Source organism: Pongo pygmaeus, chromosome 12 (genome assembly GCF_028885625.2).
Source record: "Pongo pygmaeus isolate AG05252 chromosome 12, NHGRI_mPonPyg2-v2.0_pri, whole genome shotgun sequence".
Lineage (NCBI taxonomy): Eukaryota > Metazoa > Chordata > Mammalia > Primates > Hominidae > Pongo > Pongo pygmaeus.
The window spans coordinates 24841860-24986038 of NC_072385.2; the positions used below are offsets into that span (position 1 = coordinate 24841860).

Below are 144179 nucleotides of genomic sequence, written 5' to 3' on the forward strand. Positions count from 1 at the left end.
AGTGTTTGTGCCCCTGAGTACTTGAGATTAGGGAGTGGTGATGACTCTTAAAGAGCATGCTGCCTTCAAGCATCTGTTTAACAAAGCACATCTTGCACCGCCCTTAGTCCATTTAACCCTGAGTTGACACAGCACATGCTTCAGAGAGCACGGGGCTGGGGGAAAGGCCATAGATCAACAGCATCCCAAGGCAGAAGAATCTCTCCTAGTCAGAACAAAATGGAGCCTCCTATGCCCACCTCTTTCTACACAGACACAGCAACAATCTGATCTCTCCTTCCTTTCCCCACACTTCCCCCCCTTCTTTTCAACAAAACCGCCATCGTCCTCATGGCCCGCTCCCGATGGTCGCTGTCTCTTCGGAGCTGTTGGGTACACCTCCCAGACAGGGCGGCCGTGCAGAGGCGCTCCTCACTTCCCAGACCGGGCGGCGGGGCAGAGGCGCTCCTCACTTCCCAGACGGGGTGGCGGCCAGGCAGAGTCGCTCCTCACTTCCCAGAGGGGGGCGGCCGGGCAGAGGCGCTCCTCACTTCCCAGGAGGGGCGGCCGGGTAGAGGCGCTCCTCACTTCCTCCCAGACGGGGTGGCAGCCAGGCAGAGGCGCTCCTCACCTCCCAGACTGGGCGGCCGGGCAGAGGCGCTCCTCACTTCCTCCCAGACAGGGTGGCCGGGCAGAGGCGCTCCTCACTTCCTCCCAGACAGGGTGGCAGCCGGGCAGAGGCGCTCCTCACCTCCCAGACGGGGCGGCCAGGCAGAGGTGCTCCTCACTTCCCATACGGGGTGGTGGCCGGGCAGAGGCGCTCCTCACTTCCCATACGGGGTGGCGGCCGGGCAGAGGCGCTCCTCACTTCCCAGATGGGGCAGCCGGGCAGAGGCACTCCTCACTTCCTCCCAGACGGGGTGGCGGCCAGGCAGAGGCGCTCCTCACCTCCCAGACGGGGCGGCCGGGCAGAGGTGCTCCTCCTCTCCCAGACGGGGCAGCCAGGCAGAGGTGCTCCTCACTTCCTCCCAGACAGGGTGGCGGCCGGGCAGAGGCACTCCTCACCTCCCAGACGGGGCGGCCGGGCAGAGGCGCTCCTCGCCTCCCAGACGGGGTGGCCAGGCAGAGGTGCTCCTCACTTCCCAGACCAGATGGCGGCCAGGCAGAGGCGCTCCTCACTTCCCAGACGAGGCGGCCGGGCAGAGGTGCTCCTCACTTCCTCCCAGACGGGGTGGCGGCTGGGCAGAGGCACTCCTCACCTCCCAGACGGGGTGGCCAGGCAGAGGTGCTCCTCACTTCCCATACGGGGTGGTGGCCAGGCAGAGGCACTCCTCACTTCCCAGATGGGGCAGCCGGGCAGAGGCGCTCCTCACTTCCTCCCAGATGGGGTGGCGGCCGGGCAGAGGCTCTCCTCACCTCCCAGATGGGGCGGATGGGCATAGGCGCTCCTCACTTCCTCCCAGATGGGGTGGTGGCCGGGCAGAGGCGCTCCTCACTTCCTCCCAGACGGGGTGGCGGCCGGGCAGAGGTGCTCCTCACCTCCCAGACGGGGCGGCCGGGCAGAGGCGCTCCTCACTTCCCAGACGGGGCGGCCGGCCAGAGGCGCTCCTCACTTCCCAGACGTTGGGCGACTGGGCAGAGGCACTCCTCACATCCCAGATGATGGGCCGCTGGGTAGAGACGTTCCTCACTTCCTATACGGGATGGCAGCTGGGCAGAGGCACTCCTCACTTCCCAGATGGGGTGGCCGGGCAGAGGGGCTCCTCACATCCCAGACGATGGGCGGCCAGGCAGAGATGCTCCTCACTTCCTAGATGGGGTGGCGGCGGGGCAGAGGCTGTAATCTTAGCACTTTAAGAGGCCAAGGCAGGAGGCTGGTAGGTGGAGGTCGTAGCGAGCCGAAATCACGCGACTGCACTCCAGCCTGAGCACCATTGAGCACTGAGTGAGCGAGACTCTGTCTGCAATCCCAGCACCTCAGGAGGCCGAGGCAGGCAGATCACTCGAGGCCAGGAGCTGGAGACCAGCCCAGTCAACACGGCGAAACCCGTCTCCACCAAAAATACAAAAACCATTCAGGCGTGGCGGCACGCGCCTGCAATCCCAGGCACTCGGCAGGCTGAGGCAGGAGAGTCACAGGAGCCTGAGGCAGGGAGGTTGCAGCGAGCCAAGATCACGGCAGTACAGTCCAGCTTCGGCAACAGAGGGAGACCGAAAAAAGGAGAGGGAGACCGAAGAAGGGAGAGGGAGGGGGAGCGGGAGGGAGAGGGCCCCTCTCCTTCATTATAAACAAAAACTTAGTATCATTTCCTAGCTAGGAGAAATAACAGTACACCGTATGATACAGATTCTTGTTCCACTTCTGCTATTACTCAGTAAAGGCACCTTGGGTAAATCAGATAGCCTCTCTTGGCCTCAGTTTACTCATGTCTAAAGTCTTCATTTCTAAGGTCCCTTGGGACAACGACATTATCAGATTCAAAACAGAATAAGGCTCTATGTTCTACAGTAGTGTATAGGCACATTCGTTCTTAGGTCAGGGATTCCTAACCTAGAGCTCACAGAAACTATACGCAAGTATACATCCACTTTTAAGTTAACACTTTTCACATTTCTCAAAGACCGTATCTTTAAAAATAAAAGATTAAGAGCTACCTTAGCTAGTAATAAAACCGGTATACTTAAAAAAAAAAATTCAGAGATTGTTACTTTATCATTGTACTTGTTTGGCATGGCTAAGATGTGTTACTGGTCACTAATGGTGTGATTTCACTTCCCTAACCTGTTCTTGAAGGCCTTCAACAGATCCCACTTCTTCTTCCACTCTAGTAGCCACACTTCTAAAAATGATCTGTGCAACATATATAATATGCAAGCTGTAGAATGCTGGCTGTTAAAAATGGGGTCCATTTTCAAATACAACATTTTTCTAAACCATGCACAAAAGAACAGCCCTACAGGGACACTCTTCCATATTGTATACATGCCGTTGCCACTACATTTGAATACTGGCAGACGTTAGTGGCTAAAGATAAACATTAGATAAAACATAGGTCTTCACTGAGCAGACCTGAAATAACAGAGCAATGAAGTACATTACAAATCAGCATCCCAGTACATTTTAAAAAAACAAACCAACAAGGGTGTCATGCCACCAGTCAAAAGGTACTTTGCTTAAACTGGCATTCTTTAACATGCATGTTGTAGTGGTAAGTACTTAATTTCATACAGCCACAGTTATTAATACTTTGCTAAGAGCTACCAGCTGCTAAAAACTGCTGTTATCTCATACTGAGAATGCTAATTCTATACCTTTGCTCTCAGGCTGTGAGGAAGGGGTGCTAGTCCAAAAGGCCATGGGATTAGATTTAAAAAGGCTAAAATTAAATCCTAGAAAATAAAGAATATTTTTTAACATTTTGGGAAACAAAATGAATATGCTTTTAAAACATAAAAAGCCAGAATCCCTCAATTTATACCACCAATCTGATTGTCTTACATATTCATTTATCCCTGTAGTTTCATTCTTTGCTCATTTAATAAATGAGCAAGACTGACATACAACTTGAGAACATCTCAATATCATGTTCTTTTTTTTTTTTTTTTGGAGACAAAGTCTCACTCAGTCACTCAGTCAGGCTGGAGTGCAGTGGCATGATTTCAGCTCCCTGCTACCTCCATCTCCTATGCTCAAGCGATCCTCCTGCTTCAGCCTCCTGAGTAGCTGCTAATTATAGGCACGCACCATCATGCCCAGCTCATTTTTGTATTTTCAGTAGAAACAGGGTTTCACCATGTTGGCCAGGCTGGTCTCGAACTCCTGAGCTCAAGTGATCTGCCCACCTCAACCTCCCAAAGTGCTGGCATTCTAGGAGTGATCCACCGTGCCCAGCCTCAATATCATGTTTTCTGAGTGACAAAAGAAACTGAACAAATGAAAATGAACACTTTAAAAAAAGACTCACGTTAATGCGCATGATTCAAGCATGAGTCCGTATACTGTACTGAGTTCTTTTGCTCTGCCCTAGCATGATAGAAGTATCTTCCAGTTACTGAAATGTCTTAAACTAAGTTCTCTTGCTCTTTGAAACCTCACAGTGAACTTATTAAGGGAGAAAAAAAAATTGCTCAAATATTTTGGGGGTGTTCACAAAGCATCATTTATATCCCAACATTAGTATCCTACAAAGAGTCTGCATCAAGCTAAACATTAAAAGAAAGAAAAACTGTGCTTAACAACAAAGTACTTACCCTTTTCTGGTGTTTTAAATGTGTAGTTGATTGAAGATTCTTCCGTTGGAAAGGAAGCAAAGAGATTTTTGACTTTGCTATCTGAAGACTGTTCCATATCAGAGTTCTTTGACAGTTCACATTTGTTAGGTTCCACTTTGCTTTCAGATCCACTCTGGGATACTGAACTAGTTTCACTATTGTTACTTTTCAAAGGTGCATTAAAACTAAATCCAGGAGAAACCACTGCTTTTGTTGTTGTTTCAGATGTGCTAGACACTTCAACTTCTGAAGCTGCATCTGCTACATCATCACCCTGAATAACATCTGTCCTCTCTCTTGTGGTTTCTTCTAATACAGCTACAGCAATTTTGCCACATGGTGACTCTCTGGGAGTGCTTGACCGAGAAACATGACGTGTTATCAAAGAATCTTTTTCCTAGGCTGTTTTTGCTTCATCAAAAAAAAATTTTTTTTTTTAAGCTTTCCATAAAGAACATATTCTTATTTTATTTATTCTAATTTAATTACCCTTTTTTTAAAAAAATTATTATTATACGTTTGCTTTTATGGTATATGTGTGCAATGTGCAGGTAAGTTACGTATGTATACATGTGCCATGCTGGTGCACTGCACCCACCAGCTCGTCATCTAGCATTAGGTATATCTCCCAATGCTATCCCTCCCCCCTCCCCCCTCAAAAATTTTCTTAAACGAGTCTGCAACATCCTGTAGTTTAAAACAAACAGCTAAATGCTCGACTTTTCTTTCTCCATCTGCAAAATCACATGCAGTCCACACCCATACTCTTTCTGTTCCTTTCATATTCTGCAAAGTCATGTCTGGAGTTATTCTGTGATTGGCACAAAGTTTTAATACTTGGTCCCTTCTCATCACTATACGAACTTGCTTATTATCATAATTCTGTAAAATCTTTATATCACCAATGCCCTTTTCTTTCCATTGACCAACATCTTTATCATATCTGTAGAGTTTTGCCCTGTGACTAAAAACAACTTGTTCATTTTCCTCACCACTGGATACTTCAACTAGATCAGGTAAAGGAACAACAGGTTCAAAGTACTGTCCATCTCTCTCTTCTTCTTGAGTAACATCAGATTCTTCATCAGTGCCAACTGAAGTCCCACTCTGATTCAACTTGGCAGGAGACTTAGATGGACTCAAAGCAGATTTCAAACTCAAGTTAAATCCTGTTGTTGACTCACCAGAGCGGAAAAGATTTTTTCTCACAGGGCTACCTGCCAATGCAGAAGCATGTACTGAGCTACTACTAACACTATCATCCAAAGCATCTTCCCTTAAATCGTAGTTATCCCATTCTAATGTGGGCCCAGTGTTTTCAGGATTGGGTTTTATTGTTGTGTCTGAGGCACTGGTTGCATCTGTATCTGAACTCTTATCCTCTTCCTCAGTGACTTTTGTTTGATCATTTGTCAAAAATGTTTTGATATCTTTCAGTCCACTCTTCATTTCTTCAGCTCTCTGTATTAACTTGGCAGCTCTGCCAGTATCTACAAATTTATGGGGAGTTTGAAGTGGTACGTCTAACAGAAGCCGCTGGCATTCCTCAAATCTCTGCTTGAATTCTTCAGCCAGCTCTGGTGTTTTAAATTTTGCTGCCAACTGCTCTAGTTTGGCATCACCACCAGAGAAATCAATGGCTAACCAGATCCATGCTCTATCTGATCCAGAGAGAGGCTTCAGGTTCATTGTAGTCGTTATCCAATGATTAGCACACACTTTTAGTACTTGTTCTCTTCGCATCAGCATTCTTAGTTTGCCATTGACCTCATTTTTGAGAATTTTTAAGTTCCCCAAGCCCCTTTCTTTCCACTGACTTATCTCAGCATCAAATCTAAATAGTTTTACCCGCTGTGAATACAGAACTTTTTCATCTTCTTCTCCTGTTACAAGTTCTACTTTTTCAGGCATTTGAACTACTGGTTCAAAATGGATGTCATCGCTGTCCTCAGTCTTATAGGCATCATCATCTTTCTCAAAATCACCAGAAGTGTTTGCTTTATTGGCCATTTTACCGCATTGTGATGAGAATAATTTTTCTCCAGCACCTGAAAATCCCTTGAAATTGGGCTCTTTTTTGCCAAACTGAAATCCTTCTCCGGAAGTTGATTTTGCAAGATCTGCAAATGTAAACGTGCTACTTGTTTGGCCAACAATCACAACACGACCATTCTTCTGGCTACTAATATCCTGAGCCTGGAAGCCAGTATCATTTCCAAGAGGCTTTTCACTTTTCTTTTCTTCATTTCCTGGTTCCGAAATGCCAAACTTAAATCCATCAGCAGACACAGGGATGGAAAATCCTTCTTTGGTTGACTTAAATTCTGTATTAGAAGAACCCTGAAACATACATGAAGGTGAATTTTCTTGATCCACATGCCCAAATTTGAATCCTTGCTCTGTATTGCCAAACTTAAAAGCTTTTTCTGAGAAATTACTTTTAAATCCTGTTCCCACCTGACTTCCAGAAGAGTCATGCAACTTCATTTCTGAGCCCAATGTGAAAGCTGAAGGAGCTTCTGCAATAGGTTTATAAGTGGGTTTAGAGGCATCACAAGCCACACATTTTAAGAAAGAACTCTCATTTTGTACACAGCAAACACTACAGTCCCACTGTCCTTTCCTGATGAACATTCCTTCAAATCCCCTCTTTGGAGCCTTGCTTATCTTGTTATCATGACTTGTGGGTTCTTTTACAATTCTGACAGCCTGATTTGATGCTGTGGCTACATTTGTTCCTGGGGCTTTTAAAATGCTCTGGGCTTCTTCAAACTTGCACTTAAAAAATGCTGCTTCCTCAGGAGTTTTGAACCTAATAGCAAGTTGTTCTGGTTTTGGCAACTCATCTGCATAATCAAGGGCATGCCATACAAAAGATCTGTCTGATCCAGCATTTGGTGTCAATTTCATATCTGGACTGATGTAATGATTTGCACAGATTTTCAATACTTGCTCTCGTCTCATTAGAAGGCGAATTTTACCAGATGTTTTATGCCTCAGTATTTTTACATTGCCAATCCCACGTTCTTTCCATCCTTTGGATTCTACATCAAAACGAAACAATTTTGCGCGGTTGCAAAAGAATTCTTCTTCATCTTCCTCACCAGTTTTTACTTCAACCTTATCCGGAAGAGGTACTACAGGCTCAAAGTGAGGACCGTCATCATCATCATCCCCATGGGCACTTCCTCCATCTGTCTCCTGATTCTTGTTTGCTGTCTCTAAAGTGGGTGTTCCAAATACTGATTTCCCTGGACCATGGAAAGTAAACATATCATCACTTCGCTGAAAACCAGAATTCTTTTGCTGACTCGACCCCATGTTTTCTGTAAATGAAATTCCAGACACATTTTTGCTTCCAAAATTGAATGTATTTCGAGGCCCAATGGTTTGACCACCAGGAATTGGTTTGGGTCCACTATAGCCATCTCCTTGCAAGGGTTTATCTGAAGTCAGGAGACCTAAAAGGCTTTCACTGTTACAGTAAGCTGCAGGAGGGGGCTGTGTCACAACCTGTGGTGAGGAAAACGTGAAGTCACCATCATTTGATTTGAAATTTGAGTTAAATTTAAAAGGAGCTGGCTGTGTTGTGTGTGCTGGTGTTGGCAAAGATGGCCTTATTCCTTCACCCGGCATGGGCTGAACAAAATTAGTTTTCCCAAATTCTATAGCCTTAGATTCTGCAGATCTTGAAGCACGAGCTGCAACTGGAGGTTTTGTGAAATATCCTGGTTCTGGCAAAGGTGGATTTGTGCTTGTCTGTTGAACATTGTAATTAAAGGAATCATCACCCCTGGGCGATAGAATTCCTGTTGCAGGAGACTCAAAACGCAATGCAGGAGGACCATACATCTCCTGAGAGAACATACAAGCAGATGAGCTTTCCACTGGCGGTGTGTGCATCTGTTGTGGATAGGCATAAATATGCTGTTGGGGTGGAAGCCTATTCATGCCATAGACTGGGCCCTAAAAGACAGAAAGTTAAAACATTTTGTAGATTGTCTACAAAACTACAGATAACTAAATGCAAACCAATTCTCACAAACTTCAAACATGAATATGAAGTGAAGAAGATCTCATTAGGGGATGTAGTACACATCATTAACCCGTTTATGCCAGAGGCTGCAAATTTTCTGTGTGAAAAATCAGACCTTGGCAATGACCTTGAGCAGTAGGATATAAATAACTCCCATAAGCTTAGTGTTCCAATAATGGAGCACTAGGCATAAGTAGGTTAAGAGAAAACCACATTACTACAAAGATACTTGCATATATACTTGGCATATAATGAAAATTAATTATAGCATCTTAAAATCTACAGCTAAAGTCATAAAATAAATACCTTCTTCATTCCTAAACAATTTATCAAATGATGTTAATAATGATGATGATGATGATGATGATAACATTCATTGAGCATTTATTAATGTGCCAGCTGGGCACTGTTCTAAGCACTTTACATTATTATCTCATTTTAATATCCCCAAAAACCCTATGAATTAAGGTATTATTATCATCATTTTACATATGAGGCAACTGATGCATTGAGAGGTTAAGAAACTTGCCTGTGGTCAAAATAAGCAGAAGAGCAAGGGTCTAAATGCACCCCAACACTCTGTCCTCAAAGCTGTCACATTCAACTACCACTGTAATATTGAGTCTTCAATCAATTGTTATACATATAGCTGTATCAGGCCTGAAAGTACTTACCACATAGTGGGTCAGCAAGGGCATTACAGTTCTATTTCTGTTAAAACAGAATGACGAAGGATCCACCACCACCACGCCCATTTTTAAAATATTCTACATATTCACACTTATTGTAACACAAAAATAAGGTGACTAAGAAGTATAATTTCTGTATTTGGAGATAAATTTAAAATATCTACATTTTAAGGGACATAAAAGTTTTAATACTGAACTACTGCTCTCTTGAATTTATTTGAAGGAACCCTAAACAATTTAAAAAGGAAATAATTATAAACGTATAAATTATTCCTTTGTTACCTTTGTGGGAGTAACATTAGCTGCTGGTCTGAGAAGATACAGGGAATTATATGCTGGTGACTGACTATAACATACTGAAGGGCCAGTAGTTGCAGCTAAAAAAAAAAAAAAGAAAATAAAGAAAACACTGTTAAAGTCTATACTACAGTTAAGACTATCTAGGCAAGAGCTATAAATACAAAAGCAATAGAAATTAAAGAAAGATTTAACTACATAAATTTTAAATTTCTGTACATCAAAATACACCAATCAAGATTATCAAATGACAAACTAGAAAAAAATTGCTAAATATGACATGAAGAATAAGAGAATAGCATCACTGTGATCAACAAGAACAACTACCTCACAAGCATTAAAAAAGGAATAAAGAAGAAAGTAACTGTTGCCTTTTCTAAGAAAGATCAGTATGATGTGGAATTATGGACATTCAGTCACAGAAAGGACGTAAGGAACCAAGATGCCATCTGATGGTCAATGCATTTGAAGTGGGCCTAGAAAATCTGCAGAAAGACTAGGTTGTATTTTGTAAACTAAAGCTATTACTGAGAATGTTCAGCTCAAAAATCACCTGACAAATTCATGGAAAGGATGTCATAAACAACATAAAATGTGTTCCCTGGCTTAAAATAAAAAGCACATCAACACTCATGCTGATGTACAAACTATCTGCTCCCTCTGTTTTGTGTGTTTTACCAGGAAACAAAACGACTAGAAGGCACCCATGTTAACGGCAAAACTACCAATAGTCATTTGCTTGAACTGTTTTATGATAGTTTTACCAGAAAACAACCAAAAGACCTTTTATGCCTCTACATGGAAGAAGAAACAGAAACTGTGCCAAGAGGTTCCAAACAATTGCCTCTGGAAAGCACTGAAAAATCAAGACCGAGAAAAGGCTAGCCAGAAGCCCAAGTTTGATTTTGGAAACCTAACAGAGGTGAGGATAGCTATTTTGAAATTACTATGGGGAGGAAGCAGGCACAGAACACAGAACAACCTGACAGAAATGGCCCAAGAATCTTCAAGTCTTGCAAGATATCTGTCTACATGAAAGCAAAAAGAAAAAATATAATTTTAAATTAAAAAAAAAATCTTAGTCTGAAGTTTAAGTAGGGACTTTAATTGACTACTGACTCTAAACTGTGCGGAAAAAAACTAAAGAGCTCTAATAAATCTACTAAAAGTAATCTAATTTTTAAAAGCACCATATGAATAGACAATTTAGGAAAGAAATATAATAGGCCTCAAGGAACATGTTTTTGAAGTGAGCCTTGAAAATCCGCAAAATGACGAGGTTGCATTGTGCAAACTGAAGCTATTATGAGAATGTTCAGGTCAAAAAAATTACCTGACAAATTCATGCAAAGGAGCTCACAAGGAACACAAATGTGTTCGCTGGCTTTTAAAAAATCACATTAACATTCATGTTGATATACAAATTCTTCTCCAACTGTTTTGTGTGAGTTTTACCAAGAAACCAAACAACTGGAAGGTACCCACGTTGAAGATGGCAAAACTACCAACAGCCATTTGCATGAATTGTTGAGCATGACTAGTATTAAAAAACCTTAAAAATTGATATTACTTTTGTTCCTACAAATTGGCAAAGGATTTTATAAACTAGTAAGTCAGCATTAGCAAAAGTGCGAAGATGGCACTATCAGATACTAGTGGTAAGAGCACAAACTGAATATTTTGAATACCCTACAAAACTAGGACAGTGTCCTAGAATTTGTAATGGCATAAACCAGAAACAACATAAATAAAGGAACAGAATTTACAGTACTTCCATGTGATGGGATACCATGAACTCATTAATATTCAAAAAACATTTAAGTTTAAAAATGCTCAGAACTAAAGTAACATTTAAAAAACAGGCTAGCTCATCTACACACAACATAATAACATGGTAACAATCTCATAAAAAATACTATATGTATAGAGAAAGAACCAGAAGGAAATGCTCTCAAATATAAGAAATGTTAATAAGGTGGTTAGTTTTTAGTTTTCTTCACCCTGTTCAGTACTTCTGAGTATCTCCTATGAGCTCATTAATCTTTAATTTTAATCATCTTACTTTAAAAAAAACAAGGACCATCTTGATATATGTTTACTTTTATTAAGGAAAAAGAATCTATGAACACAGGAACAGAAATCAGGAGATCTTGGCTCTCGCCCTTTCAGTGCCACAAAGCTGTTTTGTGAACCTGTAAATAATCCATTTGGAGTCTCCATATTTCTCAATTGTAAAATGAGGATGTGCTGCTTCTACACATTTCATAGGGTCATTGCAAGAATAAAATGAGACAATGGGAATGTTGTATTTACATGCTTGTATAAGAACAGAAGACCTTTTATGCCTGTACACAGAAGAAATGGAAACATGACCCACAAGGCACCAAATAACTGACTGCACACATCACTAAAAAAGCCCCAGAAAAGGCTAGCCAGTTCGTTTATCCTCTTACAAGGACCTATATGATGTCTAAGGTTTTAAGTAAACAAGGTTTGAACGTTAGACATTTCATATACTTATCTATGACTTATGACATTTAATAAGCTTGACTTCACAAAGATTTTCTGTTATTTTGCTTGTGTTGAGAAGATACTATCACAAAAGGCTAGTGGGGTTGCCTTAACTATATGAACCATCACACAAATGTGCTAATCTAAACTAGATTTTATTCTAAATCTTTCCTGGGCTAAAAAGAGAAAAAAAAAAGGGCACTACTACTACCATTTCAGAAGTCTGTCGTACGTAAAAGGAACAATTTTGTTATTTCTGGCTGCCTGGAAGCAATGTATTATACTGGCAAGTGCTTTGGAGTTACACCACTGGAGTGTGAATCTTGGCTCTATCAATAACTAGCTGTATAATAATGAGTAAGTTACCTAACCTTTCTTGATCCCATTTCTTTATTTATAAAAAAGGGATTAATAATGGTACCGGCCATTCTAAGTTACTGTAATTAAATAAAATTACATTCACAAAGCACTTTTGCACATAGCCAACCCACAGTAAACACTATTAGTAACCTTAGTTCATTAACTGTTTACTGTATACTCTAATAAATGTCTGATACACACCCACGCCCACCTGCACATACACAAATGCTCATAGTAATTATGTAAGGCAAGCATTATCTCCACATTTGAGACAGGTTAACTTACACAGCTATTATAGTAAGTGATAGAGCAGAACTTAAAAACCCAGTATGATTCAGGTCCAAACTCCTTTCTTTATATAACCATAATATTTCAAATTAAGTAAGATTTCCTATATAATGTCCTGCCTCTCATCATTATCATCAAAATAATTCCCCAGAGGTGTAGGTTCTTAATTAAGCATTTCTTAGTGCATAACTCTATTCATTAACATTTTTCAATTTAAGGAATAATCTCATCTCAGCTCATCTGAGGTGTGGATTAAGTGTTCTTTAAGCCTTTATAGACACGTGATCACATACAGCTCGTTTTTTCTGCTTGGGGTTATAAAAATCTCCGTTAACACCAAATACAGCTTTTGAAGTAACATATAAACAGACGTTGACATGTATATTAACAAACATATATAAACAAGGTGATTTCACAAGTTATCTACTTAAAAGAGGGAAGTAAAGTAGTTTTACTAAAATATGCAATTATCCACTTGCCAGCTCACCTGTTAGTGGAGCCCCATGAAATGTCTGTGACCCCTGATATCCATCAAGCACTGAGTCTGGTCCATAATTCTCTGTGGGCCAACGATGAAGGGATGCTGAGTTACTGCTATTTAGTTTCAACTCCTGCATTTCTTTCTATTGGAAGAAAAAAAAAAAATCAAATAATTTTAAACAGTTAATTATATCATGCCAGAAACAGTGCTGGGAAAGCTTACTCTTTTAAATTTAAATAACTGATTTTTTTTTTTTTTTTTTTTTTGAGATGGTGTCTCGATCTGTCGTCCAGGCTGGAGTGCAATGGCACAATCTTGGCTCACCGCAACCTCCACCTCCTGGGCTCAAGCAATTCTCCCACCTCAGCCTCCCGAGTAGCTGGGATTACAGGCGTCAGCCAGCACGCCCGGCTAATTTTTTGTATAATAGTAGAGATGGGGTTTCACCATGTTTGCCAGGCTAGTCTTGAACTCCTGACCTCAAGTGATCCACAACCTCAGCCTCCCAAAGTGCTGGGATTATAGGTGTGACCCACCACGCCCGGACCTGATTATATCTTTTGAAAGTTTCTATTTGCCAATGAGTTCTAGGTACCTGGTGCTGATTTTAAAATATGATTCTTAATTTGTTAAAAATTTATCTTCTCCCATTTTCATTCGTTAATACAAAACCTAATTCATTAACTCTCTCACCTAAACAAATAACCTCCTAAATGATCACACCTTCATTTCCATTCTACACTTGCCTACATTAACCTTTCTGATGTTCACCTCCAGCCAAGACAATTCCCTGCTCAAAAAAACAAGTACCTAGAAACTAAATTTCTTTCCCCAACTTTCACAGTCCTCTAACATTACACGGACCATCCTTTCAGTGTGTTCTTTCTACACTGCAATCTGGACTACCTGACATTCCAAATCACCTCCCCAAATTAGCTTTTCACTTAACCCCGTGCTGAAACAAAATACAACTCATTCTCAAGGTGATGTTCAAATGCTCCACCAGGAAAGGGAAAAAAGTAGTAGCTGCAGAGAAATTTATTATGTATATAATAATATGTCCAACGCACTTAAACTCTTAATTTTTATACTATCTACACTGTTAGGTAAACAATATTAGCTCCTATCTTAAAATGAGAGAAAGGGATGCAGGGAATAACAGCTGGAATTTGAACCAGATCTGACTCCAAAAATGGTTTCTTAACCCAACTCTGCTGCCTTGACAAGACGGCAGATAGATACAATGCCGTCTAGTGTAGCTATGTGGCTACCTGATCTCTGCTGAAGAAAACTAAATGACAGCACCATACCCAACCCTAGAACCTACAAAATGTCCCCTTACAAAACAGACACTTAACAGGAAATTGTTTTTCCAAAGAAATTGTAGTGGTATCAGAAAACAGGTAAATTTTGAAAAGTTTCAAACTTCTCTGTATCAGCCCAGGAATCCGACCACTTCTAACAAGTGAGGTCAGGGACAGATCTAGCATGTCGGCTTTCTTTTTCCACAAGTGTTTCAATAAAAATTTCCCAGAAAGACCTAACCATGAGGTCCAAAACCATCTCAATTTTCAAGCTAAATAAAATTTCCCCCACTCATCCATCTACAGTGCCTAGTCCAGATGCTACACATACACATCCAAGAAATAAGAAACTAGTGGAATCACCTAGAAAACTTTATGGTCACTGTTGGTATCCGCACCAGAGCTTTGAATTTGCAATCACTGCTGTAACTGTAATTTTTAACATTCAATGTGATGAGAACTGGCTTCAATAATTCTCTCGTTTTTAAAGATAAGAAGCCAAACAATCACAAACGAAGTGACTGGCCCAAGATCATTAATTAATGGCAGAGTCAGTACTAGTACCAAGCTTTTCAAGCTCATGGACTAGTGCTCCACTATACTTCCACAGAATACAATGCTGGGAGCCTGAAACCTGAATGTTAAGTCAAAATTGTATGTAATTGTCATAGGCCACGACTACACAGAATTAACATTCAAAATTTTTGTGCAAATTCAAAAATGTCTTCCCCACCAAATAGTATTCTCTTAAGTTGCAAATACTGCTGATCACACTGTAATAATCGCCACACATCAGCATATCTTTGATGTAACTTTAGCAGTATGAGTAATTTAGTTCTTGCCTGATAAGCATGAAAGAACCTACTTTTATTTCCAATTCCAAAAAAGTCAAGCTCCTTTGAACCCTATTGTTAAAATAAGATATATATACATAACTATTTCCTTACATAATTAAGTCAAATTCATATGGAAGTATTAAAATATACTAGGACTTTTTGAAGCTCAGACCGCTTTTCAATTCCTAGCTATACATTTGAAACACATGTAATCCACAGCTAATCTGGGAATGAACTCATAGACCAGAGTATGATTAGTACAGTGTAGCAGTTCGATCACTCAGGAAACTTCTCTGTGCCAGGAACTCTTATATTTTAAATAAAACAGTTTCTACCTTTGAAGGTCTCAAATTTTGTGGAAGATGAGGAGAGAGACACATAAAGTACTTTCAAAAATATGGTAAAGGGTTGGGCGTGGTGGCTTACACCTGTAATCCCAGCACTTTGGGAGGCCAAAGCAGGCAGATCACCTGAGGTCAGAAGTTCAAAACCAGCCTGGCCAACATGGTGAAACTCTGTGTCTACTAAAAATACAAAAATTAGCTGGGCGTGGTGGCGGGTGCCTGTAATCCCAGCTACTCTGGAGGCTGAGGCAGGAGAGTCGCTTGAACCTGGGAGGTGGAGCTTGCAGTGAGCCAAGATTGCACCATTGCACTCCAGATTGGGCAACAGAGTGAGACTCCATCTCAAAACAAAACAAAACAAAATATGGTAAAGGGTCAAGACCGAGGTATGTAGGCTGGGCACAGTGGCTCACGCCTGCAATCCCAGCACTTTGGGAGGCTGAAGCAGGAGGACTGTTTGAGCCAGGAGTTCAAGGCCACCCTCGGCAACATGGCAAAATCCCGTCTCTACAAAAAATACAACAATTAGCTGGGCCTGGTGGCGTGTGACTGTCTGTAGTCCTGGCTTCGTGGCAGGCTGAGCCAAGAGGCTCTCTTGAGCTAGGAGGTCGAAGCCACAGTAAGCTGTGATCATACCACTGTACTCCAGCCTGCACAACAGAAGAAGACCCTGTCTTTAAAAAAACAAAAAGACCAAAATGTCCCCTTGCCATACTATTTGGATGGCAGGGGAACATTTTCACCAGCTTCAGAAAAAAAGTGAGAGAGTGGCCAGGGAAGGAATCTTGGAATAAAAAGTACAGCTAGAGAAATTAAGTGACTTACCTTAATGGCCTTTAGTTGTTGGCAAATCATTTTCAGTAAAGAATTCTGATCTTCTGCCCATCGAGGTGGTGTTTTGGGAGAATACTAAAAAAAAATAAAAATAACAAAACAGCATTTAAAACACTTAGAACAGAAACAATTTCACAATGAAATGATTCCATTCTTTCCTGTTTACCTTGTAACTTTTACTTGGTGATAGTGAATATTTGGTAGGAGATGGTGTAGAATGTTTTATTTCTGAATCTACATTTCGCAAAGAACCATTTTTATAAAGAGGACCTCCTTCACTATAGTCTTCAAGTTCCTGCATGACTGAATTAAGCATCTCTTTTACAGACTCCAGGGGCACAGGCAACTAAAAAGACATTAATTAAGGGCTTTCGTTTGCAAAAAATTCCAAAAGTAAAAACTCTAAAATGATGTATTTTATCTTATTTACATTTTTGTCACTTTAATAAGCACTTTACACTTTAAATAATAATACACGTGAAAGTGTTTTTTAATTATCTTTTTTCTTTTTCTGTTGTTTTGTATTATTATATTTTTTTGTCTTTATTCTATAATTTTTTTCTTCATGAACACAGAAAAGTGTTGTACAATCTAACATCTTCTGAGTCTAAAGTCCATGCTCTTTCTATTACTTCTGTTAACCATGATAATTGTAGAGGAATGTTAACTTGGAAAGCTTTTCCAAGTGAACAAAATAAGTTACTGATGTTTTCTAACTGATTTTCAATGGTGACAGAAATACAGATGCTACAATACACCAGACAACATAAATCCTAATAAAAGAGTAGTAACACAAATTAATCAACAAAACACTCAGAAGACTGAACATAATTTAACATCATCATGACAATCTCAAACAGCTGACAGCAAGAAAACAAGGGCGTTCATAATGGCTGATGAGGATGAGAAGAAATGCTCTTGTCAGCAACAACTTTCAATTTCAGCAAAGTTCATTAAGAATCAGTCCTGAGGCTATATTTGTTTTGATTACACTGCTAAGATAACAAAATCAATGTCTTATCTTAGAAATCTTTTCTAATTCCCCAAGAAGTACTTTTTAAGAGCATATACCTAGATTCCCAAGTTTAAAAAGACACACCAAACCTAAGACAAAGCAAGCAAATATAAGCATTTAGACACACACATCCCTTCTGTGCATTAGTAACAACATATTACTGAGTATTTTTGAAATTACCAAAATATAAGACCAACGCAAAAACATTGACTAGTGGGTTATCAGTAAGAACGTACATACAACAACCTGCTACTTACTTTCTTGACCACTGAAAGATTTGAATCACTGTCATCTAAAATCTTTATTAGGTAGTCCCTGGTCTTTCTCAGATAATTTTTGCATTCTTCTTGTTCTTCAGGAGACAGGGCATCATTTTCAATGTCTTCTGCCTTCCTGTGAAAAATCTATACAAATAGTGCTTTTATGAAATCATTAGGTTTTTAAAACAAAAAACTTTTAGCTTGGCCAGGCATAGTGGCTCATGCCTGTAATCCCAGCTACTCGGGAGCTGAGGCACAAGAATCGCTTGAGCCTGGGAAGCAGAGGTTGCAGTGAGCCAACATTGTGCCACTGCACTCTAGCCTGGCCAACAGAGAAACCCCATCTTTTAAAAATAAATAAATAAATAAATAAAACTTGTAGCTCAAGTACCACATCTACTTACCAGTGTGAGATTCCAATAAGAAACAACGCTTTTTATAGATTCAAAAGCAGTCATAGCATCTTCTATATTTCCGTTTACTGCATCCAATATAGCAAAAGTTATGTGTGCGTCTTCTTCATATTCAACAATTTCTGATGCCTAAACACACAGAATAGTTTTTAGTCAAATTGTTTATACTCAGAATATAAAACCCAAATGATTTTCCAAAGATTTTATGTGATCTTAAGAGACAAACATCTCATTACTCTTCTCTGTCATATCTTATTTGTGAGAGCTAGTGAATTTAGAAAACAAGATTACCATTAAATAACAAGGCAATTAATTTAAGCAGTTTATAGCTTAATTCATAAAGGAACTCTGTTACCTGAATGTCTACACTATGAAAATGTTTAAACAGAGGATCAATAGGTTCAGGAATACTGTTCTTCTTTTTTATTATCTTCAACAATGGCAAAACTTTCTTCCAATAATGAACACTTCTCCCTATGTATTCTCGTTGATCATAAAAAGAATTAAGATCGCTGCCCTAAAAAAGAAAGTTAAAAGCACACAACTTTAAGGAACACGCATGATTAGATCTAAAGTTCATTTACAAGTTGTAAGAACTGGCTAAAATTTCAAGTCAAAACCAAATGGTACCTCAACAGTCATTTGTTCAGCTTCCAAATACTGTAATAACTAAACCACCTTAATACCAGTGATCATTCTACACTGACTTTTTTTTCTTTTTGAGACAGAGTCTCGCTCTGTAGCCCAGGCTGGAGTGCAGTGGCGTGATCTCGGCTCACTGCAAGCTCCGCCTCCTGGGTTCACGCCATTCTCTTGCCTCAGCCTCCCAAGTAGCTGGGACTACAGGCGCCTGCCACCACGCCCGGCTAATTTTTTTTTTTTTTTTTTTTGTATTTTTAGTAGAGACGGGGTTTCACCATGTTAGCCAGGAATGATCTCAATCTCCTGACCTTGTGATCTGCCCACCTCGGCCTCCTAACATGCTGGGATTACAGGCATGAGCCACCGCACCCGGCCTCTACACTCAACTTTTAAACGCTTCTAATGATACCACCCTAATGTAGCAATCCAAACTACTTTTTAACAGTTACCATTTTTAGATAGCTGAAACCTGCCCCTTCTGTAGTGTCAGTTTGTTCAAAAGGCTGACCATCTACACCTAATGGTGACACAAAACACACCTTAAATATTTAGAAAGATCTATAACGGTCTCACCTACAAAGCCTTGTGCTAATTTTTTTTTTAATTTTTCAGGCTGAATAATTATCAGAATTTAATTATTAAGGAATAACAGTAACAGCTCAGCTAATATGTAACATTCACTGTGTGCCAGGTACTGCTCCTCTAAGTGCTTATATTTAACTACATTAACTATTTTGCAGCAATAAAAAACACATCTGTCATAATATGACCAAGCTGCTGTTTTCAGAACAAAAAAACTTTCAATGAAAAGTTCATGATTTTAAAAAATTAAGGTAATGTTCTTTAAAAATGCTTATACTTTAAAACTCACCATTTTCTGAAGGCATTTTGCCCAATGTACAAGCAGAGCAGGTTGAAGGCCATGTTTTTCCTGGGCTCTTAGAGTGTTTATTTCATGCTGAACTAGAAGTCTCAATTTTGCTGCGTTTCCAGGTCTAAAAAATAGTTCAATTTACTAAAATTGCTTTCTAAATACACAGTTCAGCGCTTACATACATATATGTTAATGGGTCACATGACAAATTAAATCTTCACATGAGGATTAAATCCCTGGTAAAACCTATGCACTAAGTGACAGCAATATTTTTGTTTTACTACTTACACTGCTTTTCTGTGAATCAGAGTACAAACCGCATCCCACCAAGATTTTTGTCTTTCTGTACAAAGCTGTTTACACACAGGAAGGGGCAGGCATAACGGCTGATAGGAGCTGTGGTGAGAATTACATTTCTCCTTTAATTGTAAGTGGCTGGTATATACTACTCCAAGGAGAAATACCTGTTTTATTTAAGGAAAAGTTAAGTTAGAAAAAAAAAATTAAACAAAATTCAGAATATTTAATTTGTTAAAATCTTTGCTTACTTCAAGGTCTAAAATACATATTGATTCAGGTGCATTTGTTTCAAGCCTTGAGGTTTCCTGGGGCAAACGATGGAAAAGCTGTTTTAGCCATTTTCGGATTCCAGGTAAAGCAGGCAATGAATTCCACTGTAAGCCAAGCCAAGTAAGGTGCTGAAGACTACCATTATGTGCTCGAATAGCACCTAAAATCAAATTAAAAAATTGGCTTAAAGGTTTGAAATTTTTCTTTGTGCCATTAGTTTTGCCAACATAAGCAATTCACATTATATATATCTTAATTATATAACTGCTTGTCTATATCAAAGCTGGAGAGAATTCTATCTTAGGCAAAATCTCATGTTCTTATTAAATGCATTCTCACTTGATTATTTCTAGAAATTTTAATAAAAATAGTAGTGATGAAGAATGTTTAAGTCCATCTTAAAAAATGACACTGACTAGAACTCAATAAACCAAAATCAACTGACAAAAGCCAAATAAAGAACACCTAACCTAATAAGAAACCCCAAAACAATGGGTTTTCCTTTAAGTCATTAAAGCAATGGAACATCACTAAATTAATCCATCAGTACAGTAAAGAAATCTGTTTTTCTATAAGAAAGTCAATATTGAAAAGGTTATGCGCAGTCAGGAGTTCGAGACCAGCCTGGCCAGCATGGTGAAACTCCGTCTCTACTAAAAATACAAAATATTAGCCGAGCATGGTGTCACGTGCCTGTAGTCCCAGCTACTTGGGAGGCTGAGGCAAGACAATTGCTTGAACCTGGCAGGCGGAAGTTGCAGTGAGCTGAGATTGCGCCACTGCGCTCCAGCCTGGGCGACAGAGTGAGACTCTGCCTCAAAAGAAAAGAAAAGAAAAGAAAAGAAAAGGTTATGTGCTTCTGGAAGCATAAAGAGGTATAATCTTTCTGTCATTTTGGCAATTTGCAAGACTTAAAGATGTTCATGTCCTTTGTCTCAGTAATTGTGTTTTTAGGTATCTCTATGGAAATAACTTGCAATGAAGACACTTTTTGTTGAAGTTTTTATCAGAGTATGACTATTAACAGTGGAAAAGTTGAAAACAACTTGGATGCCCAATAACAGAAAGTAGCAAGCAAATTATGACTACTTCATAAAAAAGATTATATTGCCAATAAAAGTGATATTTATAGTTTTAATACAGAGACTATGGGAGAGAATTCATGAAGGAAGCAAGATAAATCATACATAAACAACCATTTAGATGAAAAATATGGCCAGATGCAGTGGCTCATGCCTATAATTCCAACACTTTTTGTTTTTGAGATTAAGTCTCACTCTGTCGCCCAGGCTGTAGCGCAGCGGTGTGATCTTGGCTCACTGCAACCTCCACCTCCCGGGTTGAAGTGATTCTCCTGCCTCAGCCTCCCGAGTAGCTGGGACTACAGGCACATGCCACCACGCCCGGATCATTTTTGTATTTTTAGTAGAGACGGGGTTTCACCACGTTGGCCAGGATGGTCTCGAACTCCTGATCTCAGGTGATCTGCCCGCCTCGGCCTCCCAAAGTGCTGGGATTACAGATATGAGCCACTGTGCCGGGCCCCATCCCAACACTTTGGGGGGCTTAGGCGGGAGGATCACTTGAGCCGGGCGTGGTGGCGGGCACTTGTAATCCCGCTACTTGGGAGACTGAGGCAGCAGAATCACTTGAACCCGGGAGGCAGAGCTTACAGTGAGCCGAGATTGCACCACTGAACTCCAGCGTGGAGGACAAGAGCAAAACTTGGTCTCAAAAACAACAACAACAACAAAAACTACGTGCCACCCCCACAGCACCACATTCAAACTCCCCCCAGCCCAACCCACACACGAAAGGAATACAGGAAAATATTAAGTCATTATTTTTGGGTAATAAGATTATGGGCAATTTATAAGAATTAAGACAGAGACCGTTTCCTCTGAAACATATAACTTACCAACATCATATCTAGCCAAATCTTCAAGCTCTGGTTCTTGTACATCAATGTTTCCAATATCATCGCTACCAAGAAAAGATGTATCCTTAGGTGACTGACTAGAAAACAGAGCATCATATAATGCAGACTGCCCGCTTTTGTTGGCAAAAGATTCAACAACCTCTTTTAAAAAATCTTGCTTGCCACGACTTAAGTTTAGCAACATGTGCCCTGAAAAAAAAATTTATTTCCATCACTTTAAAAATACAGATTGTATTTGCTCACATTGTCTCATTTGTATACCCAAAGGGGAAATAACATGATTATTGCAGACCTAACCCTCCAACCCAAAAAATACAGCTGGACAACAAAACGGGTGCTTATGTAGAAAATGAAAAGAGTACAGGTTTAATATTCTCAGTATCTACAGAAGACAGCAGAAGTGGGAAAAAAGACAGGAATGTGTATGAAAAATGCCAAACATATTTGCATTTTAGATGAAAAGGTCTGGATTTAAGTGGCCATAGGAGAACAGGGACAAGCTCTTATTCTCTGATCTGATACACTGATTTCTAAATCTGGCTGATCAGAATCCTCCTTTAAACAGCTTTTAAGAATTATTTCCGGCTGGGCACGGTGGCTCATGCCTGTAATCCCAGCACTTTGGGAGGCCAAGCTGGGCGGATAATGAGGTCAGGAGATCGCGACCATCCTGGCTAACACAGTGAAACTCCGTCTCTACTAAAAATACAAAAAAAAAGATTAGCCGGCCATGGTGGCGGGCGCCTGTAGTCCCAGCTACTGGGGAGGCTGAGGGAGGAGAATGGTGTGAACGCGGGAGGCAGAGCTTGCAGTGAGCCAAGATCACACCACTGCACTCCAGCCTGAGCGACAGAGTGAGACTCTGTCTCAGGAAAAAAAAAAAAAAAAGAATTATTTCCAGGCCTCGTTCCCAGAGATTTTTATTCCATATGTTTACAGTAAGCAATCAAAAAATCATAGTCCTCGGATAAAGTACTGATACATGCTATAACGCAGATGACCCTTGAAAACCTTGCTAAATGAAAGAAGCCAGTCACAAAAGACCACATACTATATGATTCCACTTACGTGAAATGTTCAGAATAGGCAAACCTACAGAGACAGATTGGCAGTTGCCAAGGCTGAGAGGTTTGAGTAAAATGGGGAGTAACTGCTAATAGGTACGGAATTCCTCATGGAGTGATGAAAATCTTCTAAAACTGATTGTCGTGACAATGGTAATACTCTATGAACATACTAAAAGCCAGTAAACTGTACACTTTAAATGGGTGAAGCGTATGGTATACGAATTCTATTTCAATTGAACTTTTTTAAAAACCGCCCTTCGAGTTAATTCTGCTGGGCAATTAGGTTTGGTTACCACTACACAGTTGTGTCTCAGCACACTTACAGAGGCACCCTCGGGATGCCCAGATCAAAGACATAAAAAATATAGGCAATTTTTATCTAACTGTGACCATGCAAAGGCACTTATGAGAGCCCTGCAAGGTTAGAAGGAAAAGAGAAACGGAAAAAAGTAGAAAGTCACTTTAAGGATTGAAAGCCTAACTCCCACAAAAAAAGTGGGCTATGGAATAAAAGAGCAATGTGAGCTTTGGCCAACAGCCTAACTATATACCAAAGCTTATAATAACTTTGATTTAATATTACATCTTGCTCTTTACAAAATTCATCCAATTCTATATCAAAACTGCTCCTTATAGAAACCATTATGTTTCTTCAGTTCACTGCTTGATTCAATGGCCACCTAACTACCTTAAAGTTTGTATCTTAGCAAAATCACAGGTAATATGCAACAGACCTTTAGGATTCATCCCAAGCCAAAAATGGGGGAAAAAATCCACAAATTCCAAGAGCCTAATACAAGGTAAGTATATATCTTCTATCTTCCTCACTATGCTCTCAGCTCTTTAAGACAGATCCATATCTTCTTCATCTTTATATCCCCACAGCAGTGTTTTTAGAATCAGCTGGTGTTAAATGGTTGGCAAATCAATAATTATACTTAGTTCAGGAAGTGACTAAATATTCAGGATAGAGGCTCTAGCAGCCAGATAAAGAAAGAGTTAAGAAATCCTCTCCACCTAGGAACAAACAATATCAAATATTCATGTTTTTTAAAGAATGTGCTATTTCTTCGCATCTCTTCCATACCTATTGCTCTTAACTGATACGGCAAAAAGAAATAATTTTGACAAATTATCTCCGGACAGATGAAGATTTTATCATAAGATATGCCTTAACAGAAATTCCTTTTTCTTTTTAAATCAAATTAGTTTAATATTACTATTACCTGATTGGCTCAGTCGGTCACAGGCCATCATTTCCAGCAGATTTTGTCCAGCTTCACCTTTTATTAATTTAATCTTTGGTCTTGGAACCTAATAATTTTAGAATCAAAAATCTTAATTTGATGATACCCATACTTCTAATAGTAACATGGTCTTATCTATTACACTGTACTTTTTTTGATAATGAATAAACAGTTAACCATTAATTAAACTGAATTGGAAAAGACTGCAAAAACTGGGAACCAAGGAATTTATATAACCTATGAAAGACAGGCCAGGTACAGGCGTGGTGGCTCACACCTGTAATCCAACACTCTGGGAGGCCAAGGTGGGCTGATCACTTGAGGTCAGGAGTTCGACACCAGCCTGGCCAACATGGTGAAACCCAGTCTCTACTAAAAATAATTAAAAAAAAACAAAGAGCCAGGCGTGATGGCACACATCTATTAATTCCAGCTACATGGGAGGCTGAGGCACAAGGATAGCTTGAACCTGGGAGGCAGAGGTTGTAGTGAGCCAAGACCGTGCCACTGCACTTCAGCCTGGGTGAAAGAGCGACACTCCATCTCAAAAAAAAAAAAAAGGCGGCCAGACATGGTGGCCCACACCTGTAATCCCAGCACTTTGGGAGGCCAAGGTGGGGGGATCGCTTGAGCCCAGAGTTCAAGACCAGCCTGAACAACACGGTGAGACCCTATCTCTAAAAAAAGTTTTTTTTAATTAGCCAGGCGTGGTGGCACACACCTGTGGTCCCAGCTACTCAGGAGGCTGAGGCAGGAGGATCACTTAAATCCAGGAGATCAAGGCTGCAGTGAGCCATGATCATGCCACTGTGCTCCAGCTTGGGAGACAGAGTGAGACCCTATCTCCAAAAAAGAAAAAAAAAAAAAAGCATACACAGAGCAGTTCTGAGAAATTAGTTTCTACTAAAAGCACATTCATGTTACAATCAGAGAAATGGAAATTTTAATTACATTACTTTTCTACCCTGCCTAAATAGGACAACAGCAGATGTTGTCCTATCTGAGTAGATATGACACCCTACTTTAAAAAGTACAGGTGAAATGACACTTGGAAATGCCACATTGTAGATAACACATTTTCAGAGTATGGATAATATGGGATAGCACTGGAATAAATGGGACAACCAGGAAATTAAAGAGATCCTAATGTAATAACCTGTGAAAACAAAAAAATCATGATGAATAGAATGGCGAAGGGAAGACATGACAGCTGCCTTCAAATATTAAAATTATTTTATAAAAGCAATCATCAAAAGAAGAAACAAGACCAACAGGTAGAAGGCTTGAAGAATATTTTTATTCTATATAAGGAAGTACCAAGAGCCAAACCACCTAAAGATGCACTGGGCTATCTTGAAAAGTAATGGAATGTCCATCACTGAAAATGTCCAGTCATAGGCAATGCCCACTTACTAGAAACATGCCAAAAGTAACTATATGGGTGACTAGAGCATCGGCTTTTAATTCTATCACCACTTTCTTAATTGGTGGTGGAAATGTAATTTGATACAACCTCTTTAGGGTTAGATATTTGGCAGCAGCTCTAAAAATTATAAATGCACAGATATACTTTGATACTGCAATTCTTTCAGGAATTCATGGCACAAGTTAATCATTGCTAAATTACTTGAAGTAGCATTTAAAAAAAAAAGTAAAAGCAAGCCAATGTCCTGGTTTTAGGACCCTGGTTTTAAAAACTCCAAAGCTACAGTACATCCACACAATGGAATAATATGCAAGCATCCAAACTAATGAGAATGCCCTTTATATATACTGACATGGAAATATCTCCAAGATACAGTTAATGGAAATAAAGTAAATGCAATCTTCAAATGTTTTCCTCCTTCTTTTAAAGACAGGGGATGTATGTGTGTTTACTTGGAGATGCATACAACATTTCCTGAAGAATACACAAGAAAGCAATAACATTAGTTTCTTTGGGAGTGGAGAAAGTAAATAACTAGGGAACAGAAAGGAGTCTTCATAGCATATTCTTAAGAGCCGCCAGAATTTTAAACCATGTATATATAATTCTTTCCAAACATGCTCATTTTTCAAAATATATGATTTATGAACCTAAAAGCTTCTGATTTTGAATTTTAGAAATATTCGTATCGCCTATCCTTTTACTCACAAGTTTTCTAAACATCATGTCAAAGTTTGTCATCTATATGTTGAAAAGAGCACACAAAATAAGAAACAAAATGTTGACATCATTCTTTTTGTTTTCAAACTGACCTCAATTCATAAACCCGGCCTCTTTTACAAAATTATTCAACAGTTGAATTTGTGACCAGTTAATTAGTTGTGAATCCACTCAATCAAATCATCTCAATTCACTATTTCCTTTTTTTTTTTTTTTGAGTTGGAGTCTCGCTCTGTCGCCAGGCTGGAGTGCTGCAGTGGCAAGATCTTGGCTCACTGCAACCTCCGCCTCCTGGTTTCAAGCAATTCTCCTGTCTCGGCCTCTCAAGTAGCTGGGACTACAGGCACCCGCCACCATGTGTGGCTAATTTTTGTATTTTTAGTAGAGATCGGGTTTGACCGTGTTGGTCAGGATGGTCTCGAACTCCTGACCTCAAGTGATCCGCCCGCCTCAGCTTCCCAAAGTGCTGGGATTACAGGCGTGAGCCACCGCGCCTGGCTATTTCCTCATCTTAACTAAAAGGTTTCAAGATACTTTGTTAAATACCTAGCTGCAATGCAGATGTACTTACTAGAACCACAGTATTCCTCTGATTAAGAGTCTGAAAATCTTGCCATAAAAGTTAGCCAATTCTTAAATACCCAAATGCCAGCACACAACCTACATTTTATGCTTATAATCATTTGATCATTAAGCTTTAAAATAAACTGATAAAATAAAATACAAGCATCTAAGATGTTTCTATTATATATTCATTCTACAGAAATATGTGGTAGTTGAAGACTGAGGTAGGTATCTCTGTGCTGAAGTGGAACAATGAAGAAACATTTAGAAAAGCAAGGCATCTGGCAATAGGTAAAGCACACCCACATTGAGGCACAATATTTTTTAAAAGCAGAGAAAGAATGTATTGCACATTTGCATATGCAAAAAATATTTCTGAACACCCAAGAAACTCCTAACAGTAGTTGTCATCTAGGAAAGGAGACCTGAGTGAATGGATTAAGAGGGAAACTAACTTTTTATTATTAAAAGTTCACAGTCAGGTGTGGTGGCTCATACCTGTAATCTCAGCACTTTGGGAGGGCAAGGCAGAAGGATCACTTGAAGCCAGGAGTTCAAGACCAACCAGCCTGGGAAACATAGCAAGACCTTGTCTTTACAAAAAATTTAACAATGTAGCCAGGCATGGTGGCAGGCACCTGTAGTCCCAGCTACTGAGCTGAGGCTGAAGCAGGAGAGGATCGCTTGAGCCCAGGAGTTTGAGGATACAGTGAGCTATGATCGTGCCACTGCACTCCAGCCAGAGCAACAAGAGTGAGACCCTGCCTCCCAAAACTACATATCAAAAAATTTTAGGCTGTGCACAGTACCACCTATAATCCCAGCACTCTGGGAAGCTCGAGCCCAGTTCAGCGTTACAGTGAGCTACGATTACGCAACTGCACTCCAGCCTGGGTGACACAGCAAGACTCTAATAGACACACAGACAGATAAATTTTAAAGTTTCCATTAAAAATAAGAACTATTGGCAGGGTGCGGTGGCTCATGCCTGTAATGCCAGCACTTTGGGAGGCCAAGGTGGGCGGATCATGAGGTCAGGAGATTGAGACCATCCTGGCTAACACGGTGAAACCCCATCTCTACTGAAAATACAAAAAAATTAGCCGGGCGTGGTGGTGGGTGCCTGTAGTCCCAGCTACTCGGGAGGCTGAGGCAGAAGAATGGCGTGAACCCAGGAGGCGGAGCTTGCAGTGAGCCGAGGTCGTGCCACCGTGCTCCAGCCTGGGCGACAGAGTGAGACTCCATCTCAAAAAAAATCAAATAAATAAAAATAAGAACTATCAGTTACTTGAGAATTTCTATAAGAACCTTTTAATGTTTGTATTACCTAGTGAAACCTCACTAAATCCATTAATTTTCACTAATCCATTCCTTATGAACACAGAAGTTTCTACTGAGCATTTTAAATATTAGTACTTAACATGTGAACTGTCTATCAACGGTGTTTTCAAAAGATTTACAGGCCGGGCTCGGTGGCTCATGCCTGTAATCCCAGCACTTTGAGAGGCCGAGTCGGGTGGATCACGAGGCCAGAAGATCGAGACCATCCTGGCTAACATGGTGAAACCCCATCTCTATTAAAAAATACAAAAAATTAGCCCGGCATGTTGGTGTGTGCCTGTAATCCCAGATACGTAATAGGCTGAAGCAGGAGAATCACTTGAACCCAGGAGGCACAGGTTGCAGTGAGCTGAGATTGCGCCACTGCACTCCAGCCTGGTGACAGAGCGAGACTCTGTCTCAAATAAAAATAAAAAGATTTATATTAGGCAGGGCATGGTGGCTCACTGCCTGTAATCCCAGCACTTTGAGAGGCCGAGGCGCACAGATCACCTGAGGTCAGGAGTTCGAGACCAGCCTGACCAACATGGAGAAACCCCATCTCTACTAAAAATACAAAATTAGACAGGGGTGGTGGCGCGTGCCTGTAATCCCAGCTACTTGGGAGGCTGAAGCAGGACAATCACTTGAACCTGGGAGGTGGAGGTTGCAGTGAGCCAGATCACGCCATTGCACTCCAGCCTGGGCAACGAGAGCAAAACTCCGTCTCAAAAAGAAAAAAAAGATTTATATTAGAAGGAGGGGCCTTCTCTAAAAGTAATGAATCCTTTTTTTCCCTCCCCAAGCAAAAAATCCTTCTCTAAAATTAACAATCATTTTTCTAAGCCTGGTTTAATGCTTTTTTGGAAGACTGCTTATTTCTTTTCCTTTCAAAAGTTATGCAAGCTCATTAAAAAAAAAAAAAGGCCGGGAGTGGTGGCTCACGCCTGTAATCCCAGCACTTTGGGAGGCCGAGGCGGGTGGATGACTAGGTCAGGAGATTGAGACCATCCTGGCTAACACGGTGAAACTCCGTCTCTACTAAAAGTACAAAAAAAAAAATTAGCCAGGCATGGTGGCGGGTGCCTGTAGTCCCAGCTACTCGGGAGGCTGAGGCAGGAAAACAGCATGAACTCGGGAGGCAGAGCTTGCAGTGAGCCGAGATCGTGCCACTGCACTCCAGCCTGGGCGACAGAGTGAGACTCCGTTTCAAAAAAGGCCAGGCACAGTGGCTCGTGCCTGTAATCCCAGCACTTTGGGAGACCAAGGCAGGTAGATCACGAGGTCAAGAGATTGCAACCATCCTGGCTAACATGGTGAAACCCCGTCTCTATTAAAAATACAAACAATTAGCTGGGCGTGGTAGCACGGGCCTGTAGTCCCAGCTACTCAGGAGGCTGAGGCAAGAGAATCACTTGAACCCAGGAGGTGGAGGTTGCAGTGAGCCGAGATCACGCCACTGCACTCCAGCCTGGCGACGGAGAGACTTGGTCTCAAAAAAAATAAAAAAATAAAAAATAAGAAAAGGTTTTATGTTTTCAAGATTAATAGATATACTGTTACACATACACAATACAGTCATAAATGTTATATACATGTTTTTCAATTAACATGTTAAATTGCAATCATATTCTTCTATCATAGGTTATAAAGCCACTGCCCTACATCTACTTATTAGGATTTTGTCCAAGTAACACATCTTTTTGAATCAAGCTTTACCCATAATACAAGATTACATCTTTATCATGTTCCCAAAAATGGCAGAGTAAAAAGATTAAACTCTTCAAATGTGTCTACAAACAAATCATGGCAATGCAGGCTTTCAACAAGAGTGCATTCAACATCCCTGTTTCACCAGCCTCACCAGTATTGTGTATGCTTAGTTATTTTCCACTGTATCAAATTGACTATTTCATTTTAACTTTAATTCCACAGGTTTGTTCACATACTGTCATTACATACCAGAGCACACCTTCATTTAAAACACATCAAGACTCAGTGAAATGTCAATTGCTCCTACAAGTGGAAGACTTACCTGAAATGCTATGAGATAGCACAATGCAGCCAGCTCAGAAAGAGCTCGCCATTGAACATTACTATGCTGACCCATCTTCAAAAGCAGAGAACCAGCATGCATGTAGAAATGTCCTTTCATTTCTAAGAAAGTAGCTGACAGTTCATCATTTCCACCCAAAGAAGATTTCACAGACTGAAGAGCACTACCAAAACTGTAATATGAAAATATCAAACAGATAATACACACTTACTGCACTGTGAATAATCATGGTTTATTTAATTCAAAACAAAATAAACATTTTATTTCAAGCTTCATCTTCCACATTCAACTTCTAATAATTCTTATTCCCCACGTTATAAATTATGAATCATCTAATGCTTATTTTTATCCTGCATGCTTCCTATACTTCATGCTTAACCTCTCAAATGATGTCTTATTCCCAGTTATTTCCAGCCCTCCAATCACAGGATAAATATAAGGTTAGTGATTACAGGTGCACATTTCAAAATAAACCAGGAGAAAATTGGGAGACTATTTTGTAGCTTCTTCCTGATCATATAATTTCATTATTTAATTAACAGTTGTAATTTCTCAAATTAGACATACCATTTCCAAATTACAAGTAAATAACTGACAGGTATTTCAGTATCAATACAGTAATTGCTCTCTTTACTACACAGATCATTACAGCGTTAAATAAATTGTCTTCCCTTTTTTTTTTTTTTTTTTGAGACGGAGTCTCTCACTATCGCCTGGGCTGGAGTGCAATGGCACGATCTAAGCTCACTGCAACCTCCACCTCCTAGGTTCAAGTGATTCTCCTAACTCAGCCACCTGAGTAGCTGGGATTACAGGTGCCTGCCACCATGCCCCGCTAAACTTTTTTTATATTTTTAGTAGAGACAGGGTTTCACTATGTTGGCCAGGCTGGTCTCGAACTCCCACCTCATGATCCACCCGCCTCAGCTTACCAATGTGCTGGGATTACAGGCATAAGCCACTATGCCTGGCCTATTATTTGTAATCTATATTCTAAATTAGTTCTTCTAAATCCTAATGTTTCTCCAAATCCTCACTTTGGAAGAAAAGTAAAAGCAAAAAGCAAACACTTAAACGTGAAGCATGATTTTAAAGTGGCTTATAATAAAGCAGCCAGAGCAAGTGAGGTCTAAAGATCTCTGAGGGTGCTCAAAAACCCCTTCAGGGGATCCATGAAGTTAAAATTACTTTCACAATAATACCAAAAAAAATTTATATTTTACATATTCATTTTCTCATGTATGTAGAGCTGAGTTTGTTTTTGTTTTTGTTTTTGGAGACAGAATCTCGCTCTGTCACAAGGTTGGAGTGCAGTGGCACAATCTTGGCTTACTGCAACCTCTGACTCCCAGGTTCAAGCAATTCTTCTGCCTCAGCCTCCCGAGTAGCTGGGACTATAGGCGCGTGCCAACATGCCCGGCTAATTTTTTGTATTTTTAGTAGAGACAAGGTTTCACCGTTGTTAGCTGGGATGGTCTCGATCTCCTGACTTCGTGATCCATCTGCCTCGGCCTCCCAAAGTGCTGGGATTACAGGCCTGAGCCACCGCGCCCCACTGAGCTGAGTTTTCTAGAAGCTTCATGACATGTAATAGTTTTACAGACTGAAAGAGGAAGTAAATGAGAATCTAGCTATGTTCTATTAAGTGAGACATTAAAAAGATTTACAAAAATGCAAAAACAATGACACTTTTCTGACTCGTTTTTTGCTGTTGGAAAATAATTATTTTTCATAAAAAATGCTATTATTGGCCCTGCGCGGTGGCTCACACATGTAATTCCAGCACTTTGGGAGGCTGAGGCGGGTGGATCACCCGAGGTCAGGAGTTCAAGACCAGCCTAGCCAACATGGTGAAACCCCATCTCTACTAAAAATACAAAAAATTAGCCAGGTGTGGTGGTGGGCACCTGTAATTCCAGCTACTTGGGAGGCTGAGGCAGGAGAATCGCTTGAACCTGCGAAGCAGAGGTTGCAGTGATCCGAGATCACACTGTTGCACTCTAGCTTGGGCAACAAGAGCAAAACTCTGTCTCAAAAAAAAAAATAAATAAATAAAGCTATTATTATTAACACACAATAGGGCTTATTACATTTTTAATGGATTACATATTTTTTATTTCTTTTAATTTCTAATGTAATAAACACTGATAGAAATAACCCACATACGGCCGGGTACAGTGGCTCAGACCCACAATCCCAGCACTTTGGAAGGCCAAGGCAGGCGGATCACGAGGTCAAGAGATTGAGACCTCCCAGTACTTTGGGAGGCCAAGGTAGGCGGATCAAGAGGTCAAGACATTGAGACCAGCTGGGTGCGGTGGCTCACGCCTGTAATCCCAGCACTTTGGGAGGCCAAGGCGGGCGGATCACAAGGTCAGGAGATCAAGACCATCCTGGCTAACACGGTGAAACCTCATCTCTACTAAAACTACAAAAAATTAGCTGGGTGTGGTGGCGGGTACCTGTAGGCCCAGCTACTCAAGAGGCTGAGGCAGGAGAATGGCGTGAACCCTGGAGGCAGAGCTTGCAGTGAGCCAAGATGGCGCCACTGCACTCCAGCCTGGGCGACAGAGCGAGACTCCGTCTCAAAAAAAAAAAAAAAAAAAATATCGAGACCATCCTGGCCAACATGATGAAACCCCGTTCCTACTAATTAGCCAGGTGTGGGCTGGGCATGGTGGCTCACGCCTGTAATCCCAACGCTTTGGGAGGCCGAGGAGGGCAGATCATGAGGTCAGGAGATTGAGACCATCCTGGCTAACACGGTGAAACCCCATCTCTACTAAAAATACAAAAAAATTAGCCGATCGTGGTGGTGGGCGCCTGTAGTCCCAGCTACTCAGGAGGCTGAGGCAGAAGAATGGCGAGAACCTGGGAGGCGGAGCTTGCAGTGAGCCGAGATTGCGCCACTGTACTCCAGCCTGGGTGACAGAGCGAGACTCTGTCTCAAAAAAAAAAAAAAATTAGACAGGTGTGGTGGCGGGCACCTGTAGTCCCACCTATTCAGGAGGCAGAGACAAGAGAATCACTTGAACCCAGGAGGCAGAGGCTGCAGTGAGCCGAGACTGCGCCACTGCATGCCAGCCTGGTGAGAGCAAGACTCAGTCTCAAAAAAAAAAAAAAAGAGATTGAGACCATCCTGAACTCCGTCTCTACTAAAAATACAAAAATTAGCTGGGCGTGGTGGTGTGCACCTGTGGTCCCAGCTACTCGGGAGGCTGAGGCAGGAGAATTGCCTGAACCCAGGAGGCGGAGGTTACAGTGAGCCAAGGTCGTGCCACTGCACTCCAGCCTGGTGACAGAGCAAGACTCCATCTCAAAAAAAGAAGAAAGAAAAAAAAGGAACCCACATAAAAAGATCTTTGATGTCCTTAAGAAAAATGTAAAAAGAACTTGGGACCAAAAAATTTGAGTATACAAAGAATACAAAATAAAACATCCTACATGTTTTCTAAAATAATCTTAAAGTTATGTTAGTTCTTTTAGATACTGCTTTTACCCTACCAATTTAGGACACTATGTACTTTTTCAAGAAAATTACCTACTCCCTGCACTCAGTGAAATGAACTTCTGTCCTTATACCAGATGGGGAAATAAATTAACTTCCAAACAAATGGACAGCCTAAACTAGCAATCAGTAAACTTTTTCTACAAAAAGGAGGAGAATACTAATCTGGCTTTACAGGCATACAATCTCTGCTGCAACCACTCAACTCCAACCTTGTAGTATGTAAGCAGCCACAGACAATACACAAACAGAGGCATGCTGTATTCCAATAAATATTAACAAAATTAGGCAGGGGCCATATTTGGCCCACAAGCTCTAATCAACCCCTGCTCTAAACTAACATCTTTATACAAATCCAAGTGATGTTTTTGTTCAATGGAATTTATTTTCAAAATGGAGACACTGGTTTTCAAAATCAAAATTTAGGAAAAAAGGTAAATCACATAGTTGAGTTCTTTTGTTTCTTAGCTAAAACAGTATTCTCTGAAATACTAGTGATGCTAAGTGCTTATACTAGTACATGTGAACCTAACCATCTGATGACAGATGAACTTTAATTTTCACTCAAGATTATACTATTATAAAAAATAAAATATGAAATAGCAGTTAGAACATTCATTTTAAGCTTGACTATGACAAAACTGAGTATTTAACCATGAGGCTAATTTTAATCAAGCTTGAACTATAAGAGTTCTCTAAAAAGGAAAGTCATATAAAACCAATTAGAACTTCCCCATAAAAGAAGAAAAATAAGATTGCCTCCTAGTGGTTCACTGTATTAACTATAACTCCTAGATACATTATAGAAATAATGATTCAGTAAAGAAGTTTAGAGCAATGAACTTACTGCAAAAAGAAAAACTGCAATTTATACTAAAGCATTCTCCTCAAAGTCAACGTACCTTTCCAGTAATTCTCTACTTTCCTGCACATCTCTAGTGGAAAGCGTAAGAAGCATAAGATTAGCATAGGCCAGCAATAAGTCTGTATTGGTTGCTCGCCAGTCACTTTTATCAGACTCCAAACACTGTAAAGACTCCAGATATTCCTATTTTGTGGAATTAACAGCAAGTTACAAAACTTAATCAAATGTTAAGAAATTAACCATTTTATGCCTACAAATTCCTTTTCTCACTCCAACCACGTTTGTAAAACTATATTGATTTTTACATCAACCTTAAAATGAAAACACCAAAAATATATACAGTTATCATAGTTATCTCCCCAATCTTCCCATTATAAATTTAACTGATCCTGGTAAAAATTTCATTTTATAACTGTTCTACATAAATAAAAGAAATTTAAGTCCAGCAGGGCACTGCTGCTTTAGTACAAAAAGATGTATGCTAATTGCCTACATAGAAATGTAAAGATCCAATAGCTTTTATCTACCTTAAGGGTCTGTACAACACACGAATTCCATTCTAAACTTGAATGCAAAGCTGTGTTCCTCTCTGCCTCATGGCAGTGGGCCACAGCATCCTTCAATCTTTTATTTGAGCGATACAACTCCACTAGCCGGATATTCACATGGACGTCATCAGGTCTTACATAAAGTTCTGACTGAATCAAGTCAAAAACTTTATTCCATCCATCTTCACCTTCACAATCTAGAAGCTGTTCCTATTTAGAGGGGAAAAAGAAAAATTATTAGAGTAACACTTGTGCAATTTTAAACAAGTCATGCTCCCAAAGAGCACCATTCCACTATGTCTAGTTTTATGATGATGCCACCAAATACACCATCCTATATACCTTATTCGTCCCTTCTGAGAGTTGTTTACAACCCAGAAACTAAGCCTCAAGAACTGTATGTGAAGAAAAGCATCTGTGATTACTGCAGTAGCTCACACTCTCTTCAGAGACTACCACGACTATTGCCACACATCCCTGTCCAACTGAGTCACCACCAGAAGCCTAGACCTCCCCAGTCAATCCTCAGCAACAAGGTCTTTATCTTCAAACTGCTCTGTGTCTCCTTAAATCTGACTCAATCCTGCATCCCCTCTCCTCCCACTGTTCTGTTACCTTCATCATCATCTCAAAGCACTGTCATCACCTCCTGACCTGAAATGAAGACAGTATCATCTCAGGATAACCCCCACTACAACGATGGCTGTTTCTCTCTGAACTTACACACAAGGAGAGGAAGTAGGGTTTGTGGCCACTCACTTCTCATTTGCGATGCTCTTCCATCAGCCTCTCAAGAAGCTAGGAGCACAGGCATGCACCACCATGCCCGCCTAATTTTTTTTTAATGTTCTGTAGAGATGGGGTCTTGCCATGTGGCCCAGGCTGACTACTCAGTTCCTTAATCACCTCATCTCCAGTGATGTTATCCTCCACTCTAACCTCAACCATCCACTTGCCACTGACACAGGTCTTCAAAATCTGTATTTTGGTCATACCACCGAAACCACCGTACCACCCTTCTTATTCGTCCACCTCACTGAGGGCCTACATACCCTTACTTTCAGAAATATACTTCTCCACCACATGACAAGTTCCCTTCAAGACAATAACATCATCAAGTTTTAAACACCTGTAAACACATATAAATACACATACTTTCTTCTGTCAGGCAAAAAATGCTATAATCCCTTATATCCATAATTACTGTTTGCTTACAGATCCCTTCAACTAATTCCCTCTTTTCCTCAGAAGAACCCTCTGTGTGCTTAGATTTGGGAAATCATAACCCCAAGCTAACTGATTTCATTTTCGTTATCTCAACCATCAAACTGGTGCTGCCTAAAACAAAATATCATTTTAGTACTAACAGACTCACTTTCTCCACTCCCTGACACTTCACACCTCCTTCTATTTCCTCAACTTCCCCATACCTTCCTTTGACCCTCACTTTCAACCTATAACCTAGATTCATCCTTCACTGAGAAACTTGATGCTATCACACATAAATTCCATTTTACCTTACCTACTTAAACTCGTCTTTCCCCAACTCTCAAGACCAAGCCGCCCATTAGTACTCTGTATTTCATTCCCCTCTCTCCTTTATCAATTTCTCCTCTTCTGGATGAGATGGATGATACCCTGGCCTCTCCCTATTGCAAAAGCCCTAGTCTTTGACTCTATGTTAAAAATTTTTTTAAAAACCACTATGAGTGCTTTTAAAAAGTTCTATCTCAAACTTGAGAGAAAAAGCCTTCTCAACAGTAATACTCTCATTCATTAAACAAACGTCAGAAACTGTTTACCTTAGCAAGCCTTAAATTTTAGGAGAAATGGAATTACTTTGCATGACAGTTATAAATCTCATGGATTTCAATTCCAAAAAAAAAAAAAAATCTGATACAGGAAAGGTGTAACAGTGCCTTCAAGTTATTAAAGAAAATCTTTAAAGAATGCTTCAAAGTATCTAACTTGTTATACTGCAAGAAAAGAATCCCCTATCATTACATATGTTCTTTAACACTACCGACACCAGATTAACTGGATTGCCACGCCCAATATGGGAATTATGTTTGAGGCATAACTCCTAAGAGAGTAAAGAAATCTGCACAATTAGACCTCACGTTTTAGACTAATATTTAAAATCCAGCTGCTTATTACTGGGGAGAAAAACTTATCAGTAATTTTTATCTTTGGAAGCATTTTCAATGCTTTTTCAGCTTCAAAAATCTGTACGTGACTGTTCATAGCAGTTAACAATAGCCAAAACCTAGAAATAACCAAAATGCCCCTCAAAAGTGAATGGTTAAGGCTGGGCACAGTGGCTCACACCTGTAATCCCAGCACTTTGGGAGGCCGAAGTGGGTGGATCACCTGAGAACCCGGGAGGCAGAAGTTGCAGTGAGCCGAGATAGCACCACTGCACTCCAGCATGGGCGACAGAGCAAGACTGTCTCAAAAAAAAAAAAAAAAAAATAGTGAATGGTTAAATTGTGGACCATGAAATACTACTCAGAAGTAAAGGAACCAACTATGGATATACAAAACTTATATGGATCACAAATGGTATTATGCTGACTGAACAAGCCAACCTCAAAAGGGCACATGCTTGGCCGGGCGCGGTGGCTCACGCCTGTAATCCTAGCACTTTGGGAGGCTGGGGCGGGCAGATCACATGAGGTCAGGAGTTCAAGACCAGCCAGGCCAACATGGTGAAACCCTGTTTCTACTAAAAATACAAAAATAAGTGGGACATGGTAACATGTGCCTGTAGTCCCAGCTACCCGGAAGGCTGAGGCAGGAGAATCGCTTGAACCTGGGAGGTGGAGGTGGCAGTGAGCTGAGATTGCGCCAGTGAACTCCAACCTGGGCAACAGAGCAAGACTCCGTCTCAAAAAAAATGAAAAAAGAAAAAAAAAAGTCACACACTTCATGATGACATTTACATAACATTTTGAAATCACCAAAGTATAAAGATGGAGAACAGATTAATGGTTGCCAGAGGTCAGGCATAGTGAAGAGAAGTAAGTAGCATGACTACAAAAGGGGCAGCATGAGGAAGATCTCTGTGGTAATAGAGTAGTTCTGTATCTTGACGGCAGTGGTGGCATGAATCTACACGTGATAAAATGAAAGAAAACTATACATACACATTGTACCAATGTCAAAATTCCTGATTTTCATATTGTGCTTTGGTCGGGTTAAACAGGTTGAGTATCCCTTATCCGAAATGCTTGAGACCAGAAGTATTTCAGATTTTGAATTTTTTCAGACTTTGGAATATTTGCAGGATACTTAGCAGGTAGAGCATCTCAAATCTGAAAATCTGAAATCCAAAATTTTCTAATGAGCATTTCCTTTGAGCACCATGTCAGTGCTCAAAAAATTTCAGATTTTGGAGCATTTAGGATTTCGGATTTTAAATGCTCAACCTGTATAAGCACTGGGGAAAAATGAAGTAGCATATAGGATCTTTCTGTACAATCTTTGCAACTTCCTGTGCAAAAAAATCTATAATTATTTCAAAATTAAAATTTTTTACATTTCTATCAGAAACATATATAATGGGGGTAGGAGGAGGCTAAAGGCAAATATACGTTTATAATTTAATATTGTACATACACAATAAAGTATACATTAATATATAAAACATTACAATATACATTTTAAATGTTTGCCAAACATAGTTGTGTAGATTTTCTCCAGAACAGTTACTTAGTAAACTATATTTTACTCTATAAAGAATATCAGGACCAGTCAACACACTAGCAAGAACTTCCTACCATTTTTAGTAATTACGTCTTATATACTAGAGAAACCACCTTTTATCTTTTGCTTGAAAACCTTACTATCTCAAAATACAATCCCTTCTACTTTCAGACAATAGTTATTAGAAAACTCTTCTTTAAAATATCCCTAAATTGTCATCCTGTAGGTAATTTTCACTTAAAGAAGCAAAAATTGGATACCAGACAGAACTTAATGTAAATCTTAGCTCTACTTAGTTTACAGCTACTAAACTGTAAAATCCCTAAAATATTAATTATTTCAGAAGGGTAAATGAGATGTCACTTATAAAGTATAACTATGCCTAATAAGACAGTAGATGCTCAGAAAGGTTTTAATACACTTTTTAAAAGAAAAATTTTAAAGGAAACACAAACACCTGGGCTTAAGGTTTGCTATTGAAAAGTAATTTAAACTCCAAATATTAGAAATGGTTATGTCTTTTCTCCCTTTATGTTTTGTTTGTTTACCTTTAGTTTATAAACTGCAGGACTTCCTGGGAAAAGTTTAGCTGCTCTTTCAACCCAGTATTTTGCTCTTCCATCAGTAACATCATTTTTACAAAGCAATTCTGCAATCTTCAACACAAGATCTTTTTGTGTTGGGTTTAATTCCACTGAACGCTAATATCAGAAAAGAAATTAAAGATTAGTAAATAAATTGTATGTATGTATGTAGGAGTATATATACTTATATATAAAGGTTAAAAAATGATCACTCCAACCCTTAAAAAATTCTACTTCTAGAGAAAACATGTTACTTCAAAGGTGTTAAAATAAAAGTGTCTTGGAATTTTCTGGAAATGAATCAAATAAAAATTATATTTGTGTCATTTGAATGCAAAAAACACAAAAGAACACCATTTCTGACCGTGTTAGACTTACAATTTATAGGTGTTAAACAATTCTATAGCTGTTCCAAGCTGTGTCACGTAATTGTACTATGATACCAATGCCTGTTTTATGATATTCATAAAATATATTTGACTTACTTATATAAATTTCTCTGGGCATCATGTGTTTGGCTATGCAAAGGCTATATTTGAATCCTATAACTTACCCTGTAACATTCAACGGCTTTGTCTGTGTTTTCTTCCAATTCATAAAGAAGACCCAGAAATCTATGAGCTTTGGGATCACTCTCTTGCCCATTAATGTAAGTACATATGTATCTGTTTTTTAAAAGTAATACAAAAGTAAATTAAACTTAGAACTGTACTTTTAAATGCTAACCGAAGAATACACCTTAAACCAAAGCAACCACTAAACTCGTTTATATTGTTACTCAAAACTACCACTATTTATGCAGATAACTCAAAAGTATTCATAGAAAGAAATGGGTAATACTTAAAAACACGTACATAGAGTTGACCACATACTCATTTTACCATTAAATGTCACATTTACCAAATTTTTCTCCAGTGTTATCCACACATAAGAAATGAACATATAAATTGCTTTTTCTTCCTGATCACATTTTAATAAAGCACTAACAGTTTTGCAAATAAATTAGAAGTGATTATAGTAAACATTTTTAAAGTTGTCATAATGCAAAATACTAAACAGCAACAATTTCCCAAACAAAGGGAAATACATTTACCCTTTAAGCAAGAAAGTAATTTCTAACAGTACTATATCCAGCTAAAATCGAACAGAAGAAAAATTACTAATTACAGTACCAAATACAGGAAATTTCCATTTCTCAAATCAAGTAACAACTAAAATAAGTAAATATCCTCTAGGTTCCTTGACAGTATTACGATCAGAGAAATTAGGCCAGACCTAAACTAAGGGATTAAAGTCTCACAGTAAAAAGGTACAAGAGTTAACAGTCACAGTGCTGCTAGTTACATAATTTATGTACCACCATTTTCCTTTCTTACCAGCATTTCCATCTTCCTTTGGATGCCTTTAAAAGCCTGCCTCCCAGCTGGAAGCAGTAACACACACCTGTAGTCCCAACACTATGGGAGGCCGAGGCAGGCAGACAGCTGTGCTCAGAAGTTCAAGACTAGCCTGGGCAACATAGTGACACCTGTCTCTACCAAAAAATGCAAACCTTAGCCAGGTATGGTGGTGCGCATCTGTATCCCCAGCTACTTGGGGCGCTGAGGTGGGAAGATCTCTTGAGCCCAGAAGGCAGAGGTTACAGTGAGCAAAGATGGAGCCAGCTGCTGCACTCCAGCCTGAGCAAGAGAGACAGATACTGCCTTAAAAAAAAAAAAAAAAAAAAAAAAGCCTGCCTCCCTCTTAATTTCCTGCTTTAATCCACTCCAAGTCAGGAAATCAGAATCACCAAGCTTCTTATCCCTAGGATAGAGACTTAGAGCATCACATATTGTGTCAATTAAAGATCTTTTATACAAGCTATTCTCCTGCCTTACACTTACAGTTTAATTTTTTATTCATTGCTATTTTTCATCTGATTAAGGTATCAGATATTTAACCAAAAACAAATTAAGATATAGGCATGGTCCTCTTTTACTCCAACAGAAGACAATTTTTAGAAAAAGTGTTTTAAGCCAAACAATTTCTTGCCCTTGGTATAAACAAGCAGCAGCATGCAGAAAACACTAATTACCGTTTCAATCTCAATGGAATCTAGGCTGGTCCTTAGCATCAGTCTGAGTGATAAATCCCTTATTCCAGAATACACTTAGGAAGAACTACTAAGAACATATTTTTACCTATTTCAAAGAAGAAAATGAGAAAACGCATTGATTTTTAAAAAACGAATACATGTTACAGTTTGTACTTACTTTTTAGCAAGATCATATTCTTTAGCTTCATAATACAGCTTTGCAAAATAGAATCCTTTCATTGACATCTAAAAAAAAATTAAAAGTGGTTTTACTTTTCATACAGAAATATTTTCCAACATTTTTTCAAAAGCAGTAAAAACCTGTCCTAAGTTTATGTTCAAATACGCCATTTTCATTCACTTAAAAGTTTTTTTTAAAGCCTGACAAATGCATAATTCCATGTTTTATAATTTCCTATCACAAAACAAAAAATAGAGCTGGGTGCAGTGGTTCATGCCTGTAATCCCAGCACTTTGGGAGGCCGAAGTGGGCGGATCACCTGAGGTCAGGAATTTGAGACCAGCCTGGCTAACATGGTGAAACCCCGTCTCCACAAAAATACAAAAATTAGCCAGGCATAATGGTGGGTGTCTGTAATCCCAGCTACAGGCTGGGGCAGGAGAATGGCGTGAACCCGGGAGGGAGAGTTTGCAGTGAGCCGAGATCGCGCCACTGCACCCCAGCCTGCGGGATAAAGCGAGACTCCGTCTCAAAAAAAAAAAAAAAAAAAAGAAAAGAAAATGTCTAAAATGGGAGAAAGGGAATTAAAAATAACAAAAGTATATATGTGTGTTACTCAGAAGTATATAGATGTAAAGCGCAGAAAAAACAACTAACAGCTGTCAAAGGTGCCTGCCTGTAGTCCTAAGTACTCAGGAAACAGAGGTAGGAGGATCATTTATGCCCAAAAATTTGATGCCAGCCTGGGCAACACAGCAAGACCCTATTCTAAAAAAATAAAAATAAAAATAAGAGCTGTCAAGTAGCCTTTGAGAAGTAGGAATCAGCTGCAGAATAAGAAACCAACTTGACAGAACATAGAAAAACTAAACAGAAGCCATCTGGAAAAAGAAAAACTAGAGAAAGAATTATTTTTTTTTATTTTTTTTTTTTGGAGACGTAGTCTCGCTCTGTCACACAGGCTGGAGTGCAGTGGCGCAATCTCTGCTCACCACAACCTCTGCCTCCATGGTTCAAGCAATTCTCCTGTCTCAGCCTACCCAGTAGGTGGGACTACAGGTGCCTGCCACCACGCCCGGCTCATTTTTGTATTTTTAATACTGACGGATTTTCACCATATTGGTCAGGCTGGTCTCTCGGCCTCCCAAAGTGCCGGGATTACAGACGAAGAATATTTTTAAGAAAGGCAAAAGCACAGCCGCCAAAGCTCACCCCGGAGCTGCGTCAGTCCCCACTGGGTTCCTCCAGGCCAAAGAGTTAAGACCTCCGTCGCAGCATATAGAGTAAATGTCCAGGACATGGGAAGAAACCCGCCGATATAGCACCCGGGTGCCCAAGCCCCCGAGAACTAGGCCGCGCCGGTACTACGCGGCGCGCCATCGGCCAGAAAGCCTGGGCCAGGGCGGGCCCACGAGCGAGCACCGTCGGGAGCCAGCACCGTCGGGAGCCAGCACCGTCGGGAGCCAGCACCGTCGGGAGCCAGCACCGTCGGGAGCCAGCACCGTCGGGAGCCAGCACCGTCGGGAACAAGCCGGGAGAAAGAGGAAGCGCCGGCGCCAACGGTCTCCCGTCCACCGCGGTCCCCCAAGGACTCTCCCTGCGCTTGCAAGCGCCACGCCGCCCACAGGACTGCGCTAGCCGGCCGGCGCCTCAACAGAGCGCGCCAGGGAGCAGCGCCCGTCGGGAGCCATGACGCCTGAGCTGCGCCAGGCCGCCGCCCGGCCAGGTCGAGGCCGTCGGTCTCTTCCAGACCCACTCACCTTTCTAGGCGACGGGGCGGAGCCCTGCACCCAGGCGATGTACCGCTCCACGTCGGCCTTGCTGCGCTTCATCGCGCCGCCAACCTGGCTGCCGAGCCGCGTGAGACCAGCGCTCAGCCCCGCAGCAGTCGCCACTTGGAAGAGGAAAGCGCCTGGAAGTCAAGGACGCAGCTACGTAGCCCGCAGAGGACCATTGTGACGAACTTGCGTGCTGCGTCATCACTGTGCGTCACATTGGCGACGTCGGCGCTCGAGCTGCACTCCGCAGAGCTCTTGGCAGCGCCCTGGGCTCTGAGGTTGTCTTGGCAACCCCGGATCAGATTTCGGCCACCAGCCTCCACAGCCTAAGGTAGATTTCCAGCAGATAACAATTTGCGTGATGGGCTCTTAAGCGTTTTGGTCACTTGTTCTAAATTATAAGTGCGCAATGCATTGGAAGAAAAAAGCACTCAGGCCAATTTGGTGAACGTCTAAATTGGAACAACGTTTCTGGAGATGACTGGTTAAATACGTTGCATCGGACATGTGTGAATACTAAAGCATACATTTTTAAATTCATATCTATTAAAAGAAATGAGGGTCGGGGGTGGTGGCTCACGCCTGTAATCCCAGCACTTTGGGAGGCTGAGGCAGGCGGATCACCTGAGGTCAGGAGTTCAAGACCAGTCTGACCAACATGGTGAAACCTTGTCTCTACTGAAAATACAAAAATTAGTCGGGCATGGTGGCGTTCACCTGTAATCTCAGCTACTCAGGAGGGTGAGGCAGGAAAATCGCGTGAACCCGGGAGGCAGAGGTTGCAGTGAGCTTAGATCACGCCACTGCACTGCAGCTTGGGTGACAGCAGGCACGCACCACCATGCCCAGCTAATTTTTGTATTTTTAGTACAGACGGAGTTTCACCATGGTGGCCAGGCTGGTCTCAAACTCCTGACCTCAGGTGATCCACCCACCTCAGCCTCCCAAAGTGCTGGGATTACAGGCATGAGCTACTTCGCCTGCCCTATGTTTTGCTTATTAATCCCTTGTCAGATAGATAGTTTGCAGATAATTTCTCCCCTTCTGTGGGCTGTCCTTTCACTTTGTTGATTTTTTTCCTTTGGGGTGCAGGAGCTTTTTAATTTAATGTGATCCCATTTGTCCATTTTTGCTTTGCTTGCCTGTGCTTTTGAGGTATTACTCAGGAAATCTTTGCCCAGACCAATGTCCTGAAGAGTTCTCCCAATATTTTCTTGTAGTAATTTCATAGTTTGAGGTCTTAATTTTAAGTGTTTAATCCATTTTGATTTGATTTTTGTATATGGTTAGAGAGAAGTCTAGTTTCATTCTTTTGCATATGGATATCCAGTTTTCCTAGCACCATTTATTGAAGAGACCATCCTTTCCCCAATGTATGTTCTTGACACCATTGTTGTAACGAGTCCACTGTACTGTGTGGATTTGTTTCTGGGTTCTCTATTCTGTTCTAGTGGTCTATGCATCTGTTTTTATGCCAGTACCATGCTGTTCGATTGCTATAGCTCTGTAGTATAATTTGAAGTCAGGTAATGTGATTCCTCCAGTTGTGTTCTTTTTGTTCATGATAGCTTTGGCTATTCTGGGTCTTTTGTGGCTTCATATAAATTTTAGGATTATTTTTTCTATTTCTGTGAAGAATGTCATTGGTATTTAATAGGGATTGCGTTGAATCTGTAGATTGCTTTGGGTAGTATGGACATTTAAAAAATATTGATTTTTCCAATCCATAAACATGGAATATTCTTCTATTTATTGGTGTCCTCTTCAATTTCTTTCATCAGTATTTTATTGTTTTCATTATAGAGGTCTTTCACCTTTTTGGTTAAGTTAATTCCTAGGTATTTTATTTTATTTGCAGCTACTGTAAATAGGATTACTTTCTTGATTTTTCAGATTTTTTGCTGTTGGCATATAGAAATGCTACTGATTTTTATATGTTTATTTTGTATCCTCCAATTTTACTGAATTTGTTTTTCAGTTCTAATATTTTTTTGGGGGAGCAGGTCATTAGATTTTTGAAATGTAAGATCATATCATCTGCAGACAAGAATAATTTGACTTCTTTCTTTCCAATTTGAATGCCCTTTGTTTCTTTCTCTTCTCTGATTTCTTTCTCTTCTCTAATTTCTGTAGCTAGGACTTCCCCAGTACTTGTTGAATAACAGCAGTGAAAGTGGGTATCCTTCTCTTGTTCCAGGTCTTAGAGGAAAGGCTTTCAGTTTTTCTCCATTGAGTATGATATTAGCTGTGGGTCTGTTATATATGGTTTTTATTATGTTAAAGTATGTTCTGTCTATATGCAGTTTTTTGAGAGTTTCTTTTCATCACAAAATACATTGATTTTCCTATCTCAGCCTCCTGAGTAGCTGGGACTACAGGGGCATGCCACCACACTTGATTAATTTTTTATTTTTAGTGGAGGTGGAGTCTTGCTATATTGACCAGACTGGTTTCAAACTGTTGGCCTCAACTGATTCTCTCACCTTGGCCCCCCAACGTGCTGGGATTACAGGCATAAGACACTCACTGTGCCTGGCCAAGATGTTGAATATTATCAAATGTTTTTCCAGCATCTAGTGAAGTAGTCATATCATTTCTGTCCTTTATTTTGTTGATATGATGTATTACATTGATTGCTTTGCATACACTGAGCCATCCTGGGATAAATCCCACTTGGTCATGATAAATGATCTTTTTTAATGTATTGGTGAATTTGCTTGCTAGTATGTTGAGGATTTTTGCATCAACGTTTATCAAGAATATTGACCTGTAGCTTCCCTTCCCTTCCCTTCCCTCCCCTCCCCTCCCCTCCCCTCCCCTCCTCTCTCCTCTCCTCCCCTCCCTCCTTGCTTTATATATCTGGGTGCTCTAGTATAGATGCATATATATTTGTAATTGTTATAGTCTCTTGATGAATGGACCCTTTTTCATTATATAATGATCTTCTTTGTATTTTTTATAGTTTTTGTCTTGAAATCTATTTGGTATGATGTAGTATAGTTACTTTGGCTCTTTTTTGCCTTCCATTTGCATAAAATATCCTTTCCCAATCCCTTTATTTTCAATCTATGTGTGTCTTTATAGGTGAAGTCTGTTTCTTGTAGGCAACAGGTTGTTGGGTCTTTTTTTTTTTTTTTTTTTTTTTTTATCTATTCTGCCACTGTGTCTTTTGATTGGAGAGTTTAGTCCATTTATATTCAATATCATTACTGAAAAGTAAGCACTTAACTACTTCAATTTTGATACTTGTTTCCCGGTGGTTTTGTAGTCGTTCCTACCTACCTACCTTCCTTCCTTCCTCCTCTCCCCTCCCCTCCCTCCCTGCCTCCTTCCCTCCTTCCTTCCTTCCTTCCTTCTTGTGAAGGTGATTTTCTCTGGTGGTATGTTTTAATTTCTTGCTTTTTATTTTTTCTGTATCTGTTTTAGGTTTTTTTATTTGAAGTTACCACAAGGCTTGCAAATATCATCTTATAATTTACTATTTTAAACTGATGAAAACATAACACTGTAAAAACAAATAAGCAAAGAGAAAACTAATAAGTCTACACTTTAGCTTCATCTCCCCACTTTTTAACATTTTGTTTTTTCTGTTTATATCTTATTATATTGTCTATGTCTTGAAAAACTGTTGTTATTTTTTGATAGGTTCATCTTTTAGTCTTTTTTTTTTTTTTTTTTGAGATGGAGTCTTGCCCTATCGCCCAGGCTGGAGTGCAATGGCATGATCTTGGCTCACTGCAACCTCCGCCTCCTGGGTTCAAGCGATTCTCCTACCTCAGCCTCCTGAGTAACTGGGATTACAGGCGTGTGCCTCCACGCCCAGCTAATTTTTGTATTTTTAGTAGAGACAGGGTTTCACCATGTTGGCCAGGCTGGTCTCGAACTCCTGACCTCGTGATCCACCTGCCTTGGCCTCCCAAAGTGCTGGGATTACAGGCGTGAGCCACTGTGCCCTGCCCTCATCTTTTAGTCTTTCTACTCAAGGTATGAGTAGTTTACACACAACAATTACAGTGTTACCATATTCTATGTTTATGTGTGCAGTTACTATTACCAATGAGGTGTTTTTTTAACCTTCAGATGATTTCTTATTGCTCATTAATGTCCTTTTCTTTCAGATTGAAGAACTCCCTTTAGCATTTCTTGTAGGACAGGTCTATTGTTGATGAAGTTCCTCAGCTTTTGTTTGTTTGAGAAAGTCTTTCTCCTTCATGTTTGAAGGATTTTTTCACTGGATATACTATTGTAGGATAAAAGCGGGTTTGTTGTGGTAGTTGTTGCTGTTGTTGCTTTTCAGCTCTTTAAATATGTCATGTCACTCTCTCCTGGCCTGCAAGGTTTCCACTGAGAAGTCTGCTGCCAGATACATTGGAGCTCCTTTGTATGTTATTTGTTTCTTTTTTCTTGCCACTTTTAGTATTTCTTCTTTATCCTTGACCTTTAGGAGTTTAATTATTAAATGTCTTGAGGCAGTCTTATTTGGGTTAAATCTACTTGGTGTTCTATAACCTTCTTGTACTTAAATATTGATATATTTCTCTAGGTTAAGAAAGTTCTCTGTTATTGGCTGGGTGTGGTGGCTCACACCTGTAATCCCAGCACTTTAGGAAGCTGAGGCAGGTGGATCACCTGAGGTCGAGAGTTTGAGACCAGCCTGACCAACATGGAGAAACCCCATCTCTACTAAAAATACAAAATTAGCCCAGCATGGTGGTGCATGCCTGTAATCCCAGCTACTTGGGAGGCTGAGGCAGGAGAATCGCTTGAACCCAGGGGGCAGAGGTTGCGGTGAGCAGAGACTGTGCTATTGCACTCCAGCCTAGGCAACAAGAGTGAAACTCCATCTCAAAAAAAAAAAAAGAAAAAGAAAAAGAAAATTCTCTGTTATTAAGAAACAATACAGTATTATTAAGAAACAATACAAATAAATGAAAGGAAGACAGGAATGATTTATTTCATGGTTCTGTCAAGTGGGAAGACATGAGTTTATGTATTTAGCTTATTGGTAGAATACATGAGTCAGGCTAGGCTTGGTGGTTCATGTCTGTAATCCCAATAATTTGAGAGGACCACTTGAGACCAGGAGTTTCAAACCAGCCTGGCCATCAACATAGTGAGACCCTGATCTTTATTATAAAGAAAAGATGAAAGAGATAAAGAAAAGAAAACGAGTCAAAGTGAATGGAAGAGGTATAAGTGGAGGAGGATGAATTCAGAGTAAATATGTCATCTAGGAAATCCAGGTCCCCGCAGTGCTATGTGTAGCTACGGGCAGAGATGACCAGAGCTGAGTAGAGGAAGCTGCATTCAGTTCCCCATGAGAAGTAAAACAACATTTAGAGAAAATTACAGAGGATGACAGAAAGATTTTACAGCAACTTAAGAAAAGCAAAAAGACAAAATGGTTCAGAAAAAAAAAAAAAAAAAACAAAGAAAAATCTATAAGGAGCTGATAAAAATGTGCCATAAACTAGATGTGGAGCTGCTCCAGGAAAGAACCAATAATATACCTAAAAAATGTTTGTAGTATTTGAAGTTCATACCTTAGAACAAGCTTGCCCAACCCACGGTCCGTGGGCCACATACAGCCAAGGACAGCTTTGAATGTGGCCCAACACAAATTCCTAACCTTTCTTGAAACATGGTGAGATTTTTGTCATTTTACAATACAGCTATAGTTAATCTTAGTGTATTTCATGTGTGGCCCAAGACAATTCTTTTTCTAATGAGGCCCAGGGAAGCCAAAAGATTGCACACCCCTGGCTTAGATGATATTATTTATTCAACACCATAGATATGTATGTGTGTGTGTGGGTGTATATATATGTATATGTGTGTATGCATATACATATGTACCATATATATATAAAATATATATATCATATGTGTATCTCCTGCTTCTAAGAGGGAGGAACTTTTCCAAATAGAAACAACATAGATGAAATGTAATTCTTATCCTAACCATGAACAAGCAAGCTTTTTTGGAATTTTTGAGTGGATGTAATTTTATATTCCCCTTTATCAAACACTGACCACAGGGAATATTCCCCTCTAATAAGCTTCTTTTGTAGCTTTTTTCTGAAAAACTGGACAAATGTAATGTGGGAGTCAGACAGCATGTGTCACTAAGCTGAGAGCAGTGACATATGAAGGTGACATTTGCATGTCCTGGCAGCATTGTCCAGCAGAGGCTTCCTTTCTTTGGGGATGGACCCTCCCTCCTCACCTGGAGCAGCTCCACGTCAGGCATGTGGCACGTCTCCCACAGCTCTCTGTACATGTCTTTCATCCTTTCTAAATGTTGGGTCATTCTCACTTGACTGTCTTGTAGTTGTTGGAAAAGCTCTTTTGCTTCTCTGTCCAGTGCCTGCAGATGCAGTTGCTTCTCCTCATCGAGAAATAGAGGCATCTTTTGATATTGAATATTGATTATCACCTTACTTAATGACACATAGTTCTGCGGAGACATTTGGTTAAAAGGATTACATACTCTCACTCTCAACAGAAAACTTCAAATAATTATATGCTGGGTGTAATCAAGCAATCTATAAACTTTCTGCCTCACTCTTGCAAGGAGTCTTGAATATTTGTTATTTCTTTCTGTCTGTCTTTTTCAATGTTCCTGTTCTCTTTCCCTCTTTAAATCAAAACCTGTATAAAGACTTCCAGTTTCTCTTCCTGAGATGCTTCTTCACAGTTCTTACTGAGTCCATTATTTCCTCTATTAATCTCCCTTTTAGGATTTTTCCATGTCTGATTCGCCTAAATGTTAAAAAACATTTAGCCATACGCCATATTATGCAGATTGATTTTTCCTTTTACTATATTTTTACTCTATATACTATTTTATATACTATTCTATTTCTTTCCTCTTCCTCACACCCAATCTTGGTGAAATGTCTCATGTCCAGTGTCTGAAAAGGTTTATACCAACCTTCAAATTTGAACTAGAATACATATCATGCCATTTATCCAATAAACTAGAATTAATTTGGTTAGCTTGTGTGGGCTTCTCTATTTGCAATTCCTGTGGGCTTCTCTATGTGCAATTCCTATTATATCAATTATATCAAACCCCCTCTCTACTGACAATGCAAAAAAAAAAACTAGCCAGAGACAGAGCCAGACTCCTTTCAAAAAAAAATAAACAAACATAAAACTTCTGTTTTGAAGAAACCTAATCATCTATGTTAACACCCACCTACGCCCTGTGAAATGCAATCAATTAGAGGAAACGGATGTGGTCTTCACAGATTTATAAACGGACACTTCAGGAGCCAAGCTCATTCTTCTCCAGAGCCCACAGAGTAGCTTTGCAACTGGCTTTGGGGACTTCCGAAATCTACCAGCACTGCAGTGAGACTCTCATCCGTGAGCTCAATTCATCTGATTCGACAGCAAGCTTTGGTGAGAACACAGATATATTTCTGAGGTAAGTACACAGTTTCCAGAGTAGGAGCTACTATTAGGTTACAAACCAAAACAAAATTTGGGGACTTTAATTTATCTGCAAACTTAGATTATTTTTAGATGAAATGATCTCATTTTCTGAGTTTTAAAAACGGCTCCATTTCTTTATAAAATTATTTTAAACATAATCCATAGGTTTATGGATTAAACATGGGCCACCATGTTCAGCTGTTTGTTTGTTTGTTTGTTTGTTTGTTTATTTTGAGTTGGAATCACTCTCTATCACCAGGCTGGAGTGTAGTGGCGCTCTTGGCTCACTGCAACCTCTGCCTTCCAGGTTCAAACGATTCTTCAGCCTCAGCCTCCAGAGTAGCTGGAAATATAGGTGCCTGCCACCACGCCCAGCTAATTTTTGTATTTTTTTTAGTAGAGACGGGGTTTCATTATGTTGGCCAGGATGGTCTCCATCTCTTGATTTTGTGATCCGTTCACCTCGGCCTCTGAAAGTGTTGGGATTACAGGCCTGAGCCACTGCGTCCGGCCTTTTTTTTTTTTTTTTTTTTTTAATTTATATAAGTATTTTTAGAGACAAGATGATCTAGACATTTTGCCGTGTCACCAGGCTAGTGCTCCTGAGCTCAAAAAACCTGCCTGACTTGGCCTCCCAAAATGCTGGGATTACAGGCTTGAGTCACCTTTCCTGGCTTGGTTTTTATTTTTATTTGTATTTTAGCAAAACATACATTTAAAATGCTGACTTACTGTCTAGTGCCTAGTTTTTTGTTTTTGTTTTTTCTTGGGGGGGAGACAGAATCTTGCTCTGTTAGCCAGGCTGGAGTGCAGTGGCACAATCTCGGCTCACTGCAAGCTCCGCCTCCCAGGTTCACGCCATTCTCCAGCCTCAGCCTCCAGAGTAGCTGGGACTACAGGCGTCCGCACCACTCCCAGCTAATTTTTCGTAATTTTTAGTAATTTAGTGAATCCCTATCTTGGATTCACTATGTTAGCCAGGATGGTCTTGATCTCGTGACATCGTGATCTGCCCGCCTCAGCCACCTTGGCCTCCCAAAGTGCTCGGATTACTGGCGTGAGCCACCGTGCCCGACCTCTAGTGCCTATTATTGCATGATACTTACTCCTTTCCTGACTGTGTGAAAGAGTCATGATAATGCTTCAATTATCATTATCTTTTTGTAAATTTAATTAATTGTCTTTTAAGGATGTTGTAATATTAACCAGTACATCCCCAAATTAACAGACTGTCCAGGAACAGTAAACATGCCAGAAAGTTTTTGTTGATTAAATTAACATAGCAGCCTAGAAAAACAATGATTCTTAGCTTTACCTTGGAGAGGTACCTTACCTTGATTTGACTGTTTTTCCTTGGAGAGTAAAGGCTAGCTTTTTCTGATTTGGGTCAAAGTATGAGTTCTGCTCTAACATTTTCAAGCAAAGTCCTTCTGGAAAAGTCATTATGGATGGTTGTTATAGTTAAATAAAATAATGAGAGTAGAAGAGCTTAGTTAGCTTTCCTTCTCTAAACCAATCACCGGCAATTAAGAGTGTTACTGATTTTCAGACCATTCAAGACTCAAACCTTGAGTTTACAGGTTGATGAAACCCTTGAAGCCTAAGCAATTTGGTGGACACTAACACCTCAAAAAATCCGACATTCTTCCATGCAAGAAAGTAGAGTTTGCAAATCTAGGTCATGTGTTGATTGGAGAACAGTCACTTTTTCTAGAGGTTGATGTCTCTTTGTGCCTTAGTTTTCTATTTTTCCTATTTCTGTCGTTGCAAATTAAAGCCTATACTTCTCTAGAAAGAAAGGATATTATTCGATCACGAACTGATTCAAACTTTGCTCAGATCTTTGTCTCTCCAGGGTAGAAGCTTAAATTCTTGTGGTTTTCTTTCCTTAGGAAAATGGACTCAGACTTCTCACATGCCTTCCAGAAGGAACTCGCCTGTGTCATCTGTTTGAACTACCTGGTAGACCCTGTCACCATCTGCTGTGGGCACAGCTTCTGCAGGCCCTGTCTCTGCCTTTCCTGGGAGGAAGCCCAAAGTCCTGCCAACTGCCCTGCATGCAGGGAACCGTCACAGAAAAAGGACTTCAAAACCAATATTCTTCTGAAGAATTTAGTGACCATTGCCAGAAAAACCAGTCTCTGGCAATTCCTGAGCTCTGAGAAACAAATATGTGGGACCCATAGGCAAACAAAGAAGATGTTCTGTGACATGGACAAGAGTCTCCTCTGCTTGCTGTGCTCCAACTCTCAGGAGCACGAGGCTCACAAACATTATCCCATCGAAGAGGCAGCTGAGGAACACCGGGTAAGAGATAGCTGTGTGATCACCTGAAAGCTGGAGGATGGCAGAGTTAAAGAGATTAGAAGGACGATGAGAATCACGGTGGTTACTCCATTCTTTACTGAGTGCCAGGTGCTGTTCTAGGTACCAATGATGACATTTTGAATAAAATGTGCAACTCTACCTTCCTTCATGGAGCTCGCACCCAAAAAGAGACTGATTAAGTACATGTCATTCTTATTGACTCTACAGGTCAATGCTAATGACATTGAAAAGCTACCAAAACTACCAGTGCAAAGAAAGGTACTTTGGAAATATATTTAATATTACTGGACAAATGAGTATGGGAATAGCACACTACAAAATCAGGGGCTAGCATAGTGGGTTCTGAAGCAGGATGTTTCCCTGAACTAATTTAGCTGGGTTACAGGAAATCTTCACTCTTCAGTTCTCTAAACTGTTCTACATTCTGAAACCTCAAACTGAAAAATATCAATTAAGGATGAGCAATGAAAAATTTTGTTTTTTTCTCCTCCCACTAATGTATTTATCTATTATATCCATTGCCTGCATATACCACTCAGATTGTGGAATCTTTGGTATTTGACTTTCTGTTGTTCAACCTTGTAATTCTTTTGCAGGAGAAACTCTTAAAGCAAATGAGGATTTTATGGGAAAAGATTCAAGAAAATCAGAGAAATCTATATGAGGAGAGAAGAACAGCCTTCGTCTGGAGGGTAAGTATGAGACCGTGAGTCCTCCTGACCAGCTTGAGACAAGCACGCTGACAACATTTATATTAGCAACTTGAGTTGAAATTCTCGTATGCCAGATTTTGTCATGTGTTTATTCATAGGCTGGAAAACAACCAGACTGTTCAATATAATGATTGTTCAGGTTTTCTGTAAATGCTTTTCAGATAAGTAAAAAATAAATATAAATTCTGAAGGGCAAGCATGTGCTCAAAATTAATAAGTATTTCAGACAGAGTTTTCTGTATAATATGAATTATGAAATATTGATTAAATAGTATATAATTGAGAAATCAAGGCATTGATTGGTGAATATGATATTGTCCAAGGGGAAGAAACCGGGTGGGAACAGTAATTTAAGAAATGTGCCTGTGCTGGTGAAATCTGATAGCGAAGGACCCACATGATGCCAGTCCAAGTAGGAGAAAATGCAACATGATGAAAAGCTGAGGAGAAGGGATAAAAAATGACTGGGGGAGTGAGAGGATAAATATGTCATTATTGAGAGGAGAAACACAATGGAATGGGGATTCATGTTCTTAGAATGGCAGTGCAATACAGAGTCTATGGATTTGACAGAAGAAAGATAGGAGACAGAAAAGAGGTAGTCGGTTTGACAGATGGGGGTTACATTTTTTACAAGATCCTTTTTGTGTGATGGCTTCTGATCCCGATTATAATATACTAAAAACATTTCTACTAAGAGTGATTGTTCAGGCTGTGAAGTACAGAGATTTGAAACAACAACCTAATTGAGTAACAAAGATTATGTGTATTATTCATGACAATGTAACAACCAATCATAAATTTTAGTTGTTTTCTAATTGTATTTCCGATTTGAGAGGACATAGATTTAAACATTGAAATTTAAAGGGCTTTTTTGCAGGTGTTTGGGAATTGATGAATTACATAAACTTTGAAGGAAGGTCTTGCTTAACTCATCATCCTGTTTGTAAAGGATGGAAAATAAAAGAAGGAATGAGGAGGATGAATTTGTGGGTTCTGCGAGGTGGAAGTAGGCCTGGGTATATAACCTACAAAATTCATATCCCTACAGGGCGATGTGGTTTTACGGGCACAGATGATCAGGAATGAGTATAGGAAGCTGCACCCGGTTCTCCATAAGGAAGAAAAACAACATTTAGAGAGATTGAACAAGGAATATCGAGAGATTTTTCAGCAACTCCAGAGAAGTTGGGTCAAAATGGATCAAAAGAGTAAACACTTGAAAGAAATGTATCAGGAGCTAATGGAAATGTGTCATAAACCAGATGTGGAGCTGCTCCAGGTAAGAACGGAGGATGCCCCTTGAGACACTTTGTGTTAGCTGACCTTTACATCTTTGCCTTCCATTGGGTACCAAAGACATTATTTCTTCATCTCCTGCATTGATGGTGAGAGTCATTCCCACCAGTTATAGAGATAAACTGTAACTCCTACCCTAATCATGGAAATAAAGCTTTATGGAATTGTGCAACTAGATTTCCATACAACATTTTCTACCACAAGCTTCCTCCTCCAGCACATTTCATTAAAACTCTGGAAGAAAAAATTTCATGTGAAAATTCCATGTTTAACTCCAATGGATAATACATAGAAATTATGGAAAAACTGACATTTCCTTCTTCCTCCTTTTGGGAAGTCCTAGGTTTGAAATGCTCTTGATTTGAGCCACATTACACTTTGGGGACTAGCCCTGAAAGAGACCACACTGTAGACAGCTGCAGCAATGCGCAGTCACTACTCACACCTTTCTCTCTCACTCAAATTTAGGGTCCTGAATTTATCAGAAATTCATACTGTCAATAGGTCTTACTGGTATAATTTTTAGAGATGACAATACATTTTAAAAGAGTTGCAGTGATACTATGTGGTAATTCTAAAGTTTTCAAAACCTGAAGACCAGATAGGCAGAATAACAACTGTTTTTGTGTGTTTATTTTGAGACAGAGTCTTCTTCTGTCACCCAGACTGAAGTCCGGTGGCCCAATCTCAGCTCACTGCAACTTCTGCCTCTTTGGTTCAAGCAATTCTCCTGCCTCAGCCTCCCTAGTAGCTGGGACTAAAGGCATGCACCACCACACCCCACTATTGTTGGTTTTTTTTTTTTTTTTTTTGGATTTTTAGTAGAGACGGGGATTTGCCATGTTGTCCAGGCTAGTCTGGAAGTCCTGACCTCAGGTGATCCACCCACCTTGGCCTCCCAAAGTGCTGGGATTACAGGTGTGAACCACCTCACCCAACAAGAATAACAACTTTCTAAATAAGTAAATTTTTTTTCTCTCTCTCTCTCTCTCTACAGGATTTGGGAGACATCGTGGCAAGGTATGTTTTCGGCCATCAGTGCAAACTGGAGCACAAGGCATGCTATGAAAAACAGGCTGTTTCCAACAAAGTGAAAACATAATTTACTAACACCATAATGTGTCAGTGTGATTGTGTGTGTATGTGTGTGTAGTCACGTGTTTGTGTGGTATGATAAATGTTACCTATGCCTTTTATCAGACGTTAATCTTTTCTTACTTTCCCAAGTGACTCAAGGGGTTATGTTTTGAAGAGTGCAATGCAGAGATTGCTAGAATACAGTTGCCTCTTTTTATGATTCAGAATCATAATTAGAGATCAACTATTTGGTGGCAGATAGGGAGAGAGGCATTTATCTTTCAGTGGCAGTAGGTTAGAAATGGAGTGAATAGTTAGAAAGATTCCCTAAGAGCCACAAACCCATCCTAGCGTTGTGGAGGTACATTACAGTATCAGAAATGGGTTTGAATGAAGCATTTTCTGTTGGAATCTGTTTCTTAAACACAGACATCAGAAACTTAACCAACTCAACCTACTTCCTTGCAGGAGTGAGTCTGTGCTGCTGCACATGCCCCAACCTGTGAATCCAGAGCTCACTGCAGGGCCCATCACTGGACTGGTGTACAGGCTCAACCGCTTCCGAGGTGAGTGTCGCCCTCTTGGTGGGATCAACGTGCAATGCCTTCAATTATGGTTTTCTATGGGCAGCTTTCCCAGTGTAATGATCTTTCATCTAGAAGAAGAGAATAGTCTGTGAATAGGTATTTATATTTATAGTTTCACTATCATCAAACAGACAAAACTAAATAAAAGCTGGTGAAATGTAATAGGAATCAGCCATATAACAAATTTCTTAGAAAAATAAAACATGCAGAAGGGCTCTTTAGGACTTTAGGAACCATTCTCTGATACAATTTCATGTATACAATTATGACATGAAGCATACAGAACTGAATTCAGGACATTTCAATTTCAAATTCAGTGCAGTTAATGACTGATTTGAGTGACAGTTTTTTTTAATACATTTCAGGTGAAGTTTCATAGCATTTATAATTTTAATCATGTTTTTAATCAACTAAAGCACACATGAGTAACTTATATAACAATGCAAAAACTGAGAATCTGTGAACAATAGGAACATGATTTGGTGGTTGATGAGGTCTTAGATAGAACTCCAGGATAGATCATGACAAATCCAGCAGGATAAAAGAAGTCTGTGCCTGAATCTGGCATGAAAGTCAGATAATTCTTGCAAGGAATCTTCACTTTTCAGAAGGCAGATTCAGATTTTGTCTTTAAGTATGAATTTGCTAGCTTAAGTCGCAGATCATAATATTTCTGGAAAGTGATAACTTTTTTATTTGGGACTAAGAATGTCTGCCCACCTCATCTCCTGTCCAAAGCCTCCTGCTCTGCCCTGACAGAGAAGAGACAATGAAGGTTAATTTTATTGCTATGGACTTGGCTACAGCGCAAGAGCTTCCAGTTTTCAGTTGTTATGAAAGGTCGCTAATGAGACATAGACATGACCTTCCTCCCCTTTATACTTTTTGAGTTTATAGAAATTGTGATCATCATAGTTTAGCCGTTTATTTGTGCAGATCACCTAACACCCTTTGATTCCAACATTTTTCCAGACAGAATTTTCTTTCTAATCTTGACCTGTGTTTTCTAGTGAGAATCTCTTTCTTATCTGAACATAAGAATTTATAAACTGCTTTTCACTGGAACATTCTCTTTTTTCTACAGTGGAAATTTCCTTCCATTATGAAGTAAGCAATCACAACATCAGGCTCTTTGAAGATGTGAGAAGTTGGATGCTTAGACGTGGATCTTTGAATTCTGACAGATCTGACTATTTTGCTGCATGGGGATCCAGGGTCTTCTCCTTTGGGAAACACTACTGGGAGCTGGATGTGGACAACTCTTGGGACTGGGCTCTGGGAGTCTGTAAGGATGCCTGGATAAGGAAGAATAGCACAATGGTTAAATCTGAGGACATATTTCTTCTTTTGTGTGTGAAGATGAATAATCATTTAAGTCTCTTGACCACCTCCCCAGTGTTTCCTCACTATATAGAGAAACCTCAGGGCTGGGTTGGTGTGTTTCTTGATTTTGAAAGTGGAAGTGTGAGTTTTTTGAATGTCACCAAGAGTTCCCTCATATGGAGTTACCCGGCTGGCTCCTTAAAGTTTCCTGTCAGGCCTTTCTTTTACACTGGCCACAGATGATCAGGATTAAGAAAACTTACTGTTTGGGAACTCCATATACAAGGGAGCCCTTCACTGTTGATATAAAGAAATCATACTGTTCAGGCTTTTTTCTACTTCAGTGTCACTTCATTTTATTGCTATTAAATATAAAATTTGTAAAAGGCAAGACTTTTTGTACATTTTCTTACAATTAAAATAATCTCTTATGGCCCATTACCTAAAATACGTATTGTGATTTTCAAGTGTTTGTGAATTTATTGGATGGAATTCTGGAAATATGTGTGTGTGTGATTCCAACTTAATGATCTCATTCAGGAACAAATTTTGCACATCATGGACAGACGGTGTTTTGTACAATGAACTTGTAAGTGTGAGAGTTCCCTCCTATTAATACAGTAAATTCTACACCTCATCACTTTGGGGGGGAAAATTTATTTTACACAGAAGTTTTCACTGAATCTTTGGGCTAGAACAGGAATTTAACAGTCATGCATCCCATGGCAACAAAATACATTCTGAGAAATGCATTTTTAGGCACTTTTATCATTGTGTGAACATCAGAACACACTACAAAAACCTACATAGTGTATCGATCTACAGACATAGGCTAATGGTACAGCCTATTGCTTTTCTGAGAATTTGCCAGCAATGTCTGAGCAAGAACCAAAAGGGTTGAACCGACATTGAATTCTGTAGCTGTTTGATAAAGCAAACAGCGTCACCCACGGAATAATAGACAGATGTGCAGACTGTCTGCTTTAAAATGTGTTTGTATTTCCAAGTCACACAGACTGTGAATTCTCACTGATAACCTAGAGACCAGACATAACCATCACCTCATGTTACATTGGAAACATATTAGTATCAGGTAAAAATAAATAAATAAATAAAAAATAAACAAATTAACTAAATTAAACCAAAACCAAAAACAAAACAAACAAAACCCAGTTCTGATGAAAACCCAGTTTATAGTGAGTCCATTGAGTCTGTCTACCCACCAAATGGTCATTTTCATGATCACTGATTAAATAATGGAAACATTCTACTTCCAGTCCAGCAGATGATCCTGGCTGATGTCTGAGGTTCCTTGCTTGGGGCTGTTACCTAGAATATATTCAAACGACCTCTCCAGGTAGCCGCTTGGGCTTGCTCACAGCATGGTAGATAATTTTCCACACTGAAGATTCCCATAGAGTCAGGAGAATTGTATACTACCATTATTCTACAGAGTAAAACATCAGCCGTAGTCACAACCCTACACAAAGTAAAGGGACTAGAACACACACACAGCAGTAGCAGTCTTGAAGTTACATCATAGAAAAACAATGTGGGATGGAATATATAATTTAGCACTCTTTTAGAGAGAGTGGGGGAGGAATATAACCTACTACACCTACTCTTCCTAAGAAGTGGACATTGAGGATCTATATCCAGAGACTGGGGGTCCTGTAAAACATGAGATCCAATGAGCCCCTTATAGAAACATCATTCAAGTTCCAGATTCCTGTAAAAGGGCAATTGATAATTGATCAGGTAAATATTTTTTGGAAATTTTCTTCAAGATTTGGTATCAACTGGACAATCATTAAGAACACAACACAGCAAAATCACTGACGAAAATGCACACGACACTGGAGTAGACGGGGGGAAGGGGTGGTCCATCTCCTTCAAGATGACCAGGGACAGACACAGTAATTCTAGGTCAGTGAGATAAAAAAGGTCAGGGCATCTTTGTCAGGAACCGCCTTCTGATATCTATATGCGGCTGCAAACTATTCATGTAGGCCTTCTGAATGCCTTGTACTTCCCAAGATTTCTTGATGTTAAGAGCCACTGACTGGGCTTCATAGTACATAGAATACCTTCAGCATACAGGGTGACAAAGTCTTTCCCTCAAAAGCCAGAAGTTCAGAAACCTGTAACCGAGTCATCCACGGGACCTTACGAGTAAGTGTGGGCTGAAGAGAGAGACACTGGCTTTAACCTCAGATAAAAGGTATTCCATTCTCACTGCCTTGTAGCCTCTCATACTCAGAAAGGAAGGTGAGGCTAGGTCCTGACTATTCATTCTTCCAGACTGTGAAAGTTTTTGATGCTGACTCAGAGAAATGTCCTCTGCTTACTAAAATCTAACGTCTATTAACATTCTGCTGCAAAAGAGATAGGCCTTGTCTTGTCACAGTCCTCTCAACCTGTGCCCATATGTTCCACTCCTCTGGCCCTTACTGAACCATGATGACTGCCAGAATCACTCTGAAATTCTTCTGCCCCTGTCCGTCTTCTGGCCCAGTTCTCGGAACACAGGTCCCTGTCTATCCGCTTTCCAATGATCTGTCCATGCCCTTCAAATTCACAACATAAGAAAAGTTGATCATGAAAATATCCCAGAATGGGAAATACAGGTTCCCTGTTTTGTCTGAGACCAGCAATGCAGATGCAGGATTCTAGGGGAGGAGGAGAAAGCAAAAGTTGATGCCCTTGAAACTGCTCAGTCACATCCTTGTGACATCTAAAAGGGTAAAAGGTATTCAGGGTTAAATAATTGGAACAGAAAGAGGACAGTCAAGTTCAGGCATATACGGAGAAAGAGAGCTTCTATCAGAGCCTGACACCAAGTAAAACTCTTTCTTTAATGGAATGCACCCATAAATGTGTCAGAAAAATAACCCTTGGTGAGGAAAAGCAAAGTTGTAGAGAACAAGGGATAAAGAAGACAACAAGCAACATTTCCTGCCTATTTCAAAATAATTCTTGAGTGCTTACATTTCCTGGAATTGCCATGAGGCTACTGTGTATTATCACCCACTGTGAAAAGGTCAGCTGAGAGTAATATGGTATCATGGTTAAGAGCAATGTCTTGAAGCTAAATTGCCTGGGTTTGATTCCCCAACTCACTGCTCATAAGCCTCATTCCCAGAACAAAGTGCCTTTCTCAAAGCCTTGTGCGTGGGTGTGGGGAGTATGGGTGTGTTAGGCATATTTTTATATAATATAGTATTTGTATATTCACAGTAATTGTGTGTGTGTGTATTTGTGTGTGTGTGTGTATATATATATAAAAATATATATATGTGCTGGGATTATAGGTGTCAGCCAATGCGTCTGGCTTACTCTCACTTTTAATTATTGTCTTAGAAGCATACATGATTCAATTTGTTTTTCAATTCACGAATATATCTAATGGTTAGAGATGTATTTTTTAACTTAACTGTCATGTTTTGCTGATAATAAAATTATGATATCTTTATTTCTATTCAACCCTCACATTATTTACTTCTTTTTCTTGTCTAGTTGCATTGAAAAGGACATCGAGCAAGATGTTGAACACAAGTGGTGATAACAGGGCTTATATCTCATTCCCATTCCTAAGTAGAAGCTTTCAAATTCTCTGTTAAGTATGGTACTGGCTCTAAGTTATTACCTTCTTATTAGAGAAAGTTCATGGCTATTTAAGTTTTTTTAATAGTGCTTTCAAAATTGTACATGACCATTTTATTGTATCAAATATTTACTTCCTCTTTTTACAGGAACAATAATATGTATTTCATCCTGTTCATGTGGTGAGTACTTATTTCAATTTCTGATGTTACATTAGTCAACCTTTCTAGAATAAGCTCCACTTGGAGATGATATGAATTTATCTCTCACAAGATTTGATTAGCTAGCTAACTTTTTTGAATTGTTGCACCTATATTTATTTTAGAGTCTGTTCTGCAATTTGCATTTCTTGTAACACACTTATCAGGATCGAAGATCAAAATTATATGTTGGAGCTTGGCACAGCAGCTAGAGCCTGTCATCAGAGCCCTTTGGGAGGCCAAGACAGGAGGATCACTCGAGCCTAGAAGTTTTGGGCTTCAGTGAGCTATGATCTTGCCATTGCACTATAGCCTGGGCAACAGAGAGAGAAGCTGTTTACAAAAAGTAAAAGAAAAACACAACAGAAAAGCAAAGTTACGAGTTGGGAGGTATTACTGCTTTTTTCTGTTCTCTAGAAGGGTTCGTCTAAAAGTGTGTGATTTTTTTCTTAAATGTCGTAAATATTTCACTGAAAAAGATCACCGGGTTTTTCATTGGGAGAAGTTTTGTTTTTTAAATACTAGGGTAAATTTTTAGAATCTACATCATGTCTTAGATTTGTCTATGATTTCTTCTGTTGGTTTTTGTCAGATATGTTTTTCAGGGAAATTTCTCATTTCATCTAAATCATTAAGTGTATGAGCATAAAAGTCGTCTTAAAATCTTCTTATTAACATATTCATTTGTGGACGACCTAAGTGTTTGCCTATTTATTTTTGATTTGAACCCCTCTTCTCCATTTTTTAATTGAGTCTTACTAAGAATTTATCAATTTAATTTATCTGTGTAAAGAGCCTACTTTTGGCAGGTGTGGTGGCTCACACCTGTAATCCCAGCACTTTGGGAGGCCGAGGTGGGTGGGTTATTTGAGGTTAGGAGTTGGAGACCAGCCCAGCCAACATGGTGAAACCCCAACTCTACTAAAAATACAAAAATTAGCCAAGCGTGATGGTGTGTGCTTGTAATCCTAGCTACTCGGGAGGCTAAGGAAGGAGAATCACTTGAACCTGGGTGGCAGAGGTTGCAAGGAGCCGAGATCGCACCACTGCACTCCAGCCTGGATGACAGAGTGAGACTCTGTCTCAAACAAAAAAAAAAAGCATACTTTTGACTTCGTTGATTTTATCTACTGTATGATTTTTAATCAATATTCTACAATTATTTTATTTTTTTTTAGATTTTGGCATGAATTTACTTTTCTTTTTTTTTTTAATATTATAGGTTTATTTAAAACTTAATTCTCACCTTGAGTATGCAAAATACAAACTCCACAAAATGTTCATTTTACTTTGTAGTTTACAAATATACAAAATAGACGTTTGCTTAAATTTATATTACATATTTATTAAGGCAAGGAACTATATAGAAAAACACATTTGTTCTGCTTAAGGCATACTTGGGAATAAACCATTGTACAAATTATTGCACATCTGAAACCACAGTGCATAACAGACTGTCTGCATACAAATGCTAAAGAAGTAAACCAGGTATATTACCTGACTTAGGTCATAAATGTAGATCGGAAGACAAATATAGATTTTCCTTGTCAAAGTATGCAGCAGTTTGAAAACTTTGGCTTCCTTGTTTGGTACCTTTAGAACCAAGACTCACCAAGCACCATCATTTAGGCTATTTAAACATGTTTTCTGTACCTGAATTTCTTCCTCTGCTTCTAACATCAATGGCTTTTAGAAGGTAAAGAGAATACAAGGTGATCTTTTATGCTTATATTGCATCAATACACAATTCAAGGGAATTCTGGTCTTCCCTCCCCCCAACTCACGGATATAATTTATACCCTGATATCCACAACTTCCAGTCACCCCCTTGGCATTTTGTAAGTCCAGGAATATTCAGGTTGGATTTAGAATTGGAATGATAGAAGATCCAGTCACAGACCCCATCTATTCTTTGAATTCCTCATTTTTCCTGATTATCCACCCACAAGATGACTCAGTTGGGAACTTGACCATGATTGTAGTGCTTTCTGGCTGGGCTCCTTCCATCATCGGGAAGACAGTGTGAAAAGTAAAAAATACTGAATTCTCTTCTGGCAGTGTGGGTCATATCCACTGTCTGGGATTTAAAAATGCCTCTTCATGTGTAAGGCAAGGTGGTCCGACCTGGAAAATGCTCGGTCGCATTTTTGGCACTGGAACGGGCGGTGCCCAGTGTGTTTACGGTAGTGCCTGGTCAGTTCATCTGAGCGGGCGAATTTCCATCCACAGCCGTCCCAGTCACAGTGGTAAGGTTTCTCACCTGTGTGGGTTCGCAGGTGTGCCTTGAGATGGGAACTCTGTGTAGGTTTTGCCGCAGCCCGCGTAATCACAAGTGTGGGTGGCGGTCCTTTTCCGGGGCCACGATCGTCTTCCCCTCTTTGGCTTGGGCTCCTCCGGCATGCACGAACCGGGTGGCATGAGCTCTTGGTAGTGGAGCGGCTGCATCTGGTCGGGCAGGAAGGATGGGTAATTGGGCCCCGGGTGGGGATGGAAGCCGGGGGGAAGCGGCAGGGCAGGGTGACAGTCCCTGCTGCTCAGCACTGCCTCAAGACCCAGGGTCGGGGTAGTCCTGCTGGGGAGCTGCCGCCCCAGGGGGAGGTCGTGTGCAGCCGGCCGGTGGCCATTGCTGAGAGGGGGTCCAGCGCCCAAGTGGGTGCACGAGGAGACCGCCTCCCGCTTGATCTTGGGACACGTGCGCGGCGGCCCGCCGTTGTAGGGCGCCACCACCACCGGGTGGCTGCCGTCAGGGCTGCCTTTGCCGACGCTGATGACCGACGGGCTGCCGTACTCGCTGCCAGGGGCGCTCAGCGACGCCTTCAGCACGAACTTGCCCATCAGCCCGCCACCTGGCGGCTGCGGCTGCTGCGGCGGAATGTACACCGGGTCCAATTCTGGCCGCAGGAGCTCGGCCACGAAGCCGCCCGAGGGGCTCACGTCGTTGATGTCCGCCAGGTTGAAGGGAGCTGTCGGAGGGGGAGCGGACTCCCTGCCATCAAGAGGCCTCCGCCCGTCCCGCCCGGCGCCACCCCGGGTCGTTCCCGGCCCGGATCGGATAGGTGAAGCTGCAGGTGGAGGGCGCGCTGGCAGGGCCGCTGCTCGACGGGGACGACGAGGAGGAGGCTGACGCTGACGAGGACACGGTGGCGGCCACTGACTCCGGAGGATGGGTCAGCGAATTAGAGACGATAAAGTCCAGGTCCAGGAGATCGTTGAACTCCTCGGTCTCTCTCCGAGGTAGGGGCGCCAGGTTGCTACCGCCGCAAGCGGCACCGGCTCCGCCGCTCTCCAGGTCTGTGGCCACGGTCGCCGCCGCCAGGTCATAGGGGCGGCCGGGAAGCACCGGGGGAAGTCGCTTCATGTGGGAGAGCTCCTCCCGCCAGCGGTTATTCGGGGCACCTGCTTGACGCAGTGTCTTCTCCCTTCCCGCCGGGCCAGACGCGAACGTGGAGAAAGATGGGAGCAGCGCGTCGCTGACAGCCATGTCAGACTCGCCAGGTGGCTGCCTCATTAATGTGGGGGCCCAGAAGGTCCTCGGGAGCCCGAAGCAGCTGGGGCACCCGAACCCCAAAGTCAACGAAGAGAGGAAACGAAGCCAAAACCCAAAAACCCAAATTGGCTGAGATCCTTCTTCTTTGGATTAAATATAAATTGGAAGCGTCCTTTTTAAAAAGTTCCTTTGTATACAAAAGTTCTTAGAAAAGTTGTAAACTCAAAAATAGACAATCAGCAAGGCGAGTAAGTAGGTCTGGTGGCCGGGCTGCGCTCTCTTCCCCTCAGCAGCGTCCCCCACCACTGTCGCGGTCGCCTCGAGTGCTGCCGTGGGCGCAGGGGCTGTGGCCGGGGCGGCGGGCGGGCGGTGCCGCCAGGTGAGACTGGCTACCGTGGCGCGGAGCTGCGAACTGGTCGGCGGCGCAGGGCGCGGAGTCCGGAGAGTTGTGTGGAGCGCGCGCGGCCATGGGCGCGGGGCGCGGGCCACGGGCGGGTGGGAGGGTGGGGGGCCAGAGGGACGGGGAGGGTCACTCGGCGGTTCCCGGTGCCTCCGCCGCCCGCCACCGCCTCTGCTCCCCGCGCGCCCGCAGACACGTTCGTTCTCTCTGGTCGGGGAACTGCCCAATTTACTTTTCTTTATCTGGCTCTTTGGGATAGACCTTCATTTGTAAATAACAGATGAATATAATGCTATACATTTTCTTCTTAATATTGTTTTAATTAAATCTCAGAAGTTTTCTTTCTATATATCTTGAATATTATCCCATGAAAAATATATTCATTGCTTTTCTTTAATTCATGCATTTGCAGAGAAACTGTAAAGGAAAGAGAAGAAAATACTTTTTCAAACCTTTATTTTAAGTATAGCAATACATGCGCGGGTTTGTTACATGGGTAATCTTGTGTCATCAGGGTTTGTTGTATAGATTATTTTATCAACCAGGTCTCAAGCCTAGCACCCATGAGTTATTTTTCCTGATCCACTCCCTCTTCTAACCCCCCACCCTCCTATAGGCCCCAGCGTGTGTTGTTCCCCTCTATGTGTCCATATGTTCTCATCATTTAGCTCCCACTTATAAGTGAGAACATGCACTATTTGGTTTTCTGTTCCTGTGTTAGTTTGCTAAAGATAATAGCCTCCAGCTCCTTCCCTGTCCCTGCAAAAGACATAATCTAATAATTTTTTATGGCTGCATAATGGGAATACATTTTCTAGTTACATTATAAAACAATAAGAAACAACTGAAATTAATTTTAATAAAAATTGTTAACCAAATATATCCAATATGTTTCGACATGATTAACATGACAAATATTAGTAAGATATTTTATATTGTTACTCTTTTGTTGTTTGTTTTGAGACAGGGTCTTCCTCTGTCACCCAGGCTGGCATGCAGAGATGTGCATTCCAACTAACTGCAGCCTCAACATCCTGTGCTCCAGCAATCCTGCCACCTCAGCCTCCCCAGTAGCTGGGACTACAGCTGCTTGCCACAACACCCGGGTAAATTTTTTTTGGTAATGATGAGGTTTCACAATGTTGACCAGGCTGGTCTCAAACTTCTTGAATCATGAAACGTCCCACTGCAGCCTCCCATGGGCTGGTTTTACAGGCACGATCCACTGCACTCTGCTTTCTTACTTTTCGTGCTAAATTTTTGAAATTGTGCACTAGAAGATCTGAAGTAAGAGAAGTGTTAAAAAAGATGAGGCCCCCAAATTGCAAGAACCACAGAGAGTAATAAACTGTGGTCCAAAGGTAATCAGACAGATTTAAACTCATATACAGAAAAACCAATCTAAAAAGAAAGGAAACATTGATTATAAAGCAAGATTCTTGACTTGGTGATTGCAGACTTTGTGATTAGCCATTTTCTATAATGGTAAAATTCAGGTCAGGCCATGAGAGTGGAGGCAGAGATACAATAAAGGAGAAGTTCTTTCAACCAGACCTCACAATCTAGTAGAAGTAGCAGACACACTAGTAAAGCAACAATCCCAGTACAACATGGAAACTGCCACAAATATCTATCTATTAGACATATAGAATTAAAGATCAAATCGTTTGCATGAGTCTTGAAGAATGAATGGAAATTTTCCAGGTGAATAAACAGTAACAGTTGTCCAGGTTCAGACAAATGCCTGCATAAGGGAGAATTTTCTGTCTAAGGTGGTTTTCAATACCTGCAATTCTCGGCAGATGAGCAATGCTTTGATGGTCCAGAAAAAATCGAGGGATGAGTTAAAAGTGTATTTGTGGAATGCAACTTTTTATAAATCCAAAAAGTAACTTTTAAAAGGAGACTATGGATGGATTTCTGAATCACAAGTAAGGGAAACTCTGTCAGAGAGGACTTCCAACTGGACAATTTCAAATGAGGAATCTTTAGCTCATTTGAAATACCAAGGTCTTAGAAAAAGAGAACAGAGGCCATGGACTGGAGACGAGAGTGTGTTTTAAACAGGGTGGTCAGAAAATGCCTCAATGGAAAATTCATATTGAGACAACGTCTTGAAGAGGAAGGCAAACACAAGTGTGTGTGTGTGTGTGTGTGTGTTGTGTGTGTGTGTGTGTGTACTTAGAGAGAGAAAGAGAGGGAGAGAGAATTCTAGGTGAAGAAAACAACATGTGCAGTAATGTTGAGTTTGTGTTTATTTTGAGGGCTGAGGAACCACAAAGAAGTCTATGTTTTATGTTAAAGTCAGTATGAAAGGCAATGGAAAGAAATGAGATTAGAGAGACAAAGAAGGCCAGATCATAAACGAACCCTTATTAGCATAGGTTTTGCTTGGTGAAATGCATTGAGCTGAGCATGCTAGTCTGAGGCTATTTCACACGTGATGAATTTAAATAACTTGCCCCAAATTTCAGAAATGAAAATAATTATTTCCTTTCTAGTCAATATAGCTCTAGAGTCTAACTATTAAGCAGGAACTGTCTGACTTTTGTATAAATATGGGTTGGAAAAGAGGAATCCAATTTGTTTTTCTTCTTTGTGACTATCTTAGAAAAAACACTTTATCATGAATAAAGTGAATATATTTGGGTAGATACATCTATGTTGGTTGATCTTCATGCAGAAAAGAAAAAAGAGTAAAATTTCATATAGTCTGAGAATTGGCAAGACCAAGAGTTAAAATATGGGATGTTCAAGAGACAAAGAGGAATCAGTGAGATTCAATAGGAGATGAGTAAATCGGTTTTGTTTTTGACTAACCCATTGTTACTGCAGGATTATGTGAATTTAAAGATAGAAGCAATCAGAGCTGAATATCGGAAGATGCCTGCATTTCTCCATGAAGAACAGAAACATCATTTGGAGATGCTTCAAAAGGAGGACAAAGACAATTTTTAGCAACTCAATAAAAGCAATGCCAGAATGGCCCATGAGAGGGAGATTTTAAAAGGAATGTATGAGGAGCTGAAGGAAATGTCCCATAAACCAGATGTGGAGCTAATCCAGGTACTGACTGACCATGGGGTATCAGGATGTGGAACATTCATGTGCGCAGGTGTTTTTCCTCTTTCCTGAAATGCTTTCTTCCCTGTATTTCCACGACTTCTTTCCAGAAACACATTTCCATAACTCATGCTACTTTGTGGGTAGAGTATAGCCCCTCCAAGGGATTTTACCAGAAAAAAGGTCCCTCTTACTTTATCCACCAGCAACAAAACTTTGTGGAATGGTCAAGGTAACAGCCCTAATAAATATTCCCCATCTACAGTCAATAATATATTTTGGCTTTTTGAACATTTATAAAATAGTGAGCAGTTCATTTACATTAGGTCAATCTGGAGACATGGCAAGACTGGGAGTTTGGGGAATCTAAATATTATTTTTCATCCACTCACATTTATAATAGGGCCTAGGGAAGATGACTGGATAGGTTCTTCATAGTTACTGCAGAAGATAGACTCTCTGGACCTTTTCTCCCTTCATTTGTGTAAAGAATGTCTTCAAGACTCCGACTTCACCAGGACATTAATTCATAACAATATGAGAGACAAGGTTTTTCATTAGAGAAGAAATATAAAATGCTTTCCAGAAGGGAAAATGGCAGGAAAATAATATTTTCAGAAACTGCCTCCAGATCTCACACTGAACTTAGTGGAAGACTCATCTTGCAGAAAGCACAAACGCTTTCTTTTTCTTTTTTTTACAGGTGTTTGGAGACATATTACCCAGGTGCGTGTGTACCTGGATTTTAGCAGGTGTTCTTTCAGTTTCCACAAATATTAAACAGGATCTACTAAAGCGAAGGCATACATGATCAAGATATTAATATTACTTTTTCCTGGATCTACTTTCGCTCCCCCACCTTATGTAGTCATCTATTATGTTGCCACACTCAGTGATTTTACTGGACAGATGCAAAGAAAGTATCAGAAAAAAAAGGAGAAGAAGCAAACACCAATACATAAATGAATAAACAAAAAAAGAATGAAAGAAAACAAGCTTCTCAATTTCCGATTGTTTTATACCTCCAAATCCTGGATAGGTGAAAGATAAAGTGTTGTTTCCTGGATGGTGGGAAAGTCACCAGGGGAAGCAGCAGGAGAGAGAAGGGGAAAGTATTTTAGAAGTGAGAAAGTGTTGATGATTTGTTGTTTACATATATATATACACACACACATATATATATACACACACATACACATATATATAATCAGCTGATGTGCTGAAAAATAGATTAAACAAACTGTAAAGTGTTAGTGCCAGAAAAGCCTGGCCCTAAAGAAGAAGAGCACACTGACAGGCACCAGCAGACGCTGGCAGCCATTAATGGTACAATGACATGGAAATCAGCTGAGAGCTCTTGGAGGTGAGCCCTGCTGCTGAGACGTTTTACTGCAGGGGAACACCACCTTCCCACTCCATCCCCCTCCTGGCACACCATTTATCTGCTGAAAGCTGCTTTCACCAATCAATAAATCTTGCACTCATTCTCCAAGTCCACATATGATCCAAGTTTTCTGGCACACTAAGGCAACAACCCTAGGATACAGAAAGCACTCTGTCCTTGCAAAAAGGCAGAGGGTCTAATTGAGCTGGTTAACACAAGCCATTTGTGGACAGCTAAGCTAAAAGAGCACACTGTAACACAAGCCCACTGGTGCTTTTCTTTTATAATACTATAAAATCTAAAACTTAAAGAAATGTCACTTTTATTTACTACTATACTCCAGGAAATAATAACACTTAATCAGTTAATATAATGTCTAGGACATAATGGATATGTAACAAATATTTCAATAATTAAACTTAAAAATGCATAAGAGAGATTTGAAAGCTTTGATGTTAAAGATAGGAGCATTAATTTAATGGTTTGCATTTTTTAGGATTTTAGGTTGATGTGAAAACAAATTAAATTCTAGAAGCTTATTTTTTTATTATTATTATTATACTTTAAGTTTTAGGGTACATATGCACAATGTGCAGGTTAGTTACATATGTATACATGTGCCATGCTGGTGTGCTGCACCCATTAACTCGTCATTTAGCATTAGGTATATCTCCTAATGCTATACCTCTCCCCTCCCCCACCCTAAACCTCATGCATTTTCCATTTTTTTAGAAAGTTTCCTATGTTTGTTGGGATGCAGGGATTATAGAGAGTGTATTAGCACAGAAGCCTAATGTGTGGGTGTGTGATAAAGTCATGGTGGTTATTCATTATTTATTTTATTTTATATATATATAAATACATATTAATATATATAAATATATAAATATGTCAAATATATATCAATATATAACAATATATAAATATACAGAAAATATATATAAATATATGTATGAATATATATAAAAATATGTATAAATATATACATAAATATATATAAATATATAAATATATCAATATACATAAATACATAAATATATCAATATACATAAATATACAAATATATATAATATACAAAATATCTACATAAATATATAAATATATAATGTATAATATATAAATATATATGAAAATATATATAAATAAACATATGAATATATAAATATATAAAATGTATGTATATATATAAATATAAAAATATATATCAATATATAAAAAAATAAAAATATATAGAAATATAAAAAATATATAAATATATAAATATATAAATAAATATATAAATATATAAAAATATATATAAAAAAATATATGTAAATATATAAATAAATATGTAAATATATAAATACATGTGAATATATAAATATATAAATATATAAATAAGTATATAAATATATAGATGTATATAAATATATAAATATATAGAAAAATATATATCTAAATATATAAATATATATCTAAAAACATAAAAATATATATAAATATATAAAAATATAAAAAATATATAAATATATAAATATATAAATATAAAGGTACATAAATATAAATATATATAAATATAAAGGTACATAAATATACATATATAAATATAAAGGTACATAAATATACATATATAAATATATAAATACATAAATATATATAAAAATATATAAATATATGTAAACATATACAAATATATAAATAAATATATAAATATATAAATATATAAACATATATAAATATATAAATATATATGAATATATATAAATATATATAAATATGTATATAAATGTATAAATACATACAAAAATATATAGAAATATATAAATACATAAATATATACATAATATATAAACATATATAAAAATATATATAAATGTATAAATATATAAAAATATATAAATATATAAATATATATAAAAATATATATAAATATATATAAATATATATAACAATATATATAAATATATAAATATACACATATATAAATATATAAATATATACATATACATATAAATATATAAATATATACATATATACATATATAAAGATATACATATTCATATAAATATATACATATATACATATATACATATAAATATATAAATATTTAAAAATATACATATATAAATATATAAATACATATAAATATATAAATATACATATATAAATACATATGAATATATAGATATATAAATATATAAATATAAATATATACATATAAATATACACATATATAAATATATACAAATATAGACATATATAAATATATACATATATAAATATACACAAATATATACATATATAAATATACATAAATATATACAAATATATACATATATAAATATATACAAATATATACATATATAAATATACATAAATATATACAAATATATACATATATAAATATATACAAATATATACATATATAAAAATATATATAAATATATACATATATAAATATATATAAATATATACATATATAAATATATATAAATATACATAAATATATACATATATAAATATACATAAATATATACAAATATATACATATATAAATACATATAAATATATACATATATAAATACATATAAATATATACATATATAAATATGTACATATATAAATATATACAAATATATACATATAAATATATAAATATATGAAGATATACATATATAAATATATAAGTATATATAAATATGTACATATATAAATATATGCAAATATATACATATATAAATATATATAAATATATACATATAGATAAATATAGAAATATATACTATATATTAATATATATAAATATATACTATATATAAATATATATAAATATATACTATATATAAATATATAAATATATACTATATATAAATATATATACTATATATAAATATATAAATGTATATACTATATATAAATACATAAATATATACTTTATATGAATATATAAATATATAAATATATATACTTTATATAAATATATAAATATATAAATATAAATATATATAAGTATATAAATATATACATATAAATTTATAAGTATAAACATATATAAATATATAAATATATATAAATATAAATATATAAGTATATATAAACATATATAAATATATAGATATACAAAAATATATGTATAAATATATATAAAAAATGTATAAATATATAAATATAAATAAATAAATAAATATAGATGTATATAAATATACATAAAAATGTATATATATTTGGATAGAAAGATAGACCGAATTTTTAAAATGGAGATAGGGTCTCACTATTTTCCCCAAGCTGAACTCATACTCCTGGGCTCAAGGGATGCTCGTCCCTCAGCCTATGGAGTAGTCAGGAATATAGGAGCTGGCCACCATGCCTGGCAGTTTGTTTCATTTTAATTTAATTTAAGGTCATCCCCCAGGCCATAAGAGAAGAGATGGGAGGATAGAAGAACAAAATGTAGACATATACTCCCTACTTTCTATTCTCATTTCACCATCATACAATATCCCCTTGGTTTTTGTTTTAATAATTGTTCTGCCACAGTTAATTACACATTTACTAGTGTGTTTCCACTACCAAACATACTTCTTCAGTATACTGTGGAAATTAACAAATGCTTGTTAACAGAAAAAAAACAAAACTTAAAGCTTGGTCAACATCACTGTCTTCCATACCTGGGAATGAGTGTTGCTGTGGGGCCTTGAACAAGTCTCCTCAAGGTAGGGGGCTAAACTTGACTTTCGAGGTAGGGCTTAGACACCAAACCAAATTGAGGATTAGCTAAAACAGGGACCAGGCAGAAGCAGCTTTCCAAAATACACGCCCACCAGTGTGCCATAGCAGGTTACCATTGCCATGCCAACACCCAGGAGTTTTCACCCATTCCATGGCAATGACTTGACAACCCAAATTACCCTTTCTCTAGAAATTTCTGCATAAACTCCTTAGTCACCCTTCATCACCGCATTTCAACTGTTTACACACAAACACAATTTAAAGTTTTTTATGGCTTGGCATGGCAGCTCATGCCTGTGATCCCAGCACTTTGGAAGGTAGTGGCAGGAAGACTGCTTGAGGTTTGAGACCAGCCTAGGCAATATAGCAACACCCCATCGCTACGAAATATATATGTATATATAAGCCATGCATGGTGGCTCACACCTGTAATCTCAGCTACTCACAAGGCTGAGGTGGGAGGACCCCTTCAGTCCAGGAGTTTAAGGCTAAAATAAGCTATGATTGCACCACAGCACTCCAGCCTGGGTGACAGAATGAGACCTCGTCTCAAAAAAAAAAAAAAAAAAAAAAAAAAAAAGTTGTACGTGAATATATGTTTACAAAAATGCCTGCTTTGTTCCAGACATGGATTGTTGTGCTCTGGATATATGAAGTTCTTAATATTCTCCTTACATAAGAATAAAAGAATTAATATAAACAAATATTTTTCTGTAATAGAATTAGGAAATTTTCCCCAAAGCATGGGTAGCATAATATGATAGAAAATATTAAAGGATAATGTCAAAAAACGTAAGAAGATTAGTGTCAAGATTCACATGCTAATGAACTTTCATTATTTATATATTTGAAACAATTGTATCTTATTTTTCTTCCATAAGGTTGATTTTGAAATTTTCAGAGGATGGCCAACATGTACCAGTAAAATGGGAAGATTCTTAGTGATAAGAAAATATAAAAAAAGACTTACAATGATGGAGACTGTCAGGAATTAAATTGACATATATATTAAGCTACTCACTCAGAATAAAATGATTTCCATCTCATTTACTGTAGAAATATACAAAACACGCATTATAAAGAGGAATACAGATGATAGAGAGTGCAAATTTTTATAATAAATTGAGAAACCTATGTTAAAACAAAAAAAGGAAAGAAAATATCTTGGATTATAAACAAGAGCTCAATTGTGACTAATATGTAAAGAATTTGTATCATCTGTAATTTATTCAGTCTGAAAACTGAGGGTACATTTCTCTCAGATACTCAGTATCAGTGAAAACCTCTCATGGAATCAGTTAGGGCACAGACTAGTTTACTCTAATAAAGATCCCAATTTTAAGTAAATGGGGGCTATTTTTTTCATCTACTTATCTAAATAGAGGAGGTAATAAAAAAATGACTATTACTTTCAACAACTAGATTTCATCTCTATTTGCAAGAAAGTGAAATTTGTTGCCATCTGCTGTTCAGCAAGAAAACTGAAAAAACCATCCTGAGCAAGAGGACCTGAATGTAAGGAGATGACATGGTGCTTTCTACAATACTTCTGTTCCCATCCTCTTCCTTCAAGCTTAGGCATGCAGCACACTGAGCTGCCAGATGTATCTGGAAATGCTGAGTACACATTAAATATTTATTTTATTTCCTTTATTTTATTTTATTTATTTTCTATTTTTATTTTTATTTTTATTTTTTGCCAGAGACAAGGTCTTGCTATGTTGCCCAGGGTGGTCTCGAAGTCATGAACTCTAATAACCCTCCTACCTCAGTCGCCCAAAGCTTGGGATTAGAGGCATGTGCCACTGTGTCTGGCCTTTTCTTTTTCTTTTTTTTTTTCTTTGATTTAGAAGAAAAAAAAATTCAATGACAGACAGAGCAGAAGAAATACCCAGAGCTTGTGTTCAATGAAAATCAGGTGATCCTTTACTAAAGAGTTACTTTTAGTTCGAACCGGGAATGAGTATTCAGGAATAAGTACACTCTGCTTTTCACCACTGTCGAGGTGTCCAGTGTTTCCCCATTCAGCAACTGGCTAACTAAGGATCATATGGCAAGAAGGATCTTATGTGTCTTTTAATCTCTTAAATTGATGGCTAAATCAAGGTGATTATCCAAATTATGAAAATACTTATCAGCAATGCTTCCTTATTCTTTCTGTCTGTACTACCTAGACTGCTTAGTTAACTTTCTCTCTTCTCCTCCCACACATTTTTTGTAGCACTTTACTAAGTAACAGGAAAACTCTATCACCTTCTGAAATTTGTGTCTCTCCAAGTGATCTCACATTGTGGAATTTTACCTTCTGGGCTTTCAACTCAATTTTCCTTTCTGTTTCCACCTAAAGTTCCTGAGCATTCTCTATCGACACTAAAATTTCCATAAGCAACAGCCATTACACTCTCAATATTACCTTGTTACCAATTTTGTTTGTCATTGATTCAAAGAAAATTTTGTAGCTAATCTTATTTAGCTTAGATTTACTTGTACATACAGGTGGTATTAGCCACCAAGGACATTTAAGATATAGGTTGGTAAATTTTCTCAGCCATTAAACCAAAAATTTATTACATTCTTCTGTTTTGATAACTTCTATTATAATTATTATCACCTGGGACGTTCCTAAATTGAGAAATAAAATTAAGGTAAGACACTGGGAACCTTGCCAGTTATATCAGAAACCTAAGATTCCTTCTCACCTCCTGAAGAGGTTATTGATCCATTTACCTTGTCACATTTTGGGGGGCAGAAGTAAAATTCTTCATAGAAATAAAATTAAAAACTGATGTGGAAACATAGCATGTGTGTAGTTCAAACCAGAGAAGTGATATGAAATTTTAAGGAAGAGTATACAAAATGGGAAGAGATCATAGTCTATGATGAAATTCTGGGAAAGCCATAGCATAAAGGTCACATCAAGGAATATGAGCCCAGGAAGGAACTAAGATGTGTTAACCATGTAGTTAAAAAAAGAAAATTACATGTTGGGAGGCTGAGGCGGGCAGATAACTTGAGGTCAGGAGTTCGAGACAAGCCTGGCCAACATGGTGAAACCCTGTCTCTACCAAAATTATGAAAATTAGCCAGACATGGTGGTGGGCATCTGTAATCCCAGCTACTTGAGACATGGAGGCTGGAGACTTCCTTGAACCCAGAAGGTGCAGGCTGCAGTGAGCTGAGATTATGCCACTGCACTTCACCCTGGGTGCCAGAGTAAGACTCTGTCTCAAAAGAAAAGAAAAGAAAGGAAAATTATTTGTGGCAAAATCAAGCAAATGCATAACAGTAGCATACATAGAGTTCTTGTCTTGTGTTCTCCATTTAGCCAGCATAATTTAATTTATCATTTCAACTAACTATAGTTGATGATGCTGCAGACTCAGAGAGGAATGTCTACCCGGGAGTCCTCCTGTGAGCTTTCCTTTGACTCATTGTTAGTAACCAAAAATTCAAGATTATATAAAATAAAGTTACTGTTATTAGACAATAAAAATTCGACTGCCTTCAAATCAGAAAATGTTATTTCTGTTCTCAGTTCAACTCCTGATTGTGTGTGTGTATGTGTGTGTGTGTGTGTGTGATTTTGGCCAGATTTTCTCATATCTCTTTGGGTTTTCTCATTGTATATTTGAAGATATGAGAAGACAATATTTTTGCAAATTTAGCTAAATGATCAAATTGGCTTCTATCTGTGATTCAAAAATCAGGAAATATCTCATCCAAAAATAGAGAGTTTCTATGCTGGGTATGGGACAAGAGCCAGTTTTTGTAAGGTTTCTTGAACAGGAGCAAAGAAACAAAATAATACAACAAATGAAATGGTTAACATCAGGTTACTCTTCTTCCATAGATGAAAGAATAGAGGACTTCTTTATCATGCTGGCTAAAACTGGCCTGTTTTGGCGTTTGGCTATTATGCATCCGTCCTGATTTTTTACTAAGTCAGGTAAACAATGTAGTTAAAAATTCAGGGATGCAGAACTTTAGCATGAATAGCTGCATTTTGATTTGGTCTGTTGGGGCATAGTCCAAATAAATGGCATTTTTTATAATTTGAATTAACAGAATGTTTTTACATTTATCTCACATTTCTATAGTATTTTAGGATTTAATTTTCTATCCTTGATATTCATCTGAGGTTTTCTTAAAATGTCTGAGGACAGTCACCTAATACATATTGGAATTTTATACTTCTAACCTTTCTAACTTTTAGGAACACACATGACCTTATTTTATATGGGGAGCTTAAATTCATTATTTTATTACTTTTGAATTTCAGAAAGAAAATATCTTTCTTTCTGAATTTTCTGGGAGATAGGCAGAATAATCTGGGAGATAGGCAGAAAATCTAGAGACAACTGAGAGAAGAGGGCAATATGATCACAATGTGGAAAAGAGATCAGTGGCAATTTTTTTCTTTTAATCCAATCTTGGAACCAGATCATTTATTCACTCACGCATCCTTTAATCCCAGCCACTTGGAATTCCCTTGTGAGTCTCTTCCCTCACCTGTAGTTTATTTCCAAACATATTTGGGAAACATGCACAGAGAACACTACGTTACCCTAATCCTATTAATAAAACAATCACTTTAATAGGAAGGAAGAAGCCTGTAAGAATCAAAAAGGACGATCAAGACAAATTTCTGTGATTTTTTTTGTAGCATCGTGCATGGAGGATCCACATGGTTTCCACAGAGCTGGAGTCATTCAGGGAAGCTTCCTATATCGAGAGTGGTCCAGAAGAATTCTACCAAAGATTTAAGAAGTGTTTTTCTGCAACTCGCATCTTCATAAGTGTAAAGGGTAAAGATTCTCAGAATACAGTTCATGGATATCTGATTCTTAACAGGTAAGACAGATACTGTCCAAGAGCATTTCCAACAGGATAATATTGAGTAGTGTATCCTTACATGCACCTGGAAAGCCAGGAATTAGAGAAAAGTATGAAGATGAGAAAGCAGTGTCATCTGCTATTTTTGCAGTGATGGTACAAGCTCCAGCTTACCAAACTATCAGTGGGCAGCATACTGCCATTACTCAGTGAGGAGCTTTAGAACTAACTAGTAATGATACTCTTGGTGCACAGGGACTGCAGAAAAGATAACGGACTAGAGGAGCTACTCTATTGCTGGTGACGTACACAGTGCACTATCTAGAGACCACTGATGGGCAGAGAATGCTAGCAGCCAGTAACCAGGTTGTGGTACTAGCTGTCACGGAAAATGTGCCATCATCCCAGATTGGCATCCTCTATCAGCATTGTTCCTGAAGCTGGTAGGGCATCTTTCCCAGGTCCAACTGCTCAGCTTTTCAAAGGGCAGTGGAGAAGAGAGAGAGGCTGGCCCGAAAAGAAACAATGAAGCATCTTGAGAATATTGTAGAAAGTATAAGGAAAATGGGAACAATTTAGAAAGGAAACTGCAGAACTTGGAAAAGTAAACAACTCTTTCATTAAGGACATAAATTCACTTAAGAGGTTTGTTATTGGAAAAAATAAAATAGATTATGTTTCAATTGATTTGTTGTGTTTATTTGCATGGCAAGTTTCCTGACATTAGCTTTATTGAAAGAGCTGTTTGTTCTGAAGAAAAGCAGCAGGAGTATCTCAGATTAGTACTGAAAAGCAAGGATACCATAAGGAAGAGTTTAGATTATGACAGGAGCTTTGCTTGAATGCTGAGTTATAAAATCTGGTCAGGCAGTGGTGTGCAAGATGTTCCATAGGCAGAAAGAGGCAACAGCTAAGAGATTAAAATAATTTCTGTCAAAAGGAGCCTTGATTGTTAGTATAGGATACAAGTAACAGACAGAGAGATGGAAGTAAAAACAATATAAAGAACATCTCCAGCCAAATATTTCAGATATCACCATCTTATCCCTCAAAAGTACTTATCTAGGCCAGGCGCTGTGGCTCACGCCTGTGATCCCAACACATTGAAAGGCTGAGAGTGGGGGATCACCTGAGGTCATCAGTTCAAGACCAGCCTGGCCAACTGGTGAAACCCTGTCTCTACTAGAAATAAAAATAAAAAATTAGCCGGGCTTGTTGGTGGGCACCTGTAATCTCAGCTAATTGGGAGGCTAAGGCAGGAGAATTGCTTGAACCCAGGTGGCAGAGGTTGCAGTGAGCCGAGATCGTGCCAGGGCACTCCAGCCTGGGGAACAGGGCAAGAGTCCATCTCAAAAACAAATAAACAAATGAAAAACCGACTTGTCTAATGCAGTCACATCTTCTCCAACCCAGAGTGTGTGAGGCGTGGATTCCTTATTTGGTCCTAAGCATTTGGCTGCATAGCTGAGACAGCTCTTCCTCTCAGTTGTGCTCTATGTCGTTGTTTCTCTGCTGTGATATCAATTGTGGGTGTCAGTTTGAGTGCAGACTTTCATGCTTGACATGGGTGGCACTTTGTGGTATGTGTGATGGCAGATCCTCATCAGGACACAGATTCAGAGTTAGTTTCTCAGAAAATGAAGATCTCAGAGGGAAGAGCTGTGACTAAACTAGCCCCGTAAAATTTGAGAATCAGTCAATTACTCTGCAGAAAAAGAAACATGCCTAAAATTTCACATGGAATTGTCTTCATTGACAAGTTTCTTGCCATATTTTAGTTTAGAAACTGTACATATGAGTAGGTGACTCTGAAGTAATGGCAACAGTAACAAGAAGTTGATAGTATTCCTAAATATAGAAAACAGCATTTTGCCTTTGTGGAAATAGAAGAGAGGACATGTGCACAGAGGCACGCCAAGCACCATCTGATGAGGGATGGGCACCAAGATTGGAAATGGTTACAAGGAAATATATAAATAGCAATAGATAATAACCACTTTTAATTTAATTTATTTACCAATCCCCCAATTTAGTGAGGTGTACTTTGTATGTAAGATCTAGTTTTGTGATTCTTATTGTTGAAATCAAAGAAGGTAAATAGTTTTGTATCTGAATTGATGAAAACTCGAGCAGTTGCAGCTAACTTGAGTTTGGTAAAAAATATCCAGAACCTGAACTGATTCTGTTAAAGCAGGAGGTCATATTTGAGAGGTCACTATAGACTCTGTATACAATCTGGATGGATGTTTTGGGGCCAAATTTTGTATTTCTCAAAAAGCACAGTGGCCTCAATTAACATCAGAGGATCTGAACATATCTGCTCTGCTTTTTGTCCTGTGTGAGATGTTGTGAAGTGGAACAAGGAAGAAAGAAAGAGCACAGCCATGAGCTACCATGGTAAGTAGCGGCCCTGAAACCAGAGCTCTCCAGCACAGGGCTGGTCCTTAACAATGAAATACGAGCTAATACTGGGTGTCTAATTTGCAAGAAGAAGACCAACATACAAAGAAAGAGTCTTTTTACTAAGCATTAGGGGTTATGACAGAAATAACATTTTTTCTAGAAATGATGAGACAGAAGCTCACCACCAAAATTACTCATGCAGGGAATATTGCCATAATAACCAATGAATGCATGTTTTACATGTTGGGAACAGTTATCTTAGGACTTCTTAATTTTCTTAGGACTAGCACCAGAAAAAAGCAAAAACATCTGGAAAAGGCTGAATAAAAATTCCTTTCAAGGCCAGACATAGTGCCTTATGCCTTTAATCCCAGCACTTTGGGAGGCTGAGGTAGGAGGAAGGCTTGAATTCAGGAGTGCAAGATGAGCCTGGACAACACTGAGATACTCCATTTCTATAAAAATATTTTTTAAAAAAATTAGCCAGGCATGGTGGCACACATCTTTGGTTCCAGCTACTTAGGAGGCTGAGGCGGGAGGATCACTTGAGCCCAGGAGTTTGATGCTGCAGTGAACCATGATTGTTCCACTGCATTCCATTCTGGGCAACAGAGCTAGAGCTTTTCTCAACACCAACTAACAAACAAAAAAAGGTATTTTATTTCACTACAATATTTTATTTGTATATATTTACATGTGCACATATATGTGTGTGTGTTGATATATTTTAGAGTAGAAGACAAACTTTAAGTCACTAGATGGATGACAGTTTGAGCTTACATCCCCAAACTGTAGCATGTGTTAGAATTATCCCCAGGGCTTGCTTTATAGATATTTCTAAACCCCATCATATAAAGCTTATTGTAACTACAGACATCTAAATAATTATTTATGTTAGCTCTATAAGAGATGCATATCTGAGAGTATATTCTTATAGAAGCAAAGATTTCAATAGAAGCTTATTCTCATTAACAAATGGCCATAAAATGTTTTTTTAAAAGATGATAATTTTAAAAATAATATCAGCAAGCTTTTACCATTAAAATCTCCAAGGGATTTAGTCCTTTTGATATTTTCCTGTACATGTTTTTGTCTATATCCACCTTTGTCTATATTTTTAAAAATTGTTTCTAAAATAAGTCGTATTTATTTCTTGTATTTTAAAGCTCAAAATGTATTTAAACATTTTATTAATTTAGGCTCTTTTAAATAATATCTTGTTATTTGATATGTTCAGTTAATTACTAGTTGGTAACTTTAGATATAAAGTTTTAAATGGCAGAAGTCTATTTTATAAATGATGAAGCCTGAGGTTGTCAAACCCTAATTTGATCAATGCACAATTTATACATGTATCAAAATATTATATTGTATGTCATACATATGTGCAATTTCTATATATTGATTAAAAATAAAAATTTAAAAATTATTCAAATAAGTTGTCATTTAAATAAAGGTTTTTTTGATTAGCTTGAATTTAGTAAAAATGCTTTAAATAAAATCACCTGAATATTTTTTATGCACAGTACCTACTTCATTTCCCTGAGTTTAAAATTAAATCAGCCATAGGTGCCAGACATTGAGGCTCTACTTGTCCTTTTCCAAAACCATCCATCATCATCATTAGCATTTTGATCTTCAAATCTAAAGACTGGTAGAAATTGATCAGTACTGAAGGGATTTACATGTCGATGAGCCAGGTGAGATGGTAGCAGATCCTAGATTTCAGTGAAGAAAGGGCAGAAATTATCAAAGAATGAAATGGTGTATTCAAATCTCATATAAAAATACTATCAGATGTGGGAGCAGAAATAAAAGTAGACTTGGGGCCCCAGAATATCAAACATGAATTTGCCACGTGGGTGTTGTTTAATAATCAATGACAAAAGCCAGGCATGGTGGCTCACACCTGTGATTCCAGCACTTTGGGAGGCTGAGGTGGGCGGATCACCGGAGGTCAGGAGTCCGAGACCAGCCTGGCCAACATGGTGAAACCCTGTCTCTACTAAAAATACAAAATCAGCCGGGCCTGGTGGCACATGCCTGTAATCTGAACAACTCGGGAGGCTGAGACAGGAGAATCCCTTGAACCTGGGAGGCAGAGGTTGCGGTGAGCCGAGATCTTGGCATTGCACTCCAGCCTGGATGACAGAGGGTGACTCCGTCTCAAAATAAATAAATAAATAAATAAATGACAAGATAAACCAGCACTAACCACAACTAGAGGGTGTTTGTAGAGGGTTATTTACAGAGATTAGGAATTGAGTTGATGTAAACAATGGTGGAAAGGTAAACCCTTTCATTTGTACTCTGTACTGCAGAAACCTAATAAGGGAGGGGCTTTAAGGATCCTATAATACTTTGGCCTCCAAAAAGCAAGGATTATTACTTATAGAGGCATTTGGAATTTGCTAGACTGTGGCAATCTCAGAGAATAACATCTGTTATCCAGAAAGCCCAGAGGACACCCAACTCCTGAGCCAAATGCATGAATTTCCTGCAAGCACTGTTCAGACCAGTTATAGAATATTCAGGTGAGTATTTCCTTTAATTTTTTTCTTTGTGTATAAAAATTGTGAACTTCTGGGCGGAAGGTCCTGGATATTTTACAGTTTTATCTATAGCATGACATCTAGAATTTAATTGGAAACGTTTATTGTAGAATATGAAAAGTTCTATCTTGACTGTAACTTCAGGTTGTATGCAGCCTTGGTCCTCTGCAAAGTTTTCAAAGTGCTCAAAGGCACTTTTTAATTTTCCTAATATTCCACTGAAGTTTTTATTTATGTAATGGTATTTTTAATTTACAAAATCTATTTTGTTGTTTGAATGTTCTTTTCAAAGCCTCTGGTTATTTTTTGAGATTTTTACTCTATAAAATAGAAAACATGTGACTTTGTGAAGCTTATACGTTTGTATTTCTTTATTTATTTTTATTTTTTACTTTTTATGTCACAAAAATTAAAAAAATAAAAATTAATAAAAATTAAAAACTAAGAATTCATACAGCTTCACAAAGTCACAGGAGTCCATACATTATGTTTAAGATCAAAACTTACCCTCAAATGGTTCAAGGATAAAAGGATGTCTTAAACTTCTAAGTATTTTACAAGTGATGATGATAAAAAGTAAAAAGTAAACAAATAAAAGATGTATTCTAACACAGAAAAGGGAGCAATCACATACAATTGACAAGGTTAATTTTTTTGAGACAGGGTCTCACTCTGTTGCCTAGTCTGAAGAGCACTGATACAATCAAGGCTCACTGAAGTCTTGCCCTCCTGTGCTCAAGCCATCCTCTCACCTCAGCCTCCAGAGTGGCTGGGACTACAGGCACTACGAGTGTGGGTCTGGCTAAATTTTTGTTTTTCTAGAGATGGGGTCTCTCTAAGTTGCCCAGGCTGGTCTCAAACTCCTGAGCTCAAGCAATCTTCCTGCTTCAGCCTCCCAAAGTGTTGAAATTACAGGTGTGAGCCACCGTGCCTGGCCCTGTATACATTCTTAGTTTTTCCCAGCTTCTTTCTTTCTTTTTGTAAGAGATGGGGGTTTCTCACTTGTTGCCCAGGCTTATCTTGAACTCCTGAGTTCAAGTGATCCTCCCATCTTAGGCTCCTAAAGTGCTGGGATTACAGGCATGAGCCTCCACACCTGGTCGCAGTTTTATCATGGAAGTAATACAACAGCAAGCATAAAATGACCTCATAGAGATTCAAGGAGAAAAATAAGATATTAATAATAAGTGTAAAACATTTGCATATTAGTTTGCTGGGGCTGCTGTAATAAACTATCACAGATGAAACAATAATTTGCTCTCTCACATACTGAAAACCTAAAACTTAAAATCAACATGTTGACAGAGTTGGTTCCCATTGGGGATTCTGAGTAGAAATCCAGCCCCTCCCTGTCTACTAGTTTCTGATGGCTGATGGGAACATTTAGCTTTCATTGGCTTGTGGCAGCATAGCTCCAGTGAGCTCTGTCTCCACATGACTGTTGACGTGTCTCAGATCTTCCTTTTATTTCTTCTATAATGATAAGAGTCATCGGACTTAGGTCCCACCCTAAACCCAGACTAATCTCATTAGGAGATTACCAAGGTAATTACATCTGCAAAGATCCTATTTTCAAAAGGTCATATTCATAGGTTTCAGGGGTCAGGACTTAGACATATGTTTTGGGGGCCACACTCTTTAACTGGCAATTTGAAAAAATGTTTGGCTCATGAAAGAGCCACATAACAACAAAAACACAACTGTATTTTTATTTTCACTGCTTTATACACATCATCCTAACATTTACAATTGGGAAGACAGTACTTCTTTTCCTAAATTCAGATTCTGAGTATTCCACATCTCTTTTCTAACATCAAGTCTATGTGACTTCTCCTTTTTCTGAGTTAGAATACATCTTATATTTATGTATTTATTTTTTATAATCATCACTTACAATATATTTGGAAGTTTGACATCTTTTTATCCCTGAACCATTTCAGAGTATGTTTTGATCTTAAACACAAAGTATGAAATCAAATGTTTTTTAATTTTTTTATTTTCCTTTCTGAATGTTACTTTTTTCTTCTCTCCTGTTATACTATTAAGTTTTTTTTTTTTTAGGACACTAATGAAATGACTTTTTTTCAGATTTTTGAGGTTAAAAATTCAATAACTTTCAAGTTTACCCTCTTCTAAGTTTTTCACAGTTTATTTTAATGCTTTTTTATAAATTTTAATTTTTTATTTATATTTTCATTTATTATGAACAATTTTCCAAAAGTCTTTTTCACATAATAAATTTGATATATGAGCTATTCTTTATTTTATCTTCTACCTCAAATATGGACTTGAATTATTATTCAATATTTTAAAACATTTTAATCTATATATTAAGGAATTTGTGTTTCGAGGCATGTGATATTATAACATTCTTCATACTTCTAGTGAATTTTTAACATCATTCAAAGGCTACATCCTTCTATACTCTACTGAGAATTAAAAATAGTTCTCAAAAATATTCTCACATATTCAGAAACTCATTCTCAGAATTTCGACCTCCACTGGCATCTTTTTATTATTATTATTATTATTATACTTTAAGTTTTAGGGTACATGTGCACAATGTGCAGGTTAGTTACATATGTATACATGTGCCATGCTGGTGTGCTGCACCCATTAACTCGTCGTTTAGCATTAGGTATATCTCCTAATGCTATCCCTCCCCACTCCCCCCACCCCACAACTGTCCCCAGAGTGTGAAGATCCCCTTCCTGTGTCCATGTGTTCTCATTGTTCAATTCCCATCTATGAGTGAGAACATGCGGTGTTTGGTTTTTCAGCTTTTCATGTCGTTTGTAGGGACATGGATGAAATTGGAAATCATCATTCTCACTGGCATCTTAACTCTGTTCTCTTTCCCTTCTAATGCATATTTTCCCCTGAAGGCCCCATGTTACACTCCTTATGCACCCTCTATTTAAGATCTGGTTTAATTTAATGTTGTATGTATTTGTACACAATTTTACTGAAGTTAGGCTTTGTCTTAGAATAGAAGATTATCCTAAAAAGACTAGTGAAAGAGTTACGAGAATTTGGAGAATTAGTTGGGAAATCATGCCCCAGAGGAATTACTTTAGGGGAAAAAAAAAAAAAAAAAAAAGCAGTAGTTATCGGATCTGCCATGTTTTCAAGTTCTATAGTGGAAAATGCCAGGTATTTTGGAGGCACTTTCCAGAGGAAGCCAAACTTTCACTGAGGCTTAAAGATGATGAACACTTAACCAAATAAAATTGAAATGTTTTATAATTGCCATTAAATCCTTGATATTTAAAAGGAGAAGCAGTATGGTTCACTAGAAAGCATTCATTCCCATGCATGGGTCCTGGAGAATCTTTAATTCAGTCTTTTATCACAGGTTCACATTCCCTCATAAAAAGGTAACAGTTGGATGCATGTCTGGAGGAGCTCTTGGGCTTGTCCTATTGCATCTTTAACTTCTCATCTGCAACTTTAGCTATGGCCATTTGGGCTGTGCTTAGAAAACGGCCATACTCAGGGCACTGTAGAATGAACAGTCTTTCCCGTTTAGGCATTTCTCCTTCCACTTTAACTTTTGACTCTGTCTTCAGGGCATTTCTGTTCTATTAAGCTTCTTAAGTGATGAGTGGTCTGGTGTTTGCCTTATGCAACTCAATTTAAGATCAGTTCATGTGAGATCTGGCAGAAAGAAGGCTGGGGTGGAGTGTGGAGATATTGAATATTGCACATGTAGCATATGAAAGGCAAATATGGATTTTAATTCAGAAATGGGCTATATTTTATTTATATCGTTAAGAGTAAATTAATTATACAAGGGATGTATGGCAAATAGGGTGTAATTTTTTTCATCAATCCCAATGAAGCAGAGTAACTTTCCTTTCTTTCTCCTCAGAAATACAGAATCACACATACTGCAGGACTTCCAGAAAGAAATCATCCACTAACTCTTAAAAGTAAGGAACTCTGTGTTCTTACTCTGATGTCTACATAACCGGGATCTTATAAGTAAGCCAGAGACATCAAAATGGCTTTGCCTAGAAGCCAAAGCCATTGGTCCAATGCAGACGTCTTGAGGTTACTGGAATGCATGGAGAATAATCTCCCATCTGATGACAACGTCACGTTCAGCTCAACTCAGTCACACATGGACTGGGGAAAAGTAGCTTTTAAAAACTTTTCTGGTGAAATGTGCAGACTCAAATGGTTAGAGATTTCTTGCAGCTTGAGAAAATTCAGCACTTTGAAAGAATTAGTCCTGGAAGCTAAGAAATGTGTTAAAAATACAAACGAAAGCCAAAAAGGCAGGAACCATCCAGACTTTCCAAAGAGGCCCCTTACTGCTTATATCCGCTTCTTCAAGGAGAATTGGCCCCAGTACTCCCAAATGTACCCTGGGATGAGAAGCCAGGAACTGACCAAAATCCTGTCAGAGAAATACAAGGAGCTCCCAGAGCAGATGAAACAGAAATATATTCAGGATTTCCAGAAGGAAAAGCAAGAATTTGAGGAAAAACTTGCTCAATTCAGGGAAGAACACCCTGACTTAGACCAGAAGGGCAAGAAATCTGATATCTCCAAGAGGGTTCAAACCAAAGTGCAAAAGAAGGTTCAGAAAAATATTGAAGAAGTGAGGTCTCTTCCAAAAACAGATCCATTTTTCAAGATGGTAAAATTTCATGGAGAGCCTCAGAAACCCCCCATGAATGGATACCACAAGTTTCACCAAGATTCCTGGTCAAGTAAGGAGCTGCAACATTTGTCCCTGAGGGAGCGCATGGTAGAGATTGGCAGACGCTGGCAGCGCATCCCGCAGAGCCAGAAGGATCATTATAAGAGCCAGGCTGAGGAGCTGCAGAAGCAATACAAAGTGAAATTGGATCTCTGGCTCAAGACTTTGTCACCTGAAGATTATGCTGCATACAAAGAATCGACCTATGCTAAGGGTAAGAATATGGCGATGACAGGAGGTCCGCAGTCCTCATCAGCAAAGGGTCTGCAAGAAGGGTTTGGGGAGGGGCAGGGGCTCCAGGCTGCAGGAGCAGATGCATCACAGACTATTTGGGTAAACTGTCACATCTCCATGGAACCAGAAGAGAACAGGAAGAAAGATGGCGAAGGGGAAGAAAGCAGTACCTCTTTAGACTGCAGTAGTGGAGAAGAAATGGAAGTTGATGTCTGAGGGCAGTGACTCTAGTGCAGCTTCCTCAGAGGACTTCTAACTGGGACTCCACCTGACTCAGACTCCGCCTGACTCAGACTCCAGGGTCAGGCAGAGTTTCTCCGCAAAAGCCCATTCATGCCATTCGTGTCAAGGAAAAGGGACTCTCCTTCTGCCTCTTTTTACTTCTTTGCTTTTTTTTTTCTCTTTTCTGCCTTCCCCGCTCTCCTCCTCTACACAAAGTAGGAGAGGTTGGAAAGAAGCAACTTGGTGCAGCACCCTCTTACATCAGGATTACAAACCTGGGAGGGACTCTTTGGGGAGAATAAATATAAGTTTCAGCCAATACCAACCTTATCCTTAAAAAACAGGCAAATATCATCCCTTTCCCAGTGAATTTTCTGCAATTAAAACTTCTGGAATGAAGCGATGATTAGGTGTAGGGTACACACTGTATTAGACTGAATATTTCTGAAGCAAGAAGCTTTGCTTTACTCATTTTTGTTCTGCTAAAGGCAGTAAGAAAGCACCCATGAGCCTGGGACCCTGACCTTCCCTGTGGAAATGTTTTTCAGGACTCCTGCACTTAATCTAGGGTTGGGGATATTTGATGAAAGGTGGGGTAGGTGTCTTAAGAAAATTGTTGTACTCTTGATATCTCTCTCCTCCACTCCCTGAAGTAAGGAGTTGGTCACTCGCATGCCTGGGAGTAGGCAGCAATATTTCTATATATATGTCTGACTCTTAGCTTTCATTGAGACTTTTCTTTCTCATTTCCAAAAAAAAAAAATTGAAAATACAAAATAAAAACTTACCTATTTCATCTGAATGCTCCCCCACAGAATCCCTTATGACATTGGGTACAGCATCTCTAAGTGCCATCTGCATTTATTCTTGAAGCTCCAAATATTTTCTCCTGATTCAGGTGCAAGTGAATCTCACCTTAAGCACTCAGGATTGATAGAAAGATGCACAGAAAGACACATATAGATAAATACACTATTCTGTTTCACTGTCTTCTCTATGAATTCATGCACCAATATAACATTGTTTTAATTTTTTTTGGTTTACTTATATGTTTGAAAATCAACCTAAGGTTAGTGCCTTCTCAGTATACCTTTATTCTCTTAAACATTTCTGCTATTTTCATATTTTGTTCTCATGAGTATAAGCATTACAGAAGTAGTTGTATACTTTTTATATGAAAACCATTGACTATCATGTGTTTATTTTGTCCCTAGTTATCTTAGTAAATTTTTATTTATAAGTTTTTTCTAGGTAAATAAGTTTCAGAGAATAATGAAAATATTTATCATTTTATGCCTCTAATTTCTAAATGTATGAGATTAAAATATCCAGGAGAATGTTAAGCAATAATAAAATAATATGTTCTTGGCTTGCTTCTGACTTTCAATCTAATGCTTACAGAATTTAAAATCATGAATATTATGCAGATGTGTATATTTGAAATAACTTATAAAAAAAGAAAATTGCTATTTACTGTTATTATTATTAAGTTGACTTTATAATGTTTATCGATTTGGACAAATTTATTTTGTTAAATTTATCATATATTTATTTAATTTTTCCTTAGTGTATTAGTCATCATCCTTCAGAGAAAAGTAGCACCAACATAGAGAGAGAAACAGCATGACAGAGAGAGAGATAGAATAATACAGAGAGGAGACAGAGAGAGACAGATACGGTGTCTTGTCGCCCAGGCTGCAGTGCAGTGGTATGATCTGGGCTCACTGCAACATCCACCTCCTAGATTGAAGCGATTCTCCTGCCTCAGCCTCCTAAGCAGCAGGAATTACAGACACCCGCCACCACACCTGACTAATTTTTGTATTTTTAGTAAAGATGAGGCTTCGCCATGTTGGCCAGCCTGGTCTCGAACTCCTGACCTCAAGTGATCCGCCCACCCAGAAAGACTAATTTTATTATGAAGAATTGGCTGACAAAATTGTGGAGGCAAAAAATGCCATGATCTGCAATGTGCAAGCTGGTCACTTAGGAAAGCCAGAGGTGTCATTCAATCTGAGTCTGAAGGCCTGGGAACCAGGGAAGCCAGTGGTGTCAACCCCAGTTCAAGGGTAGGAGAAGATAAGATGGGATACTGTACTAGCTTAAGAAGTGAGGCAGGAACAAAAGGGTCAAACTCCTCTATCATCTGCCCTTTGTTCTATTCAGGAGCCACTGGGGAGGGAAATCTACTTTACAGAGACCAATTCAAGCTGACACATAAAATTTATCACACTTTCATTTTCTTACAGATTCTGGGGATTTAGGCATTTTTACCATTTTTTCATGAATTCTAGATGTCTGATGGGTTGAATTTATTTAGAAAATGTATTTGCATATTATGCCCATTGTTTCACTTCAAGTTTGCAAAATTAACTTTAAAGATCTGATTCTTTTTACTTCCAATTTAGAAGATACTGTAAGTCACATTTCCCACTAAGTGGTAGTAAGGCCTATAGCTCAGGCTAGATAGTGAGATGTACAAATGCAGTTGGGGCTTTGCTTGTGATTTTAAATACAGTGTTTTTAAATTTATTCAGCCCCTACTCTTTTTTAAGTCTTGCCCTCCTTGTGTGGGACACACAGATGAATGGTACAATTCTTGACTTCATGACACTCAGAGTTAAAGATGGTATTATTTGGTTTAAAAAGGGCAAGTACTGACAAATAGAAACTGAATTTCTGAGTTTGCTATTATAATAAAATATCATTGGTTAAAATAATGATCTCTTTGCTTTTCTGTTACCTCATCTATACATTCTTGAAGTGGAAATAAAATTAGAGTGCGATTAGGCCAGGCATGGTGGCTCATGCCTATAATCCTAGCACTTTGGGAGGCTGACTCTGGCAGATCACTTGAGGTCGGGAGTTCGAGACAAGCCTGGCCAACATGGTGAATCCTCCTCTCTACTAAAAATACAAAAATTACCCAGGTGCAGTGACACTGCCTGTAATCTCAGCTACTCGAGGCTGAGGCAAGAGAATTGCTTGAACCTTAGAGTCAGAGGGTGCAATGAGCCCAGATCATGCCACTGCGGGCCACCCTAGGTGACAGAGAGAGACTCCATCTCAAAACAAAACCAAAAACAAAAGAAAAAAATTACAGTGAGATTAAATATAGGTAAAGGTTACACTTAATGCTTATAAAGTACCTATCTCACAGTAGATTTACAGAAAATGTTAGGTTGATTTTCACATTTTTTCTCCTTTATTCCTTTCACCATCCATATTTCTCCTTTACTTAATTCCAACAAAATCTTTAAGTAATGCATATGACATAACAAGATATATTACATTCAATAAATAAAAATTCAATGAATGATATTCGTCTGCAATGCATAAAGACCTGCACCCTTGCTAGAATTTGATCCCAACTTTGACCTAAGTACTAGAAATTTTAAAAAATAGTGTTGTTGATTCTATGGGTGTGTGTATATGTATGTGTGTGTATATATATGTATGTGTGTATGTATATGTATACACACTATATATATATTTGTACATAATAATGGGAGATCCTTGAATGCAATGCAATTGATAGAAAGTACAATACAATTTTTTAAATGTAAAAATGTTTCTGCAAGGCAATTAAATCAAAATTTATCCTTGATAAAACAAGTATTAATTCAAAAAAGAAGTATTGGAAGTGGAAGTGACGTCCAGACAGAGGAAACAGCATACCTAAACACTTAAAGAGAAGAAGGCCATGATGCCTGTGGAGAAGCTACTTCTACAATTCTTTTGTTCTGGTCTTCTGTTACACACAGCTCATGGAACCTGCTAAACACACTGAGATCCAGTTTAGAGGCATTCCTTGTTTACACATTTTAAAAATTTGCACCTTAAAATTCTGAAAAGATAGAGAGGTGCAGTATACTTTCAGACCATTTCCAAACCTCTAAAGAAAAACAGTGAAAAACTAGACTAACAAAATCAAAATTCATGAACAATATCTACAACAACACTGAGTGACAATGTACTCTACAAAAATCCCAAATATGAATACTCATAGACAAATCAGGTGCAACAGCAATATCCATGAGGAATCAGAATCCTTTCAGGATGAAGCAGAGAGGGTGAACAGAACATATGTAGATTTGAGAACTCCCCAAGTCAGCAACAAGGATTCTTTAGAAAGTGTGCAAGGTAATTAAAAAAGAGCTGCTGAAACTGAGTAGGGTGGGAGTTTGCATACATCAATAAGCAAGAGTGCAGGATAAGATAAAAAGAGGCTGGAACCATATAGTTTCTACAGCTCTTAAAATAACTAGGCCAAATTCTCTTCCAGGATCAAATTCCATACCGAGAAGAATATAATGGGAGTAAACTACATATTAAACAAGGCTGACACAATAGGATCAAAAAAAGCGAAGGCCCCAATAAAGTAAGTGGAGACAGAAGCAGAACCAGGACAGAGCAAAAAGTCAATGCTCTTATTATTGAATACATACCTTATGGAATCAACAGGAGAGCTCTAGAGTCGGGATGCTAGGAAAGCTATCTTGACCGATCTTTACCTTATAAAAGTTCAAGTTTTGTTCCATACAAATAGCATCAATAGGGAATGCTTTTATTGTTATTGTTCTTTGTTTCTTATTTTAGAAGAGGGCAGAGGGAAGAAAATGCCTTTCCAAAAATAGTATACCTTGATATGACTCTTCATGAAGTAACAACTAGCGTTCTTGAAAGAACCTTAGTGCCAGGGATACAGTGAGCTTATACTCTTTGGCTGCAACCTTGACAGAAGTGTCTCTGGGCAGTCCTCTTGGTTTCCAGCCCAGGAGAATCTCAGCCCCACCTCACTGGATCCAGCTCCATCACTGTGCCTGGCTACCTCTAGCTATTCCTGAAAGTCAATTTCTAGAGTATGTCCTGATCCTCTCCTCCACCAAGCACCACTCTTGGTCCCTGCAGTATCCCTCCAGGACCCTACCTAGAAGCCTTTTTGCCTGTCCTTGCTCCATAGCACCTCATCCAGGAACGTATTATAAGCCTGGTGTGGTGGCTCACACCTGTAATCCCAGCACTTTGGGTGCCCCAGGCAGACAGATCACTTGAGGTAAGAAGTTTGAGATCAGCCTAGCCAACAAGGTGAAACCCCCTCTCTACTAAAAATGCAAAGATTAGCAGAGTGTGGTGATGCATGCCTGTACTCCCAGCTACTTAGGGGGCTGAGGCATGCAAATAGCTTGAACCTGGGAGGCAAAATTTGAAGTGAGTGAGATAGCAGCACTGCACTCCAGCCTGAGCAATGGTGATGATGAGTGAGAAAAAAATACCATAGGTAGAGCTAGAGGTACATATCTACCTACATATCTATGTATCTATGTCTTTAGCTATATATAATATAGATGTATATTATACATATACATGAATATACATGTTATATATTGTTTAATATGCAGTTTACTTCCAGTATCATATATAATACATTACGTATGTGTATATATATATATTGCATATATGAGAGAGAGATGTGAAATGTATAGAATCCCTAATAGCAAGCAGCTACCACCCCCATCTTTCACAATGGCTAATTACTTGACTGTGTGATTTACTCTCAGATATGGTACTGCGGACCACGAGGTGTCTCCAGCAAATTAGCAGCAAATTCAAGTGCAAGTTTTTGGCTTTGAAAATGTTTCAATTAAGTCAGCTACACTTGGGAAAGGAGGTTAGGAATGTGCACCCAAAGGGTTGATCTTAACTGTTCCTTATTACTAGTGGGAAAATTCTGGAGATGAACGGATGTTTGGGGTGGCTGTCTTGCGCTGACAGGAGTAGGGATGGGGGATGGATTTCTCCTCTATTCCTCTTGTGTTAATAATGGCGGGAGATTTTGGTTACTGGGAATAGTATCTACATGAGCTGGATAAAGTGCGAGCACTAAAGGTCTTGGGAGGGTAAAGAGAGGGGCTGCAGGGGCTGCAGGGACTGCAGGGAGGAGGAACTAAGGCTTTTTCAGAGAGTGTGCAGAGAGAAAGCAGTCAGCTTCTCTGTCCATCATCCACAGCTCCAGGATTAAAGAAAACTCTGCTTTCTCCCTGCACATTCTCTTTGTATCTGTAAGAGAAAGTGGATGGGTTAAATTAGTGATGTGAAATGATTATTTTCCAGAAAGACAATTGAACCACTACTGAAATATATAAAGGCAGCTGGGGCTTTGCGAGGCCACCCAACCCAACCTCCATATGGGGGAATGAAAGGGGACCCAGTTGTCCCCAATTCTGGAGCTTTCGGGTTAATCAGGAAAGTGCCAAGGAGGCAGTGGAGGGGTGGGGTTAAATAAAACACCTTCTGTAATCCATGTATTAATGGGCCAGGCTAGGAAAGAAAAACTGGTAAACATGAGTTGATAGAAGAAAAATAGGAGAGAAGGTTTTATTTTATTTTTAAAAATAATTTTCAGAAACCAAGTTCATATGAGTTTTATGGAAGAAGGGACTAGAAATAATAGGAATAAAAATATGTGTGTTTAGCAAAGGAAGTTCGTGGTCAGATAAAAAATGTAGTTCAAAGGATGTTGGTGGTGAGATGAAGAACATGGTTTGTGTAAACTGTTGGGTATGAAAGATTCCATCGAGTTGAAGAAAGATGGAAAGTTTCACAAATGAGTATAGAGAACATACTCATGTGGTCAGGAATATGCTTTGTTATGGACAAAGGAGATAGTACAAAAATCAAGTGAAGATATTGGGTCAATGTAGCTATTTAGTTTTATTTCAAAACAGTGGGAGTAAATAAAGTAGGTTTTAAAATTGAGAGAAAATAACAAAGATAAAGTGAGAACAAGAAAATGAAAGAGAAGAAATTAACATTGGAAGGCGATTGTCTGTTGAATAATGTCTCTGAGAATAGCATGGAAGTCAGCTTCTACGTGTAGGGCAAAGCCTTAGAAAAGAAGAAGCAAGTTGCACTAATGGGGTCAGGCTCTGGTTAGCAGGTAGTTTTTGAACTGCTAAAAGAAAAAATTTCGGAAACGTCTTATGTCATTCTATGAAGTAATATTCGCTATTGTTTTTGAGAATAAAGAATCAGCATGCAGGTAAAATATTTGAGAATAAAGAAACTAAACAGGTTTAGTAATGAGGCTTTTGTGTATTATAAGATAATTAATTATCAAATCATAAGTTACCATTTTTAACTCAAAGGTAGATACTTGAGGGCAAAGAGTTGAAGGCCAGATTTTGACTTCTGGTGCAAATGCATATATACATACATACATAGAAAAGAAGGAAAGAAAAGGAAGAAACAAAAGAGAAACCAGTCTCTAATTTTTGGTTCATTCATTGCAACAAATTGTTAAATACCTTAAGATAAAACAAGAAATAAAAAGGCATGAATAAAAGTAGACTATGTGTTCCAATGATTTCATTATTACTTCAGGGTCATGTGAATCTATGGAGGAAGATGATCCATGCTGTGTATTGCAGAGTTTCTCATTTGCTTTATGAGGAAGAGGAGTGTCACTTGGAGAGACTGGAATAGGAAAGCAAAGAGAAGTAAAGACAGTGAAGACAGAATGAAATGAAAGGAGAAAGCCATAGGAGGAATGTATAAGAAACTGAAGGAAAGGTACCATAAGCCAGACCTGGAGCTGCTCCAGATTAGGACTGAGAACAAGAGAGTCCACTGGGAAAAATGACCTCATTCTCTTTGCCTTCTGTGATGTGTTTGGAATGATGCTTTCATGATGCTTGAAAGTGAATTGCTTGTCTAGTAACAAAAGAGACAAAGTCAGTTTTTCTTGATCCAGGAGCAAAACACAAACAAACAAAAACAGTAGAAAACAACCCAGAAAAAACTTTCCTTTCGAAATTCATTCAGTTGCTGAAAAACTGCAGTAAAAAAGTTTATTTGAAGCTTTTTGAATTTGTATTTAAATATATTCAGATATTTAGAAATTTGGGAATCCATCCAATATATTTCCTCAATGGCCGTTTCCTGGATACCAGTTGGTATAAACTTTGGGCTCACCCATCCTTAGGAATCTAATAAATTAAGCCTTCGCTATGAATTTTGTGATGCATGCTAATACTTTCTCTCTTCTTTCTTACCTAATTTTAGAAATGTGTTAGAAAGGTAAATTTCTTCCTATATTCAAGTTTTGAGAACTGTAACAGTGATCAGTCTAATACTGAAGTAGGAACATAATTTATTATGAAAATGTACCCTCCTTCATAGTATATTTAGTCTTCCCATTTTCAAAAGGTAGAAAGGTTTTGTTTGTTTGTTAGGCAGGGCTATTATTGTCAAGGAACTACAGAGAAATCACATAGAGAAAATTACCATTTCCAATTTTAATTTTCTTTTTTTTTTTTTTTTTTTTTTTTTTTTTGAGACGGAGTCTCGATCTGTCACCCAGGCTGGAGTGCAGTGGCGTAATCTCGGCTCACTGCAAGCTCCGCCTCCCGGGTTCACGCCATTCTCCTGCCTCAGCCTCCCGAGTAGCTGGGACTACAGGCGCCTGCCACCACGCCCGGCTAATTTTTTTTTTGTATTTTCAATAGAGACGGGGTTTCACCGTGGTCTTGATCTCCTGACCTCGTGATCCGCTCGCCTCGGCCTCCCAAAGTGCTGGGATTACAGGCGTGAGCCACCGCGCCCGGCCTAATTTTAATTTTCAAAGTGTATAAAGAAATTGACATAATGGCCCCAAATTATGCCAGGACTTATGGGGGAAAGGTAAGTATTTCTGACAGCGTATGGTGAAAGCAGGGTGTAAAGAAGCAAAAGGAAAGACCCTCAAGGATTTGGGGCTTCTGTAGGTAGGAGATGGTGGATTCCAACTTCAAATGGAAAGACTATAGGGTGCACTTAGGGAAGCTGGCTCTGAGGAAGCAGGATGCCTACCTCAGCTAAGCTTGTCAAGCCCCAGCTTGTGGTTACTGACACTCAGTATTACAGTGGTGTATAACAATACACAAAATACTTTGTATAATCATCCATGATATTAAAAACATTAGAGGAATATTTATAACAACAGCCACAAAGTAAACTGGCAACTAATTTCACTGGATTTATCCCTTTCTCAAGAGATACTCTGGCAGAGAATTCTCACAAAGAAATCTTTCAAAAGCGTATGTGGATTTTCTTTTACTTTATTATACCTATGCATGCCTCAGTGAAAAATCCATAAATCTGAGACAAAGTGGTTATTTAAAATAAGAGTTATTATTTACATTATTTTTCTGAGAATAAGAGCAAGCTGCTTTTGCTACTCACTTCGAATTATTCAAAATTCCACAAATTTAAATGTTCTAGCGAATGTGAGCTTAGCAATAATTTCTGTTCTTTATATATTCCAAAAAATATAGTAATTTTTCCCCATTTTTCTGGTTCAGGATTTGCTTGTTATGAATATGGGGTAACCCTTGAACATCAGTAAACTTCTCAAGTGTTCCTGCTGTCCTGATCCATATTTTCAGTGATAACCTGACATATGTAGACACTATGCAAAGCGCACGTCCATTAGAAGTTTATGACACTATGTTTTCATGTGACTGTTTTCTTATTCCTGCAGCGCATATTTCCTGGGATAATAAAATAACCACTTGTTACATCCCCCTTGTTTGAAGTTCTGAGACAGCTACTCTTTGGTTCTGATGATCTCAACATCGCCCCAACTCCAACAGAATCTAAGTGTTTTCTTGATGGCAAGCCCTGCCATTCACTTTTGAAGATATTACTGAGAGGTGGATGTTGGGCAGTCTTGGAACTGGGCTGTTGGATTTTGCAACGATTCTTGGACAATGAGAAATGACATGCTGGTTAACTCCAGAAATTTTTTCTACATTTTGTGTCAAGAAGGCTACTGGTGTCATCTCAAGACCTCTTCCCCACTATTACCTCAGTATACAGAAAGCCCTCTAGGCCAGATGGGGGTGTTTCTAGATTATGAATCTGGCATGGGAAGCTTTGTTAATGTGGCCAACAGTTTTCTCATTTGTAGCCTCTCAGGTTCTTTCCCTTACACTCTTGGACGTTTGTTTTGCTTTGCTTTGCACTCACAGAATCAGGGATAGGTCGGTAACATGACTAAAGGTATCAGAAACACCATCTTCTGAAAATGCTAACCTACTGACTACTTGATTTTCTTTATCTGTTTCTATGAAATTTGTACCATTTTTAAATTGTAGAGGTATACATTTGTTTCGATTTTTATTAAACTACTCTCCCTTAGAATACTGTGCATGTCTTTTCTTTTACGCTGTATCTTTTTTTTTCCCTTGATTTCCAAGCCAGCCCAGGTAAAAGAATACCTGAGTGTGTTTATCCAAACTGATGGGTTAATGCAAGAGCACAGGTTTCTTCCCCCTGAACTGGAATTTTCTTTTCTCTATTCCACTTCTGCTAAGTCACATTTCATCAAGTGTAAGTTCCAACATTTCTTCAGGGAATTCTTTCTTTAGCTCCTGGGCTAGATTAGGCTATTTGTTTTAAAGACTCAGAAAACCTTATACTTTTCTTTGTAAAACTCACAATGTAATAGTAGGCTTCTTTTCTGCTTCTCAAATTACAAGAAAAGGATTGTGTTTGTACTACACACAGTTATATGTCAAGAAAGTAGACAATGGTTAAGATATAACTGATATTCAATAATTGTTTGAATAAAGGAATAAATGTACAAATTAATTGATGAAAACATATGATACAACTATTTAAAAGGCTACCAAATTTACCCCTGTATTCCTATTGATTTTGGCTACTGAATGTAACCAAAATCAACAGGGATACTGAGAAATATTATTTAATAAAGATATAAATTGGATGCTTATCAAATTGATAGGCTCAGTCAATTTTCTTTAGCTCAGGAACAAACTATTGATGGATAGAGATCTTAACAGAATGACAATGATACAGATAAAAAGACTGAAACCCTGTTAGATTTTAGTAATTTCACCGATGGCATCCTACAGTTACCTGGGAACATGTCATTACCAGAATAGAAAGTAAGACTCACTTTTTGCTTCAGAAAATACAGAATACTCAGAAGCCTCATTACACTTTAATAAAATTCCAAATTTATTAAGGTCTTTGAAATTTTTAAGATACATTTGCAGTAAAATATCCTTATTATCAGAAATACATATATTTTGGTCATGTTAACTTGGTATGAAGCCTTTCCTTAAGTATCGACTGGAAATTGATTCCAGGACTCCCCACAGATACCAAAATCTTGGATGCTAATAATCCTCGGATGTCCTTACATAAGATGGTGAAGTATTTGCATGTAGCCTAAGCACATCCTCCAATGTACTTTAATTATCTCTAGATCACTTAAAATACTTAATGCAATGTAAATGCTATGTAAGTAGTTGTTACACTATATGACTTAGGGAATAATGACAAGCAAAAAAAAGTCTGCACAAGTTCAGCGAAAACGTAATCATTCAATTTTTTTTCCTGAAATTTTTTAATCCATGATGAGTTGAATCCATGGGTGCAGAACCCTATCATATGGAGGTCCAACTGTATATCAAATATCATATTTAATGGTGCATTTTCTAGTATTTAATTTAATTAGTGGCAATATGGCACACAACAAACATATCAAAAGTTTCTGATATGTGTTTTTTGAATTTATTTAAAGCAATAAAATAATGCCTCCTTTAATGAGGATTGCTGAAAACAAAGTCTAAAAAAGGCTGACTCCATCTATACGAAGTAACTCTGATCTAAAAGTTTAATGACAGAGAGGATCTCTGAGTTGTTAGTCCACTGGATGTGGGACATAATTGTCAACTTCCTGATCTGTGAAAACAGTCTCCAAGCCACACACGCATTGAATGGTAAAGGATAAAAATCTAACTAACTAGGAAGGCTTAGGCACAACTTTTCAAATACAGATTTAGGTAGAAATAGAGAAAAATAGATATGAATATTGCTGAGCTTCGTGTTTAGCTGAACCCATAGTAAATATTTATCATCATGAATATGTTCATCTCAGAAGCCAAAAGCATACCTACTCTCACAGGAAGTTTGCATATATATACATATATGTGTGTGTATATATATATATGTATATATATAAAATACATATATTTCAAAGCAGTCATTCATATATATTTTTTTCAAGTAGTAAGCTAATTTTCCAAGGACTATTATTATATATACATAAAATATACATATATACATATACACATGTATTTTATATATATATATATATATATATATATATATATATATATATATAGTCCCAGCACTTTTAGAGGCTGAGGTGGGAGGATCACTTGAGCCAGGAGTTGGAGAGAAGCCTGGGCAACAGGGTCTCTCCAACAACAGTAACAACAAAATTACTCAGGCATGACAATTCGGCCTGTAGTCCAGCTATTTGCAAGGCTGAGGTTGGAGGACTGCTTGATCTGGGGAGGTCGACTCTGCAGTGAGCTGTGATCTCACCACTGCACTCCAACCTGGGTGACAGAGTGAGAGCCTGTCTCAAAAACAAAACAAAACAAAACAAAAACAAAAAGCTGACTATATTTATCCATTCTTCCTTATTGCTCTAATAGCTGTATTCTAATATACAATGAGAATATATACAAGATGAGGATGGTTAAAAGAGTATAATGCTATTAAAATATAAATGACTACAGAATTGTATGTTTGCATTACTGCTGTCATTGGAATACAGATCCTGTCACCTTGGTAGTCAGCATAGTACCCAATAGGTAGTTTTTAAAAAATATATTATTATCATTTATTAATGTGGAGAATAGCCTTCCAAAGACAGCTCCAATGTCCTTGTCACACAGAGGCAGCAGTCATCAGGAATTCTGCTGACCAATGCTTTAGGTGCCTGTTTACAAGGAAGACATTCTGAAAAAAAAAGTCAGGAAACTTCAGGAAAAAAAAAAACAAAACAAAAAGTATAATAATAATAAATTAAAAAAAAAAGAATTTTCTCTAAAGAAAAAAAAAAAACCACCACCAACAAAAAAAACACCTTTTCTTCCAAAGTAAGTATTTTCTGACACTCTCACCTTCAGGCTGTTGCCCCTGTTGGAAGTGAGAGAGTGACTAGTTACTGGCAGTGTGACACCATGAGCACACTCCTAGGCTAATGGAGCTGACGGAAGAGCTCCCTCCAAGACAGGCTCCCTGCAGCCCTCCCCTTTCTTTCTTCTGAAAATGTGTATCTTTCTTTTCAAGCCACGACTTAAAGTCTTATTTTGTTCCTACTCTTAGAAACAGTCAAAAAGAGCCCTATACCAGCCATTTTATGAATCAATGTAATTTTAAAGCAGAGGGATAGTAAGGCATTATTTGTCTCTCTGGTCTTGGTTCCTTTTCTGCATCCTGCAATCATTCAACTGCATCTTAACTCTACCATGTCCATGACACCACTTATGCCTAGTGCCTAGAAGACTGAACATCACTTGTGCCTACGTGCAGATACAGAGAAAGTCGTCTGGTCACATTACCACTTTGGTGGAGGGCACTCTTGAAAAATTCATCAGCCAGGTCTGCTATTATAAACACTGGGTCAAAACTTGGTTGACTTCAAAGTGTTCTCAGAAAGTTTGATAATACACTATTGAAAGATGGTTTTCCACCTCAAAACCTGACTGGTGGCAACCTTCAATTGGCCCCTGCATTTCCTCTGAGCTGAAGCAGCCAAGAGACGGAATCGTTTGCATGAGGAGTTCTTACTGCCACTATGGTTGTTAGAAAACATGGAATGATCCCTCTGCCCTCCAGGTGATTGAAAGCTATGCAAAACAAGGTTGTTTCTTTCTGAGAGGAAGGAAGGAATGGGTAAGAAAACTTTTAAGGCATAAATAATATAAAATGGCACACATTGTAAGACACATTCATATGACATTATGCTACAAAAAAAAAAAAAAAAAGTGACTTTCTCTGATTTGAATCAAGGTCCTTCACACAGTTCACTCCCAGGCCTGTTTTGTGCAGTTAGTTACAGGATTGAAGTTGGAACATGACTGGTTGTTTGCACATCCTCCGGTTCCTTGGAGCTGCTGGAGGACCCCTGAGGGGCTGTGCAAAGGAAAACCAGGCGGAGGCCATGTTGTCTCTTCAGCACAGTCCTCTGAGATAGGTGGCAAAATAAGAGGATTCCAATGTAAAATGTTGCTGTCTGTTCCTGAATAGACACAGCTGTCTCCTCTGCTGAACTCTTCTGGATTTTCTGTGCAATCACAGCTGACATCGTTTCTATTATCCTGACAGCACTTTTTTCCTCCTCTGTAATAACACACTTTGTGGATGAACCAAAATCACCAAAAACTGCCACGGATACTGTTACAGGGCCACTCAAAATAATACCAACGCTATTGTTGGCAATGGATTGGTAGAAACCCAAAAGAGAGAAGGTAAGAGAAAGCATTGTCAAAGTCCCCTGATGAAGCTTTGTATGTTCCATGTTTCTATCCTACTTTTTTCCATTATGCAACCATGAGCTATGAGTGGTCACAGGTTTGGCAGAGCAATGTAGTTCTACAGGTCCACCACGTTTCTGGATGGTAGACGTGGCTCAGAAGTAAAATAAGGTGCCAAGTCTGAACTCATGGAAGACAAGAGAATCATGAGAGTAACATACAGAAGTGTCCATATGGATCCAACATTCACATGCAGAGCGCCAGATTACAGAAGCAGGCAAGGCAGGCTTCCAGAGAAAAACTCAAGCCTTGGTTCACTTTCCAAGGTACTAGAGTTCAGGGTAATCAGACGCATTCCTTAACCTTGACTCCTTCCTGCTTACTAAGACTTTGATCAGGGACAGTCTTCATGCTGTCCACAGGGGGTCTCCGAAACTGAGAGTAACAGTTGGCTTACATCTTCAGTGATTCAAGTCTGCAAGGTGTATATGATTGTGCTTCGGGGGGAAAGCAGAGATGCCACTTTCTGCACTTAAATGGAGTTCACTTCAGTGCTAAAAGCACATCATAGCAGTTCTGCTTGTAATAAACTCCAAACTAGCAATCTGCCTTTGGGTTGAGCTGTTCTCCTACAAGATAAGCTGTTAAGTCATGCCTTGACTTTAGATCTCTCAGCCAAGAGGGCTAAGCATCCAGAGGTCCTGTGTGGCAGCCGGCTGGGAAAGCCACCCTCAGGTCCTTCCCACCGACGCCTGCGGCAGCGACTATGATGGCGGCTATGGTGACAGCGGCTGCGATCGATCCGAAGGGGCCCCTCCACGCACCACACAGAGCAGAGGAGGGTGCGGTGTCTTGCAGGCCGAGGTGCAGGTGTTGGGTAGGTCAGGTGGGTGCTGGGTTCTTGTTCTTCTGGCATCTTGACGCTGGAGCTGGGCATCTGGGCTCAGCACTTCTCCAGGCAGAGGCGAGTGGGCATGTAACCGGGCGGGTTCATGGCTGCCAGGAGCATGCCAGGAGCAGGAGGAGGGATCCTGTGAGAGACAAGGGGGGCTGGCTGTAGAGGCCACCCCCAATAAGTAGTTTTTTTAACCCATCCCTCTCCCTCCACTCTCAAGTAGACCAGAGAGTCTATTTTTCCCATACTGATGTCTCTGTGCGTTCAATGCTTAGCTCCCAATTATAAGTGAGAACATACAGCATTTAATTTTCTGATCCTGCATTAATTTGCTTAGGATTACAGCCTCCAGCTCCATCCCCATTGCTGTAAGAAAGTTGGTGTGCCCAGAGTAAATCCCTCCATTTAAGCTCCCATTCACAACTACACTGACTCCATTGAGGATGGACCTTATGGTGAAGGTGGGAGCAGCCACTGCTGAAACCGCCATTGCTCAGTAAGCCTCCATGAACATTTCCATTTATCTCATTTGCTCCTGAGAGAGTGGTGCATTACATCATCTGCCTGTTAATATCTGATCCTTGATAGAGGTATCCTGGAGGGTCATATTTATGATATTCTGCTGGTGATTCTTCCACAGGCACATTTCAGTGAAAACCATAAGAATGAGAGCAGCTCACCGGGCAGGAATGCCCTCCCCTCAGCTAGGCCCCTGTGGTCCAGCCCAGAGCAGCAGGAGTCAGGACGCAGGAATCCTCTCCAACCACTGCCAGGGCCCTGGAGTGGCTGCCTTCCTGACAGCTGTTCTTGGGGAAGTGCCAAGGAAAAAACCCAGGCCCAGGGCTTTTCATCAGACTCAGGGTTGGCTTTTGTTCTTTGTGGACTTGAAATGCCAGTGGTTCCTGCTGTGTGCACGAACCACGGAACAGGGCCTATCCTCCCCAGCTCCTGCCAGTGCCCAGGGGCTGTTGAAGGGACCAGAGGCTCTGCAGGTTTGAGTGGAGCAAGGGAATGAGGTTGAGGCATAGAGAAGATTCAACAGATCTAACTGGCCCTTTTCTTACCCCAGGAGGGCTTCTGGCACATTCTGAGTGGAGCAAACTTGGGTGCTTCGCCCACTCCTTCATGGGACTAGGCTCACTACAGGGCTGTGTCCTCTTGTGTCATGTTGTGGACCACACAGCACCTGCCTTCCCTGCATCTGAAGGAGCAGCCTTGAGGGCTTAGGGTTCTGGAACCCCATTTTCCTCTCTGTGCTTCACTGGCTATCCTTGCTGCTTATGGCCCCCACACCAGAGTGGACATACCATTATCCCGAGGGAATGCTAAGCATGGTATTTCCTTCTAACACCAACAGCTACTACTACTGTAATTTACTAAGTATTACTTAATGCCAGGAACTGTGGAGTGCCTTATACACAGCCCCACTTATCTTTCACAAAACCCAGTGAAGCCAGGGCTTTGAGGCAACTGGGCTGCAGAGGGTGCTCTGGGTCACCCATTTGCTGAGCAGCAGAACCACGATCTGAACTCAGGTCCATCTAATGCCTGAACCAGCATTCTCTTCACTACCCCATGGAGTAGCTCCAAAGCATGGGCAACTGTAATAACCCCAAGGAAGCATTAGAATAAACTAGAAAATAAACTTAAAAAACAGTGTCAGTGTTAGGGGCCACTAGTGGACTGTTGAGAAGAAGCTTGACCCCAGTAATGAGATGTATGATTTTTAGGCCCACAGAGTGGGTAGGTAACTGAAAGAATGTAGAGGAAATCAAAGGCTGGGGTCATGGTGAATCCCATCGCTCTCCGACTGAACTCCTGCTAGGCTTGCAAAGCACAGACACAGAACACACTTGTGGCAAGAATGAGTGAGTCATCCATTTACACATTTTCTAAACTTGTTTTAAAATTCTTTCTGTTTTTAGGCCTACCATATTTTATATCATGTAGCATTTCCTTTTATTTCTTCCAAACACCACTCCTTTGAACCTCCTGGAGTGTGCTGTGTCCATGGTAATTTCTGTTCACTTTGTCCACATTCCCTGCACTTTAGAGATTTTGATCCCGTCTGCTCTGAGATTTTATTTCTTAAGTAGAATCACTTGCTCCGTGAAGATGGCCTAGAGTCTTGAGAGAATGATTTTTTTCCTATTTGGGATCTGGTACCCTTTCTTCCATAATGCAGAGAGACCACAGGGGTCACACTGCTGGGCTGGGAATCTGGTGGCCAAAGCCAGAACCCTGGCACATTCTCATACTGGCTGTGTGACCTTGTGCCAATCACTCAACTTCTCTGAGCCAAAGTTTCTATGTCTGAAGACTGAGACTAATAATGGTACTTCTCTTGTACGATATTAGGATGTTTAAGGCAGACAAAGTGTTTGAAGCACAGTGAGTGCTCAATAAATGTCAGTGGCTGAAAGTCAAACTAGCCACAGGAAAGATGGCAGAGAAGCGTTGCTCATGGACCTTGGTGAGGTGTCACAGTCATTATACAAGGGATACCGAGAGACAGAGAGAGGTCCCAAAAATGGCAGCGGGGCAAGGCGGCTGGGGAATGGGAGCAATGAGGACAACCTGATGAGGTGGTCTCTCAGGTGTGAATGAGCTGATTCCTTCCATCCTGGATCTGAGTGTGCACTCTCTGGGGCTCAGGAGTCTGCTTTTACCGTGTCCAAGACTACAGTCACAGACTACAGCCTACTCCAGCAGCTCAATGGGCTGCCAAGTTCTACCGTCTGAGAACTCTCTGAGTTCTGAGAGAGTGTTCCATGCTACCAGGGACCTGCAGCTCTGGAGAGCAGAATCCAGAATAGAAGATACCATTCCCATGGCTTCCAGAGCCATGGCATCCCAGGCTCAGTTTCTCCATGAACCCAGGCGGTGGAGGTTGCTGTGAGCCAAGATAGTGTACCCCACAAAAAAAGATTGCTCTGTAATGAACTGTATGTATAAATATTTTCCTGGAGAGATGAGAAGTGACAAATGGAACTGTGGGAATACAGGTGGGGCACCTTTAGAATGAATATGGACAAGTTGGCTTCCCTTAAACCTAGTCTGTCTTGTCTTTTTGCAGCTTTTGAATATCCCTTTAAAGATTAAAGGTAAGCAGGTAGGGAAGTGTAAGAAGGGAGTACCTGGAGAGATTCCCCAGTCCAGGGCCATTGCCATTTTCCAGGCAGTGACCAAGGTGTACAGAAGCTTAGGGTGTGCATCCTGACTGGGTAATGCTCCTGATCCTGAAAGCAGCCTTGACTGCCCACAGGTAACCAGGAAATAAAGAAAGGGTACACGTCGACCCCCGAGATCCTCAAGCCACTTTCACAGGTCAAATTAGGTGACTGAGTTCAGTCTTATGGTCTCTTGTTCAGGATTCAGGAGATAGCTGTACTGCCATGTTTGAAACTTAGTCTCTCCATTCTAGAGCCCAAGGAGCTGTGAGTTATGGAAAGCACCCTAGACTCAAAGTCAGAGAGACCTGGGTTCGTGATACCACCCTGCTCTGAGCAGTGACCTCAAATTCTTGGGTTTCTCACACTTAGTAAAACTATACATGTAACAGCCACATCTTATTAGCAGGGTGACATGAAAATGATTTGTAAACTATTAAGAAATGGAGAAAAGTAAGGGATGAGGCAATTATGATGATCAATATAGTGCCGTGGTTTCCTCACCAGGACAGCCTTTTCTATTTTCCTGTCTTCCTCCCCTTTGATGTATTTAGCTGTACAAGCATTTACTGAGCATCTACTAAGTGCTGGACTATCTGCTAGGACCTGGGAACACGGTGGCGACTGAAACAAGAACCATGTCCTCATGGAACAAATAAACAGGTCCTAGTAGGGAGGTGTGCTTTGTGCTGTAATGTGGCTAGAGGGTAGAGGGGGAGGTGTGGGGAGCAGTGAGGGTACCCCACAGAGTCTTGGCTGTCCAGAAAAAGAGACCTCTAAGCAGAGACTAGAAAGAAGAGTTAGAATCCACCAGGCAAATGTGAGAATGTGAACGGTAAAGGTGGAATGTTCTGGTACTGGCAGAAAAAGGTCCAGTAGCCAGAGAGGGCCAGGTTCATTTATGGAACTAAGTTCAGTGTAGTGGGAGATAAAGTACAGTAATAGAGTGCATGTTTGTATATGTGAGTGTGTGTGTGTGTGTGTGTATCTGTAGTGAGAGCTGAGAGATGGGTCTGGGAAAGTGTGCTGGGTTAGATCACAAAAATCTTTGTAGGCATGTTGAGAAATTTGGACTTTATACTAAAAAGCAAAGGGATCTTAGCTGGGGAAAGTGAAGGAACAAACATGTTTTGGAAAGCTTTTTCTGGCTACAGTGTGGCGAACGGATTGGAGGAGGCCAAGTTGTAGGCAGGGTGGGGTATTGGTGGGGCACCGTGTTCCCATAATTCTAAGGGATGATGGCAGCCCTGAGGATAGAGGGAAGTGGTGATGGGGATGGGTGGGGAAATATTGTCATAGTCAGCTTTTGACTCTCAATTCTATCCTTGACTGGTGGTGATGGGCTGCAGCCCTGTGAAGACCAGAATGAGTGTAAGCCCCATCCTGTCTTCCCATGTCCTTTGGTGAGCTTCAGCTTCCCCAAGCCCAGTAGTCACTGCAAGCAGATATGGCTCCTCCCACCTCAAAATCTTCCAGTGGCCCAGGGGAAGTTTCTGTCTGATGACAGTCAGATCAGAGAAGTGAGGAGGGGATGCTGGTCTAGGACCAATACTGCCATAGATGGGCTGATGAGATGCTTGATCCCTCACCTCCAAGTCTTGGCTCCAAGACAGCTTCTCAGGGAACTCTTCTCCAATCCCCCTATTGCAAACCAACGCTGCCTCCCCAACTGCGCCACCACTGGCTTTATCCCTTTCACTCTGCTTTATTTCTCTTTGCCATTTGACATATTGTCTACTTCACTTATTTATTTATCATCTGTCTCCCCCCAGTAGAAGGTAAGTTACATGAGGGCAGGAATTCTTGGTAGTTTTGTTTACTGCTGTATCCCCAGTGCCTAGAACAGTGTCTGGCACTGTTGTTTTACTGAGTAAATGCTCAGTAAAAGCTTGTGCTTACATGAGTGTTCGATGGAATGACTGAGTGGCAAGGGTTACACAATGGCCTCATTGTGATGGTGTGGTGCTGGGTGCTGGGCACACAGCAGTTAATAAGATAAACACTGGACTGAAGTCTTAGCCGTGCCTGCCCCTCTTTGGTTCTCAGCAGCTAGTGGCAGAAGCAGAAATTCAGTAGCCTTTTATTGTTTACCTGGGCATGCTGCCTGCCTCTCTCTTTTTTCTGGATTGCTGAGGACCCTCTGAGTAGAATATGGGTGAGAATTGGGCACAGGCCATGGGCAGGGTCAGGGAGTGACCTTCCCCAGATCCCAAGGGCAGTGGGAGACAGCCAGACCACTCTCCTCCTTGTCGGCACTCAGTCTCACCACGGAAGGCTCCAAATCTCTGGGGAAAGGTTATAGCACCTGCTGCCCAGGGAACATGTGACCACTTGAGCGCTGCTGGGTTGGAACAATCCACACAATCAGGCCATTGTACTAAACATGCAGGTCTCCTTACCAAGCCACACCTCATTCCGGCACTGCCAGACCCTTCTGGGGCCCTGATTTACAGGTGCCCCAAAGGGGGAGGTATTGTTCTAATGGCCTTGGGGGAAGATGAGGTCACTTCTGTGGGACTCACTTACTCTGGCCTGCTGTGAGATCCAGGGAGAAGAAGATGAGAGAAGGAGTAAATAACTGCATTCTAGCTTCAGGCCCTATGAGGAGTGGTAGACAAGATCATTACTGTTTGACTCCAGATGACATTGGCATTGACTATTGTCCTCCAACATGTGCTTTGCTTGGTGAAGACTGTTGGGCACTTGCTGATTTTTCAGAAGTCCAAAAGATTCCCTTCTGTCATGACTGGGTCCAGAAATTCCCATCAAGTCACTATCCATTCTTGAAGATCTTCCTTCCCAGAACTGGTTCTCAGCAGACCATTAGACAAGGATTTGGTGCTACTGAACTCTTGGTCTGTATAAGATTGTGTTTGTTATTGTCCTTCTAGGAGCAAGGAGTTCTACAGGGCTTGGTAACCTGTTGACACTCAGGCCAAGGTCACTGGTGGGTTTCACTCCATAGGACCATTCAGTGACCGCAAGGAAGTCCCTGCTTAGGCCGTTTATTTTTTTCATTATTAGTAACCACACAGGAGATGGCATGATGAGGTAGAATCCAATTTGACTAAAGCAACCTTTTTTTTTGAGACAGGGTCTCAGTCTGTCACCCAGGATGGAGTGCAGTGGTGTGATCACAGCTCACTGCAGACTGAAGCCTCAACCTCCTGGGCTCAGGCAATCTGTCTGCCTTAGCCTCCTGAGTATCCGGGATCACTAGCGCACACCAGCATACCCAGCAAATTTATTTTATTTTATTTTAGTAGAAATGAGTCCCGTCATGTTGCCCAGGCGGGTCTCGAACTCCTGGGCTCAAGCCATCCTCCTGCCTTGGTCTCCCAAGTTGCTGGGATTACAGGTGTGAGCCACCGTGCCTGGTGTCCACAGGAACCTTGGTTCTAAAAGGCAAGTGAATAAGGATATACCTTTGCTTGGCACATTGCAAGATACTTGAGTGCCTGGCATGTAGTGAGTGCTAAAAAAAAGGTGAATCCGAATCACAAGAAGCTTAAAGCCAACCAGGGCCATTTTGGGTTCTGGATACTAGTTACAGGTTCAGAGATATCAGTTCTGCTTTATCCCCAATCCTCATCATACCTTTCCACAAAGAGAGAGGAAGAGACTGCGCCAGCACTCACCCTTTCGCATCTTCACTTGCAGGAAAGACACTGGTTTAGAGGTCAGGACCCAGGCATCTGAGATGCCCTTGCCCCCGACCCTGGCTCTTGGGGCCCAGCAGGTGGTCTCTGTGTCCCACGTTTTTTCTCTCCAGAGTCATCCCCCAGGGGAACACACACACCCTGACCATGGGAAGGGAGGTCTGGCTAAAGGAGGAGGCCACTGCAATGACTGAACACCTACTTTGTGAGCAAGCACCAACTATGTGTCAGATGCTGTCCAAAGTGTGGCGTGTCCAACATTTTCACCATTCTTGGTACCCTTATCTCTAAGGAAAAAGGTCTGCAACCTTGAACTTCTGAGTTGGACTGTCTTGGAGACTCCTCTGTGCAAGTTACTGTGGGACCTTAACAGGTGATTTAGCCCTTCTGGACCCCAAGTGACCTCGCCTGTGGAATGGGGATAATGAGAACACCTTCATTTCAAGAGTTGTGCGAGGATTAAATGAGATGATGAAGCGCATGGCACAGGGCTTGTTAAGGGCTCTGCAAATTTTAGTCATGCCAGTGATGATGAAGAAGAAATATGAGTGCTCTAAAGGCTCCCCAAGGTGTTATCCTTGGCTTCACTGCTGCCTAGAATTTGCAGCAGGGCAGCAAGAAGGCCCTGATGCTGGCAGTCCTGGGAAGCCTGAGTGTTTCTCACTTGCCTAGTGGCCTGGGGACAATCACTTTCTCCTTCCGCACCTTCAGATCGGGGTCTGAGGGTTGAGTCCCCAGACACAATGTCAGAGTTGTTCCAAAAGACAGAAAGTCCCCTCTCCTCCAGGCGCCCAAGCCTCACCCTTAACTCCTCTGGGTCAGGCCACCTCCTGTCCCCTCTGCCTGCTGAAGGTGGGAGGAGTAGGGAGGAGGGGTGGGGTAGCAGAGGAGAAGGGCCTTGGAGGACCGGCGAGCCCCTCCAGGGCCAGGGTGTCTCTCCCCCTCCCCCCCAGAGCACAGCGGACTTTCTCTAGTTCTCTCCTCTCAGCAGCTGGGTCTCCAGGTGCGTTCCTTTAATTAAAAGTATTAGCCTTCCGCTACACTGGCCTTCATTTGCATGGGATCCTTCTTTTTATGCAGCCTCAGTATCAGAACGAGCCAGGAGGTTAACGGAGCGTCGTCGTGCAGCGTCCCGGGACACCAGGGCCCAGCGCGCGCTCTGCTTCCCCGCGCTGCCCTCTGGGACTCCGCAGGCGGCGGCTGTCACAGGGCGGGAGCTGTCAGGTTTCCAGCCCCTCCGCCCCGCAGGGCTGGGCCTCCCTGCGCAAGGAGAGGCGCCGCAGCTTCCCCATCCTCCCCTGGCAAAGCGCGTTCACAGCCCGCGTCTCCGTGGGCTGAACGAAGGAGGAAGACAGCTGTTTGCTGATCACCTACGTGTGCCAGACACTGGACTGAGTTCTGTGGCTATTCCAGGGAAGGACAGTCACAACTCCTGCCTGGAACTCATAGCTCCTCAGGAGGACTCTGTATTGGTGACTACACAAGGAACTATGACATCAGGTAGCAGGTGGTTAAAAACTGCAGGAATGTTTCACCCGAAGTGGCACTGATTGTTAGAGAAAAGCAGGACACGAACTGTCAGCGGCAGACCCTTACAAATGTTTTTTGTTTGTTTTCTTAGATGAACATTCTGATGCTTAAGATAATCAGGCAAATTCACCAAGGCCATGTAGATGGTGGCAGGCGGGCCTGGGGTTTAAACCCCAGCCAGCTGGTCTCCCAGGTCCATCTTTTCCCATTCAGGAGAAGAAGCTGACTGCTTGAGACCAGACTCCTTTCCCTCCACGTACTTGTGCTCTGATGGAGGCTCAGACACAGACCTGGGAGACTCCAGATCATGGTGTTTGTTTCTGACTCCAGTCGCCTCTGTCTCATGTTCTGGCTTCCTCAACCGACCTGGGGTTTTGTCTGTAAACTGCTCATGGCCTGCTCACTGTCCCACTCCAGTCCCTCTCCATCCCTGGGCCAACATCCACCCCTTCCAGCTGCCCCAGGGTCTTAGGGACCAAGGGACAAGAGCAGGAAGGAGGCCTGATTCTTACAGATAAGGAAAGGGAGATGCAGGATGGGCTTCTCCAGTTCTGCTTAAGTTTTTACTCCTTATCACAGACTGACTCAGGAGTCCAACCCCCTTCACTTCTGTAAGCTAGTTCGGATGGTCCTTTTCTACAAATTTCTCTTCCTTGGACTAGGAGACAGGCATCATGGAGGTGGGGTGTGGTAATGGGGGTTGCTGTGTTTCATTTCCATGCAGAGTGTCTGATGCAGTGTAGACAACCAATACATAGTGAATGAATGAATGGATGGGTCATAGATTGGGCTCAACAGTAGACGTAGATGCCCATGTAAAAGACAGAGGAGGAAACAATGTGGACAAAAAGGTGGAAGGGGTGTGGAATCCCTTAGCCACCAGCATTCTGTCGTCTTCCAGAGAGTAGACACCAGGGGTGATGCCACAGCCCCTCCCATGATACTCCTGAGGAAAGCAGGCAACATTTCCTCTCACTTTGCTCTGTGGAGCCTCTGGAACTGGGAGCCTAATGGATCACCATTGCTGTCTGGAGTCAGCTCAAAAAGACAGTCAGTTAATACTATTCTAGGTCCAGGGTAGACCTAGGTCCAGGGACAAGAAAGGGAATGATGAGCTTAGGATTTATTTTAGAGGTGTGTTTTCAGCACGTTTTTAGTCACTCCTTCTCCTTCCCTGCCCACTGGTGAAGGACCTAGAAGATGAAAATGTTTCATTAGCACTTTCTCAGCCATGCACCCAGAGTGGGCTGAGCTCTCCTGTCTCACATCTCCTTTGCCACGGGTGCTGTGCTGAGTTGGGGGAAGGTGGAGAGACTGCTTGAAATAATGGCAGCATTCATATCCCAGAGTAATTTAATAGCATTATCTCATATCATTTTCATGAGCAATTGATGAGGTTACTGTTGATCTGTTTTATGGATGAGCAAAGTGAAGCTCTGATGAGCTAAACACCATACTCAAGGTCAGGTCATTTAATGACTGTGTGCAGAAATCAGGACTTGGACCCAGGCCTTCCAATTCCAGAGTCTGTCTCTGGGACTAGGGAACACCATCAGGAAGGGAACTGGAATCTGGACAAGATCATTGAATCCCCAGGCTTTGCCCAGGAAAAGTGGAATCTTCGTGAAGAGGTCACTTAGAAGAACAAGTCAAGCATCTTGCTTGAAATGACACTCAATAGGTCAGGTCTCTTCTCTATTTCAGGCACTATGACTTTAGAGATGTGTTAAAGCACAAATATTTTTGTTGGGAGTAGTGTGATGATATTAAGCCAAAGGCTCAGCAGAGTTATTAGCAGACACTGGACCATTCAGTGAGCTTGCCATCACTCAGAAACCAGAGAGCAAGACCCTCAGGGAATAGATCTTTAGGGCAGGTGCAATTTGATGGCGGTGCAGGCAGGCTGGGAATGGGAAGGGGATGAGGACAAGTATCTGAGCAGTGAGCTCTGTGAGTGGTGGGATTCTGAAGCTGCAAGGAGGGCATTCTTAGAAGCTCTCTGAGGCCAGAACCCTTTGACTGCCTTGTCCTCTCTGTGTCCCCACTGACCTACACAGCTCCTGGTACACGTAGGTTCTCAATATTGAGAAGCAGTAAGTAGTCATTGAGTGTTCCGAGAAGAAATAGTTGAGAGAGAAGGTGTGGAAGTAGGAGAGCAGACTGGAAGGCAGCTTTCATGTGGGTGAATCCACTTTAGGGTTGCAGCCGTGTGAGAGGGAGTGAGGTGGTGTGAACACGTCAGTGTGAGCTGAAGCTCCAGTTTTCTCACAGTGCTTTCTTCACCCCAAAACGGGCATTTCCAAAAAGTTTTTAAAAGGTTTTGTTGATTTTATTGTTGAATATAAAATTGGGCTCACCCTGGAGTGGGCTGTGCTAGGGGTGGGAAAGATGCTGGCTTAATGGAGTGCAGACAGGTCCTCAACTGATTTAGCTGAAAAGAAAGGTCTTGTTGGGTCTAGAGGCCCAAGGAATAAATACCAACCCTGCACAAGGGAGGCTTGTTTCCACCCAGTGCAGACATAATAGCACGAGCAGTGCCAAAGTTCTTCTGGAAATTGTGTTCTATTCACTGACACTCTTTAGTTGAAAAATGGCAAACAATTAGGCCCAATTAGGCAAAAAATATAGGAGATGGGCTATAGAGATGCAGAGATGGGTTATGGAACCCAAGGTCAATGACGCAGCTGAGTTTCAGAAATGACCAGAACCAGGACCCAGAAGGTCACTCACTGGGCTGCTGGCCATCTGTTTCCCTCCCTCTCTCTCTCTTTCTTTCTTTCTTTCTTTCTCTCTCTCTTTCTCTCTCTCTCTCTGTCTCTTCCCCCTCCTCCCCCCTATTTCTATTGGGGCATTGGCTTCTCTTTCTGTATCTCTGCAGGGAAGTTCTCTTTGCCATCAGGCAAAAGGCAGGTCTTGAGATTACCCATTAGATCCTCATGAAGAGAGTGACCACTCCTCTTTCATCAAAGAGAATCTCCTCATCCCAGCCTGTGTTGCTTGACACCCTGGTCCAGTCCACTCTCACTGAGGCTATTGGGGGTTCATTTCTGTGAATAAAGATTGCAGTTCTCAGAGAATAGGAAGTCAAGATCTTTTGGGCTGCTTAGACATCTCGAAGATATTCATTGAGGGTACTTTCTCAGATGGCTTGGGAGTTTTCTAAATATCTATTTGTCATAATTTACCTATCCAGTGTGCTGGGACTGACTGAAAGGTTGTTATATTCTTAGGTGGGACCAATAGGAAAAGCACATCCAAGATAAAAGTGCTATATTTCCTCTATACTTCTTTGAGTTGCACCACACTTGGGTTAATAGCTCCATTCTAAGCATTACCTACAAAGAAGGAGACTGAGAAAGAGAAACAGAGAGGACTAGGAACCATGAGAACAGTGTAAACCATGCCCACTGAGGATGAACTATAGGAACGAAGGATGTTTTGCCTAAAAAATAGAAGACTGAAGGTGAAATAAAAGTCCTTTTTAGAAAACTAGACAGTGGTTATGAGGAGAGAGAATCCATATGCTTGGTGAGCAATGTGTGAACATTGTGGACAAGCCAGTTTTGCTTAAGTCTGAGTAGCACGTTTGAGGCAGTTGATCTGCCCACACTGTAATGGGCATTGCCTTAGGAGGGAGTTAATGGCCTATTGCTATGCTACAAGTCTTCTTAAAAAAAAAAAATTCAATAGCTTTTTGGGGAACAGGTGGTGTTTGGTTACATGACTAAGTTCTTTAGTGGTGATTTCTGAGATTCTGGTGCCCCCATTACCCAAGGAGTGTACGCTGTACCCATTGTGTAGTCTTATCCCTCACCCCTCCTCCCACCCTTTCCCCCGAGTCCCAAGGTCCATTGTATCATTCTTATGCCTTAGCATCCTCATAGCTTAGTTTCCACTTATGAATGAGAACATATGATGTTTGTTTTTTTATTCCTGAGATACTTCACTTAGAATAATGATCTCCAGTTCTATCCAGGTTGCTGCGAATGCCATTACTTCATTCCTTTTTATGGCTGAGTAGTATTCCATGGTATATACATACACCACAATTTGCTAAGAGTCTTCTTTAAGAGGAGGGTTGATGCTGAGGGTGCTAAGCAGAGGAGACTGGCGTTGGGGATTTCCAAACCTGATTGATCATGCACTTGCCTAGAGGAGTTTAAAAAGTCATAGACTCTTGAGTTGGGGTGGGGAAGAATCTCCCACAGGTGATTCTAATGGTCATCTGGACTTGGAAACCATTGAATCGGAAGACCTTTGAAGTATGTTCAAATTCTAAATTTTGACAAAGTTATCTACAGCAAGTGTGGCCCCCAGACTAGCAGCATCAGCGTTATCTGGAAACTTACTTGAAATTCCAGTTCTTCAACCCCACCCAAGACCTACTGAATCAGTAACTCTAGGGGTGGATTCTAGCTATCTGTGTATTGCTAAATACACAGGTGATTCTGATGCCTGCTCAAATCTGAGCACCACCAAGCTTCAGTATTTATTAGTAATTCTATTTTTATTCTATATATTGGAGTCATGAGTTCCATTGCATTTACCACCTACTATGTTGTAGCCAGCCTTAAAGGTGGCCACTAGAGAATCCCAAAGGCAAAGCATTCCCTGCCTCCCACTATTTAGGCCCTTGTGTATTTCTTTCTCACATGTTATCAGGGTTAGTCTATACGACCACTAGAGTACAGCAGATTGATGGTATATCAATCCTGAGGCTAGATTTTGAAAGACAAGGCTTCTGTCCTGCTCTTTCTTGGATCACATGTCCACTGCCATGTCATGAGAACACTCAGTTATCCCCATGGAGAAGCCCATGTAGAGAGAAACCGAAGCTTCCTGCCAACAGCCACTAGGAACCCAAGGCCTCCAGTCAGAAATTAGGCAACATTGCAGATGTGGATCCTTCAGCCTGAGTCAAGATTTCATATGACTGTAGGACTGGTTGACAGCTTGACTGTAACCTCATGAAAAACCCTGAGCCAGAATCGCCCAGCTATGCAGCTCTTGGATTGCTGACCCTCAGGAATAGATGTCTGAGATAATAAATGTTTGTTGTTCTAAACTTCTAAGTTTGGGGTAATTTGTTACATGGCAATAGAGAACTAACACTAAACTCTTATTCTCACATCTGCTCTGATAAATTCCACTCTTGGTCATATAGGTGTTCTGACAGGAGACTCCTCAGAGAATATTTTCACAGCTAGAGAATAAAGTGGAATTTCTTCTTCTTCTTCTTTTTTTTTTTTTTAACGGACTTCATTTGAGCTATAAATCTGCCTCTAGCACTGACACTGAAATTTGGAGACACATCGATTCATTCTTGGCATTTTAAATGTGTCTATGATAAAATACCCTAGGGAATCCTTTCAGAACCCAGTGGGGAGATATCAGGGGCACTCCTTTAGGTCCAGTAGATGCTTTATTCTGCTTTGGCTGGACATTCTGGCTGGGACAATGGGTCAGCCTGAGGGAGAGGTCACATGGCCTTTTCTAGAGACAAGTCAGAAAGAATGGCAGTTGCAAGGGATGGGGAGTAGTAGTTGAGGCTGGTGATACTTCCCTTCCTGTAAAAGAAACAGAGAGAGAGGCTAATTGGGTCTTAGTCTTTGCATTGTGTATATGTATATGTATGTGCATGCATGTGGGTTGTTCTTTCCATTTACCATCTTGGAAGTCTTCAAAGACTTAGCGTCCAGGACCGCTGGTCAAACATTATACCTTTTGTTCCTTGCTTTCCCCCGGTTGGTATTTTCTCGTATGGAAAGGGAGCTACAGAGGAGGTATCACAGAACTGGAGAGAGAGGCAGCAAACATTCTGAGTCTCTGAGGACTAAGGTTAGTCCATGAGAAGCTGGCCTGGGTCTGTGAAGGAGGCCTCAGGTCTCAGCTCTTAAAAATTTTCTTCTGGGATTCCAAGACAGTGTCCTCTGCTGCTTCTTTCCACTGGCTGGACTCTGCCTGTAATTCAGGCAGGAGCCACCAGGTAGAGAAATGTGTAGATGACATCGTGGGGACACACACACACACACACACACACACACACACACAGGTTCATTCATAACAAACATTGTACATTTATGAAAGTTAGTTACCATTAATTCTCTCCCGGCCTTTGTTGCCTCATCTTTAAAGTGAAAAGATTAAGGAAAGTGTTGTGTAATGTCTGCTCTGAATTTCTAGGATTCTATAGTATTGCAGTTATAACAAGGCTTCTTTTACTTTTTAAAAACGTATTGCAGGTCCTTAAGGTTTTGGGGTCATAGCCATGTTCCCCATTCCTTCCTTTCCCGCAGTTTACTTGAGATCTCTCTGAACATCACCTACCACTCAAAGTCAGTTTCCTCAACTTCTTTTTATTTTAAAAGTGTCTCTATATTTTCACTTAACTGTTTTTCTTTTTTTTTCTCTCTCTCTCTTAATTTTGGACACAAACTTTGTGTGCTTTCTTGGATTTCCTCAACTGCCTCTATTTTCTCTCGTTGGGTGCCCAGACAATTCTGAGTTTTCCCTCCTTTTCCAGGCTTGATCACACCATGGGATTTGGTGTTGTGGTGAATGGCGACTGGATGATGCAATCCAGAAGCCCAGGGGGATTTGCTCACTGTTGGGTAAATCTTGATTGGTGGGAAATGGGAGACTGGAGGAAGATGGTCAGATAAATCCTCCTCCTCCTTCCTGTGAATACTTTAAGGTATGATTTCTCCTTGCAAAACCTACAGAGAAGCCCAGCATGTCAAGCAAGCATGTCTCATGAGTGACCTGCTATATGTCTGTGATGGTTAATTTTATGTATCAACTTGACTAGACCATGGGGTGCCCAGGTGTCTGGCTAAACATTATTTCTCGGGTGTTTCTGTGGGTGTGTTACTGGATGAGATATGCATTTGAATCAGCTGACTGAATAAAGTAGACTGCCCTCCCTAATGTAGAAGTTCCAATCTATTGAGGGCCTGAATAGAACAAAAAGGCAGAGGAAAAGTGAATTTGCCCTCTGTCTAACTGCTTGAGCTGGGACATCAGCCTTCTACCTTTGAACTGGAACTTACAGCATTGGAATTCCTAGTGGTCAGGCCTTTGGACTTGGATTGTAGAATTATATTGCTGGCTTTCCCAGTTCTTCAGCTTGCAGATGGCAGATCTTGGGAATTCTCAGCTCCACAATCACATGAACTAACTCATTATAATAAATCTGTCTCTCAGTGTGTCTCTCTCTGTGCCCCTGCACCCGCTCTGTTCCTCTCTCTCTCTCCATGTATAGATATATAGGTCTGTATGTGAGAGATCTATCTCTATATCTATGTATATATCTCCATCTCTATGTTGTATTAATTCTGTTTCTCTGGAGGACTCTGACTAATACAGCATCTTCGCAGCTTGGTGTGAAGTTGCCACTAGGATAGCAATGCGTTTCATCACAGGGTCTTCCATCTGCTTCCATTTATTCCTCACTTTCATTGTCCTGAACTTGCACCCATCCCCCACTTAAAATGTCAGCACTTCAATCCTTGTGTCAACTTCTCTCTCTCTCTCTCTCTGTCTCGATTCTTTCCTCTTAGTCTGTAAACATTCTCAAGTATGTCCATGAAAAGCAAACATTCTCTTTATTAAAAGTGTTTAACTCCATCTCTTCATGAACACATTTCTTATAAAAGTGCCCTTACTGCCTGTATTAGTTTTCTAGGGGTGCCATAACTAAGTCCCACAAATTGGGTTGCTTCAGACAACAGAAATTCATTCTCTTGCAATCTTGGAGACCTGGCTTACAAAATCAAGATGTGGCAGGGCCTTGCTCCCTCTGAAGGCTCTAGGGGAGGATACTTCTTTGTCTGTTCCAGCTTTTGGTAACCCAGGAGTTCCTTGACTTGCAGCTGTATCACTTCAGCCTCCACCTCCATCTTCTCTCTTCTCTCTGTATGTCTGTGTCTTCACTTGGCATCTTTCTCTCTCTTACAAGGACACAAGTCATACTGGCTTAAGGACCAATCCTAGTGACCTCATCTTAACTTGATTACACCTGAAAAGACTTCATTTTCCAATAAGATTCTATTTCTAGGTACTGGGATGAGAATTTTGACATATTTTTGGTGTGTATGATTTAACCCATAAGACTGCCTTAATGTCCTTACTGCTAACTAATTCCTTGGCTTTGTGTAGTAGGTTTCATTCCACAGGTTTCTCCTTGTATGGTTCCCATGAAGGTCATCAATGCCAAGCTCAATGGCTCTTACTCATTCCCCGTCTTTGTGACTGTGCTGCAGTGTTGGTCATGATTGCCTTTTCCCTCCTTCCTGAAGCTCTCTACTAACCTCACATCCCGGTTACTGTGCACACCTGTGGCTCTTCCTGTCTTTCAGATTGCTCCACGTGTGCCCTCTTCTCTGACTTTCTCTTCATTCCTCATCTCCAATTCAAGGTTCATTTTTAATGCTGGGGGCTTGGTCACATTCTCTTCTTTCAACACACTGTTCTCTGGCCTCCTCTCGACCTTCATGTGTCAGTGCTCTCTTCTAAGTAGGGAACAGATATATCTCTCTGGCCTGACTGTCTCCTGAGCTCAGGGCAAGCATTGCCACCGAAGAGCCTCAAAAACAATATATCCCCATGTATCCCAAGCACAAGACATCCTCTTTACTTACACACACACACGCACACCCCACCCCCAACCCCATACTACCATCTATCCATTTTCTATTTTGCGTGTGTCTATGTCAGTCTTTGTGATACTGCTCAGAGACTTCTACAGTACTTTGAATGTGGATAGACCCCTGAAGGAGAAGGTGAGATTAATCCAGTGAATTGTGGCTTATTGCCATTATTGTGACCCAATCTTTAGATTCACCCTATTGAGGCCTAGAGACGTTTGATCTACACTCGAGTCTGTCATCTGAGATCCTCAAAGCAGCACCAGAACAAGCATACATATGCAGACAACTTAGGGGTATTAGTTTTGTGGACTGCATATTTGTGTACTCCCAAACGTGTATGTTGAAACCCTAACTACCAGTGGGGTGGTATTTGGAGATGGGGCCTTTGGGAGGCTATTGGGTCATGAGGATGGAGCCCTCATGATGGGATTAGTGCCCTTATAAGATAAAATTTGAAACTGCTTGCTTCCTCTCATTCTCATTCTCTCTCTCTCTCTCTCTCTGCCATGTGATGACACAGCAAGAAGATGGCCACCTCCAAGCCAGGAAGAGGGCCCTCACCATGCTCCTGACCATGGTTGTTCCCTTCAGCAGCATGTGAAATAGATGTTTGTTGTTTAAGCCACCCAGTCTATAGTATTTTTGTTATAGAAGCCTGAACTGACTTGACAATTAGGTAGCTCCAGGCCTAGTTTTAGATCAAATGAGGCCTAGGGGCATCCTTGGATATCTTTTCTCTCATAGGTAAATATGCGATCTTTACAGTAATTCTGCATTTTTTTCCCCAAAGCCGCTGGTAGAGAGCCTCCCAAATAGCCAGCTTCCTGTAAATGTAGCTGAATGGTGGAATTTGCCTGGCTGCTTCTCTTAGTCAGGAAGCCTGAAAAACTGGCACTAGAGGACCTGTAAATGGGAAGCTGCTGCAGCTTTCTGCAACTTGGCTCCCAGATCCTTCATTCCCTGCCTAGCCAGATAGCATCCTAAGGGTGATGTTTAGGATTCAGCATTGAGGTCAACTCAGGGATGAGCTGCTTTGAATCTTTCGTTTCACTGATGGAGGCAGATGTTCTGAGACATTAAGGAACATCCCCACAGTCCCCCAAGGTCTTCTTATATGGCACCGGCCCTTATTTACTTTCTTTTTAGAAAAGATCGCATCATTCTTAGATGGCCATTCCTGGGATGGGCAGAGGGGGCACTCTGTGTGCCCCTTGCCTGCCGTGTGTTGGTGGGAGATACAGTCCCATGGCACATTTTCTTCCTGTGACTTTCACCCACAGCTCTGTGGAAATGCTGCCTGGAAGAAAAGCATATCAGGGTACCTTTGGAGAGGTTGTCCTGGGTGGATCCTTGGGGTCTAGAGGTCTCAGCAGAGAGACGAGGGAAAGAAGGAGTGTTTAGGGGTAGTCATGTATTGAGAAATCCAAGCCGTTGTGTGGGTATCTCCTGTGTTCATATGGAAGCCAAGAATTCTCAACTATTCTCGAGGACTCTGCTCGGACCTTGTAAGGATCCGTGTCTTCCTGGATAGCTGAAAATCAGTGTCAGTCACATTTTCAACAGCTTTTATCGGGTACCTGCCTCTGCGTCTTGTATTGTCATAGCACTTTACACACAGCAAGCCAGACCAGGAGTGAAGAATTTATGTCATTTGTTATTTTCTTTTATTTGTGAATATGTGTGGGATTGGGAGACTGGGTGCTAGACATGGGCTGAGGTCCAGGCTAGGCACAGGGAGCTGACAGCTGCAGGACATGCTAATTGGTCTGGGATGGCCTTTGGAATCTAGGAAATTGGCTTTCCGAGCTGAGGCGGGGTCCAGGCAAGGAAGAAACAGGATGCAGGCATCACAAAGGGACCGGGGACCTCCATGTACCCAATATCTAGGTCTCATCACTTGGAGAAACATTCTCAGCTCTTGGTAACCTTGTCCTCCCTCAACACGATACTCACTGCATATGGACTCATTTGACAATTGCCACAAAGGCGTTGGCCTCAGAGGCACTTTAAGGATATAACAGTAGGAAAGGGAGGCTTGGGGAGCCAGAGAGTCACCCACACAAAGCCCCACACGTGTTCCTAGCAGAACCAGGATACGCACCCAGGCTTCCTGAGGCCACATGTCCTCCCTGTGACTGCCTGGTCATTCCCCTTCACCTAGCAGCTGTCTTGCTCCCATGTAGAACAGCAGGGCCCAGCGGCCACCTGCACCACACCATTTCCTCCGGCTCTGTGCTAGAAATGATGCAAGCAGGAAAATCATTTGCTTGTGGACCTACTATGTGTCAGGCACCTGCTGAACAGTAGCATTTGATGCTCTCGATGGCCTTAACAGGTCGGCACTGATCTGTTGATGCTGCAGTTGAGGAGCTTTAGCTTAGAGAGGTTAAATAGCTTCCTCAAAGTCACCCAGGTCATGCTGTGCTGCTGGAGGGGCTGGGATGCAGCGTGGGAGTGTGACCTCCTGAGCACGGACCGCATGGGCCGCCTCGCAGCCGGCATGGTGAGGTGAGATGAGGTGAGGTAAGCTCGCAGCTCCTTGGTGCCAGCCCTCCCACAACCAGAGCTGGGCTGCAGCAGGCTCTTCCCCAGCTTACCTGGGCAAGAGAGTGAGGACTGCATGGCTGGCGAGTGATATATGGAGAGCGTTGCCGCCTGCCTGACAGGCAGAAGATAAACAGCTCCCCGTTAAATCCCACTTAATGCTGATATTTATAAATTTATTCAGCTTGTGTTTCCTGAATCGAGAGAATGCCTAATAACATAATGTGCTTCATCTCACATGTTCCTACTAATGAGAATGCAAGTATTGCTTAATTTTTTTTTAACATTTAATTTGCTTTCCACTCACTCCACCCTGTTCTGTTGTTGTTGGCTTAGAGTTTAATCTGTTGCTAAACACTGGGAAGTTTGGGCTTCTCGGGTGTCAGTGAGGAGAGAGCCAAGGTGGGTCTGGGGCAGTGGCTGGACCAAGGCCTCCAAACCGTGCCCTGTCCCACATGCAGTGCTTGGTGGCCATGGAGTTGGCATACCCAAAGGATGGGCCACACTGAGGGAAAATGAAAGTCCTGGTGTCCTCTGCTGTATTTTGGGGTGGCTTCGTGCATTGGGTCAGAGTTGCAGTATTTGGGGGCTTCGGGACAAAAATTCAGAGTAGAGAAGTGTCCTTGGCTTTGGACAGACAGGAGGATGGACAGAATGACCAAGGAAACATAAGCAACATTTGTGGGGTGTGGTATAGCTGTGTGTGAGGATGAGTGTGTGTGTGAGAGGGGTGGAGGGCTCCGTCTCTACCTTCATTTAATCTGCTTACTGAGTTATTGTTGTTGTTTTTTGTTTTGTTTTGTTTTGTTTTAAGAAAGCCTTTCCCTGGCTGCTTATCGCCCCAAGGTCAGCTGTGCTGGCTGCTGCAGGTGCAGTTCTGGGGTACCCAGGGCAGTCTTCACCAGGCAGGAGAAGCCCTCGGAGTGGGGCAGGGAGAGATGGCAAAGAGATCAGCAAAGCTCATGAGGGTGTTTGGAAATGCATTCGGTAAAGAAGTGAGGGTGGAGTGAGCTGAGATTGTCTGTGCTGGGCTTCTTTGGGTGAGGTGGGTGGGAGAGGGGAATGAGGGTGCCTGGCCTCAGAGGCCAGGTGGACAATGAGTCGAGTGGGGTTGGGGGGCACCAGGTAGAATTCTGGAGCAGGGAGGAGAAAGGCTGCGGAGAGGCTGTCCAGTGAGGCAGGACCAGGATGGGGGCACACAGGGGATGGGAGAATGGAGGGAGACTAAGTCTGATTCAGGGAAACAAAAACAGAATCTGGGACGAAGCAGTGGAGGAACTGAGATGGGATGCAGGCCTTCCACAACCTTTCCTTCCCCATCCCACCACGTCCTCTGTTTTCCCAGCTCCAATCCTCATACTCTATATCCATCCAGCACTAGATTTTCTTTTTGATGTCTTCTTTTTCTTCTCCTCTCCAACTAACCATATTGTGGGACTGAAGCATTCTTTCCAGTTCTAAAAAACATACAACCTTAAATATAAAAGTTGGGTAGAACAATTCATACTTTCCCATCAAATGCCCTGACATATCCAAACTTACAGATAAGCTATAAATGCTTTCTTATAATTCAGCTGATGGTCCACCTACCCATGCCTGTGTCCCGTCCTTGTGTGCTGGCTGGAGGAGAGACTGTGACAAGCGAGACCAGAGTTCCTGCCCTGACCCCTCAACCTTGGATGAGCTATGGGCTTCCTGAGGCCTCATGACCAAAAGCTCCTGGGCTTCTAGCCCTGCTCTGGAGGGCAGCACACTGTGGTCTGGGCATCTTCTGCTTGGCTGGCAGAGCAGGAGGCAGGCCAGGCTGCAGAAAGTGGCAGCTCTAGGGCAGTGCTCTCTGCCTTTATCTGGTTTGAGAGGCAGGACAAAGCTGTCTTCCATGGGGCCTGGCATCTTAGGAAAGGGACTCATGCCTTTTGACATTATCCAAGAAGCTGGGATAGGCCTGGGTAGGGCAAGGATGGAGGCTCCAGCCAAACACCAGAGACTCAAACTCTTTGTGAGAGTGGCCCTGCCTCAGCAGTAACTTCATGCTTTTTGGGTAGGTCCAGCCTTGTATATTCCAAACCAGACCATCAATGACTGAGAGATGTAGTGTGTTTCCTGCTTTCCTCTCTCTCTCCACCTTTTGCCCTCTGCACAGTGCTGGGCACTTGGAAAGATCCCAATGCAGCGGTATGGTAAGGATTGACTGCTAACATCTGCAAGAGGCACTCAAGCAGTTCTCAGCCCTGCTGCCCATTGGAATTTCCTGGAGAGGCTTAAAAGATACCCAGAAATTTTGCCCTAATTGGTATAGGCTGTGACATCAGGTAAAGAAACATTTATTTATATCCTTAGAAAATGAGCCAACTCAGACTTATTCCTGAGCACAGCCCCTTCCTTGGGGGAGAAATACAGTATATTTCAAGGCAGTCTTGATACTCTTAAATATAGTATTCTTTATTACAGCCTTACTCTAAGTAATGATTGAAGTTTAGGGATAGTTTTTTTTAAATTAATTTTATCGAGGCATAGTTTGCACGTACTACAATATCCCCATTGAAAGGGTACAGTTCATGAGTTTCAACAAATGTGTACATTTATGTAACCACCACCCCAGTGAAGATGTAGAATAATCCACCATCCCACAAAGTTCTCTTGTGGGCATGGGATTTTCGAAGCTCCCCAGGTGATTCTATGGTGCAGCAGACTCTGAGTACCATGGAGGCTCACTCTTAACAATCTCTGCTTTAGAATCTCAGAGAGGTTGTTCAGGACAGCACTTCTCCCACTTTAGCATGCATCTCCTTGGATCTGGCTGAATGCCCACTCCATCTCAGAGTGGGGCCCGGAACCCTGCATTCCTAACAAGCCCAAACCACACTTTGAGGCTCTGCTACAAGTCTCTCATTTTGGAGGTGAAGGAAACGGAGGCTGAGAGTGTTGATGTGAGTGGCTTGCAAATCCTGATTTTGAAGCTCCTGGACTAATGACAATCATATCCCTTGCCCGTCAATCTCTTTTTCGATCGCCACCCTAACCCGGAATCCTAAACAAGATGCGTGGCCATGATAGTATCTCTCTCCTATTTCCCTTCTGAGTGTTGTCCATTGTTTCTAGCCTATTCCCATCTTTCTTGTCCTGACCCAAGTCACCTTCCTGGGGAAGGGTCCCCTCCTCTGCCTGTTTCTGAACCAGCACCTACCTTTTCCCTATCAACAGCTCCCTTTCCTGGTTCATTCCATTCCTTAATATGTATCAACTCAATTTAATAAGCAAGTGTTTATTTAGCAATAGAACTGGGTCAGACCCTATCATGCCCTTGAGGAGGAAGGCAAACTAGAAGCTGTGATTAAGTTAACAGATAAGACAATTAAATAACAGGATATGTAAGTGAGGAGAGACCTTAGTGACTGCCCAGCTCAGTTCCTCATTTTATAGGTAATGTTTAAGAGAAATTACCCTCTCCTACTTTCAGCAAGGAGGTGCACATAGCATAGACCCATAGAAGAGGAGGGATCTGAGAAGGAGTTTGAAAAAAGCGTTGGAGAGGCTGTGAGAAAACAAGGCAGGTGTCCTGGCTGAGGGCAGGAAGGAGACATTGTGATGGAAATTGGGCCCCATTTTCTTGGAGGATTGGGAAGAGGACCTGTGGACTGGGCAGCCCGCACAACTGCCGTAAACTCAGGCAGTTTTCAAGCAGATTGACCTTCCTGCTGGAACACGGCAGATGAGGTGAGGTTCTCCTCTAGCCAGGTCTGTCCTTAGCACCTTATGCAGGGTTTAACCCCCATGGGCATAAACAGGGTGTGTATCTGGGGTGGTTTGGGGATTAGGTCCCGTGAACACTGGGACCTGGAGATGCTTGGTCTAGAGAAGGGAAGGTGTTTGGTCTGGGAAACATGGGGGTCATGTTTAATATTAGATAGGCAGTCACATGGGATATTTAATTAGCACTGTGGAATTTAGAGAGAGGCAGGTTTCACTTCACCTTTGGGAAGTACTAGGTTCTAACACACCTCCCTCGCCTGGAAAAAGATTGAACTACCACAGATTGAATCCCTTGGGAGGAAGGAATTTCAGTCCCTGAAAGTGGACAGCTGAGGCTGGATGAGAACAGAGAGATGTCAGATGTCCAAGCTTCTGTGTGCACTCCCTGAGAGTCCACTAGGGGAAGCCAGTCATCATGGTAGTCTCATGTTCATCTTCATGTCTGAGGTTCAGCCCCAGAGCAATTTCCCTGTGGCCATCTGGCTGGGAGACATGTTTCATTTCCCTTCCAGAGGAACAGGCACCTCATTTGCCTCCCAGAATAGATCCACATCCAGAAGAATGTAATGGAGACAGGCAAGAACACAGAAAATTGCATAGGTTTAGGAAAGAAGAAGGCAACAAGGTTCTGTTGGGTTGCATCTGAGGAATCTTAGGTACCTAAAAAAATAGGTCTGGAATTAAAATAAGATGTTAGTGTTGAAGGTATAGAAATGGGAGTTAAAATGATGGCATGAAGCTTATCTAGGGAGATCACGCAGCTCCAGGTGATTGTGGACTGAATGTCTTGTAGGGTTTTGGGGAGGATGAAATGTGAGTGGAATTTGGCCATGATCAGCCCTTAGAGTCGGCCTGAGCCCTGCCCTGGCCGGCTGTGTGTCCTTGGGTATGCCAAGGTGAAGTTTCCTCTTCTGCATAACGGTGAGATTGTCCACAAGATATTTAAGGTTCTCCTAGCTTAGACACTGTAGAATTTACATTTTAACGTTTTAGGGATTCAATTCTAATTCCAACCCAGAAGCAGACATCAGGGCTGATCTGGACCACCTCAGGAGAATAGCAGGGTCAGTGTGCAGAGGGGCTGGTCATGGTGGGAAGGTCTTGAGGAAGGGAGACAGAAGAGAAGGATAAATGTGATTTGAGGTGGGAAAGAAAAAATTGGACTGTCCTCAGTCCCTTCAGTCAGGCATTGCAGAAGCTGTGTCTGCCTGCCAGTTGTCTGCCAATCAGACTGAGAATGTCCCCACAGGACCTCACGGGGGTTGCCTGGTCCATGTTGCACAAAGCAGGAACAACTGCTGGTTAATTATGCAGACACAAGGTGAGGAGTGCAGCTGTCTCTGGAGTTAACTCTCAAGGAGCTGCAACCTTTACAGTTAGCTCCCAACCAAATGTGGGGGACAGGCTTTTCATGGTCCTAGGAGAAATAGGTCTACTGGGCTTGTCCAACCCAAACCCGGTCGCCTCTATCGCCCCCAGGGTTGCTTGGCCTTGCCTCCGCCGTGCCTGACACTGGCTCTCTGCTGGGAGGAAAAAGCTTGCTCTGTTGCTGGCTGTGTGGAACAGAGAGGGAAGTGGCAGACAGTCTGGGCCCAGCACTTGGGTATCGTGCTGTAGCCATGCGACTCATCTCTCCAGTTCAGACTCGCCCCTGGAAAAAAGAGCCCAGACCTCATCACGAATGCATTACTAGGAGAAAATGAACAGCTGGAGAATGCTCCTGATCAGTAGGCCTGAAGGATGCTGCGACGCAGCCTTCAAGATGGAGCAGCCAGGATGCCAAGTATCCGTCTTGCCCAGATCCTAAGGCACTTTTCCTACTGATCCATATTGGCCTCAGGAGATGTCTCAACACAGCACCCCAGCCAATGGAGTTGCCACATAAGATGAACTCGTGATCATCTCTAAACTAGAGAGTTAAACTCAACACTAGCAAACGACTTCGGGTTTATGCATATGTCATGTTTTCTCTGGCAACTGCACAGAACCATCTCTAAACATCACATCTACGGTTGGCAGGAGTGGCATGTATAATACAAAATGTCTGGTGGCCCTATTGTCACAAAACCTGTATAAAAGTAAATTCACAAATGGCTTTTTAGAACTGATGACAAAAAGTTGCTCGTTATCACTTTTCTATTTAATTTCCTAAAAGGGCAATTTGAAATCACACTGGGATTCTCACAATTTTGGTTGACAGTCAAGTAAACTGCAGCTACTTATCAAGCACTTTTGAATGAATACATGAAGAATGAATAAAATGAAAGCTCTCATGTTGCCCTCAGCATCACCTGTGTTCTGTGTTTCTTCCTGAAACCTTTCCATTGGTTTAAAAACCTTTCTCAAGTGAAAGCAATCTCTTTAAAAACTGCAACATACTACAATGAGTTTTCACTGTGGAAACATTCTCTATGCCTGCAAACCAAATCACCCTTTCTCTTTTCCTGGGAAGCACATCTTTCTCGGAGCAGAGCTTTGCAAAAAGGGGAAACCAAAGCTTCCACGAGGTGATAGTTACAGCTGCTCTCTCTTCCTGTTGCCCCAGGTGCCGAGGTGCAGAGGGGGCAAGGCAGCAAGGCCTAGCCTGGGCAGAACTTGTCGATCATTAACTTTGCAAACTGACTTTCTGAACAACTGTGGTTTATTTCACTTTGATGTATATCTACTCAACTCCTCTCTAGTACGTTTTCCTTCCTAACTGTGTTTGCTGTGACTTATGGTAAGATGTGAGTGTAGCTCCTGAGATGCTCTATAGGGTCAACAATGGGGTGTGTTGTGATGCTTGATATAAATGCATAACCAGGCAGTACGTGGCATGGTGCACACTCAGACCTGCCTGTGAAGGCTTGGCATTTAGGTAAGCAGCATTCATACATCCTCCTGAAAAGAGCCGCCAGTGTGGGCTTATTGTTGTCCAAGGGTACCAGGGACTCTAGGTGACCTTTGGTTTGCTAGTAATCCTGTCCCTTCCTTTTCTGCCTCCTGCCTGGGTTGCAAAGGCATCACTCCCCACCACCCCTGCCCCTGGCCCCCAGCAGGAGAGAAGGGTGGAGCTAGCAAGTTGGTGTAACGAATTCATGCTGAAGTCTGAGATTGAGGAGTCGGGTGGAGGAGGAGAAACACTTTCCGAAGAAGCCACCAGGCATCACAGAATTCTACATGCCTGAGATGGAAGGAGCACTAAAGAGCATCCAGCCCAACTGCCTCATTTCAATGAAGACAAAACAAGAGTCAGAGGTGGGAGGTGGCTTATAAAGTTCACAGAGCTCGTTTTTGAGAAAACTAGGACTGTGCAGTTTGGGTCTTCTGACGTCCAATCTCCTGTATGTCCATGTCGCATGCTGCTCCAGGGTGGACCGTGAACATTAGTCAGACGGTCCCCTGAGAGCATCAGTAGTCCATGAACCCAGAGTCTCAAGGCTGAGAAGCTGGTGGAAGTAGCCTTGGGTTTCTGGGTAAACACACTTTTATCCCCACCTTTTCTAGGCTCTGCATTCCCATTGAACTGGAAGATTTTATGCATTTCAAGATAGTTTAAAAATATTTATCATGTCATTTAATTCTAAAACCAATTATGGGGTAGGACTATTATTTCCATTTTATAGATAAGAAAACTGAAGCCCATCCAGAGATGGTGAGTAGCTTATTTAAAGTCATAGTAGAGCTGAGAGTTGTACGTGGCTTGTAAGAACCCCATGGCTGGGTTCTTGGGCTTCTCTTGCTGGCTGTCCAGCTGGGCCATGCTGCACTTGTTAGTTACATGAGACAGTCTGCATAGATGGTTAGGGACAGCTTTGCAGTAGGAGAAGGGACTAAGTGCTAGAATCTGTTTTAAACTATAAGAACTTATCTCATTTGGATGTTTACTGGTCTGAAGTATGCATCCTACTTCTTCCAGGGAATTTTAGAGTTTGAGCCATTGAATTCCTAACAAGGGATTTCATCCTGTGCACTGAAAATGACAGTCTTGTTGTCATACAACCTTGGGTCTGAGCCCAGCTCTATCACTTAAAAGCTGCATGACCTAGGGAAAGCTACTTAATTTCTCTGAGCCTCTGTTTCTTCATAGGGAAATAAGTGTGCAGGAAGTTTATTGTGGAGTGTTTCTGGGAGCAGAATCTGCTGGGGAAGAGAAGGAAGTAGAGTTGGAAAGAGGAAGAAACTGAGCAGCAATGTAGGTGATGCAGAGCCCTGAAGCTGGATGGTTCTGCAGAGTGGTACTGACTTGGGGTGAGGGGGACCAGGCCTTTAGAGCCCCATAATGACCATCATTGGATATGGGGCTTGACCTTGGGTGAGTTGGCTCTCTTTATAAAGGGTAGTTCAGAGAGGTCCAAGAGCTGGGAAATGAGTCCTTTAATCTTGATGGGGGATCAGGGTGAAGCAGGACAGCATCCACTGTAGTATTTGCAGTGCTGTTTTAGGATTAAGTGAAATGATTGGAATGCACATACAGCACAGAGACTAAGGCAGAGAACGTGCCTAGTTGACAGTAGGGCATGTTCCTACTGTCAGTGTGGCCTTCTCCCCGCTCGTCACTCCACTTCTTATTCTCTGGTAAGGAACCTCTGCTTGATCTTTCAGATAAATCTACAGGGGCCACAATCCACAGACCTCACAGAGAGCTCAGAGGACCAAAGGGAAGAAAACCCCACCAGAGAATTTGCCTCCATTCGACAACCTAGCCTGACCATCTTGCTGCAGGGGCATGGAATTGTGTGTTTTGCCGGGGGTGGTGAGAGGGGTTTGGGTGTCTCTGCCAAATCACTTACGAGCTTTTTCAGACAGAAACCATGTCTAATATTCCATTCTCATTTCCCAAATTGTACTTTGGCTTAGTGTTACAGGTCACAATGGATATTTGTTAACCTGATTTAAACCTAACCATATGGAAGAGATTATTTTGTGTCTGTGAGGCTGACACAGTAGTAGTCATAGTTCCCTTGTGCCAGGTGCCCTGCACACAATTTTCTGTAATCCTGAGAATGCTTCATGGTAACTGCTGCTCCTGTCTACCTTTTACAGATTAGAAACCTGTGGCTCAGAGCAGCCAGGTCACAAGGCCAAGCTGATCCCGCTGATAAGTGACAAAGCTGGAACCCCCTCCCAGGAGTCTGACTTGTGCCATTCCTATGCCCCAATGCCTTGCTGTGTGTCCTGTAGTTCTCTCTTTTCAGGAAAAAAAGGTAGACCTGGGTGTCCTGTGTTAGAAGAAAAAGCAGAATTATGAAATTCATACGGCTTGCTAGCCTACAAAGGAACTATAGGGGATAGTGACCCAACCTGTTCCTCTTAAGGGGGTGGTGGGAGATTGGCAGCAGAGGGGAAGCCTCAGCCTGGAAGAAGGAGAGGAGCTGAAATGAATTTGTGAAGAAGCTTGTGGATCTTCCTCCCCCGAGACCACTACAAATAGGACACAGCAGCCATCAGTGGCAATAATCAGTGGTTCGCTGCTCATCAGAAACCAAGGTGGGCTGATAAAATATCGGCTAGGGTCAGCCCAGCTGTCCCACTTCAGGAAGACCTGCTTTGGGAGAACACGAGCTTGCAGGCCAGGACAGGTGGGGTGGCTCCTTATTTAGTTGTCTTAAATTGGCTCCCTATTTAGTTGTCTCAAATTTCTTTATTCTTCTTGGAGACCTTTTAACAAGTGCATTTCCCTGGTGCATTGAAAGCTGGACTTGGTCCATGTGTAATATATAACATTGCAAAGCCCCACCTACTGCCTAAGGTGTGAGTGCTCACATGCTTTGCAAGTGATTGCTCCATTTCTGGCACTTTGGTGTCCCTGTTGCCTTGAAATCCATGACATGTCTGAACAGGTGTGCATCGTGGAGCCCTAACCTTCCCCAAGGACCCTATCTTGAGTCTTGGACCTGGGGATGCCTGCTCTTACTGCTCCTCTTTTCAGGCCCATTGCTCTGCTCCCTCTCCCCTTACCCCTCTGATTGGATCTGGGTTTCTCTAGGGCTCACCTTGCTTTCTGTATGCATCTCACACTTGCAATTTGGGTTTTGTCTACTGTGTATAAAGTGACTCCTTGGATCAGGAACCCAGACACACTCATGTCAGCTCCTAGGACCGAGAATGGACAGGGGATGCAGGGGCTTAGAGGAGGGCTGCCAGAGATGTTCATACCTCAGCTTCCTGACCCAGTCTCTGTCATTTAGCTTGAATCCTCTCATCTGCAAGTTGTTTGGCAGTGTTTGCAAAATGTGTGGCACACACTTGGAGATGCTCCATGAAAGACGGCTGTTGTTGTTGCTGCTGCTGTGATTTTTATGATCTTATGACTGCAGACCCCCTTGATGGCTGGATGGTGAGAGAGGAAAAGCACAGCTGTACCAGAAAGACAGGCAGAAAGAGGTCCCAGGCACAGCAGATTCCTTCAGGGTGGTGGAAATGGAGTTCTGCAAAGTATTGCTGCTGTTGCTGCTGCAGACTTTGCATGAATCTCATTTACCCTGGTTCCTGGGGCCCATGCTGCTGAGAGCTTGTTCCAGGTCAAATGTCTGGGAGTTCCATCTAGATCCTAAAGCAAAGACCTGGCATTCTCAGGCCATTGCCAGCATTCTTTAAAATTTGGGTGGTCTTATCTCCAATGGAAAGATCTTTCTCCATGATTACCAGATTGCTTGCAACTCTCAGAAGCGAGGATAAAAATTACAAAGGACCTCAGGAGTCCAGACCTTTTGCATAGAAATAATAATATAAATGGTCCTTAGATTTCCCTAATCAGCCACTCACAGTATAGCTAAGAACCTGCACATCTGTGCATTCAATGAGATGAACAAGCATATAATATTGTTGCTGTGTGAGTAATTAAACAACGCATCTGAAAATTGAATATACTAGTTTTTGCATGTACCCTGAATGCTGACCTCTTGAAGAAAGAGAATCAATTAAGGGATGTTGAAGGGGTAGACTTTTGAGGGGACTCTGGAGAAGGGTGTGGCATGTTCAAGGACTTTTTAGGTTGGTGGCACCATTTCTTTACGACAACTAATTCCACATTCCTTCTCATTGATTCAGACAGATCACTTGAGAACCGCTCTTGCATTTATCAGTCATTATTAAGGTCAATTTTTGGCTCACAAATAGAATGGATAGAGAGAGAAGATGGTGAGAGAGAAAGAGAGAAGAATAATGAGAGAGGAAGGGTAAAGTGAGAGGGAAGGAAGAAAATGCACAGATTTCTTTAAAGATACTAACTAGTAGCTGGTTTTATTGACCAATTAACATAGGTTAATGATGATTGTTTTTATGAAATTTGGTGGGTCACCCTCTGGACAGCCGGCTGAACAATGTCATCCCAGTCTTAATCATAGATCATAAAATGTTAGCTCTGGAAGGGTCTCAGAAGCCACGTAGTCCAACCCTCTCGGTTAACAGAAGAGAAAACTGAGGACTGGAGAGGCTAAATCCTGGATTCAAATGGCCAGCAGGATTGGGAGAGACATGGAAACACCCAGAAGAACAGGCATTTCTCTTAAATAATTCCATGAAGAAGCTCTGATCTCTTTCCATAACCACAGAACTTAGGCCTTCCAAATGCTAGGTGCAAAGATGATGCTGTGATGGGATTTCTAAGGCCACCTTGAGGAAGCGGATATTTTAAAGGCTAGATGACCTCTAAAATTTTGATCAACTTTGACATTCATCGTAGGGCATTATGTGTATGAAATACAGGACATTATACTATAATACTTGTTTGTTTAAATTATTTCTCCTGGAAAAAAAAACTCCTTAAAGAAAGAAACTGTGTGACCCATCTTTGTTTCTCCTGTAGCCTTGCACATAGCATGTTCTTGATAAAGGATCCTCTGACTGAGTGAACGGCTGGAGATTTTTTGGAAGCCTGTGATGAAGAGTAACCAGGTCATTGACACAGAGGGCAGAGTGAGTTTCAGAGCAGAGGAGACTCTCATGTGGTTAGCGACACTTAAGGAAAGATCAGATGTATGTGGAGAGGGAGAAGGATTTGTGTTGAATAGAAATAACGAGAGCTGCATTCTAAGATTTTTTCTAGAAAAAAAAAAAAACAACTTTCCAAATCCCACTTAGAAAGTCTATATAGACAAACTGCGACATGGTACCCCTTGAGCAGGAAAAATAGATTTTACAGATTAGGACAAGGTCAGGCAAACAAATAGCCCAAAGCCATGCCATCAGCTGGAAGCAGCTCTACCCCAGCCCGCTGCTCTTCCTGGGCCTGGCTCACCCCTGCACGTGGGACAAATCCTTACCCTGCTACAAAGAAACCAGCATGAGAATCCGAGGTCCACTATGTCTCAGAAAAAGGAAGAGGAATGTGAGAATACGTTTCCATTTGGTTCACACTTCAGTAGACTGCATTTTTCCTGCCCCATATGCAAGGCGCAAAGCCCCTGGGCCTCCCAGCCATCACCATGTGTCTGCCACCTGGCGGTTGTGTTCTTACCTGGAAGCTGCAGTTGCACCTGGGCCAGAGGACCCTGGCTGCTGGCACTTCCTCTCTGCCTGGCAACCTCCTTCTCTGAAAGGAGATAGTGGTGCTGATGGATTTTTTAAAATTTTACTGGATCCTGCTCAAGGTTGGTGATCTGAGCTATCTTAATCATCCTAATGAGTTTGCAGCTGTTACTTCTCATTGGCAACACATATTCAGTGCTATCCATAAAGTGTTGGTTTCCACACAGGGTGCTTAGGAGGCAGGGGCTCTATCCCCAGGGTGATAATAGAAAATTAAATCTGTTCCCAGGGCCCCTTGGTGGCACTACAAGAGCACGGAGAAGAGCCCCTGCATTTATAGGGGATTTCTTCTACCTACGGGCATTGTCCTTAATGCTCCTCCCTTCACTTCTTCCTTCCATTCTCCCTCCCATCTTCCTTCCAGCCTTTCTTCCTCTCTTCCTCTCCTCTATCTCCTCTTTTCTTTCTTCCTTTCTCTCTTTCCCTTCCTTCTTTCTTCCCCTCCTCAAACATTTATTGAGCACCTACTTAGTATGAGGCATGACATTAGGAGGATGTTGCAGAGGGAGGGGATACAAAAGTTGATAGAATCTGGCCTCTTTTCAGGAGGAATTCACCAAATTGAGTCATAAATAGAGAAAGCAAAGTTGTGCACAAATTTAACTGTCCCAAACTCCCATAGAAAATCCACTAAGTGTCACAAAGTGAGTCCAGGGAAACTGTGGTGTTTCCTCAGAAGCTCAAGTGCAGTTGGGGGATCAGAGAAGCTGTCCTGATGGGCATAGCATTTGAGCTGATGGGTGCATCCCTGGATTGTCCACATTCAGAAATGGATTTTTCCTTCCCTAACGTCCACAACACTACATCTCCTCCTCCAATGACATCTGCGTGGCTCTGGCGTCTCTGTGGGTGCCTTTCCTCTCCTCCCAAAGGCAGCCCTGGCTGCCCCCTCCTGCTATGGCCTCTGGGCCTTGATATCCTGAGACTCACACAGAACTGAGATCCCTACCTCTAGGGGTTTCAAATGCAATACAGTATGGCTGGCACGGACTTTTATATTCAGGAAACACAGACAAGATAGTATACATTTTGAAAATGGACTTTAAAATGTCAGCCATATATATTACATCAACAGAGAGAGAGAGAGGTGCAGTTTTTAAAAGGAGGTAAAAATACCTCATGCATATAGCTTCCAAAGAGGAATGGTGCCCTTTGGGAGGATTTGGGAAGCAGCCTTTTGGGTGGGGACAATCCAAATGATTGGCCTCATGAGCCTAGAAGCGGCTCTGCCCATGTAGCACCCCTGTGACTTTGGGCAGGTCCCTCCCCTCGTCTGCATTCCCTCTTCCTCATGTGGTCTGGCTCCCTGGGATCCCATGGTGGTGATAGGGTCAGAACACAGTGCGGTGGGTGACTTGGGGGCAGGAAAAAGAGGCTGTGGTCATCACTGAAGGAGGACAAAACAAGGACATGCGCCAAGGAACTGACACTGGGACCATCGAGAGAGAGGTGACAAGCTATGAAGTCTGACAACTGATTCATTTTTCAAGAGTCGAGACTAAAATAAGAGGAGATAACAACAGTAGCCATGTATTGGGTATTTAATATGTCCCTAGTGCTACATATACATTGTCTACCTGGTAAGACAGGAATGTTACATATACATTATCTACCTGATAAGACGGCTATTATTATTATCCCACTTTATAGATGGGGAAACTGAGGCTTAGAGAGGTAAAATGATTGTTCAAAGTTAACACTGTTAGTAAGTGGAAGAGCTAAAAATTGGAGACTTGATTTTTTACTCTTGCTAGAGCTCTTAGCCATTGCTTTATTCTGTCTCCCGTAAGTAGATTCACTCGTGAGGCTTTATTTGGATTTTAAATGGCTACATATCATGGTTCTTCATGAAGCAAAGGTGGACAGGCACCTGCAGTGCTCAGGGTACATTGTGCGGGGAGAACAAGAACCTTGGGAAGGAGAGCTGGGGATCTGCCATCAGAAGAAAGTGAAAGGAGGCTTTCTCATTTGTAAAGCACTTTCACAGCTTTTGCCTTAATCCATTCTCATGACAGCCTTGGGATTTAGGCATGGATTTTTAAAAAAATTCCCATTTTCCAGTTGAGAAACTGAGTCCTGGAGAGGTGAAAGAATTGCCCAGAGTCATCTAGCTGGTACGTGGCAGGAGAGCGGAACTAGTTCTCTTTTCCCTGGGCTCTGCTGCTTGTCAGGGTTGGACATGAGGTCCCCAGAGGAAGCCCACGTTCCTGGAGGGTTAGACAGGAGGGGGGCAGAGCAGGTATGGCTGGGGTCCTAAGAGCTGAGGTGAGAGAAGTTCTGAGGCACGTGACATCATCTTCAAAGTCCCAAGTAGGGCAGGGGGCCGGGGCTGAGGGGCTGAGAGTGGCATAGCCTGAAGTCCAGAGCTAGAGGACAATGCCAATGGCAAGAGCCCAGAAATGAATAGGCCACCTCAAATGGAGTGCTCTGTGGGGTGCCCTCTCCAGAATCTAGGGGGAAGGAGAAGGTCCAGCAGGAATCACGGGTTTGGGTCTCTGCCACTCCTAACACCCTGGCGCCTCAGGCGTTGACAGGCAGGATGTCTGGAGGCCACGGGCTGCAGCGGAAGGAACACATGCTTTGGGGACAGATTGCTCTGGATTCAATCCCTGATTTGATCACTTCCTGCCTGTGATTTTGTGCTTCAGTTGCCCTTTCCATAAAATGGAATAACAGCTTTTTCTTAGTCATAAGGTGTGAATAAGGGAATGCATATTCACAATATCAAATGACTCATTCATTTCATGAGCTCAACATGTGCCAGCACTGTGCCAGGATAGTTCTGTGGGCCATGCAGACAAGGTCCCTGTCCTCATGCAGTTTACTCTGGTGCCCAGCACAACATAGGCCCCTACAAGCACCACTTCATTCCTCCCATCTGTAAAGTTACCTGATTTCTGTCCTGCAGTGCCTGGCTCCATGCCAGTAATCAGGAAGGAGAAAGGGGTGAATCAGAGAAGCAGAACCTCAAACTTTGTTCTGAGCCCACAGTTCCTGAGCTAAGCAGGAGCCAGAGGTCAGCAGGGTGAGGCTGGGGGCTGGGAACCAAAGAGGAGGGTTGACACGTCTTATTCCTCCTTATCTGACTGCCCTTGCACCAGAGCCCAGAGAGTTTGACAATGATGATCTCACTAGTGTTCAAAGCTTCCCGAGGGAGGCCAACAGCAAAGCAGAAAGCACTGGAGTGTGCTTGTGTTGACAGTTGCCAGATCAGAGGGCCTGGCTTGGGATCACAGGCTGCGGGGGTGGTGAAGCAGTGCGCAGATTCTGAAGCCTGGCACCCCCACCCGGGGCCCCAGGAGCCAGGTTCACCCACACAGAAACCCAAGGGAGGCTGCGTTTCCTAATCAACGGCCTGCACCGTGTGGTAGATGCTTTTCCGGTGGGTCGTCTCTTTCAATTCTCCCAAGTCTGCAAAGAGAGATTATTGTTCCCATTTTCTAGATCAGAAAACTGAGGCTCAGAAGAGTGAAGTAGCCTGCTTAACGACGCATGTCTTCATCATAATAGTTGGTATGCAGGTTCCCCTCTCTGTCTCCATCACACACACACACACACACACACACACACACACACACACTGCAATGACTGTCTCTCTAGGCTGGCTAACAGTGGACCAAGATGACCCCATCGTTACCTGCATCCTGCATCAGTCCACCGGGAGCAGACAGCAGGGATAAGGGTGGGGAGGACAGGGTCAAGGAGTCAGACTACAGGCACCCCTGTGGCTCAGGGCATAGAGGGGGCTCAGGACACATGGAGCACCCCCTCGCCCACGTTCCTTTTCCAGGTCTGCCTCTCTACCAGACCTCTCTCCTTCCTCCTTTTTCGCATCCTCTTTGGATTCATTTTCTCCTCTCCTTTTATTTCCCCTTCTCTGCTTCGTGATTCACCCTTTGCTATCTTTTCCAGTCTTTTCCGTTACTCTCTTCAGTCTCTCCCTCTCCCTTTGCTTCCTTTCCCTGGACTCCCCTGGCTCCTTCTCCCTTTCTCATCCTCCCTCGTGTTTTCCTCTCTTTGTCTCTTCCATCTCCTTCCCTCCTTTTCCGTTTGTCTCTCCCTGGCCTGCGCCCCTCCCCGCCGCTCGCACCCTCCCGCGCGCTCCTCCATCTGCGCCGCCAACCCTCCCTCCGCCCCCTCGGCCCCGCCCTCCCCTCGCCAGTCTCCCCCCTTCCCTCTCCGCTCTCGCTCTCCGTGATTTATTACTTGCCGTGTTGCTTCTGACAAACTATTTGTAGGAAAATGAGATTTGGTCCGCGCTGGATAGCTCCTCTGGGAGGCAGGCTTGGGGGTCGGGGGTCGGAGGCCCCGTGTGTCCCCCCCCACCCCCCACCAGAGCCCAGGGCGCTTACGGAGCTCTTTAAGATAAATGAGCAAAATTAAGAGACTCACTGGGGGAAGAGAACACTGGATGGGAGCGAGCGAGAGCGGGTGGTACTTGGTTTCCTCCCAGAAATGCATCCACGTGCGCCCCACTGGGGCCTTCCCCATCTGCTGCAGACTCCAGGGAACTTCCTCCCCTCAAAGAAGAACTTCCAGCCCTGGAGCATGTTTCTTCCTTCCCTGGGATGTGGCGCCGAAAAGGGCCGAAATCTCTAGTAAGGCACAAGCAACAGATTGGGGGTGGAGCAGCAGGTCTCTTGGGAGGTGGCCTGGAAGAAACTGGACAGAGAGGATGGAAGGGGAGAAACAGAAGAGTGTGACGAGGTGGGTGTCCAAGGGCAGTGGGACAGGCTGTCCGTGTGGGAGAGTGGACTTGAGGAAGTAGCTGCAGGCCCAGACTACTTCAGGCACACCCTGATCCCCTGGGACCTTCAGGGCACAGGAGGCAGTGCTGGCTCCAACCTCAGTCCAAGGAGCTGTGGAAGCCTCAGAGGCCCTTGGCAGAGGTGAGCCCTCATTTCTCACCTCAAAGGCAGGGATTGAAGTTTTCTCTTGTCTGGATGGCAGAACTATAAGTTGTCAGAAGGCAGGTAGTGGGTCTTTGGTTTTTCTGCAGTACCACAGGGCTAGCTTACCTTAGGCCATAAGTATTATTTGTTGAGATGCATGAATACAAGAATGTCTTATAAGCTCTAGGCTCAATTTTCAACTCCCACAGATGTGCAATGAAAACAATTTTCCAGACTACTTTTTTTCCCTCTTATTTTGAAAGCAATACACTTATTTTTTCCATCAAACATTAAGACAACAGAGATAAGCAACATAGAAGAAAATAATAATCACCTGTTATTCTACTGTAAACAATTTGGAATTTATCCTAAATCTCAAAATATGTATGTATTAAAACACAAGGTCATATTATAAACATTGTTTTGACCTGCTTTATTTCATTCAATGTTAAATTGCAAACACCTTTTTATATCATATTAAATATTTCTTCTAAAAATTTTAAGTTGTTACAGTGTTTTATTATAGGTTTGTATGCTCTGTGGATGTTTTTTTTAACAAGGCACATATTTTTGTTCATTTTTATTGTTTCTAAATTTTTGCTATTATCAAGATTTCCTAACTTTTGCATTATTCAGAGTTGTTTTTTTTTTTTTTTTTTTTTTTGACAGAGTCTCGCACTGTTGCCCAGGCTGGAGTGCAGTGGTGCGATCACCTCTCACTGCAAGCTCTACCTCCCGGGTTCGTGCCATTCTCCTGCCTCAGCCTCCTGAGTAGCTGGGACCACAGGTGCCTGCCACCACACCCAGCTAAAGTTTTGTATTTTTAGTAGAGACGGGGTTTCACTGTGTTAGCCAGGATGGTCTTGATCTCCTTACCTCATGATCTGCCAGCCTTGGCCTCCCAAAGTGCTGGGATTACAGGTGTGAGCCACTGTACCCAGCCCAGATCATCCCATTTTTATCATAGTCAGTGTCTTAGTCTGTTTTGTGTTGCTATAACAGAATACCACAGCCTAAGTAATTTATAAAGAAAAGATTTTTTTTGTTCTTACTGTTCTGGAGGCTGGGAAATCCAAGGTTGGGGGGCTGCATCTGGTGAGGGCCTTCTTGCTGCATCATCCTACGAGGGAAAGAGGAAGGGGAAAAGAGCAGGAAGGAGCAAGAGAGAAAGCAGGGCAGACTCATCCCTTTTATCAGAAACCTGCTCCATCAATAACTAACTCCCATGAGAACACCATTAATCCATTAATGAGGACAGAGCCCAATAACCCTGAAATATCCATCCTCTTAACACTGTTGCATTGGAGATTAAGTTACCAACATTTGAACTCTGGGGGACACATTCAGACCATAGCAGTCAGTTATAAAAGTGTGATTTATGCTTTTTCCTAGTTTCATAAGCATAAGATGTGACATATTTTAATAGTTGACAAACCTACAGGGCCTGATCTGAGTTCCTAGCCCAGATCAGCCTTTCTAGAACTTTGTAGATTTTCAAAGACCACCAGTGCTGCAAGCCAGGGTAATCTGGAATGTTCTGGAAGCAAAGGAAGTGGCTATGGCTTCAGCCATAAGAATCAAAAAATATATGGTATTTAAAGAAAAAGATTATTCAGTTCAAATCTTCCTAAAACATTTACAAAACAAATGTACGTCAAGTTATAATACTGGGTGAAGTTACCTCTGATTGGTGTTAACTATGTTATGTGAGGATACCAATTTCAAAGTATATTAAAATGTAAAACTTGAAAATGGTGGAGTCATCCTAAGTATTATTTCATAAAATACCAGTAGAGAAGAAAAAGAGGATTTGACGTATAAAGATACGAGAGAAAAACATTCAAAATTATGTGACCTCACACAGGTAACCCTTTCAAGTGACAGGGCACTTTTCAAGTGGAAGCTTTCCTCCCTGCCTTGAAAACAAGGATGTGTGACTGGTGTCCATTTATATGTCTGTCTGTCAGTCTGGAGTGTGTAGTCTCAGGAAGGCTGGAAGATGATGCAAAACACTTTGATGATTTGGTCTTTGTGTTTGTGCTGCTATTAGCACTTGCATATGCTGTACTGAGACTTCTACTGACACGACCCCTCCAATCAGTGTATTTCTTGGAGGACACCTTACTCACTTATTCTAAACTTCAGTGTCCTGGGTCTCTTGAGTGGCTCTCTAGGGCAGTAATGGTGGGAGGGCAGAGTTCACAAACTATGTTCAATATTTGGAAAGGACTGATTACCTACAGTAAAGTGACTTGGCTAGTAAAATGTCAGGTTTCTTTGCTTTGGGTTGATTTATAACAACTCAATTTGGGAATACATACTATCTCTATAGATTGCTCTGACTGGCATTTTTCTAGGTCTTTGATTTATAAATGAAAGGGAGAACTGATTATTCAATAAATACCATCTATTTTTCCTGATTATGTAGGAAATCATATCTTTGTAATAAAAGGAGTGTTTGATAGAATGAGCTCATGAAGAAGAGTGTAATGTTCAACTATAGTTCTCTCTACTCCCCAGATGCCATTGGGGTAAAAGTTACCCAAACGAGAGAAGATTCTATTGACCCTGAAGTTGAAGTATGGTGGAAATTTTCTAGAAAAATCCATTCAAATCTTTTTCTCTCCCAGATCATGAAGGAAAGAGGAGGCATCTACTGAATGTAAGGTGGAGCCGAAGGCATCTATTGATGACTGAAGAAGAGGCATGAATATGACAAAAACAGGAACGTAGGCCAAAAAAAATGATTCATAGATGATTCAACCTGGAGGCCCCCACCTTATTTTATTAGTAAAAAAAGATGTGGTGGTGAGTGTATGGGGAGAGAAAAGAAATTAAAACACCATGATCCTTTTAATACAGTCCAAGATTTACTCTGCATAATCCAGTCATATTTTTGACAGTTCATACCTCGTCTGTCCCCAGTAACAGAAAAGTGATCTTTATGGGGCCGGCGTGAGGAAGCTGGCAGGCACTGCCCCCGTCACATTAAACTGTCTCAGTGAAGAGGCAATTTGTTTGATATTAAGAGTTATAAAAATATCAGCACAGAGTGGTTATGCCATGGATATTGCACAAGCCAATCTG

General features: G+C 41.0%; 3 protein-coding genes, 1 long non-coding RNA gene and 1 pseudogene across 8 annotated transcripts; 3 read left to right on the top strand and 2 right to left on the bottom strand.

The window, feature by feature from the left end:
* Positions 1-2836: 2836 nt before the first annotated feature.
* On the bottom strand, positions 2837-50056 carry LOC129030767 (E3 SUMO-protein ligase RanBP2-like). Of its 5 annotated transcripts, none has more exons than XM_063649054.1 (21): positions 49814-50056; positions 41807-41874; positions 40108-40219; positions 39519-39671; positions 35245-35475; positions 34755-34900; positions 30324-30516; positions 24238-24325; positions 21924-22133; positions 19984-20165; positions 19724-19899; positions 19433-19556; positions 18275-18436; positions 17911-18048; positions 17504-17650; positions 16398-16577; positions 16223-16306; positions 12920-13055; positions 9259-9353; positions 4231-8217; positions 2837-3369 (listed from the first exon to the last, which is right to left on the bottom strand). In XM_063649054.1, the coding sequence occupies exons 1-20, from the start codon at positions 50054-50056 to the stop codon at positions 4867-4869; spliced, it is 6219 nt and encodes a 2072-aa protein (XP_063505124.1). In that variant the 3' UTR covers positions 2837-3369; positions 4231-4866. The 5 variants fall into 5 exon arrangements, with proteins under 5 accessions (XP_063505124.1, XP_054332384.1, XP_063505125.1 ...); XM_054476409.2 differs by lacking the exon at positions 49814-50056 and adding an exon at positions 43570-43750; XM_063649055.1 differs by lacking the exon at positions 16398-16577.
* On the top strand, positions 43767-58802 carry LOC129030768 (tripartite motif-containing protein 43B-like). Its single transcript, XM_054476412.2, has 8 exons — positions 43767-43918; positions 50761-51019; positions 52920-53334; positions 53952-54047; positions 55120-55350; positions 56365-56387; positions 56913-57010; positions 58116-58802. Exons 2-8 carry the CDS (start codon positions 50826-50828, stop codon positions 58595-58597), a joined length of 1539 nt encoding a protein of 512 aa, XP_054332387.1. The 5' UTR covers positions 43767-43918; positions 50761-50825; the 3' UTR covers positions 58598-58802.
* A 5275-nt stretch (positions 58803-64077) lies between these two features.
* Positions 64078-66113, bottom strand: LOC129030770 (Krueppel-like factor 4; annotated as a pseudogene).
* An 802-nt stretch (positions 66114-66915) lies between these two features.
* LOC134737839 (uncharacterized) lies at positions 66916-69862 on the top strand. Its single transcript, XR_010123213.1, has 3 exons — positions 66916-67150; positions 68880-69110; positions 69811-69862. It is a non-coding gene; the product is annotated as an uncharacterized LOC134737839 (long non-coding RNA).
* A 17271-nt stretch (positions 69863-87133) lies between these two features.
* On the top strand, positions 87134-89145 carry LOC129030771 (putative upstream-binding factor 1-like protein 6). The gene is made up of 2 exons (XM_054476418.1): positions 87134-87140; positions 87977-89145. Exons 1-2 carry the CDS (start codon positions 87134-87136, stop codon positions 89143-89145), a joined length of 1176 nt encoding a protein of 391 aa, XP_054332393.1.
* The last annotated feature ends 55034 nt before the right edge of the window (positions 89146-144179 follow it).

Excerpts from the sequence above, each read along its gene's own strand:
- LOC129030767 (XM_063649054.1), bottom strand. The coding sequence starts at position 50,056 with ATGTCTCCGCAGAACTATGTGTCATTAAGTAAGGTGATAATCAATATT. Across the intron at positions 19,557-19,723 it reads CTGATTCACAGAAAAGCAGT|ACCTGGAAACGCAGCAAAAT; the intron begins GTAAGTAGTAAA and ends ACTATTTTTTAG. Across the intron at positions 18,049-18,274 it reads TTCATAGTGTAGACATTCAG|GCATCAGAAATTGTTGAATA; the intron begins GTAACAGAGTTC and ends CTGTGTGTTTAG.
- LOC129030768 (XM_054476412.2), top strand. The coding sequence starts at position 50,826 with ATGTGGTCTTCACAGATTTATAAACGGACACTTCAGGAGCCAAGCTCA. Across the intron at positions 51,020-52,919 it reads AACACAGATATATTTCTGAG|GAAAATGGACTCAGACTTCT; the intron begins GTAAGTACACAG and ends TTCTTTCCTTAG. Across the intron at positions 53,335-53,951 it reads AGGCAGCTGAGGAACACCGG|GAGAAACTCTTAAAGCAAAT; the intron begins GTAAGAGATAGC and ends ATTCTTTTGCAG.